The following is a 142,987-nucleotide window of genomic DNA, read 5'->3' as shown; positions in this document are numbered from 1 at the left end:
CACCAAAAAACTGCACAAAACAGAACCAAAAATCTGCACCAAAAGTGCAGCTAACTTGTACCAAACTTGTACCAAAACTGCAACAAATGACAATTACTAAAATTGAGACAACATCCAATGCATCAAAGGATTTAAACTTTAAATCCTTATGCATGACATCTACTAAAATTGAACTTGATCACCAATCACAATACTTTACAACACAATTGAAAGGTTAAGTTTGCCATAATACAAACCTATAAGTTATAACCTAGTTGAAAAGTTTAAAATATAAGTTATATAACATTTATTATATGGTGCGGTTTCGGTTTCGGTGTGGTTTTGAAAACCCAAAATCGAAACCAAACCGTTTTGTGTGCCGCGGTTCGGTTTTGAAACCAAAACCGTTTCAAAACCGCAAAACCAAACCGTTTGGTGTGGTTTGATTCGATTCGTGTTTCGGTTTCGGTTTTCGGTTCCAAGTGCCCACCCCTAGTGGGATGTCATAATCCACCCCTCTTAGGGGCCTGACGTCCTCGTCGGCACATTTCCAGCCAGGGATTGGCTATAATACAAAATTGTCACATCCCCGGTCCGGGGTCCACCACATCTCGGGCCCGCTCCATCACCGTAGCACGATATTGTCCGCTTTGGGCCCCGACCACGCCATCCCGGTTTTGTTTCTAGGAACTCACACGAGAACTTTCCAGTGGGTCACCCATCATGGGATTGCTCTTGCGCGAACTCGCTTAACTTCGGAGTTCTGATGGAACCCGAAGCCAGTGAGCTCCCAAAAGGTCTCGTGCTAGATAGATATGAGAATATACACATAAGGCTTACAGGATCCACTCCCCTGGGCGATGTGGGATGTCATAAACTAAGCCAAGTGTTCCGATAGATTCGGTATATTGTCATTTTGATTAGACTATGGTCTTTAATTTATCTATCAATATGTCATCATCGATCGAAGGGTTTGGCAATCCAGTGTTTAAAGTTGGGTCAAACAATAGAGGTGAAACATGGGTTCTTTAATTATTCAGTATACTATAGCAGTATAGCTACATGCAAAAACCAAATTACCATGAAGATATTATAACTTAGAAGAAAAATAAAAACCTAATGCCGTAAGGTGAGTATGAATGTATATTCAGTTTGTATTAAATGATTTACAATAGAGTAGTTGCTCTTTATAGGAGCCAAATGAGCGGACAACAACTAATGGAAATAGTAATGAAAGACTAATGGACAATTAGTGGACTAGACACAATCATGAAAGACATGACTAATGGAAGTAATCATGAAAGGCTAGCGGATAAGCAATCAATGTGTTGAGAAGAAGATTCCCTTTTACGCCCCTACAAGACGGTGGTCCCGTCAGAGACATCGATCTTGGATCGTAACAATTGGAAGGGTGGACGAGGAAGAGCTTTTGTGAGGACGTCTGCAAGCTGATCCTGAGTAGAAACATGTGACACTTGAAGAAGCTCGCGATTGACTCGATCACGAACAAACTGAAAATCAAGTTCAATGTGCTTCATGCGAGAGTGAAGAACATGATTGACACTATAAAAAGTTACCCCAATATTGTCGCAGGAAATGGTTGGCTTACTCATTGAGGAGACACCAAGCTCATGGAGAAGGGATTGAAGCCAAGCTAGTTCAGCAGTAGTAGAGGCTATGGCGCGGTATTCTGCTTCCATGGACGATCGAGCGACAGAACGTTGTTTGCGAGAGCTCTTAAAGATTAAGTTGCCACCCAAATAAATGACATAACCTGTGGTAGACTTACGATCATCACGATCACCAGCCCCGTCAGTGTCTGAGAAGGCATATAGACGAGATGAGGCACTGCAGCGGAAGAGAATGCTATGAAAAATAGTGCCGTTCAGATAGCGGATGAGACGTTTCAAGGCTTGCCAATGAGACTCAGTTAGTTGATGCATGAATTGTGAGAGTTTGTTGACGGTAAATGAGATGTCAGGGTGGGTGAAACTGAGGTATTAGAGACCTCCAACAAGTTGTCGAAAAGTAGTAGCATCAGTGAGAGGAGAGCCATCAGAGAGAATCAAAGGAGTAGAGGTAGCCATTAGTGTGGTCACATCCTTAGCACCATCCATTTTAGCTTTAGCGAGAAGATCATGGATGTATTTATGTTGAGAAAGAAACAAACCCGTGGTGGTGGGTATCACTTCAACCCCAAGGAAATAATGAAGGTTCCCCAAATCTTTGACAGAAAAACGATTTGCCAAGGCTTGAATGAACGTAGAGAGGAGCCTGGTATTATTTCCTGTAATAACAAGATCATCAACATAAACTAGAAGGAAGATCACATCATTATCCAGACGAAAAATAAAGAGAGAGGTATCTGAGATGGCATTGACAAATCCTAGATTGAGCAAAAAGGTGCTTAACTTCTTATACCATGATTGGGGAGCTTGTTTGAGGCCATATAAAGCTTTATGGAGTTTGCAGACATGTGTTGGAACAGTAGATTCACCGAACCCGGGGGGTTGTACCATGTAAACATCTTCAGAGAGTGATCCATGCAAAAAAGCATTGTTCAAGTCTAATTGACGAAGAGGCCAACCATGAGTGAGCCAAATGAAGAACAATACGGATGGTGGTGGGTTTGACAACTAGACTGAAGGTGTCTAAGAAATCCACGCCAGGACGTTAGTGAAAGCCTTTAGCAACAAGGCATGCTTTGTACCTATCAATGCTGCCATCAGAATGTCATTTGATGCGGAAGACCCATTTGCACCCGATAAGATTCTGTGAAGGTTGAGGAGGAATAAGCTCCCAAGTGCCATTGCGGATTAACGCATTGAACTCGTCGGACATGGTTGCACGCCAAAGAGGATCTTTGATAGCCTGAGAAACACATGTTGGTTCAATGGGAGAAGGAAGTGGGTATTTGGTGGCAGTGCAAAGTTGTTTAGGTTTAAAGATATTGTTTTTGGCTCGGGTGGTCATGGGGTGATGGTTGAAATTATTTGGTGGTGGTGGTGAGGGTAAGGGAGTGATAGATGTGGGTATGAGATGATGTGGTGATGGTGCAGGGGAGAGACACAACTCCGAGACCTCCGAAGACATATGAGTGGCAGCATGCTGAGAAGAAGAGGTGTGTGATGGAACCGGTGGTACCTCGGCAATGTGAGTAGGAATGAAGATAGCTGCTGGAGTGAGAGCAGACCATGCAGTGGAGTCAGGGGAAGGAATTGGAGGGATGACAGAGTCACAAGAAGAAAAAGGAAAAGTGTTTTCGTCAAATCGAACGTGATGGGAAACAAACATACGACGGGAAGGGAGATCAAGACATAGATAAGCACTTTGAGTAGAGGAGTAACCAAGAAAGAGGCATGGACGAGATCTAGGAAGAAGCTTGTTAGAATTGTAGGGTCTTAACCAAGGGAAACATAAGCAACCAAACACACGAAGTTTCATGTAGTTAGGAAGATCACCAAAGAGAGCTTTGTATGGAGAGATATTATTGAGAACATGAGTGGGCATCCTATTAATAAGATACACAGCAGTTTTGAAAGCATACGACCAATAAGTTAGGGGTAAGGATGCTTGGTGGAGAAGTGTTAACCCTGTTTCGACAACATGGCGGTGGCGGCGTTCAGTAACACCATTGTGTTCGGGAGTATGTGGAGGAGTGGTGAGGTCAATGATGCCATTTGTGGAAAGAAAATGCTTGAGTTTAACATATTCTCCCCATTCGTCAGAGTAAAAGGTGATTATTTTGGTGTGGAAGTAGTTTTCTACAAGAGCTTTAAAGGTTGTGAAGATTGAGAAAGCATCGGATTTGTGTTTCATGGGATAAAACCAAATATATTTCGTGAAATGATCTACAAAGATAACATAGTATGAAAAACCATCAGTAGATAAATAGGGAGCAGGACCCCATACATCACTATAAATTAGTTCAAGGGGACGCTTACTAACAAGCGTAGAATGACCAAACGGGAGCTTAGGGCTTTTATTGCAATGACAAGAAGTGCAAACAGAAAGAGTTGAAGACATAGGAATGGAGGAGGTACGTTGGATTTGAAGAAATGTTCGATGGTTGGGGTGACCAAGACGACGGTGCCACACATTGGATGAGTCCATCATACTGCTCATAACTTGTTTTTGAGGCATCAAGCACGGCCACTCATATGTATCGTCCTTATTTGGGCCTCGAAGAAGTGCCGCTCCCGTGTTAAGATCCTTGACAAAAAAGAAATAAGGAAAAAATTCAGTTGAGGTTGCATTTTGTCTATTAAATTTGGCAATGGAAATAATATTATGAGAAATGGAAGGAACATACAGGACATCATTTAAGTGAAATGGGGTGGTAGAGGAAGAAGAGAGTGATATGGAACCAACATGTGTAATACTCAGACTTGTTCCATTACCAATAATAATCTGATCAGGACCATCATAGGTAGTGGAGTCCGGGATGTTCCTGGAGTTAGACAAGAAAAGAATGGGGTTCAATTTTGAACTAATTTGAAACCTCCCCAGGTTGTTTTAAATGAGATTGTGTTGAGTACATGAGAACTCTGACGATTATATGATTTTTATTTGTTTATGGGGATAAACAAAATTAACATCAATGTGGTATCTTTGTAATCTTTTAGTTAAGAGTATCTAGTTTTGCCAGTGATGTCATAGCAATCTGGTCGAAAATCCTTATGAATGGGGTGTCATGGAGTTTAAGCACTTTACGGTTCTTTGCAATGCTGTTGATGTTAATCCTTTCGTTGATGTTCAAAAGCTAACTTTCTTTGTGCATGAAAATTGACTGATGTGCAGGCTAAAAAATTGCTTAATAAATACCATGAGTGAACCTGCAGAAGATGAGCCATTTGAAATACAGGCTTGACCTGCTAGGCAGGTTGATTTATTTATCTATTTTGGGTTTAAGAGAATATAATTATCTTTAGTTGCCAATATTGGCTGTTATTGAGACATTATTGACTTTCTGCAGAACTCTTTATTGAATTTTGCAAGCTTGGACTAGCTGCTGTAGCTCCCCGCCCATCCAAGTTTGTACCTTCAAATGATCCCCTTGAAAGGAAATTACATTACAAGCTGGATGCCGCAAGAAGAAATCCTTATACATGTTCAGGTTGTTAGTACGCCTAAGATGCAATGTTTTTAACTTACTTTATAGTTTCTTAATTGACGTGCATTAAGATAATAACATGTTTGATAACTTGATAACCAGATCCATAGGTTATTCTTCACTGCAGCAGACATTTTCATTTTTTGAGAAACTGCAAACATTTTTAGAGTTTTACTCACTTTCTTTCTGGGCAGTTTAAACCTATAGTCAATGGATTGTTATCCTGGAAATGCATAAAAGAAGCTTTTACGTCACATTTGTCAGAATATGCAACTGTTTGAGTCAAGCATATCTATGACTAATACATTTTACAATTAAAATGGAGCTGCTCGAACTGAGATTTCTATTTCCTCACAGTTTAATGATTTTGAGGTACTCCACATGAAATTGCTTTCACACGGCAAAAGATGTAATTTGCCGTTCTCTGTAAATCATGTTTGGGTTTTTCTTGTGCGTCTTTTGCTATTCAAAATGATTGAGGTTCAAATATTAATTACATTTTTTAATTAAATATTAAATGTTTTTTCTTTATTATTACAGGCTGTTATAGTGGAGAAAGACACTGTTGTTCTCCAAGAAGCAGAATCGGAGCTTCCCTTGGACACCCTGATTGAGGATGTCACTGTACCCGAGGATGCAGGTCTTTAGATATTGACTGATATCCTGGATCAGAATCTCAATTGTCGTCATGGCAAGGTTGTTCGGGGTATAAGGAAGACGCGGGTTCGTGAGACGGGTGCCTCATTTTCCAGATCGACCATAGGACAGGTTATCGCTCTAACGAAGGAAGTGGAAACCCTAAAAGGTAAGATTGCGGCCCAAGAAGCAGCCCGGGAAGCCCATATTGCAACCCAATTATCGGCCTAGGACGAGAAGGTGAGTATGATTTTACAGGCCTTACAAATGTCCGGCCTTCAAATCTTGATGCCAGCACCTGATCTTGCTCCACCTTCGACCTCCCAGCCACTTTGCCCAGCTGATACCCAGTAATCTGATGTATCAAACCTAGACGACTACTTGTTGTAGTTTTTTCTTTTATGTTCGGACATCTTGTAAGTACATTTTCATATATTTTACAATTAAATAATTTTTCTTGGTTTATTAGTTAGTGTTTATAATTTAATTACAATATTTATAAAAAATTAAATTAAAAATATTTTTTCGAAAAAGAAAAAAAAAAGGTTTGTGGGACGAAGAAGTAACATGCGTCGCGCAAAGATCTTTTGCGCAATGCAGGTACTATTGTCGCCCAAAAGGTCTTTGTGCAACGCAGGAACTATCGTAGCGCAAAGACCTTTTGCGCAACGCAGGTACTATCGTCGCGCAAAAGCATTTTGAGCGACGCAAGTTACTTCTTCGTCGTGCAAACCCCGCTGTCATGATCTTTGCGCGACGGTTTGTGCGCGACAAAGTTGTCGTTGGGCTAATTTTCAGGCAATGTTTTTTGACTTTGCACGATGATAGTACCTGCGTCGCACAAACTGTTTTTTGTACTAGTGAAGCTTGATACACTAAGTGTCATAATACAAGTGGTTGGATACTTGAAAAAAGAATTTCCAACCATTTGTATTGTGACACTTAGTATAGTAAGCCGTGTTCTTAGCACACTAAAAAAATTCCAGTACAGTTACAATAGAAGTCTCAACATGCATCACATGTAGGACACGTACATTTATTCAAGCCACCCGACCTGATATAATTTCTTACAGCATTTAATAAATCGATAGAAAACGGATAAACGTCTATTTAGTCTCCAGGCGGTAGGTCGGCATGGCGAGCAGTGGTTGGGCTTTTGTCGGTACCGAGCCGAACGTCTCAGTCATGTCCAAGTCTTGAGGTAGGAGGCCACTTGGAAGGTCCCAGTTAAAGCAGTGGACAATGTTTGCCAGAGCCAGCCGAACTGTGGTTAACCCTAATTGCATACCAGGGCAACCTCTTCTGCCAGACCCAAAGGGTAGAAGCTGGAAGTCATGCCCCCGAAGATCAACATTGCTATTTATAAACCTTTCAGGATAAAATTCTCCCACATTATCCGACCAAACGTTAGGATCTCTTCCAATAGCCCAAGTGTTTATTAGAATTTTCGATTTCTTAGGTATGTAATATCCGTCGACCGTAACGTCCTGCATGGATTCCCGAGGAACTAAAAATGGTGCAATTGGGTGTAGTCTAAAGCTCTCCTTGATCACCGCATTTAAGTAACTTAACATTCGCAGATCGCTCTCTTCCACCATTCGGTCTGTTCCGATCACACGTTGGAGCTCTTCTTGGAGATGTTTCAACACCCTCGGGTGCCTCAACAGTTCGGCAAGGTTCCAAACAATTGCGGTAGCTGAAGTGTCAAAGGAACCCGTAATCATGTCGAGTAAGATGGCTTTCACATCTGTTCGTTCAATCCTGTAGCCTTGCTCATCGTTGGGATTTAATGGCTGGTGTATTAATGAAAGCACAACGTCAACAAAGTCCTTGTGATGATGATGGCCTTGTACTTGCTCACTCTTAGAAACTTGTTCATGTTCCCATATTATCTTTTCAAAAAGTTGGTCGACTATCTTGCTAATTCTCTTATTGCGTTTGGTCAATCCCTAAGAAGAAGAAAAGGTTAATATATGCATGATAAGTAATCTTAAGACCTATTTGATAATCATATAAATTGGGGTTTTAGGGTTTTTTTTTTTTTTTAAAGATAGAGAAGGGGAAAAAATAATGTGGGGAAAATGGTGGTGGGAGGGATTTATGGGAAGAGTATACATAAAATATATCGAGCAAAAAAGTGGAAAACTAAAAACACAAAATTAAATGATTATCAAATAATGTAATGTTGCATAAACTACGTCAGAGACGACTATGCATAGCATGTTGCGTACCTGAATATCCAGTGGCCTGAGGAAAGGCACATAATCGCCAATATTGAATAAAGCTAGCACGGACATGACATCCCTAATAATTGTCTTGATATCAAACATATCATCACTTTTACTCCCCAATACCATCCTATATGTTATGTCCTCAACAAGCTCACCGACCTTTTCACTAAGATTCACCACCTCACCTGCCTCCGCGGCTTTCTTTAGCGACTGCACCAACAACCCCACCTCCTCCCTTCTTAACGGAGCAAAATCCTCAATTTTTGACGGACAAAGAAGCTGCATCGTGCAAAGCTTCCTAATATGGCGCCAGTATGGACCATATTCAGTAAAGGCAATACCCCTTATACCATACGATATGTACTCAGCGGCTTGGAGTTTGGGGCGGCTACAAAAGACGGTGTCATGGGTTTTAAGGAACAGCTCTGCAGCTTTAGGAGATGAGACCACTATGGTGGGTACCAAGCCGAGGCGAATGGACATTATGGGGCCATATTTTTTGGCCAAGTGTTGGAGGCTGTGGTGTGGGTGGTTGCCTAGCATATGAAAGTTACCAATTATTGGTAGTGCCCAAGGCCCTGGCAGCTGCTTTCGGTGTTTTGGCCTCTGGAAGGCAGTGGTCAGGATGTGGATGAGATACCAAAGGAATGTAAGGAAGAGTAGGAGGATGGATATTGCTGAAGGAAGCATTCTGGCTTTCTGTGTGAGAGAAATGGGGCATTTGCTCATGAACTCAAAGGAGGTGTTTTATAGTAAAAGTGTAAAGTGTGTAAAGTGTAAAGTGTGTAACCTAACCTTTGTCTGGTTTCTCTTTTTTCTCTTCCAGCTATCTTCCCTTGACTTAAGGGAGTTGATGTGATTAGGTGTATTAGATGTAACTAGAAATTAAAATAAGCCCACCGATAAAGTAGGTGTATTAGATGTAACTAGAAAATAAGCTCCCTGTTAGACATAACTGCATGAATAAGACACATTTAACCTGAACAGTAAATAGGAAACGTGTCGGCGATATTTATGATTTGGACGAGCTCCGAGACATGCACTATTTGCACACGGCGATGCGGCTGTACCCACCCGTACCAGTCGACTCGAAGGCATGTCTAAATGACGACGTCTGGCTGGACGGTATGGTCGTGGGGAATGGGTGGTTGGTTACATACCATGCTTAAGCGATGGGGTGGATGGAGAGGATATGGGGGAATAACTGCCGCGAGTATTTGCCGGAGCGGTGGCTGACGGAGGACGGCACGTGTACTATGGTGCATGCAATGGGCCTCGATAAAATTCTTAAGACAAGACATGAGAAATAGTACACTGAGAATTCCTCAAGCCGTTCATCTCTCTCTTCCTCTCTTTATTGTACCCCTCAGAGAAAATAAACCACAACATCGCTGCTCTAAGAACTGAATCCCGTTCACAAGATTCATCATTGCAATTCAGAATTATTAAGAATGAAGAGTAAAGACAAGGTTAAAAATAACCAATTAAGTGTGTGAAATTCATTTTCCTATAAAACCAGCTCATAAAATAATTACAGTGGCGCCACAGTTTTCATAAGCAATAGGGATTTGGAAGTCGAAAGTCAAGAAGTTAAGAAGATAGGCAAATCCAATTCAAATATCCCTTTAAATCGTAAGACACTCACACGTCCGCGCAACACCACCTCATCCTCTACGATGCGGTGCGATGCTTCCCCTTGGCTCTGTGGGGGCCATGTGTTCGTCGCAACAACCTTACCAACTACCGCTCCCAAAGACTCGTCCTCCTCCTCATCATCGTCGTCTACTCGTTCGACACTAGTCGCCTGTGGTACAACCCCGTCAAGGGGAGACAGTTGAGATGCAAAAAGCTGAATCAAGAAAGTTACTGATCGGTAACATCCACGTGCTTCATAACCCAACCCGAGGGGAAGTAAAATTAGGCCAGGTACCTTCTTTTACATTCATGTTCATTTCCTAGTGCATAAAGCAAAATGTCTGTTCCCTGACACTGATGAACAAGGTCTATATATCATTTTGTTTCCAGATACATCTTCTCATATCGAGGGCGAAAATCCTTTCGGAGAGATGAGGTAATGCCCCTGTTGTCCTTTGTGGCGATTTCAACAGCACTCCTCAGGTTTGATATTCTTAAGCCCCAGAGTTCATCCATATAACATTGTCATTATTTACTCTACGTACTTTAACAGTGACAAATTAAGTTGAGTTACTTCCCTGCTTATTGAAAGAGTGAAAAAAGTTCTTGTCAAATCTGACGTGACTTGCTGATGTTGTCCGCTTGGATAATATAATTTTTGGTCACGCGGATACTGATGGACTAGTTGGTGTTGAAAGTTAACTAACTCAATAAATATGTAGGTGATAAGTTTACGAATTCTATCACACGTCTCATGTTCACTCTCAATGAAATTGGACAGAAAAGATAAAAGAGAAAGGAAGCAGCAAGCTTCTATGATGACAATACTTTGATATATTAAAGGAGTTTACAAACTGATTCCTTGTAGATAGAATGGGATTAGACCCCTAAAGCCTTACGGGGAAGACTGACTTGTATGTGCAGAAAAGAAAGAACCACACAAGCGGTTTTTAATAAACAATACAAAACAACGACATAACATGAAAAATAAATGAAGAAGTTCAAAAGTCTTTACGCCCTTTAAAACACGGAGTAGGACTCTCTTCCCTCTTATTTTCATCCATTTCTCTCATTTCCTTTCACATATTGCTTTTTGTCTTATTGTCTTTATAAAAAAATCAATATAAAATGTTGACCTGGTCAAATCGTAACTGTTCAAATAGAAGGAGAAAGAAGGAGAGAAAGATTAGAAGGGGAGAGAATCTTCCTCCTTAAAACACATGCAGTAGCTTTAGACCTTTGCACACACACTGCATTACTCCAGTGGTTGCAACCACATTTTCGGCTAGCTCAAAAGAAGCATTTAATTTTGGTAAGTGTAGGAAGCCTGAGTAAAAAAAAAGCTAGCAGCACACAAAATTGAAATAACGCTTTTATTTGAACTTCCAATAGAACGCGATACATCCAACATGCTTTTTGAAATCTGTCTCGTTTTTTTTACAGCTGAAGATTATGTTATTTGATAGAAGAGAGTTATCTGGGCAGAGAGATTGTCATCCTGCTCAAATCTTAGGTGCCAAACAAGAAGTTAGCAGTCCACTTGTTGGTAGACGGGTGTTGAGTAGATGTAGAAATATGGAGAATAAACTGAAAGATGATTTTGAGGTACAACTTGAATCGTTTCCTTAAAGTGTTATTTGCCCCCACTTAAATAAGTTTGCTAAAAAATTCTTGGCAAATCACTACCAAGATACAACAAAATATAGAATATTTAATTAGCAAAATTGAATTATATTCCCTTAGAAATAACTAGAAAGAAATTGTATGAATGTGATGGAGAGAGAAGAGAGAGCAAGGAAATTGTGTAGACAACAAATTTCTGAATGAATTTCTCTTCTACCAATTTACCAATATATAGGGGAGAGATTGCACCTGTTAGACATATCATTTGGTTTTGGATATGCCTTCTCGGCATGAGATACAACCTTTGGTTTTGGGTATGCCTTCTTGCCATAAGATACAATTGAATTAATATTACAGTAATATGCCCAATACGCATGTCTAATGCAAAGCATCAGTTACCAAAGGTTATGTCTGTTAGTAAACTATGCACTAGTCAAGACATGGATCATGTCTTTTAGCAGAGTTGGAAAAGCCACATTGCTTTAATCTGATGAAGAGTAACTGTTGGGCAAATACCCAACTTCTTCCGCACGAATATATTAATATATTATTAAAATATTCAACAATCCTTCCCTATTATAAAAATATATAATAAAGGACATATAAGAATTCTCTCCTTATAATTAATCACAAGCATACCGATATAATTATGCATACAATAAATGTGTCTTTCGAATTAAACCTTTAATTAGTGTAACTAATTCAAAGTTATAACGAATGCGATAGTGACCTAAGTTTAAACCAACTATTCTTATGTTAAAACCGGAATCACTACATACATGACTATGTCTTATTTCCTTAAAGAAATTTATGAACTAATTAAGCACTATTCTGGCCTTGTGCTTCATCATAGTTTCATGAAAATTTACAAGAGAAAACCCAACTCTTGGTAGAAGCGGCATCACTTCTTATGTTCACATAGGCGAGGTTCCTTCCCATGTCCCTGCTACTATAGACATAACTACAAATAACTTCATTAAGATAAAACTCATCCTCCTAACGTAGCAGTTTTGCATTGATCATCCTGGAATGAGCCATGTATTAATTATTAGTGTTTTTACAACCACTTATCAATAACTTGTTATTACCTATTAAACTCTTAAACTAGTGATGTTCTAGACAAAGTCGGGTTATCATTATTGGTGGCTAATTTTTAGTAAAGGGTTTTAGCCCCATTCCACTAGATGTACTAACTACCAAAGCTCTTGAAAGTTCTTTCGTTAATGGATCTGCCAAGTTATTACTTGATTTAACATAAATAATATTAATAACCCCATGAGTTATTAATTGCTTGACATATTCATGTCTCAAGCTAATAAGTCTAGAATTTCCATTGTATTCCAATGAGCAGTAACTAGATGACTAGTGTATCTAGAAAGTTTTACTTACTGTAAATGCGATATCTGGCCTGGTACAATGCATAACATACATTAAACTTCCGACTACACTAGCATACTTAAGCTGTGCAACAGAATTGCCAGAATTATTAAGTAAAGTCTCACTAGGGTCATAAGGGGTATTTGCTTCTTTTATTTGTAGATGCTTAAACTTAAGAAGCAATTTTTGTATATAATGTGACTAACACAGCGTAACCCCTACTATGATTCTTTACTTTAATTCCCAAGATATATAGTATCTACTTCATTTAAGTCCTTTATCTTGAATTTTGAATTTAGATACTTTTTAGTTTCAGATACACCTTTCATATTTATACGAAAAATTAGCAAGTCATCAACGTATAAACATATGATAAAATGACAAAATCAAACTTTTAATGTCATTGTTTTGGTGCTTGCTTGAATCCATATAATGACTTTGCTAATTTACAAACTTTCTTTTCATTCCCAAAAACAACAAACCCTTATGGTTGTTCCATGTAGACTTCGTCATCCAAATCACCATTTAAAAATGATGTTTTCACATCCATTTGATGCACATGCAAATTAAATAAAGACGCCAATGCAAAGAATATTCTAATTGATGTGACCCTAGCTACTAGTGCATATGTATTGAAATAGTCTATTTCTTTTTTCTGCTTAAAACCCTTGGCAACTAGTTTGGCTTTAAATGTTTGAATAGACCCGTATGTGTCATATTTTCTTCTAAACACACACTTACAACCTATTGCTTTTGATCCTTGAGGCAAGTCTACTAAAACCCATGTCTGATTATATATTAAATTCAAATTCATCATCTATAGTCTCTTTCCAAAATGCTGTATCTCTCGAAGTCATTGCTTCGCTTAGACTTTTAGGATCATCTTCAACATTCAACAATATAGGTATTGTAGAACCTTTTTTTTTTCTAAATGAAATCTGGGCCTAGAGTCTTTTCTTTTCTTAGAGTCTTTTCTTTTCTAACACTTTGGCTTTTCCTTGGTTCATTAACAGTTTCAGACTGTTTTATTTTCTCACCTTAAGAAGAACTAGTAGAGAAGGGTGTTTGATCATTCTTTTTCCCGGACATTGAGTAGTCATTATAGAATACAGTTTCTATAAATTTGACATCTCTAGACTCAACTATTGTGATTGTGTCTAAATTAAGCAACCTATATGCTTTTGAATTTTCTACATATCCTACAAATATGCTTTTAATTAATCTTGGACCCAACTTGGATCTCTTAGGATGAAGTGCCTCATAAAAAGCTACACAACCTCATACTCTCAAATTTGGTTTTCTTCATTTCCAAATTTCATATGGTGACACATGTGTCTTCGTAGATGTAATTTTATTGTGTATATGGCATACAGTAAATAATGCTTCACCTCATAAATATTTAGGAATATTAGCATTAATCATTATAGAATTAATCATCTCAGTGTGTCCTATTTTCTTTCTGCCAAACCATTTTATTGTGATGTATAAGATGCAGTTCTTTGATGCACAACATCATGTTCTTCAGAAAAAATATCGAGTTCATGTGAAAAATATTCACCACCTCTATCACTACGAATGCATTTAATTTTCCTTTCCTTTTCGTTTTCAACTTCAGCCTTATAGCGCTTAAAACACTCAAAAAATCATCTTTATTAGATAATAAATAAACATAAGTGAACCTAGAACAATCATCTATAAATGTGATAAAATATCTTTTTCCACACCATTAAATTCACATATGTCAGAATGTATTATGTCTAATAAATTTGTATTTCTTTCAGCAGTTGGAAAAGGTTTCTTAGTCATTTTTGCTTGAATACATGTTTCACATTTATCATTATAATCATCATTACAAGCAATTAAACCAAGTGTGCGCATGTATTTTAAAGATCTAAACTTTACATGTGCTAAACATATATGTCATAAATGAGAGGAAGATTCAACAATATAAGCAGAAGAATTCACTTCATTATTAATACTTAGTTTGAACATCCCATCATAAGAATACTCCTTTCCAATAAACATCCCATTTTCCCATCACAAGAATACCCATTTCCAATAAACATCCCATTTTTTGACATTATTAACTTGTCGGACTCCAGAACAGTCTTTATACCATCCTTACATAATAAATTTGTAGACACAAGATTCTTTCTAATTTCTAGGACATGTAGTACATTAAGCAACGTCAATTTCTTCCCAGAAGTAAACTGAAGTTCAATGGTTCCATTTCCTAGAACTTTGGCGGAATTATGATTCCCCATTAAAACCTTTTGATTGTCAGTTGATGCTTCAAATGTCTTGAATTGTGTCTTGTCATTGCACCCGTGTATAGGTTTGTATTTGTTTCCTTCGAAAGGCGTTTGACACTTTGGATTGGGGTTTTCTTCTTCGGGTTTTGGATGCTTTTGGTTTTTCAACAGGTTTTGTGGATTGGATTCATTTTATTCTAACTTAAGTTCATCTTTCTGTCCTTATTAATGGTTCAGTTGAAGGTTTTTTCCCATGTTCTCGTGGTGTTCGTCAAGGGGATCCCTTGTCTCTTATTCTCTTTTGTCTAGCTGAGGAGGTTTTTAGCAGGGGTTTACAAAGATGGTGGAAGATGATCTAATTGACACTTTTTCAGTTCCCATGGGTATTGCTCCACCATCTCATGTTTTTTTTTGCAGATGATATTATGGTTTTCATGCGTGGAACTAAGCGATCTATGCGTAACCTAATGCGTTTTGTAGAGGAGTACAACTTAAATTATGGGAAATGCATAAATAAATTAAAATCTTTAGTTTTTCTTGGGAAATATGCAAGCAGTCGGCATGCTATTATTCAGAAGGTTCTTGGTGTAAGTCGAGGAAATCTGCCTTTTACTTATCTAGGTGTCCCTATCTTTCAGAGTCATCCGAAAATGATCTATTTTCAAGCCATTGCTGACAAGATTCGTTGCAAGTTGATGGCTTGGAAGGGTTCTTTGCTTTCACAAGTAGGGAGACTCCAATTTATTAATTCAGTAATTCAAGGAATCTTGGTTTATAGTTTTCAAATTTATGCTTGGCCTACTAATTTGCTACGTGAAGTTCAAGGGTGGATTAGAAATTTCTTTTGGTCTAGTGATCCGTTAAAACGAGGTATGCCTCTAATAGCGTGGAGTTCTTGTTGTAAGTTGAAAGAAAAGGGTGGTTTGGGTATCCGAGATCTTTTTGAATCCAATCGTTCTCTCCTTCTTAAAAGATGTTGGGATGTAATTTCTTCTTCCTCACCGGCTTCGGATTGGTTACGTAACAGATTTCTTAAAGACAACTTTCATTTGCTAAAGTCTTATAAAAAGTCTTCTGTTTGGTTGGGGCTTAAACAATTATGGCCCTCCTTCTATAATTCCCTTCAATGAAGTGTTGGTGATGGTTGTAAGATTGCTTTTTTGTATGATAACTAGCTTGGAACCACTTTGCTCTCTAATATTGGTGAGGTTGACATAATTCCCTTGAATTCAAAGGTAAAAGATTTTATTCAGGATGCAAAATGGTCTCTTCCCATTGTCTTTACTTCTTATTTTCCTCATCTTTTGGAGAAGATTATGAAGACTCCATTGCCAATTGCACACATGGATGATGCGTTATTTTGGACAGGTTCATCTTCGGGTACTGTTTCAGCTAAGGAGGCTTTTCTTTTTTTTCTCATCTCACGCTCCACGTAAAAAATGGGCTAAAATGGTTTGGCATCAATCTATTCAGCCATGCAAAAGCTTAGTAGTTTGAAAAGCTTGTCATGGAAGATTATTGACTGATGATTTATTGCAACGCCGAGGTGTGGCTTTAGCTTCTTATTGCGGTTTTTGTCATAATGCTAGGGAATCTTGTAACCATCTTCTTCTACATTGTCCTCAAACAGTTGTTTTATGGAAATGGATTTTCATTATTTTTGGCAAGCCTTATGATCCTTGGCAATGCATTGAAGATATTTTTTATGGTTCCTTGGTCTCATATTTCCCCACATCTGTTCGGAAACTTTGGTTATTGGTTATTTGCAGTTTCTTTTGGTGACTTCGGCACGAAAGGAACAAGATCAGGTTTGAGAACAAAAGTTTCAGTATTGTCGAGTCCTAACATTGTCTTTTATGGCATTGGAGGGAGTTAGCTTCTACTTGTTTTTCTTCTTTCACTGGTTGTGTATCGATTCCCATATTCTCTATGTTAAGAATTTCATCCCTTTCTTTGGATGCTCTTAGTTTCGTGCCTATGTTTTGGCGTCCACCTCCTGTTGGGTGGATTAAGATTAACACAGACAAGTCTTGTAAAGGGAATGGTCAAGTGGGTAGTGGTGGTGTTTTTCGTGACTCCAGTGGTCTTTTTTTTATGAGCGTTTGCCTCCTCATCTTCTTATCCAAGTGCAGTTGTTGTGGAGATTGTGGCTGTCATCGAGGCAATTCTGATTGCATGGGATAAAGAATGGCATAACATTTGGTTAGAGACAGATTCTATGCATATCATCAGCCTACTATCAGCTCACTCCAAGGATGTTCCATGGTTTCTTAAAGTTTCTTGGGCAAATTTGTTTATGGCATATTGCTCGCTTGCATTTGCGTTTTTCGCATATTTTCAGGGAAGGGAATTGTTTGGCGGATGCTTTTGCTAATTTTGGTGCAATGAATAGTAGCTGTACGTGGTGGGACTTGGTACCCGATTTTGTTGATGCGTCTTATAGAAGAGATTGTGTCGGGCTTCCATTCTTCCGTTTGAGCTCATGAGGAGCAAATTGTTGCTATGGAAGAGGATTTTGGGAAAGAAATATAAACAATTGAATTATGGGAATTCAATTTTAGGTGACTGAAGCTAAGCAACCTTAAACTAGTCCATATCATTTTCATTAATTGTTTTTAGAGGGTTTTGGCCTAGTCCCCCCGTTTGTTCTACTTTTCTTTTTTTTCTTCTTCTTATTATTAATAAAATCTTGTAGAGGGGGGACGGGCGGGGGGTTTCTGGGTGCAACGGTCATTTCTCCTTTGGGAGAGGGTTGGTGCCTCGCACGCGACTGTTGACGAAGAGCTAATCTCGCCTAATCCGTCGCTACAAAAATTAAAAAAAAAAGAATCTGTAGCTACTTCCTACTTTTTGGAACCGGTGACTACTTATGGTAAATTGCTTTTCTTAAATTTTGTAACATCAATTGTAATGTCGCGCGGTGGAGTTGGTTATGACAATGGCTATGCCGATGAATCATATGAAATTCTTGTTTCGTATAGGTACTCCGATGGTCTTGTGCCCACTAGAGTTATATAGACACTGTTCCAGTTGATGTTCTCCAGAGGATTGGTAGCCTCCCTTGCAAGGTAGGACAACTTTTGATTCTGCTACTGGACCCATTTGAGGGAAAACTTTACGAAGGCTCTCAATGATTAGAGTGACATATACATGCATTTGTGGGGTTGATGGAGATTCTGTGTGTGCGTGTGTGTGATTCTTTGCATTTTACTCCTAGTCAGCGTGGCAATGATGGGCTAGCTGTTTCGAATAAATGTATATAATGTTATCTTCAAATCTGATTCTCTCTTCTAGGGTGGGTTCAGAAAACCGAAAATTGAAAAAAACCAAGCTGAACACCGAACCAAAGCCAAAAAAACCGAACTGAACTAAAATAGGTTGGTTTGGTTTCAGTTTTTGTGGTCCAGAAACTAGACCGAATCAAACTGAACCGATTTATTTTTAATTATTTAATATATATCATTTACAAATACTCAAAATCTAGAGGCCAAATGTTTCGAACCCCTTACCTCCTAGTTGAGAGTGTTTGCTTCAGCCAACTTGACATTAAGCTTTGTGTTGCAATCGTATTAGTAAAATATTTATACTGGTTATGGATCTTTAATTCTTTATAAGATTTCTAAACACAAAACCCTAGTCGTCTCATTTACTGCTATTTCATCTCCTTTTTTCTGACTTTCCAGGCTTTCTCTCTCCCACCGTCGAATTCTTGCACCTCCATGATTTCTTCGTTGAACGCTCGAATGTCTACAACTACAAGCGATTTATACAAGGATTTGCAGCAATCCGTTCATCATTTTTAGGTGGGTCACCGCCGCGATGCCTGATTCAAGAAGTTCATGTTCGAAAACGGTGCTCTCGCTATATCAATTTCATCTATTTTGTTCCCAATCTTGTAAATTTGTTAATTTGTGATTGAATGATTGGGTTCAGAATCATTACCCTTTGCAAATTTGTAAATTTATTTTATCTTTTACATTCGCACTCTTGTAAACAACGGAAGCCACTTGGAGGTGGTTCAACAGATGAATTATGCAGATTGATCGAGAAATCTTCCGTTTGGATTTTCATATAATTGTTTAATCAATCTTTCTTTTTGTTTTTGTGTTTTTTGATCATCTAAAAAATGTTGCTGATGTTTGTTTGGACTGTTGGTTTGTGAGTTTTGAAGGAAAATTGGTTGATGTTGTTCTTGGATTTGTCTTTGTGGAGCCCTATATGGTAAATATCTTTGGTTTTTGGATCTTTACTCTTTATTAAGCCCTTGGTTCTCGTCTATTTGGCTATGTTCGGACAAGTGCTTGTGGCTGGATGTGGCAATCGGCGAGACGTCGGTTGGTTGATGGCGAGGGTTTATGCAAGTAGGGATGCTCAGTGACGGGTGCTGCAGTGGAAGCTTAGGTTTTTTGCCTTTACTGTTTGTTGGGTCTTTTGGGCTAGTTTGGCAAGTCCTCTTTTGGGCTAGTTTACCAATATCCAAATTTAAATATTAACAAAAAAAAAAACAATTTTCAAGGGAAAAACCACACCGGACTGAAACCGAACCGAAAAAAAATGAAACCGAAAAAAACTGAATGGAACCGAATAAAAACCAAACCGAACAGTAACTTCGGTTTGGTTTCCGGTTTCAACCAAAAACCGAACCAAATGGAACCGAACCTACCCCTATTCTCTTCTCATACTTCTATACAGAAAGTGGGAAGCGATCACTTGGCCTTGGTTTCGGAGTTCGCCTTCGAACTGGGCACAAATGAAGAAAAGAAAGAAACTGCTGCATCATCAAGCAGAACAGCATTTTCCAAGCTTCAGAGAAGGAAACTTGTTGGTATACCATTACTATGCATCTGGAGACTTAATATTCTTTGCGCCTGCAGAACGGCGTTTGATTGCGTGAATAGCAAGTAAAACGGAACATGAAGCTAGAGTGTTCACCTCTCAATAATTCATCGTTAGATCGAAATTAAACTAATTAATATGATTAATATATAGCTTTAGTAATGTGTATATCTTAGTTCCCCTGATTTCTTATAGGCTTTGAACCGTTCATGGTCAAAGAACGACTTCTTGCAATTCGAGCACGACCCCAATGGAGCCATATTATTGGAGTAATTTTATTTTAAATAGTTTAACACAAAACGGAAGTAACATAAGTAACATACAATATGTTATTCAAATTAATACTTGATTAGTTGTAATTGATAACGCGACATAGAATAAGGATAAAAACATTAAATGCGACAGAGAATAAGGATAAAAATATTAAACGCGACAGAGAATAAGGATAAAAATATTAGCTGACTTGAATTCTTAGCTATGCATGTGCTAGTTTGTTGAATCATCCTCGTGCTCGCATTCTTCTTTTTCATTGATCATATGAAATTTTCAGTATTGAGCCTCTAAAAATATCTACACCGATAAATTTAGCAATGAATAATGGAGTGATTGATCTAAATATGCTAGCAATATTTCCAATGAAAAAAGAATTGGGTTTTCGTTAAAACCGAATCCAACCAAACCAGGCTGATATCCATTAATTACTTTACACTTAAAACAAATTCTTCCTTGTAAGAAAGCACTGACCGTGATCGATCATATAACCCAGGCTCATATCCATTATTTATTACTTTACACTTAAAAAAATTCTTCCTTGTAAGAAAGCACTGACCGTGATCGATCATATAACCCATTTAATTACATAAATCATTTTCCTTTAATTTTTCCTACTCATATATGGTCGTCAAGACGTATTCATTTCTCCTAATTCGTGTTTCTGTGGCTGCATGACACCGTAGAGCTCACATGGTCCCTACACTCCTTCAAATCCACACACGACACGTCATAAGATCATTTATAAAGGAAATGTCAAATTTTAAACATAAATTTAAATTTGACAGTCTATGTGGCACTTTGATATATTTTAATGTTTTGCTCTTCACTCGATATGTCAAATTAAACTATTATTTTATTACGTTATTTTATTTTCTTAATTTCTGTTTTATATTTTAAATATTACATATAAAAAAATCATATTAATTGCATTGAAACCTAACACAAAACTACCTTAATTATGGATCAAACGACAATTTCATACATTATCTTTTAAACATTGCAATGTCATACCTCGTCTTATGAATTCATTGCAATATTAGACATCTATTAAATTTTCTGTTAAGAAGTAAAAGAAATATAGCAAAAAGATAAGATTTAATTACGGCCCTTGATTAGTGCACCGACTGTTTGCTATAAGGCAGGGAACATTGCCACCGCAGCTAACTTTGCCAGGCGGCTGTTGGAAACCAACCCCACCAATGAGAGTCAAGCAAAGAAAGCCCGGCAAGTGCTGCAGGCTGCAGAAAGGAATATGACTGATAAATCTCAACTGAACTATGATTTCAGAAACCCATTTGTGATTTGTGGGGCAACACATGTACCAATTTACCGAGGACAGAAGGACGTCTCTTGCCCATATTATTGTAGCTCACGGTTTGTGGCAACTCAAGAAGGGCAATTCTGTACTGTTTGTGATCTTGCAGTGGTTGGGGCAGATGCTTCTGGGTTGCTATGTTCTCCTTCTCAGGTTCGATAATCAAGCTCACTACTAAGGATTCATCCTTTTGGAAGCGGAAGTGGTCATATCAGTTGACCAAATCTGTCAGTTAATTGGTAAGAAATATTACAAAGAGTTCAACTTTCAAACGGATTGTTTGTGATTTCTTGGATCCATTGATGAAAGTTGATGGTGTTAAAATTGTGTGTAAAAATCATCTCCTTATTTGTGTTGTATCCGTTTCATGTTTCCTTTTCTCCTTTCTTGTCTTGTTTAGGCTGGCTGCTTTGTTTAGTAAGAGGGTCATGGACTAAGTACTGGTTTGGTAGTGTTTTCATAAAAAGTGGGTATAAAAAAAGCTGAGCTCAAAAAAGTGTTTGGTAAATACTTAAAAACAGCTTACTTTCAAAATTTTTGATGAAAAAAAGCTGAAAACGTAAAGCAGTAAAAATGAGCTTATAATCACAGCACAACAGAAACAGTTTTTTTTCAAAGCACAGCAATACCAAACCAGCCCTAATTTATGCATATTATTTTCAGCTAATCACACTTGGTTCTCATATGCTGGTTTGTGATGTTGGTCTGGTCTGGTGCTATATCCTGTTGTGTTGTAATAAGTAGTGTGATGTTTTAGTTCTGTTCTCTTTTGTTTTGCCGTTTCTTAATTTTAAGGTAGATGTAGAGGAGTGCAGTCCTTTTCTGCGCAACCGGGGTTTTTCCTGATACTTTAGTAATTTATGCAGTCCGCCTAATTATGTTGCACAAGGTGTTCCTTGTGGCGTGTGTGTAATTTTGTCTCTTGACATTGCTTTCTTGCAAAACCAATTTATTTCGACATTAATTTTCTCCCGTGGTCATTCCATAATACTAAACGAAACTGCTCATTCTTCAAAGTTCAAAACGTAAACTTAATCGTGTGCATTCTTTTCTGTTTTTTTGCAGACGATGACGAGCTAGAGAAGGGGATGATTGTTAGGAATGTCAGTACTACAAGATAAAGAATGCACAAAGTAAAGTAGAAAATGGATACCAAGAACTTATGTGGTTCGGCAATTTATGCCTACGTCCACTAAACAAGGATCAATCTTCACTATATGAAAAAGATGAGTACAACAAGAGTAGTCTTACCAAGCCAAAGACAAGGCTTGATGGATACAGGAAAGTATGACACACACTTTCTATCACTCTAAACTTCACTCACAATGTGTAGTGGAACACTCTGACTCTCACTCTTGGAGTGGAACTCTAGCTTTGGACTTGATCCTTTGCTACCCACACTTGGTTCTTAATTGGTTACTTCACTACAACATCACACCCATATTTATAGGTGAGGGTTTGTCATTCTACTAGTTTCTAGTGTATTCTTCAAACCTCTAGCATAGATAATTCTAGACTAGCCACAACATTGTAGCTTCTAGATCTTTCCATTTGCAACCAAGGAAGTTAGTACTCTCTAGCTTCTTCCATCAACTTAATAACATGCTAGATTTGTCTAGCATGCTCCAGCCACCTCACTTGCTTATTAGAATAATCTAGAACATTGATCATGTGCTGGACCATATACCAACAATCTCCCCCTCCGGTCCATAAGGAAGGAATTCCAATCATGACTCCAAGTTACCTAGAGTCCATCCCAGCAGCCTTAATGCAGAATTCCAACTTTGATTTTGTGACTACCTTTGTCAATATGTCTGAAGAATTATTATCGGTATGAATCTTCTTCAGCTGTAGCAACTTATTCTCGATAGCATCTCTAATCCAATGATAACGAATATCAATGTGCTTAGTGCGTGAATGATATGTAGTGTTCTTGCTCAAATCCAGAGCACTCTGACTATCACAATAAATGCCATAATCACTTTGCTTCAAACCCAACTCTTGGAGAAACCGCTTTAGCCACAACAACTCCTTGTATGCTTCTGTAGCGGCTATGTATTCAGCCTCGGTTGTGGACAAAGCAACACACTTTTGCAACTTGGATTGCCAAGACACGGCTCCCCCTGCAAAAGTAAACAAGTACCCAGACGTAGATTTCTCACCTCCCATGTCAACATCTGTAAATCCTTCCAAGATTGGTTTGGAATTGCCAAAGCACAAGCACATCTTAGAAGTCCCTTTCAAATATCTGAGAATCCACTTAACAACTTCCCAATGGTTTTTCCTTGGATTAGAGAAAAACCTGCTCACCACACCTACTGCATGAGCAATATCTGGCCATGTGCACACCATTGCATACATGATACTTCCTACTGCTGAAGAGTAGGGAACAACTGCCATTTTCTCCTTTTCTTCATATGTTTTTTGACACGACTCTTTGCTCAACTTGATATGATTGGCTAAAAGTGAGCTTACCGATTTGGCTGCTTTCATGTTGAACCTTTCAAACACTCTTTCAACATACTTTTCTTGTGATAGCCACAACTTATTGGATTATCTGTCACGTATTATCTCCATGCCCAAATTCTGCTTGGCTGGCCTTAAGTTCTTCATGTCAAAAGACTTAGATAACTCTTCTTTGAGCTTTTTAATCATAGAAACATCTTGATTGACAATCAACATGTCATTAACATAAAGTAATAAAATGATGAATTTACCTCCAGAAAATTGTTTGATATAGACACAAAAGTCAGCATGAGTTCTCTTGTACCCATTACTCACCATGAATGAGTTGAACTTCCTATTCCATTGTCTAGGAGCCTGCTTAAGACCATATAAGCTTTTCTTGAGCTTGCACACCAAAGTTTCTTTATCTTTGACTTCAAAGCCTTTGGGTTGCTCCATATATATCTCATATTCTAAGTTGCCGTGGAGAAATGTAGTTTTAACGTCTAACTGCTCGAGCTCAAGATCCATGATTGCTGCCATACCAAGTATAACTTGAATGGAAGTCATCTTCACCACCGGTGAGAAAATCTCATCAAAGTCAACTTCTTTCTTTTGACCAAAACCTTTGACAACCAAACGAGCCTTGTACCTTGTCATGTTGTCGTCCCTTTTCAATTTGAACACCCACTTGTTTTTCAACGCTTTTCTGCCCTTTGGAAGCTCTACCAGCTCATAGGTTTCATTCTTTAATAAAGAATCCATCTCTGACTCCATTGCCTTCATCCGTTTATCACTGTCGTTATGAGCTTTGGCCTCTTCATAAGTTTCAGGCTCTCCATAATTAGTCAACATGATATACTCTGATAAAGAATACTTGGTAGACGGTATTTGACCTCTGCTGGATCTTCTGACCTGATCTTCATTCTCATGTGGGGCTGGAGGCTCCCCCTGATTGGGTTCTCCTTGAATCTGCTCTTCTTGACTAGGCTCCCCCTGATAAGCAATCTCATGGTCTGGCACATCTTGATCAGGCTCCCCCTGATCAACATTATATGGTTCTGTAGGCACTTCATTGGCAGCTGCTTTAGGGATGTCATCGTGACTTTCTTCATCTGAAGCTAATGGATCAACTCCTCTGACTGCACCATCTGGTTGTGCCTCTTTATCCGAATCCTCAATTGTTTGATCTTCATAAAAGACCGCGTCTCTACTTCGGATAAACTTCTTCTGGTATGAGTCCCATAATCTGTAACCAAAATCTTCACCGCCATAACCAAGAAAGATGCACGGTGTATCATTGTAGTCTAACTTCGATCTCTGCTCTTTAGGCACATGCACAAAAGCTTTGCAACCAAACACCTTCAGATGAGAGTAAGACACATCATTACCAGTCCATACTCTCTTTGGAACATCAATACCTAATGGTACTGATGGAGATCGGTTGATCAAATAGTAGGCTGTCCTTACAGCTTCACCACATAAATGTTTAGATAACTTTGCAGTTCTCAGCATACACCTGACTTTCTCCATGATGGTTCGGTTCATTCTTTCAACAACACCGTTATGTTGTGGAATTCCAGGAACTGTCTTCTTATGACGTATGCCATGTTTCGCACAATACTCTCTAAACTGGTGAGATGTGTACTCGCCGCCGTTGTTGCTACGAAGGCACTTGAGAGGTTTCCCAATTTCCCTCTACACCATGGCATGGAACTCCTGGAATGTCTGAAACACCTGGTCTTTGGATTTCAACAAATACACCCAGACCCTTCGTGAAGCATCATCAATATAAGTAACAAAATATTTATTTCTTCCAAGTGACTCAACTTCAATGGGACCACACACATCTGAATAAACAAGATCTAGGAAATTTCCTTTCTTTGTAGATGGAACAGAAAAACTAATTCTTCTTTGTTTTCCGAATAAACAGTGCTCACAAGAGTTTAACGACGTACCTTTGGCAAAGGGAATGTGAGACTTCTTTGCCTAAACTTGTAGGCCTTTTTCGCTCATATGGCCTAGCTTCTTATGCCATAAGTCTAAAGATGAGTCCTCCACAACATTCAACTCACCTTTCAAAACCTTGGCATTTGACCGGTACAACATACAACAAAGTCGTGCTCTTGGTACCACCATTAAGCCTTTAGTAAGCTTCAATTTTCCTTCGCCCATATGGTGATAATAACCTTGTCGATCAAGGGTACCAATGGATATCAGATTGAGACGTATATCAGGAATATGTCTCACATCTTTCAACATCAACTTTTGGAATAGCTTTCATTCCCCATCTTCACTATGCCAAAGTCACATTCTTTGTATGTACTAAAGAACTCCCGTTTGATGCAGCATGGAAGGAAGCTCCATTGTCAAAGATCCATTCAATGTCTCTGTCAGAGTTGCCCATATGCAGACATTCACCAACAGACAATATTTTTGGTACATCACCACATATGACAGCGGTGGTATTGCCAGTATCATCTTTCTCCTGATTGTTTCCTTCCCTTTGCTCTCTCTTCTAAACTCGACAATTTTTCTTCATATGGCCTTCTTTGCCACAATGGTGGCATGTACCCCTGAACCTTGATTTGGATCGGCTAGGACTTCTGCCATGACCTCTAGGCTCTCTACTCTTGCTTCTTCCGTGGTTCTCTGTGACAAATACTTGGATGCTATCTGTGCTTGAAGTCTTTCTCCTTATTTCTTCATTGAGCAAGCTATTTTTTACATTATCAAGAGTAAGAACACCAGTAGGAGCAGAGTTACTTACACTCACCACAAAGGTCTCCCAACTGTCTGGCAAGGATCCAAGTAGCAATAGCGCTTGCAGCTCGTCCTCAATCGTCATTTTCATAGTAGCCAACTGGTTGATGATATTTTGGAAATTGTTCAAGTGTTCTGCTACACTTAAACCATCTTTGTACTTCACATAGATGAGCTCTTTGATCAAGAAGGCTTTCTTGGCTGGGGTCTTCTTCTCGAATAAGGACTCAAGGTTCGTCCAAAACTCGCTAGCATTGGTTTCATTAGACACATGATGAAAAGCACTATCGTCCACCCATTGTCTAATTGTGCCAATAGCCTTGCGATTCATCTTCTTCCACTCGGCATCAGACATGCTCTCGAGCTTAGCGGCATCTCCTTCAATTGGCTCATGCAGATCCTTGCAATAGAGAATGTCCTCCATCCTTGGCTTCCATGTTACCCAATTGGAGTTGGTGAGTTTGATCATAGTGCCACTTCCTTCCATCTCGTAGTACGAGCCAACCGGGCTCTGATACCACTTGTTAGGAATGTCGGTACTACAAGATAGAGAATCCACAAAGTAAAGTAGAAAATGGACACCAAGAATTTATGTGGTTTAGCAATTTATGCCTACGTCCACTGAATAAGGATCAATCTTCACTATATGAAAAAGATGAGTACAACAATAGTAGTCTTACCAAGCCAAAGACAAAGCTTGATGGATACAAGAAAGTATGACACACACTTTCTATCACTCTAAACTTCACTCTCAAAGTGTAGTGGAACACTCTCACTCTCACTCTTGGAGTGGAACTCTAGCTTTGGACTTGATCCTTTGCTACCCACACTTGGTTCTTAATTGGTTACTTCACTACAACATCACACCCATATTTATAGGTGAGGGTTTGACATTCTACTAGTTTCTAGTGTATTCTTCAAACCTCTAGCATAGATAATTCTAGACTAGCCACAACATTGTAGCTTCTAGATCTTTCCATTTGCAACCAAGGAAGTTAGTACTCTCTAGCTTCTTCCATCAACTTAATAACATGCTAGAATTGTCTAGCATGCTCCAGCTACCTCACTTGCTTATTAGAATAATCTAGAACATTGATCATGGGCTGGACCATATACCAACAATGATGTCCTGTTTTTGGCAACATTGGTGATATTTTGTTTTTCCGACCGAGGCAAATGCAATTGTGTTTTTACTCCTAGACAACATTTAAGTCTTAGAACTTTGAGCAAAATTTTGTTTTGATTGAAATGGTTATGTAGTATTAAAGCAGAGTATCGCATTGCGCTCACAGTTTTTGAAGGTATAGTTACTTTTAAATGTCCAGGATTACAATTGCAGTTTGTTCTTATGATGTAAATCGTAATCGTGTTTGAAAGATTATTGTTTTAGCACAAGCCATCTTTTAACTTATTTTATTTGCCACTTCGACGCGGATGGGGAGGCCAGGGCCGTGTGCCTGCCCACCTCTTGTTTCCAAATTCGAATCTCCCATTCCCGTATTTTAGAGTAGTTTAGATATATGTGTAGCATTTAATGCTACGAGGTTTTTCTTATGCAGCATAGCATCCATGTTCGGTCAAGACCATGCCCTTTGCACCGTCGGATAAGTACTCAGGGGCTTGGAATTTGGGGCGGCTAGCGAAAACGGTGTCGTGAGTTTTCAAGAGTAGCTCTGTGGCTCGAGGGACTATGGTGGTTTTGGTGCCTAGGCGAATGGACGTTATAGGTCCATATTTTTTGGCTAGGCGTTGGACGGCTTACCTATTATATGAAGGTTACCAATGATCGGTAGTGCCCTAGGGCCACCTGGCTGTTTTCGGTGTTTTGGACTCCGGAATCCAGAGGTTGGGATGTGAACGAGAGACCAACGGAAGCTAAAAAAGAGGACGACGGCTATTGCTAACAGAATAATTATATGGGACTCAAAGTAGGTGTCGGATGTGTATACATATATATACAGCTAGAACAAATCGGGGATATAACATAAATTTTTTGTCATTTGATAAACTGGTTATATTGAGGACAACATATTTGCCGCAAAACCGAGCGCAATAGTATTTTAGGATTCATACAGTAGAACCCACTTAGTACGATAAGGCTTGGTGGTGGTGGTGGTGGTTGTTGTTAAACTAGTTAAATTACGAAATCATGCCAGTTGTGTTAGATTACATTTTGTTTATGGTCCTTTTGAATGATTGGAACAGTGTCATGAATATGATGATGGATCTTTACAGTAAAGTCATTGATCATCTTATTTAGGTTTGGCGATGTAACTTAACAAATGGGATCAAAAAAGTAAAAATAGGTACTTTATTATTTAGTATATGTATATATAAATTGTAAAATATATAAAATGAATTACATAATTGTATTAAGATACATAAATTGTAAAACAAAATAACATAGATTATTCATCTAAATATTCAACAAGTCGCTTACAATTTATTAAAAAAAATAAAATGCAAAATAAAATTTATCTATTTTGTAAGTGAGAGTTGTGACCAAGGTGGGTTAGGCATCATTTCTTAATTTTCAAACGCCGAAGGTGCACTAAACGGAACTTAGATGGCACTAAGCGGGAATTTTTAGAATAATGGTATATACACACCATATGCAAAACCAAATCTCTATGAATGTTAATTGTGTAGGCGATATGTGGGCACGACAAGCAAGTGTTTGGTTTTTGACAGCGACAGCCCAAAAGTCTCGGTCATGTCCAACTCGTTAGGGAGGAGGCCACTTGGGAGATCAAAATTGAAGCAGTGGACCAAATTTGCCAGAGCTAGACGAACCGTGGTTAACCCTAGTTGCATGGCAGGGCACCCTCTTCTTCCGGACCCAAATGGTAAAAGCTGGAAGTCATGCCCCTTAAGGTCAACGTCACTGTCATTAAACCTTTCAGGGTAAAACTCTTCCACATTATCTGACCATACACTTGGATCTCTCCCAATCGTCCAGATGTTCACAAAGATGGTGGATTTCTTGGGTATATGATATCCATCAACCGTGATGTCCTCCATGGATGCATGTGGAATCAGCAACGGTGCTACCGGATGTAGCCTAAAGCTCTCTTTGATAACCTTGTTCAAGTAGGCCAACTTTGGCAAATCGCTCTCCTCCACCGTTCTATCCATTCCGATCACGGTTTGGAGCTCTTGTTGGAGAAGCTTCATTACCCTAGGATGCCTCAAGAGTTCGGCAAGGTTCCAAACAATCGCGGTCGCTGACGTGTCAAAGGCACCCGAAATCATGTCCAGTAAGATGGCTTTCACATTAGTTCGGTCGACTACGTAGACTTGCTCGTCGTTAGGGTTTAATGGTTGGTTCATCAATGAAAGCAGCATCTCCACAAAGTCCTTATGATTTTGAGGGCGGCCTTGTAGTTGCTTACTTTTAGAAACTTGTTCGTGTTCCCCAATTATCTTTTCCAGAAGTTGGTCGATTGTCTTGCTAAGTGTCTTCATGCGCTTGTTCAATCCCTGAGAAGGAGATCATGCAATGATGAATCGATGATACCGACCTATTGCATGATATATGAATGACATACGTGTATAAAGCATTGCATTTTGTGTTTGTGTAAATGGGAGCGAACCTATTAATGCAATAATTCTGGAGTTTCTTATTTTTATCTTCATATTAAAAAATTTAGCAGTCACATAATATCACAGTTTAGTGGTATAAGTCTTGAAGTTTGAAATTCGCGCTAAAAAATTTTCTTTACTATTAGAGGAACAAATATGGTAACCTAAAGGGACACGTAAACTTATCTCACCATGTTATCATCAGTTCATATTTCATGTCTATTAAAAGAAAATGAACACACACATATATACCTGAATATCAAATGGACTGAGGAAAGGAACATAATCACCAATGTTGACTGCCCCTGTCAACAACATGATCTCCTCAATAATTCCCTTGACATCAAACGTATCATCATTTTTGCTTCCCAACACCATCCGATACGTTATACCCTCAATAAGCTCACCAACCTTCTCACTAAGATCCACCACTTCTCCGGCCTCCGTGGCCTTCTTCAACGACTGCACCAACAACCCGACCTCCTCCCTCCTCAGCGGAGCAAAGCCCTCGATTTTTGACGGACAAAGAAGCTGAAGTGTGCACAGCTTCCTAATATGGCGCCAGTACGGACCGTATTCACTAAAACCCATACCCTTTGTGCCATACGACAAGTAGTCCGATGATTGGACTTTGGGGCGACTAGCGAAGATGGTGTCGTGGGTTTTAAGGAATAGCTCGGCAACTTTGGGGGACGAGACCACTATGGTGGTTTTGCTGCCTAGGCGCATGGACATTATAGGTCCATACTTTTTGGCTAAGTGTTGGAGGCTGCGGTGTGGGAGGTTGCCTAGCATGTGAAGGTTACCAATGATTGGCAGCGCCCAAGGGCCAGGAGGCAGTTTTTTTGGGTGTTTAGATCTTGAGATTATGTGGATGACAGAGCAGAAGAAGGCAAGAAAGACCAGGAGAAGGATGGGACTCATTCTCGCTGTCTATGTGATAACTGAGATTTGGACATTAATTTGCTCAGGCACTCATATATATATGCAGGAGACGTGTTTGATCGATATATATAAAAGATATATCTGTACTCTCGAAAATTAATAATTCTGAGGTTGCCGTCGGATTTCATCTGGAGAGATTCGACGGCTGATTTCATTTACGTATATTTTTTGGTCAACAGCGGCTGAGTTGAACTAAACCCCAGAATAAATGGAGTCAAACAATGCAGGAGGAAAATGGGCGTGTCCCTTTTTAAGTATATTTTTGTTTGACATTCGTAGTGGGAGGGAAAAATTTATCGGTTCTGGGTGGAAGGGCAAATAATTTTGCAAATAGTCAACTGCGATTTATTTTTTCTTATTTATTTAATAAATTCTACTAAAAGTCATTTCTCATGATAGCAATGCTAGAGTCGAGTGGATTTTACAGTTAAATTAAAAAAAAAATGTTCAATAGGCAAAAGAAAAAAAAACTATAATTTATTTTTGAGTATATATATGCAAGACAAATTATTTTCATGAAGATAGAAGTATTAATTAATGTATTCAAAGAGAGAGAACTATGGACGTACGAAATCTTCCCACTATGATATTATAATTTATAACAAAATAAGTCATATACGACGAACCTGATATGTCACCATATATACCTTTTTTATATACAACTAGCAGGATCGGGGACACCCATTTTAACACAAGTTTGGAAACATTTCATAGTAGTTTTCGTTCGTAACTTTTTAGGAAATCGAAATGTCTTTATTTCAATTCTTCATCCATAGATCTTTGTAAAAAATTAGATAAATAAAAAACCAATAAGACATTTATTTGTAGTGATAAAATGGACGAATATAGCTCTACAAAGAAGACTTAAAGACTCTTTAAATAAAAAAAAAAGAACACCTAAGGACTACCATTAAATCTAATAGTTATATGGTTTCAAATTTATGTGACTTTTAGTAGAGATAATCTTTAAGAGAAGATTTAAAAGATAAACGGATGTGTTGTTTAAATAAATCTCTATATACTAAAACCCAACCACGTGGTACTGTGGATGACCAGTGGGCGGACGGTTTTGCCCCTCGGTTTTTCCTCCGTTTGCCTTGCTGTTTCCTCCTCTGTACAGTCAAATGGCTATTTTGCCCATTCGGTCCACGCGTCGATCATCGATCGACCCTCCATTTCAACCGTACCTTCTCGATTTTTCTCTTGGTTTCCGCTACTCTCTCATATCTTTCTTCTGTTGTTCTCGAACCTGCCCTCTCTTCCACCGTTCTCGAACTCGCATTCTCTTGCTGTCACTTTTTGGTGTCTCACGGATTCCGGTTCGTTGCGCACCTGTCAGACCATAGAAACCATTGTCGATCAAGCCTCTATTTCGACTGCATCCTCTTAATTTTTGTCATGCTCTCGCTAATGGGCTCAATTTTTTCTGACTTCGTTTTGCTCCTCGCGTTGGTGTTCAGAAGATCCAGTTATTAACTAAGCTCAATAAAAAAGTGTCCATTTTGTCCATATTATATTAAAATTTCATGGTCCTGGATACCGTGTAACTAATTTCAAAAGACATTTAATTTGGGATAGTTTAGTTGCAATTCTTGGCCTAGTTTAATTGCAGTTCTTGGCCCCTAAATGTTATGCATTTTAGGTTTTGAATTGAAGTCATTCTCCTGCCACATAATAATAAGGCCTAATCGGATAAATGGTCCCTGTGGTCATAAGGTATTCGGATGGTAGCCCCTGTGGTAAAAAAATTCGGATTTAAATCCCTGTGGTCACAGTCTGTTATGATTTAAACCCCTGTGGTCTAAGTCTGTTAGGATTTATGCCTTTCTGTCATTCCTCCATTAGGTTTAGGTTGGCCAAATCGGATAAATGGTCTCCGTGGTCATAAGGAATTCGGAAGATAGCCCCTATAGTAGAAAAAATTCGGATTTAAACTCATGTAGTCTAAGTCTATTAGGATTTATGCCTGAAATTAGAGGTTTTGTCATTCCTTCGTTAAGCTTACAGGTGGAGCAGAGTTTCTCTGAGTATCTATCAATAAAAAATATCTTACAATAAAAAGAGGGGGGGAGAGAAGATTTTAGTTTATGGTAAAAAAATTCATTCATCTCAGTTATTTCACAAGAAGAAAAAGACGAAAACAGAGGATCTGTTGAATTTCAAATAGTTAGTTTCACCAATAGGATACGAAGACTTACTTCACATTCACAATTACACAAAAAAAACTATTTATCTCATAGAGGTTTATGTAAAATTTTGGGAAAACGCCAACGATTACTGTCTTATTTGTCAAAGAAAAATAGAATATGTTATAAAGAATTAATTAATCGGTTGGATATTTGGGAGTAAAAAAACTCGTTAATTTTATAAAGGCATTTTGAATTATTTGATTTATTAGATCTTGAATTTTAATGAATTATGTGATTTATTAGTTCCACCTCGTTTTGTCGCGTCTCCTCAGAGAAACTCTGCTCCACCTGTAAGCTTAGTGGAGAAATGACAGAACCTCTAGTTTCGGGCATAAATCTTAACAAACTTAGACCACAGGGGTTTAAATCTGAATTTTTTTTTACCACAGGGACTATCTTCCGAATACCTTATGACCACGGGGACCATTTATCCGATTTTGCCAACCTAAACCTAATGGAGGAATGACAGAAGGGCATAAATCCTAACAGACTTAGACCACAGGGGTTTAAATCCTAACAGACTGCGACCACATGGGTTTAAATACGAATTTTTTTACCACAGGGGCTATCATCCGAATACCTTATGACCACGGGAACCATTTATCCGATTAAGCCTAATAATAAAAGAGATGCAATAATACCAATAAAGACTCAAACCGTTATTTTGCTTCATTTACACTACCAATTCAATTATTCAAAATTGCTTATGGGTTTCAACCAAATAATAATAATAATAATAATTGCTTATGGATGCATTCTAGATTATAAAAAAAAAAGGGATCTTTTTATTTTTATAAATATAAGTACACTTATAATAAAAAAATTTAGGTACATTTTACATGCATATAAAAAATTGGTAAATTTTATAAATAAAAAAAGGTCCATTTTATACATAAAAAAACAATGGGTACATTTTAGAATTAAAAAAAAAATTATATTAAACAATGGGTGCATTTAACATAAAAAATGGTATATTTACAAAAAAAAAAGTTTATTTTACATATAACAAGTAAAACAGTTTTAAAGAAATATGGGTATATTATAAATAATAATGGGTAAAAATAAAAGGTTGAAAAAATTTATTTAGTACAAATAAAAATTTAAAATATAAAAATACGGTGCAAATTAAAGCTAGAAAGAAAATTGGTACAAATTAAAAAAAAATTGCAAATTAAAAATGGCTACCATCTAAAAGTAGAAATATATGATACAAAGTTTAGCCATAAATATAAATATATCAAATGTAACGGTCCTATCACTAAACAAACATATTTGGAAATAAAATTTAATTATCTTGACATGTATATATTTTGCTATTGAAATAATCACATTTATTAAAACTTAAGGACCTTGATAAAAAAAATTGAAAAGCAATAAGGTTTTAATCAATGGATTGAGAACCTTATTTTTTTTTATTTTTCATGGGAGATAAAAGAAATTTCATGAATGGAATATTTTCTTGTTTGGATTTTATATTAACCCAAGTTAAGAAGTATTCATTACATCAATAGCTTTCGTCTATGGCATATAGGAGTTACAAATCCTGAAAGGTTAAGGAGGAAGATGGATCGATTTTCACTTTGCGAAATTCCTGAGAAAAATGGAAGCTAAGATCAATTTTGACATTGCAAAATTCCTTTAGTTAAACTATTTGATATGTTTTCTTTTTTGAAATTCTTTTAAGCTAATAATTTAGTTAAGGCCTTTAGATAAGCACATTCAATACATACATACATACATACATACATATATACATATATATATATATATTTGTGTGCATAAAAGAAGGGTATGAAAAAGTTGGTGGAAACTGGAAAGGATGTGGAAGAATTAACTACAAATAGTTCATTTGATGAACATTAAAACCTAAAAATTGATAACAATTTTAAGTAATTCTTTTTTTAAATTTAAAACTTTGTCACAATGATCACTTTCCAAACCCTAGTGTTGAACTAAATAAAGACAAAAATGAAATTGTTCAAATTCAGGCACCGGTGGGATTGGGATTGTCTTCAGTCTGCTTTGCCTGCTGAGGCTATGGCTACAAGGGAAGGGGCCCAATTGCTAGTAGATTTGAAGTCGTCAGCCGCCGCAGTGATTGAAAGTGATTCCTTGATGTGCATGTCCGCGTTGAAACTGAAGGAGACAAATCTCCGCGGTTGGCCCGGTACTTGATGCGAGGTTCTTCGTAGAGAAGCATCACGGCCACCGCCACTGCCTATCGTCATCACCACCCACCATCACGATTGCTGCCGCCTCCACCTGCGCTAGTAACATTTTCTAACTTATTATCTTCCACAAATATATTAATGATTCTAGATATACGTTATTTGAATTTCTTTATTCCTAAAGTTAGCCAAACAAAAAATTTACAAATTCTAGAATATAAATTTCATAATTTTAACATTCCTTTGAAATTTGAAATTTCCTCATAATCCAATGCAGTATAGGAGATCTAAATCCTCACGAGTACCAGGATTAACATCTTACTTCTCAGGTTGGGAGTCATATTGTTGACCCTAGAAACTACAAAGCCTACGTGGCGCGTAGGCCGAGTAATCTATAAGCTAACTATGTCCTTCGATGAGTGCGGGGCGTGCCAACTCGTCGGCCGAGCTCGGCCGAGGAGTAAATTTTTTGATGTTGCGTTGGGTGCGCGGCTGACTTCTGCGTCTTGCGATTGCGGCCGAGGAAGGAACACGTCTCGGCCTCTTGGGCTCTCGAACCTGAAGACAAGGTTACTATTTTTACGAAGTTCAATATCAAATCCGGCTTTCAACGTGCCGAATGTAATAACTTGTAACACCTCACTTCGCCGAGAAGGCTGATGAGATGACCTCGACCAATAAGGATTCAGAAATCCTTCTCGACCGAGACTTGGATAGGTAATCAATCGTTCTCGCCGCAGTGCTGTTGATGCCAACGGAAGATACTGCGAGACCGACTGATTCTACGGTGACAGAGCTATCTATGCCGACTTAAGATATCACCGGTTGCTTCCACAGTGCTGTTGAAGCCAACGGAAGATGTGTCAGCGAAAAAGAAAAAGAAAAATCACAAGTTGTGAGAATTTGCGCAGGGTAATTTTTGTATTGATTTGCAGGGGGCTTGGATGATGTACAGCTTCCCCTATTTATAGTACTGGATCTTGAATCCGAGTTAAAATCCTACTCGGACTAGGTCTTCCTCTCCGGATCAACACCACCTCGACCAGTCCTATTTTCACTAGGATTGTGAACCTAGTCCTTAACTGAGCCGGATTCGCTTCTGGGTCACCGATCCTGCTAAACTCTCTATTGTACTAGGACTCGACTTGTGTTATGATCTAACCAACCTAGGCTTGGAAGCCCACGAGCTGAACGATCCATGGCCTTCTTGCCGCATGGCCTCCCGGGCCGAGAATGATCCTAAACTCGGCCCAAACTATTATTTTGGGCCCAAACATTACCCCCTCGCTTCTGAGGTCCTCGGCCGAGTTTCAGCCTTGAAGAAGCGAATCTACCACTCAGAACCCTAGTGCCCGAGTTCCAAGGCGCATTTATTGAACACGATTGCACGATCTTGATCCTGCTAACCAAACTCGCCACGTGGCGTCCTTTTAACACGGCCAATCCCTAATAATGACGTCTAAGGCGTGCGGCTGCCTGAACCGTCATGCCATCATGACCTTATGGCTGAACTTAGCCACTCTACCTCAATCCGCGAGCCACTACCTCAATTCGTGAGTCACTTGTCATCGTGCAGGCGTCGAAACGTCTTCCGCCATTAATCTCGCCGTCACACGCAATCGTGCGCCCCCAAAACCTGAGACCTTCGGTCTTCTCAACTGCATTTCCCAAATGTTCATCATGATTAGCGATTCCTTCGGTCGATTTTGCCCTTTGTTTTGAATTTCAAACGATTGCCCTTCCTGCCAAAATCCTATAAATACTGAAATCCCTCATTCCTACTTTATGTTTTCAAAAAACTCTGAAATTTTTGCCCTTGTTCTCCAGCATCTTTCTCTTTTCCAGGTCTCCATCTTCAAATCCCCCAACCCAGAAAACTTTTTACACCGTGCTTCCTTCATACAATGGCATCCTTCATCTCTAAGCTTTCCAGGGAATGTGACCAGCATTAGAAAATTCTTGATCGAATCTCGATCAAAACCATACGGTTTGAAAGTGACATGAGCATTTCCCACCAAATCTTAGGTCCTCTTTTCAAGGCGGCAGTACCGTCAACCATTACTGGACTTCTTCAGGAGCACTGCCTATCATCTTTGCTCCAAGGGTTTGAATGGTCGAGATGGGATGCAGCAAAACCCCAAGGCTCCTGGCCCTCGACGACCACAACCTGGGTTGTCCGAATGGAAAGGCTCTTCGGCGAGCAATGGAAGGCCCTCGGCATCTACGATGCCATCCTCCTCGCTAGCCTCATCCCTCGGTTGGTCGGCGACTGCGAACTCCATTGTTGTCAAAGTTGGACAACGAGACTCTTCAGTTCCTTCTCCGATGGTTTGATCCTGCGGTGCTGCTTCGGCAACTTGTTGGTTCTGCGTGACTGCCTCAGGTGAGGTTGATATCGACAGTGTGCTTGGGGTTAGGACCTGGACCTGTTCCTGGTAGTGTAGCCGGGAATTCCTGGTGTCGAGATAAGCATCTAGACGTGCAACACGTGCTATTTCATCGGTCGTAAGGCCGAAGAGCGAAACAGCCAAAAATACTTCGAAGTGATATCGTAAATACTGAAGGTCCTCCATTGAGAAAGGAAGGTCGGCTGCATCGATATCAGTGTATGGGTCGACTTCAAATCCAAGGACACGAGCTTCTTTTATGTGCTGGAACCTTGCTTTCAATCCTGGGTCTGAGGTTTTCTAGATGATTCGCTCGGCCTCAGGACAAGTCAGGACTAGATCAATGGTGTCCTGGCATGCCTTCGGCAAACCATACAGATCGTTGGCCGAATGTTTCTTATGAAATTCGCGCATATATTCCAAAGACTCCCCAAGGAACGGGGGATGCAAATTCCGTCGAATTCTGATCAAAGGTTCTTGTATAACTGGAGGGGTTAATTTGCTTTCGGCCTCTTGCCTGAAATGTTCAATGCGTGCCTTCATCTCCCCTGGTCAAAGAAGAAGTTTGATCCGTTTATCGGCCTCTTCAAACGTGGTTTTGACATCTTGGTCGACCAGCCGTTTCCCTTGAGCCAACTCTGTCATAATGGCCGGAGGTGGTCGTTCATCATCAATAGCAATTATGTCCTTCGGCCGCCATTTAGGGACCGAAGTTTCTTGGGCTGCCCGTCGGCGGGCCATGCAATCTATCCTTTGGTGCCGGTATTTCTGGGATTTGGACAGTGCGGTGTAGACGCCTTTCGAAGAATGATATGTATACCATCGTTGATCTCTAGGCTCGGGAGGTTTGAAGGTTTTTTGGCTCCGCGATGATTCTGAACTGCTAGAATTACGTTTATAGTAATCATCGTCATAGAATGAAGCATCAAAATCGAGGCGCCGCCTGACCGAGGGTGTCTCCTCCATCCGTACTTTAGGACTGAGCCTATCAAAAACCCCTTGATGTTGGCCTACGTTAGCTACCTTTTGCCGGGTTGCGGCCATCGGTCGTTCTGCTATAAGCGAAGAGGGCTTCTCCTCTGGCTCACTATCGACCTTTGCTCTACATTTACGGCACAAAACCACCGTCCCACTGTCTTCATCGGTGCTATAATCCATCATAGGTTTGACAATAGCGGGTCCTGTTAAAGCTGTAGGTGGTTCGTTTGAACGAAAATTGGCCATGAACCGTGGCCGAGAATTCTGATTCCGCAAGCGTTGCGTCGCAACAACTTCGGCCTTTCCTTTCCCTTTGTCCTTAGGTAGGCACGCATCGACCATATTTACTGTTGCCGTGGGGAACGGGTCAGTATCAACACTCATCTTCTTCTCTGGAAATTTCAGTTTGCCATTATCAATCCAGCTTTGGACGTTGTCGCGAAACACGACGCAATTGTTTGTCGTATGTTTGCTTGAATTGTGGTATTTACAATACACCTTTCCTTTAAGCTCTTCGGCCTTGGGAATGTTGTGACCAGGCCGAAGCTTGATGATTCTTGCTGATAAAAGTTGGTCAAAAATTGCGTCAGCCTTTGTAATATCAAAAGTATAAACTTTTGACGGTTTCAACGTTCCTTCAGTGGCCGAGCGGCTTTTGACTTCCCTAGAGTCAACTTGAGTCAATGCCTTGCAAACGTATGGCTTATCTATCACTATCTTAGCTGCATCCACACTAACGCATTCATCATCGGTTGATGCATGATTGACAGTAGGATTCTTGTAAATCGTCCCCCGAGTTGGAACTTTCGAAATCTTTTCCTCACGGAGCAAGTAATCATACTGCTCGACATGTTGGGCTAATTCGTACATATCCCGAAAGTTTGCCCCCAAGAATTTCTTTTTGTATTCGATGTCGAGGCCGTTCAAAGCAAGCCTGACAAATTCGACTTCGGGTAAAGGCACTCGGCACCAATTCCTGGCTGATTTGAACTTGGTAAGATAATCCATTGGTGATTCATCAGATGCTTGAGCCATCCTTGCTAATGAGGAAACTGACATCTCCATCCCTGGCCGATAAAACTGCTCGTGGAATTTCTCGACCAACTCCTCCCAGTCTTGGACGGAATTAGGAGGGAGATTGATATACCAGGCGAATGCTGAGCCGGTCAATGAGAAGTTGAACAGCCGTAACTTATGGAAATCACCATTAACATCCCTGCATTGCGCGGTGAAACGAGCCACGTGCTCCAACGAAGATAGGGATGATTCACCGGTAAAAAGGCTAAAATCTGGGATCTTGAAACCCTTCGGGTATCTGAACGTTTCCACGTAAGCTGGGTACGGATGGATAAACTTAGGAAACTTCGGCCCTTTCTTCATGGCCGAGTCGATCATCCGCTGAACTTCGGTCACATCAACAGGTGTTGCTTCGACCCTCTGGTCGGTTCCGTCTGACCTACTATTCGACCCCACTCCTTTTTCCAAGTCAATTGGTTTGAGCCGAGCATGAATAGGCTCGGCCGGCATAATTGGTAACGGATTGTTTCCTGTTGGTAAGTGCTGGAGAAGATCGAAAGGCCTGCTGTCACTGACTTTACTAACCAGCATTTCGAGCAATCTGGTTTGTCGCTCATTGGAACTGAGTATCACGTTATGCAGCTTGTCAATGCCTCGACTAAACATCTGCTCGACTGACCGAGACTGCTCGTCTAGTCGCTTTCGAAGAAACGACCTTGTTGGTGGGTCAGATCCTTCACCACCATCCTCGTCGCACACCTCTATTATCCCTTCATTGAGAACGCAGGTGTTTCTATTAGGGATGTCTAGACTGCGGAATTGACCGCCGAGATTAACTTCTCTCTCTCGACGAGTCGCGCTTGTGGACTCAGGTGTCACAGCGCTAAGAGGATTCTGCGCCTGTGGCACACTTTGTCCTATGTTCTGAATCGGCAAATCTGATGTCGACTTTCCCATAGCTGTTTTCTTTTTTACCGATCGTGTTTCAATTGGCATGAACTTCGTAGTTTAGCACTAGGTCCCACCGGGCGTGCCAAAATGTTGACCCTAAAAACTACAAAGCCTACGTGGCGCGCAGGCCGAGTAATCTATAAGCTAACTACGTCATTCGATGAGTGCGGGGTGTGGCAACTCGTCGGCCGAGCTCGGCCGAGGAGTAAATTTTTTGATGTTGCGTTGGGTGCGCGGCTGACTTCTGCGTCTTGCGATTGCGGCCGAGGAAGGAACACGTCTCGGCCTCTTGGGCTCTCGAACCTGAAGACAAGGTTACTATTTTTACAAAGTTCAATATCAAATCCGGCTTTCAACGTGCCGAATGTAATAACTTGTAACACCTCACTTCGCCGATAAGGCTGATGAGATGACCTCGACCAATAAGGATTCAGAAATCCTTCTCGACCGAGACTTGGATAGGTAATCAATCGTTCTCGCCGCAGTGCTGTTGATGCCAACAGAAGATACTGCGAGACCGACTGATTCTACGGTGACAGAGCTATCTATGCCGACTTAAGATATCACCGGTTGCTTCCACAGTGCTGTTGATGCCAACGGAAGATGTGTCAGCGAAAAAGAAAAAGAAAAATCACAAGTTGTGAGAATTTGCGCAGGGCAATTTTTGTATTGATTTGCAGGGGGCTTGGATGATGTACAGCTTCCCCTATTTATAGTACTGGATCTTGAATCCGAGTTAAAATCCTACTCGGACTAGGTCTTCCTCTCCGGATCAACACCACCTCGACCAGTCCTATTTTCACTAGGATTGTGAACCTAGTCTTTAACTGAGCCGGATTCGCTTCTGGGTCACTGATCCTGCCGAAACTCCCTATTGTACTAGAACTCGACTTGTGTTATGATCTAACCGACCTAGGCTTGGAAGCCCACGAGCTGAACGATCCATGGCCTTCTTGCCGCATGGCCTCCCGGGCCGAGAATGATCCTAAACTCGGCCCAAACTATTATTTTGGGCCCAAACACATATATTCTCAATTCCGTTGTGTTCTCATTCCTTCTATATTTCTCACTTCCGCAGCCGCACTCTCACTGCATGTGCAATTCACATCGTTGCTTGCCTGATGTGGCGACTCTTTTCTACGACTAGATGGTGGATGCTTCTTTTTTGTCATGTCCATGGCCTTCTTCCTTGGTACTACGGCTGTTTCTGACTTTTTGGGGTTATGTGCGAATTAAAAAAATCTTCTTTATTTAAAATAATAATAATAATTTGGACAATATATTCATACAGAATTCAATAATCAATATTCAAATTTCATTGAAATAAGCATCCCATCCTTACTAATTGAATAATTTCCAATTGCCATGAAATTGTGAATTAAGGTTCATCGATTTAAAACAAAAAGAGCATGATAAAAAAAGAGATACAGAAATATGCTTATGGTTGTGAAAAAAAAGTAATATGCTTAGATTTTTATTTATTGCTAGAGAAAAATAGGAAAAAGTAATACACAAGTTTTTGTTATTGTTAGAGAAAATTGAAAAATTAATATTTTAAGGACTAGCTTGGGGTTCTGCGTTTTTTTCAAGGCTCCTTCTATAGTTGCGTGTTTTTTTTTAAAAAAATTTTTTATGAAAAAAAAACAGGTAAGTGTTTGGTAAACTATAGTGCTAAAATGGTTTTAGCAAAAAGAAAATGAGGGTAGGGTTGTTAATATACAATTTTCCTTAAATGATACTATTCACTTGCCTTCAATAAAAAAAGTTTGATAAAAAAATTAATAATAAAACATATGTAGAGCTGTTTCTGCTGTTTTGAACTCAAAAATTTGAAAAAAATAAACACTTTTTTTTTATCTACCAAACACAATTAAGGCCCCAACGTTAAAAAACTGCTTTTGAAAAAATTTAAACAACCCCAAACCAGCCCTAAGTGTAGGCTCCACTTAATCAATTGCAATATAAATAAAATCATATGATAAGGATTTTCTTTTCAGTTAAAACTTTTTTATTAAAAAATTTATACTCATATGTAATATATAAGAGGATGAAAATTTTTGATAGCACACCGCACGCTGCTACTCATCGCAACAACATTTCTTCTTCTGTGGCCGCGCTTACATTACAGTGGATGGATGGTGAAATATCTGAGATGGGAGCGGGGTAAAGGTGGTGAAACATTATGGCTGGGGATGGGGACAAGCTACAAAGGGAAGAGGGGGCTGGTGGGGTTGGTTTTTTATGACAAATATACAGATGCTGGATACAATTGATACCTTTTCTCAATATTTTATCAAATATGAAAACTAATCAACATATCCAATCGTCCTTCTATTTTTTACTTTTAGAGGTTCTCTGCTTCTCCTTTACTTCATATATGATTATTTTAACTACTAATTGATTTGTCACTTTGACCTTATTGTTTATAATTGCAATAGACATAATTTATTTTCAACCATGGTCATTGCCGGATACATCGCAAATGGACGAATGTCTAATTAATTAATCTTTAGCCGGTAAGTTGGTACGGCGAGCAAGTATTGGGCTTATGACGGCGCTATGCCGAACGTCTCAGCCATGTCCACGTCTTCAGGTAGAAGGCCGCTTGGGAGGTCCCAGTTAAAGCAGTGGACCAAGTTCGCCAAAGCCAGCCGAACTGTGGTTAGCCCTAACTGTATACCAGGGTACCCTCTTCGGCGGGACCCGAAAGGTAGAAGCTGGAAGTCATGTCCCAGGACGTCAACATTGCTATTTATAAACCTTTCAGGGTAAAATTGTTGCACATTATCCGACCAAACATTGGGATCTCTCCCAATAGCCCAAGTGTTTGTTAGGATTCTTGATTTCTTAGGTATGTAATATCCATCGATTGTATTGTCCTGCGTGGATTCACGAGGGATTAGCAACGATCCAGCTGGGTGTAGTCTAAAGCTCTCCATGACCACCATATTTAAGTAACGCAACCTTGGTAAATCATTCTCTTCCATCATCTGGTCCATCCCGATCACAGTTCGAAGCTCTTGTTGGAGATACTTCATTACCCTTGGGTGTCTCAAGAGTTCTGCGAGGCCCCAAACGATTGCGTTAGATTAAGTGTCGAAGGCACCCGTAATCATGTCGAAGGCCCCAAACGATTGCTTGTCGTTAGGGTTTAATGGTTGATTCATTAGTGAGAGCAGCACGTCCATGTTCTCCAATTATCTTTTCGAAAAGTTGGTCGGCTGTCGCCCTAGTTCTCTTCGCGCGTTTGGTTAATCTCTGAGATGAGAAAAGTTGGTCCGGTGATATGACTAGCAGTAGTTATTAGACGAGAGACTGAAATGAAAACTAACTTTTGTCCACATTATCACTCAATATTAATGACATCATCACTTAATACTGCAATATCTTCACTTTACTCTTAGTGTCACAACAGATGTTTAATTTTCAAAACATTAGGTAATTATTTGGGATATTTAAAAAGTTAAGGACAATTTAGAATCACCTCTAAGGGTGCATTTGTTTGCACTCGCTAGCATTCACTAGACTGGATTAGATTAAATGGGAATGCAGTTCCATGTTTGTTCCACGCCGGGACAAGCTTTAATGAGACTCGCCCCGACTAACCAAGACAAAGGGCTTTGCTAGAGGGGCTTAGCGTGACCCCCCGAAATCTACCGGATTGCTATGACCAACTCCTTGGTTGCCCCCCTCTACTTGTTCCTCGCAAAATTCAAAACCCAGATCCCATTTACCAACTCCACTCTGCTTCACCCCTCTCATCTACCATTTTCAAAACTAAATCCCTCAAAATTCGAAAACAAAAAAGGCAAAAAATTATGCATGCTTACCATTCTCAAAACCAGATTCAAACCCAAAATTCGATACAAAAAACAAAAACAAAATCGTTGTGCATATGAAACTGTTTGGGCCCAAAATAATAGTTTGGGCCGAGTTTAGGATCATTCTCGGCCCGGGAGGCCGTGCGGCAAGAAGGCCATGGATCGTTCAGCTCGTGGGCTTCCAAGCCTAGGTCGGTTAGATCATAACACAAGTCGAGTCCTAGTACAATATGGAGTTTCGGCAGGATCAGTGACCCAGAAGCGAATCCGGCTCAATTAAGGACTAGGTTCACAATCCTAGTGAAAATAGGATTGGTCGAGGTGGTGTTGATCCGGAGAGGAAGACCTAGTCCGAGTAGGATTTTAACTCGGATTCAAGATCTAGTACTATAAATAGGGGAAGCTGTACATCATCCAAGCCCCCTGCAAATCAATACAAAAATTGCCCTGCGCAAATTCTCACAACTTGTGATTTTTCTTTTTCTTTTTCATTGACACATCTTCCGTTGACATCAACAGCACTGTGGAAGCAACCGGTGATATCTTAAGTCGGCATAGATAGGTCTGTCACCGTAGAATCAGTCGGTCTCGCAGTATCTTCCGTTGGCATCAACAGCACTGCGGCGAGAACGATTGATTACCTATCCAAGTCTCGATCGAGAAGGATTTCTGAATCCTTATTGGTCGAGGTCATCTCATCAGCCTTCTCGGCGAAGTGAGGTGTTACAAGTTATTACATTCGGCACGTTGAAAGCCGGATTTGATATTGAACTTCGTAAAAATAGTAACTTTGTCTTCAGGTTCGAGAGCCCAAGAGGCCGAGACGTGTTCCTTCCTCGGCCGCAATCGCAAGACGCAGAAGTCAGCCGTGCACCCAACGCAACATCAAAAAATTTACTCCTCGGCCGAGCTCGGCCGACGAGTTGCCACGCCCTGCACTCATCGAATGACGTAGTTAGCTTATAGATTACTCGGCCTGCGCGCCACGTAGGCTTTGTAGTTTCTAGGGTCAACATTTTGGCACGCCCGGTGGGACCTAGTGCTAAACTACGAAGTTCATGCCAATTGAAACACGATCGGTAAAAAAGAAAACAGTTATGGGAAAGTCGACATCAGATTTGCCGATTCAGAACATAGGACAAAGTGTGCCACAGGCGCAGAATCCCCTTAGCGCTGTGACACCTGAGTCCACAAGCGCGACTCGCCGAGAAACAGAAGTTAATCTTGGCGGTCAATTCCGCGGTCTAGACATCCCTAATAGAAACACCTGCGTTCTCAATGAAGGGATAGTAGAGGTGTGCGACGAGGATGGTGGTGAAGGATCTGACCCACCAACAAGGTCGTTTCTTCGAAAGTGACTAGACGAGCAGTCTCGGTCAGTCGAGCAGACGTTTAGTCGAGGCATTGACAAGCTGCATGACGTGATACTCAGTTCCAATGAGCGACAAACCAGATTGCTCGAAATGCTGGTTAGTAAAGTCAGTGACAGCAGGCCTTTCGATCTTCTCCAGCAATTACCAACAGGAAACAATCCGTTACCAATTGTGCCGGCCAAGCTTATTCCTGCTCGGCTCAAACCAATTGACTTGGAAAAATGAGGATGGTCGAATAGTAGGTCAGACGGAACCGACCATAGGGTCGAAGCAACACCTGTTGATGTGACCGAAGTTCAGCGGATGATCGACTCGGCCATGAAGAAAGGGCCGAATTTTCCTAAGTTTATCCATCCGTACCCATCTTACGTGGAAACGTTCAGATACCCGAAGGGTTTCAAGATCCCAGATTTTAGCCTTTTTACCGGTGAATCGTCCCTATCTTCGTTGGAGCACGTGGCTCGTTTCACCGCGCAATGCAGGGATGTTAATAGTGATTTCCATAAGTTACGGCTATTCAACTTCTCATTGACCGGCTCAGCATTCGCCTGGTATATCAATCTCCCTCCTAATTCCGTCCAAGACTGGGATGAGTTGGTCGAGAAATTCCACGAGCAGTTTTATCGGCCAGGGATGGAGATGTCAGTTTCCTCATTAGCAAGGATGGCTCAAGCATCTGATGAGTCACCAATGGATTATCTTACCAAGTTCAAATCAGCCAGGAATTGGTGCCGAGTGCCTTTACCCGAAGTCGAATTTGTCAGGCTTGCTTTGAACGGCCTCGACGTCGAATACAAAAAGAAATTCTTTGGGGCAAACTTTCGGGATATGTACGAATTAGCCCAACATGTCGAGCAGTATGATTACTTGCTCCGTGAGGAAAAGATTTCGAAAGTTCCAACTCGGGGGACGATTTACAAGAATCCTACTGTCAATCATGCATCAACCGATGATGAATGCGTTAGTGTGGATGCAGCTGAGATAGTGATAGATAAGCCATACGTTTGCAAGACATTGACTCAAGTTGACTCTAGGGAAGTCAAAAGCCGCTCGGCCACTGAAGGAACGTTGAAACCGTCAAAAGTTTATACTTTTGATATTACAAAGGTTGACGCAATTTTTGACCAACTGTTATCAGCAAGAATCATCAAGCTTCGGCCTGGTCACAACATTCCCAAGGCCGAAGAGCTTAAAGGAAAGGTGTATTGTAAATACCACAATTCAAGCAAACATACGACAAACAATTACGTCGTGTTTCGCGACAACGTCCAAAGCTGGATTGATAATGGCAAACTGAAATTTCCAGAGAAGAAGATGAGTGTTGATACTGACCCGTTCCCCACGGCAACAGTAAATATGGTCGATGCGTGCCTACCTAAGGACAAAGGGAAAGGAAAGGCCGAAGTTGTTGCGACGCAACGCTTGCGGAATCAGAATTCTCGGCCACGGTTTATGGCTGATTTTCGTTCAAACGAACCACCTACAGCTTTAACAGGACCCGCTATTGTCAAACCTATGATGGATTATAGCACCGATGAAGACAGTGGGACGGCGGTTTTGTGCTGTAAATGTAGAGCAAAGGTCGACAGTGAGCCAGAGGAGAAGCCCTCTTCGCTTATAGCAGAACGACCGATGGCCGCAACCCGGCAAAAGGTAGCTAAAGTAGGCCAACATCAAGGGGTTTTTGATAGGCTCGGTCCTAAAGTACGGATAGAGGAGACACCCCCGGTCAGGCGGCGCCTCGATTTTGATGCTTCATTCTATGACGATGATTACTATAAACGTAATTCTACCAGTTCAGAATCATCGCGGAGCCAAAAAACCTTCAAACCTCTCGAGCCTAGAGATCAACGATGGTATACATATCATTCTTCGAAATGTGTCTACACCGCACTGTCCAAATCCCAGAAACGTCAGTACCAAAAGATAGATTGCATGGCCCGCCGACGGGCAGTCCAAGAAACTTCGGTCCCTAAATGGTGGCTGAAGGACATAATTGCTACTGATGATGAACGACCACCTCCGGCCATTATGACAGAGTTGGCTCAAGGGAAACGGCTGGTCGACCAAGATGTCGAAACCACGTTTGAAGAGGCCGATAAACGGATCAAACTTCTTCTTCGACCAGGGGAGATGAAGGCACGCCTTGAACATTTCAGGCAAGAGGCCGAAAGTAAATTATCCCTGCCGGCTATACAAGAACCTTTGATCAGAATTCGACGGAATTTGCATCCCCCGTTCCTTGGGGGGTCTTTGGAATATATGCGCGAATTTCATAAGAAACATTCGGCCAACAATCTGTATGGTTTACCGAAGGCATGCCAGGACACCATTGATCTAGTCCTGACTTGTCCTGATGCCGAGCGAATCATCCAGAAAACCTCAGACCCAGGATTGAAAGCAAGGTTCCAGCACATACGAGAAGCTCGTGTCCTTGGATTTGAAGTCGACCCATACACTGATATCGATGCAGCCGACCTTCCTTTCTCAATGGAGGACCTTCAGTATTTACGATATCACTTCGAAGTATTTTCGGCTGTTTCGCTCTTCGGCCTTACGACCGATGAAATAGCACGTGTTGCACGTCTAGATGCTTATCTCGACACCAGGGATGCCCGGCTACACTACCAGGAACAGGTCCAGGTCCTAACCCCAAGCACACTGTCGATATCAACCTCACCTGAGGCAGTCACGCAGAACCAACAAGTTGCCGAAGCAGCACCGCAGGATCAAACCATCGGAGAAGGAACCGAAGAGTCTCGTTGTCCAACTTTGACAGCAACGGAGTCCGCAGTCGCCGACCAGCCGAGGGATGAGGCTAGCGAGGAGGATGGCATCGTAGATGCCGAGGGCCTTCCATTGCTCACCGAAGAGCTTTTCCATTCGGACAACCCAGGTTGTGGTCGTCGAGGGCCAGGAGCCTTGGGTTTTGCTGCATCCCATCTCGACCATTCAAACCCTTGGAGCAAAGATGATAGGCAGTGCTCCTGAAGAAGTCCAGTAATGGTTGACGGTACTGCCGCCTTGAAAAGAGGACCTAAGATTTGGTGGGAAATGCTCATGTCACTTTCAAACCGTATGGTTTTGATCGAGCTTCGATCAAGAATTTTCTGATGCTGGTCACATTCCCTGGAAAGCTTAAAGATGAAGGATGCCATTGTATGAAGGAAGCACGGTGTAAAAAGTTTTCTGGGTTGGGGGATTTGAAGATTGAGACCTGGAAAAGAGAAAGATGCTGGAGAACAAGGGCAAAAAATTTCAGAGTTTTTGAAAACGTAAAGTAGGAATGAGGGATTTCAGTATTTATAGGATTTTGGCAGGAAGGGCAATCGTTTGAAATTCAAAACAAAAGGCAAAATCGACCGAAGGAATCGCTGATCATGATGAACATTTGGGAAATGCAGTTGAGAAGACCGAAGGTCTCAGGTTTTGGGGGCGCACGATTGCGTGTGACGGCGAGATTAATGGCGGAAGACGTTTCGACGCCTGCACGATGACAAGTGACTCACGGATTGAGGTAGTGGCTCGCGAATTGAGGTAGAGTGGCTAAGTTCAGCCATAAGGTCATGATGGCATGACAGTTCAGGCAGCCGCACGCCTTAGACATCATTATTAGGGATTGGCCGTGTTAAAAGGACGCCACGTGGCAAGTTTGGTTAGCAGGATCAAGATCGTGCAATCGTGTTCAATAAATGCACCTTGGAACTCGGGCACTAGGGTTCTGAGTGGTAGATTTGCTTCTTCAAGGCTGAAACTCGGCCGAAGAATTCAGGCCGAGGACCTCAGAAGCGAGGGGGCAATGTTTGGGCCAAAAATAATAGTTTGAGCCAAGTTTAGGATCATTCTCGGCCCGGGAGGCCGTGCGGCAAGAAGGCCATGGATCGTTCAGCTCGTGGGCTTCCAAGCCTAGGTCGGTTAGATCATAACACAAGTCAAGTCCTAGTACAATAGGGAGTTTTGGCAGGATCAGTGACCCAGAAGCGAATCCGGCTCAGTTAAGGACTAGGTTCACAATCCCAGTGAAAATATGACTGGTCGAGGTGGTGTTGATCCGGAGAGGAAAACCTAGTCCGAGTAGGATTTTAACTCGGATTCAAGATCCAGTACTATAAATAGGGGAAGCTGTACATCATCCAAGCCCCCTGCAAATCAATACAAAAATTACCCTGCGCAAATTCTCACAACTTGTGATTTTTCTTTTTCTTTTTCGCTGACACATCTTCCGTTAGCATCAACAGCACTGTGGAAGCAACCGGTGATATCTTAAGTCGGCATAGATAGGTCTGTCACCGTAGAATCAGTTGGTCTCGCAGTAGGCATCAACAGCACTGCAGCGAGAACGATTGATTACCTATCCAAGTCTCGGTCGAGAAGGATTTCTGAATCCTTATTGGTCGAGGTCATCTCATCAGCCTTCTCGGCGAAGTGAGGTGTTACAAGTTATTACATTCGGCACGTTGAAAGCCGGATTTGATATTGAACTTCGTAAAAATAGTAACCTTGTCTTCAGGTTCGAGAGCCCAAGAGGCCGAGACGTGTTCCTTCCTCGGCCGCAATCGCAAGACGCAGAAGTCGGCCGCGCACCCAACGCAACATCAAAAAATTTACTCCTCGGCCGAGCTCGGCCGACGAGTTGGCACGCCCCGCACTCATCGAATGACGTAGTTAGCTTATAGATTACTCGGCCTGCGCGCCACGTAGGCTTTGTAGTTTCTAGGGTCAACAGAAACGCATAGCAGTCGTCCAATCACACATTCACAAGAGCCGTTCTAATTACACATGCACTCCAAACTCCCTAATCGCAAACCATCGTCGTTGACGCCAGAGAAGCAGAACAATGAGTACCCATATGACTCAAACTCTGATATGGGTTCTAATTTGCCAATTGCGTCTTAGAAAAATTAGAAAGAAAAAAAAAAGGAATGAACGGACAAAATAGGAAGAAAAAGGTGGAGATGAAAAGGGAGAGGGACAAAGAAAAAGAACGACTAGGATGGACAAACTTAGGGAGAAACAGAGGGAGTGGGGAGGAATAAGAGGGAGAGGACGGAGCAAAATTATGATGGGTGAGGGAAATGAATAGAAAAGAAATAGGAAAGGACTAGGAAGGTTTCTAGAATGGAAAAATATAGACAAAAGTAAGAATAAAATAATAATAAAATGAATTAATAATATAAAATAATAATTATAGTGAATTAAATAATATAATATTATAATTTGTTATTGTTTTTTATTCTCAGTCCGACACTACATCAAACGCTTCATTAATTGTATTGAGAAACATAATGAGAGTTCATCCAAGTACCACTTACAATGTATTAAAAACAATAAAATGCAAAATGAAAGTCATATATTTTCCGTCAAAGTGAGAGTCACGACCTAAGTGGGTGCCTAAGCGGGTCTAGGCGGGCTTCTAGACTTGTTTATGCAACTTTTCTTAATTTTTTAAACCCTAGGGATTAATTGGAGCGGTGGTCAGCCACCTAGCGCTTAGGCGGCGCTACACGAAATTTTTTAGAACAATGTAAATATATAGTCCTTTCATCTACGACATTAGAAATATTTGGGATAACAATTAAGTTGATAAAGACTAAAGAGAAATATTTTTACCTGAAGATCAAATGGACTAAGGAAAGGCACATAATCACCAATATGAAATGACCCTATCAAGGACATAATCTCCTCAACAATTCCCTTGACATCAAACAAATCATCATTTTTGTTCCCCAATATCATCATTTATATTATGCTCTCTACTAGCCCACCAACTTTATTACTCATATCCACCACCTCACCTACCTTTACAGCCTTCTTAAGCGATTGAACCAACAACCCCACTTCCTCCCTTCTCAATGGAGAAAAATACTCAATTTTTTACCGACAAAGAAGCTGCTGGGTGCAAAGCTTCCTTACTTGCCGCCAATATGGACCATAGTCAGTTAGGGCCATGCCCTTTTGCCTATAGGATAAGTAATCACAGACTTCGAGCGTGGGGCGGTTAGCGAAAACTCTGTCGTGGGTTTTCAAGAATAGCGATCTGCAGCTTTGGGGGATGAAACCACTATGTTGGGTACGAAGCCTAGGTGTATGGACATTATAGGGCCATATTTTTCGGCCAAGTGTTGGAGGTTGCAGTAGGGAAAGTTGCCTAGCATATGAAGATTACAATGATTGGTAGTGTCGTAGGCCCATAAGGCAGTATTCCTTGGTGTTTCGACCTTCGGAATCCAAAGGTTAGTATGTGGATGAGATACTAGAGGAAGGTAAGGAAGAGTATGAGGATGATTATTGCTGAAGGAGTCATTCTAGCTTTCTATTTGAGGGAAATGAGACATTTTCTCATGGACTCAAATAAGGTGCTTGATGTGTGTGTGTGTATATATATATATACACACACTAACTGGACGACAACTCTTTGCTTAACGTTAATGGTTTTGTTCAGTAATGATGTAGAACAAATAACTAAATGGATTGAAGAGGGGTGTGTTGAGAATGAATACCACATTGATGGAAGGAGAGACCTTGCATGGGCTTATAAGAGGTTGGGCTATTTCCTATATTGCCAATTGGTTTTCTGATGGAACCCCAACTTTCTTCATGGTATCAAAACAGGTTGTCCCATGTCTGAAGTCAAATGGCCACATGAGCTCCACGTCACCCTGTTGTGTTGTCCACGTGTTAGGGTTGAAAATTCGCCACACATGAGAGGGCGTTGAGAATGAGCCCCACATTGATGGGAGGAGGGACCTTGCATGGGCTTATAAGAAGTTTGACTACTCTCCATATTGCCAATTGGTTTTATAGTGGAACCCCAACTTTCTTCATAATGGACCATCAGAAGACAAAAGGAAGCCAAATTGTCACATGAGCTCCACGTCACCCCGTTGTGTTGTCCATGTGTTAGGCTTGAAAATTCTTCACACATGAGGAGGCATGTTGAGAATAATGAGTCTCACATTGATGGGAGGAGGGACCTTGTATGAGTTTATAAGAAGCTGTGCTACTCCCCATATTGCTAATTGGTTGATGGTGGAACCCTAACTTTCTTCAACATGGACTGCTGAAAGACAAAATGACCCAGTTGAAATTTGCAGATTTGGCGTCCAAGCTCTGAATTGGGCATGTGATACATTTTCGGAAGGGGAACGACACCACGGTTGAAACACATTGCTTTGCGATTATATACGATGGATTTTGGCCATTCGATGTCATTTCAGCCTCCAAAACGCAATTTAAAGTTTCGTAATAAAAATCATTCGATTAATGTTGTTTTTAATTATCAACGTCTTTTGAGTTGTTCTGAGTGGTTCCATCTTTTATTTAAGTCATTGGATTACAAATTCTAATTATTCAATCATTAATCATTTTCAACCCTTTGGAATTTCTCTCAAATTTTTGGTGGACTCCAGACCTCATTCTTTAATAGATTACGTTAGTAACCCTTTTGATTGCTTCATGCTGCGTCAACTAAGACAACTGTTCCGACAGATTTGGTATATTGTCCTTTTGATTAGGCGTAGTAGGTACATTTAAATTGTGGACAAAAACTGAAACCTAATTTAGCTATCAAAAAGTCATCATCTATCGAAGGGGAATCCAATGTGCCAAGTTGGGTCAAACAATAGAGGTGAAACATGGGTTCTTTAATTATTCAGTATACCATAGCAGTATAGCTATGTGAAAAAACCAAATCACCATGAGGATATATATAACTTTGAAGAAAAATAAAAACCTAATACCGTATAATGTTCATAGCTGATCAAAGGGTGGATTAAGAGTCGTAGCAATCCTGTATAATGTTCACAAACAACTTTTGCATTCAATCTTCATCCTTCAGGTGCACTACTTCTGATTCATTTTTTCAGGAGTTTCTATTATCTTTCTATCATTTTGTGAAAAGAAAATACAATGACTGCGAATTAGCCATCTGCCATGCCTGTCCATTAAATTTGACCCAAAAAACGACTATAATAAAAAGAGAATTCAATTTCATTCCTCTATGAAGGTTGTTGTGTAGGCTAGCTCAGCAGTTGGCTCGACAAGCAAGTGTTTGGTTTCTGAGAGCGATATCCCCAAATCTCAGTCATGTCCAAGTCTTTAGATACCAAACCACTTGGGAGCTCCCACTTAAAGCAGTGGATCAAGTTTGCCAGACCTAGAGGAACTGTGGCTAACCTAGTTGCATGGCATTGGCATGCGCCTTCTTTTTCCAGACCTAAATCGTAAAAGCTGGAAGTCATGCCCCTTATTAAGGTCAACATTTCTACCAACCAATTCAAATCGCCATAAGCCCTAATTTATTTTATAAGAAATAAATTGAGTTGTTTAATTTGTTAAACTCGATAAATTGGAATCTCTTCTAAACGCCAAATGATACTAGTTATATGCCCATATGTTATACGTTGGTAATTAAATTTGTCTATTGTTATAAACATATTTATGTTTTTTTTTTAACAAACGATAGTATATGCATTAAGGGGTGGGGGAGTAGGCTAAGCCTCACATTGAGCTAGCCATAATAATGTAGTTTAAGTTCGTCTTTAACAATAATCGAACCTAAGATTTTACTTATAAGTGAAGAAGAATACCATTAGACGGTAGTACTAAGTTGTATTAATGTCACTTTTTAAAGAAAAAACGAATTTTTTTTCTTTCTAAAAACGAAATAAAATTGGGCCTGGAACTTAGAAGAAGGGAAAGAGGTTGAAGTTGATAGATATTATATGTGTGAGGTGGTTAAGTTTGTTTGAGTAGAGATTATGACAAGTGTCAAGATCTTGTGAGTCTTATTATAGCTCAGTAGCTAAGCAATGTAATTAGATATATACAACATATAACTGTAAAGGAAAGAACTCTTAATTCATTCAATATAAAAGAAATACTTTGTCTCTCTACAACTATTCTTTCTTTCTGTGCAAGAATATTGTGCTTCTTTCTGTTTACATAGTATCATTCACCTGAAAAGCTTCGTGCTTGACAGTTTCTGATCTTGGTTCTTCTGCTTCTGCTCAACTGCTTCCATTGATGGTTGTTCCTCTTCTTCTTGGAATTCCTCGACTGGGTGTCTTCTCTTCTTTGCACACCAAGTGTTTGTTCTAAGTTCTCAGAGAAATTTTCATCTGGGTTTTTCTCTTGATTTGCTACAATGGTGACTTCTGCTGAGTTGCAAATTCTTCAATCTCCTATAACGTCTCTTATATCAATAGTTTCATCTTCTGTGACTGTTAAGCTTGACTATTCCAATTATCTCACTTGGAATTTTCAGATCGAGTTGCTTCTTGAAGGCTATGGTCTTATAGGTTTTGTGAATGGGTCGCATTCGTGTCCGACTCACTTTGTGGTATCCAATTCTGCGGATTCCTCTATTTCTTCAAGCGATGTGTCTCCAACAATTTGAAGTGATGAATTCAAGGTTTGGAAAATGCATGATTGGGCATTGATGCAATTACTTACCACTACCCTCTCTCCTTTGGCTGTTTCCTGTGCAATTGGTAGTACTAGTGCTTGTGATTTGTGGGTTCGCCTCAAGGAACAGTTTTCGATTGTTACTCAGGCCACGATTTTTCAAATGAAGTCGGAATTGCAAAACATCAAGAAAGGTACCGATTCGATCTCTATGTATTTGCAAAGGATTAAAGAAGCTCATGATCATCTTGCTGCTGCTATGGTTCACTTTAATGATGATGATATTGTCATTTTAACCTTGAATGGTATATCCTCTGAGTATAATACCCTACGGTCAATCATTAGGGGTCGATTTCCATGAAAGATCTTCGATCTCAATTACTTGCTGAGGAAGCAATGGTTGAAAATGTTCCTATTACTCCCTTATTGTTTGCAATGGTTGCCAGAAATAATAATAATGACTCGAAGTCTTATGGTGAATCTTCCAAGACTGACACTTCTCCAAATGGTACTTTATATGGAGGCTCTTCTGGTTTCAAGCCAACCTACAACAAGAACAAAAACAAGGGCAAATTTCAGTACAATTCTCATAATCGGTTTGGGAACTCTAAGCCTAACTATAGGAATTATACTGTGAATCAAGCACCTGTAATTCTTGGTACATCTTTACCAAGGCAACAGAGTCTTTCTGGTACATCTTGTCAGATATGTGGGAAATTTAGACACTTGGCTCCTATCTGCAGGTTTCGAAATTCTGATAGTGCAGTTTTTTAGGGGTGTCAAATTTAGGGAAAAAGAATCATAGTGCTAAATATTGCCATTTTAGGAACTCAAATATGTCATCTTCATCTCCTACAACTATGCATGTCACAAATACTCTGTTCAGTGAACCAAGTGCTCCTTCTCAACAGTTTTGGCTCACTGATTCAGGAGCTTCTTCACACATGACTGCTGATATGAGTAATATGTCACTTACTTCCCCATATCCCACTAATGAAATAATTCAGACTACGAGTGGTGCAGGTTTATCAATATCTCATATTGGTTCCTCTACACTACATACTCCATTAAAATCCTTGCAGCTTAATTCCGTTTTATATGTTCCTAGATTGTCTTATAATCTATTATCTGTGCATCAACTATGTCTGGATAATAATTGCTAGTTGATATATGATGCTTTTTGCTTTTGGATCCAGGACAAGGCCACATGGAGGATCCTCTTTCAAGGACATTGTAGTAATAGATTGTACCACATCCCACTTCCGGCTAGGCGTAAAGCTATACCTACACAGTATCAGGTTGCATATCTTGGACACCAAGTATCTTTTAGCCTTTGGCATAATCGATTAGGTCATCCCTCCAATTCCATGGTCTCTGTCATGTTAAAGAAATGTCATCAGTCTATATTACCTTATTCAGTGTCTGTGATGTGTCATACATGTCTGGAAGGCAAGTTTTGTAAATTGCCATTTGTTTCTTCTGTGTCTAAGTCAATTCATCCATTTCAAGTAGTTCATAGTGGTGTATGGGGGTGATGTATGGGGTCCCTCTCCTTGTACTTTTATAGATGGTTTTAGGTATTATGTGACATTCATTGATGAATGCACAAGACATTGTTGGCTGTTTCATATTATTAATAAAAGTGATGTCTTCTCCACATTTGTTGGCTTTTACAACTATATTTCAAATCATTTTGCCACTTTAATGAAAACCTTACAGAGTGATGGTGGGGGTGAGTATCTTAGTAAACCTTTTCAAAAAAAATTTGTTAGATAAAGGAGTAAAACATCAATTGTCATACCCTTATACTCCTGAGCAAAACGGTTTAGCAGAGAGAAAACATAGGCATATTATTGAAACAACTATCACCTTGTTAGAAACAGTTGTCTTACCTCCAATTTTTTGGTCATTTGCATGCCAAATTGCTGTGTACCTTATTAATAGAATGCCATCATCTACCCTTCACCAAAAATCTCCATTTGAACTATTATTTAAAGCTGTTCCAAATATTAATCATCTCAGGATTTTTGGGTGTTCAGTTTTTCCATTGTTAAAACCCTACAACAGCACCAAGTTACAACCCAAAACTACAAAATGTCTTTTCTTAGGCTATGCTTCAAAATACAAGGGGTTCATTTGTTATGACATTCTTCATGAAAAATATTACATTTCCAGGCATGTAGTGTTTGATGAGTCTGAATTTCCATATTCCATTTTATCTTTAAAACATCATGTCTCCACCAATCCTACTTCTAAACCTGTCTTCATCTCCTCATCTCCTTCTATATCCATTAATAGGAAGAATCATTTGGTTACAATCCCATTACCTAGGACCATTACTCTGTCTAATACTGTGTCATCCAGCGCTGATCATCACAGTGGTTCCCACAGTGCTTCCTTACAATCCATTACTGCATCAACAGATCAACAATCCCCTGTGGCTCCTAAGATACCATCTGGGACATATTCAGAGCCAAATAATGAGTCTACTTTTGAGAATAATTGTGAGACTAGTATTGAGATTCAGCATGAGTTTCAACCTGATAATCTGCAGGTTATTCTTCCCATTCCTCGTATGAATACTCACTCTATGCAAACAAGAGCTAAGAGTGGTATTTCAAAGAAGAAAGTTTATCTTTCAATTGTTCAAGATACTTTACCAGTAGATTTGTCTCAGACTGAATCGGCTACATATAAGTCAGCTCTCAAGTCTTCTTTGTGGTTGTTTGCTATGGAAGAAGAGTTGCATGCTCTTAAAGTTCAAAACACTTGGTCTTTGGTTCCCTTGCCTACAAACAAGAACTTGGTAGGTTGCAAGTGGGTGTTTAAACTCAAGAAACATGCTGATGGGTCTATTTCCAAGTATAAGGCAAGACTTGTTGCCAAAGGGTTCAATCAATAAGAAGGCATTGACTATGGGGAAACCTTTAGCCCTGTTGTCAAACCTACTATAGTGAGGTTGGTCCTAGCTTTGGCAACAAATTTTGGTTGGTCTCTGCATCAACTTGATGTGAAGAATGCCTTTCTTCATGGCATTCTTCAAGAGGAAGTTTATATGTCACAGCCACCTTGCTTTAGTGATCCTAATAACCCCACACATGTTTGTCGATTACATAAGTCCTTGTATGGCTTAAAGCAAACTTAATATAATTAGAATTAAATAAATTAGTTAAATGAAAATATTGTAATTAGTTAAATGAAATATTGTTTTAATTACAAAATTTTAAAAAATATTTAAAGTCTTTGCTCGATGAATATGTTTGTCACGCGAAATTTTGTATAATTATTTTATTTCTAGATACTCGAGGAAAAGGTATCGTCAAAGCAAGCTGCATTCGTCAAGTTAGTTCGGTCAATAATCCTTGCCCAAACGAAAAGCTTATATTTTTTTTGGGCAAATACTTGAGCTACAATTTTCGCTATGAAGTTTGCCCAAAAGAATTGTCGGGCAAAATTATAGGCGACAAAATGGTATTTGGCCCGACAAATTTTTTCCATCAATAAATGATTTTTTTTTTTTTTTTTTTAATAACAACTTGTATGTTTTTTCTTAGTTCTTCCAAGGTTTAAGAAGAGAGTTCAGGCTAAGACAAATCATAAGAATTTAGCTTGGGTATTGTGTTTAATTGAGATTTATCTTAAGTTTGAGAAGAAGATAGGTAGACGATCGAGACAGAAGAAAATATAAGAGTAAAGAATTGTGCTACAAAGAAGAGAATTACTTAAGATAAGCCTGAAGTGTAGTAGGCCGGCCAAAAAAAATACTGAAAGTCATCTACAAAGTATCTCTTTTATTGAACTTGTTATAAGAAATTAACAAAGGGAATTACTTTGAAAAAAAGTCGTTGGGGGTAATGGGCACTGAATGCCCCACTTGTTGGAGTTTTGAGATTTTTAGTGTCCCACATCGGGGAACATTTACTTCCCAATGGTCTTTATATAGGTCTAGTCCTTTTTTCTGTTAATTAGGATTTGGACCATTTGGAAATGAATTGAAGGCTTGGGCTTTATGGTTATGTGGATTAGGCTTGTATAATATAGCCTAATACAATTAATATTAATTAATCAATTGGGGCACTTGGGGCCTAATACGTTCAACATGTATTTGAAAGGGTGTGAAACAACCTATATATTCACAATCTTAGTTTGAAAGGGTGTGAAACAACCTATATATTTACAACCTATATATTCACAATCTTAGTTTGAAAGGGTGTGAAACAACCTATATATTCACAATCTTAGTTTCCAGTATTTTCATCTTTTCTTCCTCCTTCTCTTCCGTACAAAATTTCCAGAGAGTAAACACACAAAATAATTCGCCAAAATTCTATAATCCAGTGCGGGTTATAGAATTAGATAATTGTATCTTGATCGAGCAAACGTCGTAAAACGTCGTAAAAACACAAGCACAAGAGTAGATAATTGTATCCTGATCGAGCAAACGTCGTAGAAACACAAGCACAAGAGTGGGACAGAAATATTGTTCGAAAGATATAGCTTAAGCGCTAGCCTCTATTTGTGATTCAATCAAGTTAGTATCATTTAATTCTTGTATTATTTTTGTTATTTCATTCTGCATAGCAAGTATTTTTCGTTAATAAAGAATTTAGTTTTCAAGTTCTGTTATTTTTATTTATTTCTGAATTGTTCTCCAACAATCTTCGAACAGTATGAAACAATCAGGAACTAAACCTCATTTTGAAAAGCCTGAGGAAGTTAAGGGCAGAGACTTCAAAAGGTGGTAGCAGAAAATGCTGTTTTATTTGACAACTCTGAATTTGGCTAATGTTATGCGCAAGACTGTGCCTAGTGCAAAAGGAGATAATATTCCTGCATAAACTTTGACGGCTATAAATCTCTAGAATTATAATGATTTCCTATGCAGAAATTATATTCTCAATGCATTAGATGATTCGTTCTATGATGTCTATGTGGTGTGCAAAACAGCCAATGAACTTTGGGAATCACTTAAGAAAAAATATAAAAAAGAGGATGCTGGTTCAAAAAAATTTGTCATGGGCAAATTTTTGGACTACAAAATGGTGGATTCCAAGTCCGTTGTCTCTCAAACTGAAGATCTCCAGAAAATCATCCATAACATTCATGTTGAAGGGATGGTGATAAATGAGTCTTTTCAGGTGGCGTCTTTATAGAGAAATTGCCACCTTCTTGGAAGGAGTTCAAGAATTATCTCAAGCACAAACGTAAGGAAATGACCCTCGAGGATCTCATTGTAAGGCTGAGAATTGAGGAAGATAACAAAAAGAATGAGAAAGGCATGGTTTCGAGTATGGAAGCCAAGGCGAATGTTGTTGAAGGAAGTTCATCGAAGCAAAGGCCGAAATTCCAGAAAACTAAGAAGAAGGAAAAGAACTTTGTCCCTGGTGTGAAAGGGAAAGACTTCAAGAAAATCAAGGGAAGTTGCTAGGTTTGTGGAAAGCAAGGGCATAGGGCTCAAAAATGTCGCCATCGAAGGGATCAAGGTCCTCGAAATCAAGGCAACAGCAACCGCACAAACCTGATTGAAAATGATTGGATGTTCTGGATGCAATGATTTCTAAGATCAACCTTGTATCTGACCACGCTGATTAGTAGATATATACCGGTGTGACTAGCCATGTATGTGGTGACAGAAATATGTTCTCTTCGTACTAGAAAGTCGAGGGAAATGAGCATCTGTTTATGGGAAATGTGTATGCATCTGTTGTGGCTGAAATAGGGAAATGTCTTCTGAAATTCACTTCTAGAAAGGAATTAACCTTCCTTGATGTGTTGCATGTCCCCGATATAAGGAAGAATCTTGTTTATGGTCCTATCCTTAGTAATAAGGGATTCAAACTAGTTTTTTAGTCCAATAAGTTTGTATTCACTAAAGGGGGAATGTTTGTAAGAAAGGGTTACCTTGCTGGTGGATTATTCAAACTGAATGTACTTGCTAATGCTATGAATGAAAAATTGGTTCATCTAATTTATGGCACTCTAGGCTAGGACATGTAAATTTTCATTCTTTTTTAGAATGCACAATTTAGGTTTGCTGCCCAAGCTTGATTATTTAGATAATGTTAAATGTGAGACTTGTACAAAATTGAAATTTGCAAGTCAAAACTTTAAATTAGTGCATGAAAAATCCAATGATTTATTAGATTTAATTCATAGTGACTTGTATGATTTTAGATCATATCCAACTCGTGGTGGAAAGAACTATTATGTAACATTTATAGATGATTTCAGTAAGTATTTTTATGTTTGTTGATGCACAAAATCAGCGAGGACTTTGGTACAACAGAAATTGTTAAGTTTGTGACATTCGCTAGATTACTCCAGTCATTAGTGTGGATAAGTATGTAAATGGATAGAGACAGGGAAGCAAATACAAGATTTACGTGGTTCACCCAGATTGGCTACATCCACGGAGTAGATGAGTTCTCATTAATTGTGAAGGGTTTACACAAGTACATAGGTTCAAGCACTTCTTTAATGAGTACAAGTGAATGATTTAGTACAAATGACATTAGGAAATATTGTGAGAGAATGATCTCTATTTATAGAAGAGAGTTTCTAGTTTCATTATGATATTGACACGTGTCGTGTTGTGATTGGCTTCTGATGTTGACACATGTCGCGCTATGATTGGCTTCTGATATCGACATGTGTCGCACTGTGATTAGCCTCCTGGTTCGAGGGAAACTCTTCTGGGTCCTTGACGGTATAACGTTGACCGGTGCTCAGTAGTTTCGGGATTGGTCAAGTATGGTACAAACAGTGCTCCCCTAAGTTCCCGAGTGAGGGAAGCTCCTCGATTGGGGACTTGCAAGATCCAAGCCATTGAGTAATCACGAAACTTCTAAGTACTGAAGTGTGGTATCATTTTCACTTGCCTTATCTGTCTCATATGTAGATGTGGTATCTTCTCTGGAAGTACTTTTCCTCCATCCAGGGGTGATATCTTTAACCGATGAAGATACACAAGGTAATGTATCAATTTCACTTGAAGCTTACTTGTAATTTATGGCTTGGTCAAGTGCGATACAAACCCTATAGTAGGAGTCTCCCAAGTCGCCGAGCTAGGAGATTTGTCAAAGGAGGTAACAGACAAGGTAAGCAATTAGACTTCCAAGCAAGCAACCTGAATTGGAGGTTCGACTTCGGCTTCCAGTTAATTGTTCTCATTCTCCTTATGTCGTAAACAACAACAAGGATAAGGAGAAGCAAATGGAGAAGAGATGATATGAGATACTTTTGCTTTTGAAGAAGTAACTTTCCACAGGCTTATTCTTGAACTGGGCTGGAGGGTTTTCTAGTTTCCTCCAAGGTATAAGGCCAACTCAAGAATTTGATGGTCAAAACAAGTCCATCAAATCTAGAGTACGTTCGACCCTGATGATATAGGATACTTTTGCTGTTGACAAAGTAGTGGATGTATCAGCACGTGTTCTGTTACACTTGTCTCCATATGCTTTCTTGTATCCTTCTCACTTGCCCTATCTGTTCCTCAGGAAAATGTGGTTTCTTCTCTGAAAGCATAAGATGTTGAAGATGAGTACTCGAGAGCAATGCCATGTAAGTAATCAGGCAAGAGGTTCCAGGCAGTCAGTTCTTGACAGGAAGCTTGATTCCAAGTGCTGACTGATTGCTCTCTTTCTCCTTGTCTTGTAGGTAAGAACAAGGCGAAAGAAAAGATAGGGAAAAAACATGATATGGGATACCTTTGCTTTTAACCCTGATGATATGAGATATTCTTGCTCTAGTGTGGCTTGTTTGCAGAGGTATTATCGGGAGGAAAAGAAGCTGAGTATTTCGAGAGACTTTGCTGAGAATGCCCTCTCGGACGTGAAGAAAAGTTGAGCATTTTTTTTTATTTGCAGGTCTGCCTGGCTGTGGAGGATGGAGGTCGACATATATAAGAGTCTGCCTGGCTGTGAGAGTTGTAAGCTTTACGTGTTTTAACTTTGTTAAAGCACTTTGAAAAAGTGGTTTGTGCTATCTGGAAAGCTGATGTTGCGTGTGAAGATTGCAGACAAGTTTTATCCAAAGAAATCTGGCTCTCGAAGTTCAGATAGCGGTGCCTCTTCGATTTTCGAACAAGCAATCCTATTGGGGATCTGGCTCTAGTGATTCAGAGAACGGTGCCTCTTCGATTTTTTAGAAAGCAATCTTGTTGGGAGTCTGACTCTTGAGATTCGGAGAGCATTGTCTCTTTGATTTTTGAGAAAGTAATCCTATTGGGAGTTTGGCTCTCGAGATTCGGAGGGCGGTGCCTCTTCGATTTTTGAGCACGTAATCATGTTGGGAGTCTGGCTCTCGAGATTCGGAGAGCGGTGCCTCTTCGATTTTTAAGAAAGCAATCATGTTGGGAGTCTGACTCTTGAGATTCGGAGAGCAGTGTCTCTTCAATTTTTGAGAAAGTAATCCTGTTGGGAGACTGGCTCTCGAGATTCGGAGAGCTGTGCCTCTTCGATTTTTTAGCAAACAATCTTGTTGGGAGTGTTTTCTTGAATATGAGTAAAGGTTGGGTATTTTTGCCAATTTGCCTTGCCACGGATCACGGAGGTTGACACACATTGAGACTTTCTAGTTATCAAGCAGTGGTGTTGTTCCTTTACCCTTGTGGGTAATAGTAGCGTAGTTGGACCTTCAAAATTTATGTGTCTAAACTTTGTCAGATATCTTTGGCAAAGTTATCTGTGGTACCCGAGGAGCTGATGTTGCGTGTGGAAAGTGGTGCCTTTTCGGAATTCGGAGAGTGGTGTCTCTTGAATTTTTGAACCAACGGCCCTGTTGCCCTTTCTTTTATAAGGGCACCAATTGTGTACAAGAAGTACATTCAAAGAGTTATTGCTTGTAGGAATTTTCCCCTTACTTCAGAGATTTATTGCACCTCATTTCTCCTTCATCATTTCTGAGAATGTCTGGCCCATCCGACCGTCGTTTTGACTTGAACTTTAGTGAAGAGGCAGCCATGCCTTCTCAAGGCAGCCATGCCTTCTCAAGACAACATATGGCGTCCATCCTTCTTATCCCCTACTGGTCCTCTTACCGTTGGGGACTCTGTAATTAAGAATGATATGACCGCTGCGGTGATGGCCAGGAACATTCTCACTCCCAAAGATAACAGACTACTTTCCAAACGGTCTGATGAGTTGGCTGTTAAGGATTCTTTGGCTCTCAGTGTTCAGTGTGCAGGTTCCGGGTATAATATGGCCCAACGCCTATTTGCTCGAACCCGCCAAGTTGAATCATTGATGGCTAAAGTGATAAGTCTCAAACAGGAGATCAGAGGGCTTAAGCATGAGAATAAATAGTTGCACAGGCTCGCACATGACTATGCTACAAACATGAAGAGGAAGCTCGACCAGCTGCAGGAATCTGATGGTCAGATTTTACTTGATCATCAGAGGTTTGTGGGTTTGTTCCAAAGACATTTATTGCCTTTGTCTTCTGGGGCTGTACCGCGTAATGAAGCTCCAAATGATCAACCTTTGGTGCCTCCTCATTCTGGGGTTCTGCCTAGTACTGAGGCTCCGAATAATCACCCTCTGGTGCCTCCTCTTTCTGGGGCTCTGCCGACTGCTGAGACTTCTCCTGAGCAACTTTTGTGAAGGCTCCCTCTTGTTTGTTTATTTTGATTCATGTATATGTACATAATTGTAATTTATTGGAGATATCAATAAACAAGCTTTGCTTCATTTCAACGTATTCTATTAAATACACCAAGGCCTTCTTCACTAAGTTCTCTGAATTTTTCTTTTTGTTGAAGCTTGTATGTTGAAACTTTGTAAGTAAAGCATGTAGGTTGAGGTAGTGCTCCCTTAATTTCCCGAGTGAGGAAAACTTCTTGTTTGGAGACTTGAAAAATCTAAGTCACTGAGTGGTCGTGAGACTTCCGAGTATCAAGATACAGTAGCACATGGTAGAAGTCCCCCAAGTCTCCGGTCGAGGGAGTTAACGAATGAGGCATTTCCTTTCTAAGTGGTAGTCATAAACTCTTTCTTCATACATATTTGTTATGATTGTTGGGCCCAAAGAAGAGTAGGCCTAGGCAATTTTTTTTTTCTTTTCGAATTTTCGAATTTTCGAATTTTCGAAAAAAAAAAATATATATATATATATATTAAAGTTTTGTAGGTGAAGCTTTGGTGTTGAAGCTTTGTAGGTGAAGCTTTGAGGTTGAAACTTTGTTGGGTACCATGAATTGATATTGCTTCACACTATCTTGATCAAGATAGTGTGAAGCTTTTGTAGGTGAAACTTTTGTGTTGAAACTTTGTAGGTGAAGCTTTTGTGGTGGGTGAAGCTTTGTTAGTGAAGCTTTTATGGGTGAAGTTTTTGTGGGGGAAGCTTTTGTGGTGGGGGAAGCTTTTGTGGGTGAAACTTTTGTTGGTGAAGCTTTTATGGGTGAAGCTTTCGTGGTGGGTGAAGCTTTTGTAGGTGAAGCTTTGGAGTTGAAGCTTTGTAGGTGAAACTTTGGAGTTGAAGCTTTTGTTGGGTACCATGAATTGATTTTGCTTCACATTATCTTGATCAAGATAGTGTGAAGCTTTTGAGAATTTGTAGTTGTCCTCCATTGATGAAGCTTTTGTTGGTGAAGCTTTGGAGTTCAAGCTTTTGTTGATGAAGCTTTTATGGGTGAAGCTTTTGTTGGGTACCATGAATTGATTTTGCTTCACTCTATCTTGATCAAGATAGTGTGAAGCTTTTGAGAATTTGTAGTTGTCCTCCATTGATGAAGCGTTTTGAATATCTTTTTTTTTTTTTTTGGGGATACTAGAAATTTGAAAATGTGGGATAGACAACATATACAAATTTTGCTTCCACACTATTAAGCAAGAAATTGTGATGCAAGCCAAACCTTGTAGTAGTCAAAGGTTTGGATGAACCATATAAATTGAATTTGCTTTGAACAGTCTTGAATTTGCTTCGAAGGTTTAAGAAATGCAGTTGCCCTCCATTGATGAAGCTTTTATTGGCATCGTAAATTGGTTTTGCTTCACACTATCTTGATCAAGAGTGTGTGAAGCTTTTGAGAATTATGGTTGAACTCCTTTGATGAAGCTTTTGTTGGCACCATAAATTGGTTTTGCTTCACACTGTCTTGATCAAAAGTGTGTGAAGCTTTTGAGAATTATGGTTGCCCTCCATTGATGAAGCTCTTATTGGCACCATAAATTGGTTTTGCTTCATACTGTCTTGATCAAGAATGTGTGAAGCTTTTGAGAATTGTGGTTGAACTTCTTTGATGAAGCTCTTGTTGGCACCATAAATTGGTTTTGCTTCACACTGTATTGATCAAGAGTGTGTGAAGCTTTTGAGAATTATGGTTGCCTTCCATTGATGAAGCTCTTGTTGGTACCATAAATTGGTTTTGCTTCACACTATCTTGATCAAGAGTGTGTGAAGCTTTTGAGAATTATGGTTGAACTCCTTTGATGAAGCTCTTGTTGGCACCATAAATTGGTTTTGCTTCACACTGTCTTGATCAAGAGTATGTGAAGCTTTTGAGAATTATGGTTGCCCTCCATTGATGAAGCTCTTGTTGGCACAATAAATTGGTTTTGCTTCACACTGTCTTGATCAAGAGTGTGAAGCTTTCTATGAGTTGTATTGTTTGCATTGTTACAGAGGGGAAATGTTTGAAGCAGATGCAAGAGGGCTGAATAGTTTGATCTCCGTATGCCATGCACTGAAGTTGTTGGCTTACAATAAGACTTTGTTGGTGACTATAACTCTTGTTGGGCATAAGTGCTCCCCTAGTTGAGTTGTCAAGCTTGAGGGTTTTTGATTATTTGTGAATGCTAGGAGTTCACATGTACAAGTTGTACCACTCGTCTTCTGGTAGGTGGAATGAATGGTGAGTTGCTTTCATCACTTGGTTGGTAGTACGAATGTGAGTTCTTTCATCACATTTCATCACCTGGTTGGTGGCACGAGGATGAGTTCCTTCTTCATCTGGTTGGTGGCATGAATGGCAAGTTGCCAAATGATATTAGAGTACGGGTTGTACATTTCATCATCTGGTTGGTGGCATGAAGGAAAGTACGGGTTGTACATTTCATCACCTGGTTGGTGGCATGAAGATGAGTTCCTTCTTCACCTGGTTGGTGGCATGAAGGAGAGTACGGGTTGTACATTTCATCACCTGGTTGGTGGCACGAAGATGAGTTCCTTCTTCACCTTGTTGGTGGCATGAATGGCAAGTTGCCAAATGATATTAAAGTACGGGTTGTACATTTCATCACCTGGTTGGTGGCATGAAGGAGAGTACGGGTTGTACATTTCATCACCTGGTTGGTGGCATGAAGATGAGTTCTTTTTTCACCTGATTGGTGGCATGAGTGGCAAGTTGCCAAATGATATTAGAGTACGAGTTGTACATTTCATCATATGGTTGGTGGCATGAAGATGAGTTCCTTCTTCACATTTCATCACCTGGTTGGTGAGAATAAGGGCAAGGTGTCGAGGCACATTGTAGCAAGCGTCGAAGACACAAAGTATGTTAAACCCTTTCGAAGCACATTTGGCTTATGTATGGATGTGTTGGAATGTATGATGTTTATGTATGAATGTGTTGAAATGTATGATGTTTATGTATGAATGTGTTAGAATTTATGATGTTTATGTTAATTGATATGAGTGATGCTTATGAATTTTTGCTATGCAAAAGGGATCCATGTTTTTTATATGTGAACCATGTTGGTTGTAACACTTAGTATCACATACTTTGTGTCAAAGTACGCATGTTGAATCTCTGAGTTGGAGTATAAGGGTAGGTCAGCGTAGACTAAGTGTTCCAGTGCTAGGAACGCAAAAGACTCAGAAGAAGTTATCTGAATTCCCTCTTCTTTAAATATTTGCCGAATGGCTTGTGTGACAAAAGATCTCAAGCGGTTGAGAGTTAAAACATTTATAATGCGTATGCCTTCATATAATAGCATTTCCTTCAGTACCTAGTCCTTCATTTTGAAAGAATGAGGCTTGGCCCCATAGTCATAATAGTCGTTGGTATGTTCACTCCTGATTGTCTTGATACGAACTTTTATCCCTCTTGTTGTAATGGGCTTGCTGAGAGTAAAAATCATTCCTCTTACCAAGAGACAGATACGTTTGGTGACTGAGCGAGTAGCTAAATAAGGCAGGAAATGATGCAATAGGTGTTTGAATTGCCAAGATCTCTTCACTTGGTAGAACTTGACTTCCACTTCCCACTTGTTGATTAGGGTTAACCATATGGAGGTTCCCTTGGTATGTCCTTGCTTCTGCGAATGCGTGGTTGTAAGCATGTGTCATCACCTCAGAGTAAGTCTACCAAGTGTTGGCATTGATCATGTACTTGAAGAAACAATCATGTAGGCCTGCCGTGAAGGCTTTGAGGGCAGTCTTGTCATCTGCCTCAGTGCAACGAGAATACTCATGGCTGAAGCGACCGGCATACTCTTGTAGTGACTCGTCCGACTTCTGGTGAATAGTGTACAAGTCATCTGTAGAATGCAAGCGATCGGTCTGGAAGATATGTTGAGAGACAAACAGTTTTCTCAATTCCTCAAATGAGTTTACTGTCTCAGGTGGAAGACGGCAATACCAGTTTAGAGCGACGCCAGAGAGGGTGGAGGGGAAGAGAAGACATCGTTCTTTGTCGATATGCATCCGATATGCCATGGTGGACTCAAAGAGGTTAAGGTGTTCTATTGGGTCCTCCATTCCAGTATAGAGTTGTAAACTAAGCTTTTGTTTTGTCTTCGTTTGAAGGGGGTGTCGATAATCCTTCTTGTGAGAGGGCCAGGCCTAGGTTGGTTCCAGTCAGGTATCTTGGCCTGACGTTCGGCCTTTAACTTGTTTACTTGCTCAAGAAGCTGTAGGACATGGGGGTTCTGAGTGGAGTCATGTACCACTGGAATTTTCTTTTGTAAGTCTCCATCGCCTCTTAGAAGTAGGAAAGTTTAAGCAAGGGCGTGTGGTTTTTTCTTGGACTCGCCGTACTGACTTCTAGGGCGATTCTGTCGGAATACCTCAGAGTCCCCCGTACCTTCATGTTCCTCTGGGACCTGTCGTTTCTTCCCTAGATTGGCAGTTGGCCTGGGTCGTGGGAGGGGATCGAGTTTTTCAGAAACCCTTGGGTCATTGATCTTCGAGCATATGTGGAGGGGATTCTCTGGACATTGCTTTAGGAAGTCTCGGCAGTTATGATAAATGGCTTTCGATCCTTCCAACCCTTCTGCAAGGAGAGGTCTTCGTCCACTTCTTCTACTTCGGGTCGAAGTATCTGGGTTAAGAGAAGTCTCATATTGATCAATGTTTTGATGATTAGCTCATTCCTCATCAAGGATACCCATGTCGAATGGAGGTGACCCTCCGTGTTGGGGGCACCCAGATGATGGTTGATGTCCACAGGGGTAACGAGCTCGCGTGTTTGAGTATGCCTAGTTTCGTGGAGTGTCTCAAAGAGCTTCTCATACTGCTCCTAGATGACCTCATTCTTCATTGCTATCTTGTTTTTCTGAGCTTTTAGCTCATCGACTTTAGCTTGAAGAGCAACCTTCTTTCCTTTCTTCTTTCGTTGCTTCGCACTAGGTACAAGATGGGTGTCATTTGGTGTGTTGTGGCTTACTTCGCTTCCCATGTTGGAAAGGGGTGCCTGGTCAAAAAAGAGTGTACACATGGTGGAAACCAGCTTGGCAAAGCTGAAGAGATTGGGAATAAGTGTCGTTCCCACAGACGGCGCCAAATGTTGATGCACAAAATCAGCGAGGACTTTGGTACAACATAAATTGTTAAGTTTGTGTCCTTCGCTAGATTGCTCCGGTCATTAGTGTGGATAAGTATGTAAATGGATAGAGACAGGGAAGCAAACACAAGATGTATGTGGTTCACCTAGATTGGCTACGTCCACGAAGTAGAGGAGTTCTCATTAATTGTGAGGGTTTACACAAGTACATAGGTTCAAGCACTTCTTTAGTGAGTACAAGTGAATGATTTAGTACAAATGACATTAGGAAATATTGTGAGAGAATGATCTCTATTTATAGAAGAGAGTTTCTAGTTTCATTCTAACATTGACACGTGTCGTGTTGTGATTGGCTTCTGATGTTGACATGTGTCGTGCTATGATTGGCTTCTGATATCGACACGTGTCGCGCTATGATTGGCCTCCTGGTTGGAGGGAAACTCTTCTGGGTATTTGACGGTATAAGGTTGACTGGTGCTCAGTAGTTTCGGGATTGGTCAAGTATGGTACAAACAATGTTTATTTACTTCATAGCAAAGATGAGACATTGGATATGTTTAAGACATATAAGGTAGAAGTTGAGAATCAACTTAACAAGAAAATTAAAGTATTAAGGTCCGATAGGGAAGGAGAATATGAGTATCATGCCTTTGTTGAATTTTGTGCCACACATGGCATAATTCATAAAACAACAGCCCCCTATACACCGCAACAAAACGGTGTTACCGAATGGAAAAATAGGACTTTTAAAGACATGATCAATTCCATGTTGAATAGCTCGGGCTTCCACACAATTTGTGGGGTGAAGCCTTGCTTACTGCAAACAAAATTTTGAAACGAATTCCACCTAAAATAAGAAATGAGTCACCATATGAATTATGGAAAGGAAGAACCCAAACGTTTAAATTGCTTAAAGTGTGGGTTTGCCTGGTAAAAGTACAAGTCTCATTGCCAAAGAAAACTAAATTAGGGCCTAAAACTATAGATTATGTTTTTATTGGTTTTGCATCTAATAGTTCAGCTTATAGATTCTTAGTTTTTCATTCTGAAGTAAGCGATATACATGTCAATACTATTATAAAATATATAAATGCAATATTTTTTTAGGACATATTTCCATACAAAATGGGCGAGTCTAATCTCTTGAAAAAAGAGATTACATGATGATGTATTTGAAGTTAATGACGAACCTAGAAAACATGATGATGGTTCATCCCCATCTAGAGTTCAAGAAGAAGAACTTGAACCTAGAAGGAGTAAAAGGACAAAAATTTGAAAGGACTTTGGGCCTGATTTTGTGACATTATTAACTGAGACAGAACCTCAATCATTCAAGGAGGCCATGTCCACTCCTGAAGCTCCATTTTGGAAGGATGCAATTAACAATGAAGTAGATTCCATTATGCAAAATCATAGTGGGAATTAGTCAATTTGCCCCCTGGCAATAAGCCAATTGGGTCCAAATAGATCTTTAAGAATAAATTAAAACTGGATGGTACAATTGACAAATATAAGGCTCGCTTGGTAGCTAAAGGACCGTCAAAAACATGGTTTGGATTTCTTTGATACATGCTTACATGTAACGAGAATTACTTCAATAAGACTATTGATTGCTATAGCTGCACTCTATAACATGGAAATACATCAAATGGATGTAAAGACGACATTCTTAAATGGAGACTTAGATGAGGAAATATATACGGAACAACCCTAGGGCTTTGTGGTTAAAGGTCAAGAACACAAAGTTTGTAAACTTGTGAAATTGCTATATGGGCTTAAACAAGCTCCAAAGCAATGGCATGAGAAATTTGACCATATTATGATCACATATGGGTTTACGATAAATGAGTGTGATAAGTGTGTCTACACAAAAACTCAAAATAATGCTTATATTATGTTGTGTTTATATGTAAATGATATGCTTATAATGGGAACTAATAAAGAGATAATAAATTGTACCTATAAGATATTGAAATCAAGTTTCGATATGATAACTGATGTGATTCTTGGTATAAAAATCAAAAGAAACCAAGAAGGTTATACTCTTACACAATCCCTTTATATAGAAGCTACACTTAGAAAGTATGGTCATTTGGAAAGTAAAGATGCAATTACTCTGTTTGATGCCAATAGCAAACTAAAGAAAAGTAGTAGTGATGCTATATCTCAACGTGAATATTCACAAGTTATTGGAAGCCTTATGTACATTATGAACTGTACAAAGCCTGATATAGCATACTCAATGAGTAGACTTAGTAGATATACATGCAATCGTAGGCATGATCATTGGGAAACGTTAATTCGAGTATTGAGATACTTAAAGCATACACTAAATTATTGATTGCATTATACAAAGTATCCTCCTGTGCTTAAAGGATTTACTGATACGAATTGGATATCCGATAATATTGATATGAAATCCATAAGTGATATGTATTTACTTTGGGAAGAGCAGCAATATCTTGAAAATCTTCCAAACAAATGTGCATAGCCCGATCAATGATGGAAACAAAATTTATAGCTCTCGATAAGGCTGGAGAATAAGCTGAGTGACTAAGATATTTTTTTGAAGATGTTCCCATATGGCCTAACCTGTAACGGCAATATGTATACACTATGATAGTTTAGCTGCACATATCGAGCTAAAAATACTGTATACAATGGGACGTCTAGACAAATTAGACGAAGGCATAAAACAATAAACCAATGGCTTTCTAGTGGTGTAATTTCTATTGACTATGTTAAGTCAAAAGATAATATTACGGATCCGCTTACTAAAGGTTTGTCTAGAGAGCAAGTTAAGCATACATCGAGGGGAATGTGTTTAAAACCAATAGAATAAAATGAAATTGCCAAACGGAAACCTAACCTAGTTTATTGGAGATCCCATGGTCTAGGTTCAATAGGCAAACTGGTTTGGCTAGATTTAAAGAAGAAACACTGTCACATCCCGGCCCGAGTCCACCACATCCAGGGCTCGTTCCACCACCGTAGCACGATATTGTCCGCTTTGGACCCCGACCACGCCCTCACGGTTTTGTTTATAGGAACTCACGAGAAACTTCCCAGTGGGTCACCCATCATGGAAGTGACCTAGCCACCTTCTCGCTTAACTTTGGAGTTCCGACGGAACCTGAAGCCAATGAGCTCCCAAAAGGTCGCGTGCTAGTTAGAGATGGGAATATACATATAAGACTTATAGAATTCATTTCCCTGGACGATGTAAGATGTTACAATCCACCCCCCTTAAGGGCCCGACGTCCTCGTCGGCACACTTCTGGCCAGGGATTGGCTCTGATACCATTTGTCACATCCTGGCCCGGGTCCACCATATCCCGGGCCCGTTCCACCACCGTAGCACGATATTGTCCACTTTGGGCCCCGACCACGCCCTCACGGTTTTGTTTATGGGAACTCACGAGCAACTTCCCAATGGGTCACCCATCATGGAAATGCTTTGGTCACCTTCTCGCTTAACTTCGAAGTTCCGACGGAACCCGAAGCCAATGAGCTCCCAAAAGGCCTCGTGCTAGTTAAAGATGGGAATATACATATAAGGCTTATAGAATCCATTCCCCTGGACGATGTAGGATGTTACAAACAAACTTACATACCCATTCCTATAATGGAAGAAGTGTGGTGACTGCTAATAAGTGTAGGATACATTAGTTTAATGATATTGATACTTGTGAATCAAGTGGAATAGTAGCAGCCTATTCCTAATCAATATCACCTATATGAGAGTAAATGTGGGGTCACATTTATGAGAATTACATGGCTACATTCTCTAAAGCTCTCATGAATCCAGGATTTGTTCAGGACAAAAAAGAACACAAACGTATGAATTTGTGATGTGTTGGTGTGGCATATGTTTTGCTTATTGTCTTGGTTTACTGTGGAGATGAACCATTCAAGATTTTATATTCACTGCGTCATCTAGTAAATATGATCAGTATATACTAAGGTAGGTTCAAGTCCAAAGACACATCTCCTGATGTATGTCACATCTATTGTTTACTCTCGTATCTTAGTTTCTTTAGGACCACATAGTCATCTCAAAATGTGGGGTATTGTTGGAGTTTTGAGACTTTTAGTGTCCCACATCGGGGAACATTTAGTTCCCAATGCCTTTATATAGGTCTAGTCCTTTATTCTATTAATTAGGATTTGGACCATTTGGAAATGGATTGAAGGCTTGGACCTTATGATTGTGTGGATTAGGCTTGTATAATATAGCCTAATACAATTAATATTAATTAATCAATTGGGGCACTTGGGGCCTTGGAAGTTAAAATTAATCAAAGTTCATTAATTTTAATTTCAGATTAAGTTTTTAATTAACATATTAATTAAAAACTGTTTTGATTAAGAGACACAGCTCTTAGAAAGAGTTGTGCATTTTCAAATACGTTCAACAAGTATTTGAAAGAGTGTGAAACAACCTATATATTCACAGTCTTAGTTTCTAGTATTTTCATCTTTTCTCCCTCCTCTTCCGTACAAAATTTCTAGAGAGTAAACACACAAAACAATTCGCCAGAATTCTATAATCCAATGCATGTTGTAGAATTAGATAGTTGTATCATGATCGAGCAGACATCGTAGAACCACAAGCACAAGAGTGGGACATAAGACATAGCTTAAGCACTAGCCTCTATATGTGATTCAATCAAGTTAGTATCATTTAATTATTGTATTATTTATATTATTTTATTCTGTATAGCAAGTATTTTTCGTTAATAAAGAAATGGATACTTCATAGTTGGGGCAATGCCCCCACTTTAGCTAATAGTTGGGGTAAAAAATGGATACTTCATTTAATTAGTATATGCAGAGAATCAATTTTGAAGAGGATGCAGGTGAGTTGTAGCAGTGTACGCAATTATAATGTTGATATCTTAATTGGTTGGATTTGATGGTGCCAGTATAAAAACATCTTCAAATTACAATTCGTGGATACTACATTTTGATTCTGAACTGTCAGTAACATATATGTGTAACTAATCTAATTGTGAAAGTCTCTGATAATTGTTTAGTCGGATAATGTCGACGAATTTTCCCTCACTTTTCTTCGTGAATTCCTCATTTTTCTATTATAAATAAAAGCTTAAAGTTATTTAGAATGGAAATAAGTGTTTATATAGGGTTACAAATCTATAATAGAAAGCCGTTTTCTTAGCACACTAAGGTATAGTTACAATAGAAGTCTCACCATGCATGACATTTAAGACACGTACAAATATTCAAGCCACCCGACCTGATATAATTTCTTACGGCATTTAGTATATCGATAGAAAACGGATAAACGTCTATTTAGTCTCCAGGCGGTAGGTCGGCATGGCGAGCAAGTGTTGGGCTTTTGTCGGCACCGAGCCGAACGTCTCAGTCATGTCCAAGTCTTGAGGTAGGAGGCCACTTGGAAGGTCCCAGTTAAAGCAGTGGACAATGTTTGCCAGAGCCAGCCGAACTGTGGTTAACCCTAATTGCATACCAGGGCAACCTCTTCTGCCAGACCCAAATGGTAGAAGCTGGAAGTCATGCCCCCGAAGATCAACATTGCTATTTATAAACCTTTCAGGGTAAAATTTTCCCGCATTATCCGACCAAACGTTAGGATCTCTTCCAATAGCCCAAGTGTTTATTAGAATTTTCGATTTCTTAGGTATGTAATATCCATCGACCGTAACGTCCTGCATGGATTCCCGAGGAACTAAAAATGGTGCAATTGGGTGTAGTCTAAAGCTCTCCTTGATCACGGCATTCAAGTAACTTAACTTTCGCAGATCGCTCTCTTCCACCATTCGGTCTGTTCCAATCACACGTTGGAGCTCTTCTTGGAGATTTTTCATCACCCTCGGGTGCCTCAACAGTTCGGCAAGGTTCCAAACAATTGCGGTAGCTGAAGTGTCAAAGGAACCCGTAATCATGTCGAGTAAGATGGCTTTCACATCTGTTCGTTCAATCTTGTAGCCTTGCTCATCGTTGGGATTTAGTGGCTGGTGTATTAATGAAAGCAGCACGTCAACAAAGTCCTTGTGATGATGATGGCCTTGTACTTGCTCACTCTTAGAAACTTGTTCATGTTCCCATATTATCTTTTCAAAAAGTTGGTCGACTATCTTGCTAATTCTCTTATTGCGTTTGGTCAATCCCTAAGAAGAAAAGGTTAATAAATGCATGATAAGTAATCTTAAGACCTATTTGATAATCATATAATTTTTGGGTTTTTTTAAGATAGAGAAGGGGAAAAAATAATGTGGGGAAAATCGTGGTGGGAGGGATTTATGGGAAGAGTATACATAAAATATATCGAACAAAAAAGTGGAAAACTAAAAACACAAAATTAAATGATTATCAAATAATGTAATGTTGCATAAACTACGTCAGAGACGACTATGCATAGCATGTTGCGTACCTGAATATCCAGTGGCCTGAGGAAAGGCACATAATCGCCAATATTGAATAAAGCTAGCACGGACATGACATCCCTAATAATTGTCTTGATATCAAACATATCATCACTTTTACTCCCCAATACCATCCTATATGTTATGTCCTCAACAAGCTCACCGACCTTCTCACTAAGATTCACCACCTCACCTGCCTCCGAGGCTTTCTTCAGCGACTGCACCAACAATCCCACCTCCTCCCTTCTTAACGGAGCAAAATCCTCAATTTTTGATGGACAAAGAAGCTGCATTGTGCAAAGCTTCCTAACATGGCGCCAGTATGGACCATATTCAGTAAAGGCAATACCCTTTGCACCATACGATATGTACTCAGAGGCCTGGAGTTTGGGGCGGCTAGAAAAAACGGTGTCATGGGTTTTAAGGAACAGCTCTGCAGCTTTAGGAGATGAGACCACTATGGTGGGTACCAAGCCGAGGCGCATGGACATTATGGGGCCATATTGTTTGGCTAAGTGTTGGAGGGTGTGGTGTGGGTGGTTGCCTAGCATATGAAAGTTACCAATTATTGGTAGTGCCCAAGGCCCCGGCAGCTGCTTTCGGTGTTTTGGCCTCTGGAAGGCAGTGGTCAGGATGTGGATGAGATACCAAAGAAAGGTAAGGAAGAGTAGGAAGATGGATATTGCTAAAGGAAGCATTCTGGCTTTCTGTGTGAGAGAAATGGGACATTTGCTCATGAACTCAAAGGAGGTGTTTTTATAGTTGAAGTGTAAAGTGTAAAGTGTAAAGTGTGTATAGTGTAAAGTGTAAAGTATGAAGTGTAAGGTGTAAAGTGTGTACCCGAACCTTTGTCCGGTTTCTCTTTTTCATCTACCAGCTATCTTCCCTTGACTTGGAGTTGACGTGATTAGGTGTACTAGGTGTAACTCCCTTGATTTAAGGTAGTTGATTAGGCCTAGTTGTTTGTCCGTTCTCTACTCTTCTCTCATATATACCTGGCCTCTTGGACATTGATCTACATGAAAATATATCATAATTTAAACAACAAAATCATCATTTAGATATGTATACAGCCGGCCGGACAACTACTCTTTGCTCAGAGAAATCGGGAATTTAGGGTTCGGTTCATAAATATTTTTGGATTGTTTGGTAATCATTTTGTTTTTACTTTTTTTGCTTGAGATATGTAGGAAGTATACCCCTATGGAGAAAATGAGGGATGAAGGATGGTAGTGGAAAAAAGGGAATATATAAAGAAAAATGAATGAAAATAAAATCTTGAAAGTGAACACAACTTAAAATGACTTTTGGTTTTGGGTTTTTAAGTTGGATAATGCTTGTGTTCCTCTCATGGGGAACTTATTTGCCCCTCACTTATGATGAACGTATCTTTAGCAACCAAATATCTTATAGGAACCGTTCATTTTTCTTATATTCATCTAAAGATCATATCTGTAAAGAAAATCATTCAGTTTGGGAGAACACAAGCATTATCTTTTTAGTTCTCATTTTGTGTACATTTCTTACATATATTTCCTTACATCTCCACCCATCATTTCTCCATGTAGTTTCCCCCTACAAAAATGAAAACTAAAAACTAAATCATCATCAAACATGTAATTCGTTTTATAGCTTTTTAATAAGCGATATTAGATCTTAAGCATATTAAATTGTGAGGAGTGTGATTCGAACTCAAGTTCGCAAGGGGAACACATCACTTGCCAATGTAGGTATGCTCACCTCAATTAATGTTTACGAAGTTGGGATAAAAGAATTTTTTTTCAAGTACAAGCAATATCTTACACAAATCTATCCTATTATTAAGAAAACTCTCCTTGTTTATATTAAAGAGAAGGGAGTGGTGAATTTTGAAGAAGCTTATTCAAGAAATGGTTATTGTAGCATTACGTAATGCTCATGAATGGATTCAATGAAGCTAAGCGTGAGGTAGCAAGTTTGCCACTCGTGTCGAATTGGACCATTACATTATGTTCTGCGTACTTCTTCGATGGGGTTCCCTTGAAAACCAATTTTCGGTTGCCTTATTACTACGGCAAGCAGATCGGTGGATTGTTAGATTGTGAGTATGAAATTAACATTGTATCCGGCTGATGTAATTGATATGGAAAAGTCTGATTAATAGGCTTTAAGTAATCCTAATTCTTGTAGGATTGAGAGTACTGATAATGGTTTAAGTTTTGTGGACTTGAACGTGGATTGGGATTGTGTTTATACGCATGTGGAATGGATAGTTGAGTCCTATACTGATTCTAATAGGAGACAGTGAGGATTATGGTGAGTATATAAACACTAGCCTCTGCTTTTGCAATACACGGCTCATATTGGAGAAGGTTAATTGTTTGACAGACTGACATGGCTTCATCAACTTCATCAGGTGCTGCAGGTATGATCCTTGTACTTTGTTCTTATAAACTCTAAGCGTTGTTCTTGTGTTCGTGGCTTAATGGCATATCTATGAATCTTTGGTTCATGGTGATTACATACTTCTAACATGTGGTATCAGAGCCATGGGTGATTATAGCTATTAAGATCGAATGTTTTGATCAAGAACTTAAGTGATTGGGTGTTCACTGAGAACCATCGAAACCCAAACCCAGAAAACATCTCTTTTAACTTTGGTAAATCTAATTGGAAAAACGACATCACCTTTAATTTTAGTATAATACATGACGTCGTTTTTTCGAGTTAGCCGTTAATCTCTATAATTTCGACATCACCTTTAATTAATCTTCGTTATATTTTCTCAAATACTTTGGGTTGTAATTTCTTATTTAATGAAATATAGTACAACGAAACTAATTAAAAATCATATCTGAAATTTGAAATAAAATTATATTTTATTATTTTATAAAATAAAAATACTAATATTTTATTGCATATTGTCATAGCTATTCAGTTTTAGGGGTGGAGATGCAAAAGACAATTACTGTTCATTAAAGACAGTTACTGTTCACTGCAAGCTATTCAATAGCAAGTTACCCTAGGGGAGCTTGATACGATGGAGTTACTCTTAGGTGATGCTGAAAGTTGCTTTATTTTCTTTAGGAAACTTTTATACTTGGAACGGTAGAATTGTGTTGTGTGCTTTCTTTTAGTTGGAAGGTTATATCTAATACCAGTCCAAATTATTTTTAACATTTTAAAAGGATAGGACAATCTATATTGAACTTAGGAAGTGGAATTCAAATATGGAACCTCGAGTGCAAAGTGAATGCTCTTAATTAACCAACTAAATTATAAGCCACTTGCATCAATTCAAATTATTGGGCAATATTTTTGTTTCTGTAACATTTTCTTGTCTTAATAAAGTTCCAAATTGACTAAAAATTAAAATCCAAAGTATACAGTTAAGTACTGTTTATTTATGCCTATACACACCATCTCTGTGTGTGTGGGTGTGTGTGTGTGTGTGTTTATTTATGCCTAGACACACCATCTGTGTGTGTGTGTGAAGGTCGATTTTATAGGCGGTGCGTCGGCATGGCAAGCAAGTGTTTGGCTTTCGACAACGATAAGCCGAACTTTTCAGTCATGTCCAAGTCTTTAGGCAGCATGCCAGTTGGGAGCTCCCAGTTGAAGCAGTGCACCAAGTTTCCCAGAGCTAGACGAACTGTGGTCAACCCTAACTGCATAGCAGGGCACCCTCTTCGACCAGACCCAAATGGTATGAGCTGGAAGTCCTGTCCAAGTCAACGTTACTATTCATAAACCTTTCAGGGTAGAATTCTTCCACATTATCTGACCATACATTTGGATCTCTCCCAATGGTCCAAATATTGATGAAGACTCTTGATTTCTTGGGTATGTGATATCCATCAACTATAACGTCCTCCATGGATTGATGAGGGATAAGTAATGGTCCAACAGGGTGTAGCCTGAAGCTCTCCTTGACCACCATGCTCAAGTAATCCAGCTTTGGCAAATCACTTTCTTCAACCATTCGATCCATCCCGACCACACTTTGGAGCTCTTTTTGGAGACGTTTCATAACTTCCGGGTGCCTCAAGAGTTCGGCCAGGGTCCAGACGATTGCCGTGGCTGAAGTGTCAAAGGAACCAGAAATCATATCGAGTAAAATGGCTTTGGCATTTGTTCGTTCGAACATGTATACTTCCTCATCGTTGGGGTTTAATGGTTGGTGGATTAATGAAAGCAGCACGTCTACAAAGTCCTTATGATGATTGCCTTGTACTTGCTCACTTCTAGAAACTTGTTCATGATCCTGAATTATCTTTTCGAATAGTTGGTCCACAGTCTTGCTAATTCTCTTCATGCGCTTGGTCAATCCCTAAGAGGAAGTAGTTAAGATTCCATGCAATCCAATCAATATATGTACTAGTCTTCTACTTGAGTACTCTATAGCTATCGCTATTTTAATCTAGGCAATGTAATGGTCATCAAGACATGCATGCATATATAAAATCTTTTACATCTTGTAATTTAGGAGTAACTTTTGGGTGAGGATGGTCACATGGCGGCAATCTTACACGGGATCACGTGCCAACCCTTACTACAAAAAGAATAATGGTAAGTAAACAAAGTTTTGAGACTAAATTTGCATACCATATGACGTGTCATCAATATGAAATAAGTACGTTAATCAACATTTAAGTAATAATTCAATTATCAACAACTACGTCATATGACTTATAAAATTTTGTTTAAAATTTGGACTACCTAGCATTATCTAATACAAAGGCTTTTCACATTGGTTATGGTTAGTTTGATTCATACATATATATAATAATCAAGTAAGTTGAGTTTAATTTCAATAACATTATTGTTATATGGTTAATGCTTGAGAGACTAAATTTGTAAGCAAAATTGTGGAAACTAAAATACATAGAAGTTGATCATTGGATTATTACTTAAACATTGATAAACGACGTACTCATCTCTATTTGTAACACATCATTTTATTTACAAATTTTATCTATAAATTTAGTCTCCCTAACATGACTAATTATAAACCTCAGAATCTGTATCTACTCATTACCGGCATTTTATTTTTTGAATTTTTGTAAGGGACTCTTTTAATGGTAAAATCCTTATTAATATTACGTCTTCCAAGAAGGATAAAAGAAAACAACCATATAATTTGTATACAGTTGCCTGCCAAAAATTAAGGTTCCTAAAATAATTAATTGTAATAGAACATCCCGGCCGGCATTGAATACGTCTTGCCCGCTTTTTCGGTCGACAAATTAAACTTGACAATGGAGCCAAATTAAGCATAAGATAAGAAACCGTGTCAGTGTCACCGCCATCAGCGGTGATAATATCAATGTTTGCAGCCTATGGAAATGGACCATACGTGTACGATATGATCTCTTTTTTAGCAGTTTGTGGATGCGACTTGTGAATCATGTCACCAACAAACAGACGATGAAAACCAGCCGGCCAACGTAAACAGCTAATCCACTAAACTATGGATTCACCTTGTTCACTTTACTTTGTTGACACTACTTCTGTTCCTGTTAATGTACCATCCATCTAAATTTTTTCATGAGGACAGTGTTAAGCTCAATTGCTCATACTTGCATTTACTTATTTCAAACGTCTTTTGTTTGTTCTTTAGCATTTCAGGATCAGTAACGTGCAAGCAGTGATTCTAAATGTTTCTATTTTATGATCTTGCTAGCATTTCTCTAGTTTTATTGTTGATTCATGCATGTAACATTTTTGGTAATTAAGGATGAAGGGTAACATACCTGAACATCAAGTGGAACAAGGAAAGGCACATAATCACCCATGTTGAAAGCTCCTGACAAGAACATGACCTCCTCTATAATCCCCTTGAGATCAAACATATCATTATTTTTCCTCCCCAACACCATCCTGTACGTGATTCCCACAACAAGCTCACCGACTTTCTCACTAAGATCTACCACCTCACCCGCCTCTGCGGCTACCTTTAGGGACTGCACCAACAACCCTACCTCCTCCCTTCTCAGCGGAGCGAAAGCCTCGATTCTCAAAGGAGAAAGAAGTTGAAGCGTGCAGAGCTTTCGAACATGGCGCCAATATGGACCATATTCAGAAAAGGCCATGGCCTTCGTGTCGTACGACATGTACTTGGAGGCTTGGACTTGGGGGCGGCTAGCGAAAATGGTGTCATGGGTTTTAAGGAATAACTCAGCGGCTTTGGGGGATGAGACTACTATGGTGGTTTTGCTTCCTAGGCGCATGGACATTATGGGTCCGTACTTTTTGGCTAGGTTCTGGAGGCTGCGGTGTGGGAGGTTGCCTAGCATATGAAGATTGCCAATGATTGGCAGAGCCATAGGGCCAGGAGGCAGTTTTTGGCTTTGCCTTGAGGAGGCGTTGATTAGGATGCGGAGAAGAGACCATAAGAAGGTAAGGAAGACAAGGATTAGGATGGTTATTTCTGAAGGACTCATTTTTTTCTTGATTTCTGGGTGAGATCGAGAAATGGGACGTTTGGACATAGACTCATATAGTTGGATACTTATAGAGAATGATTCATGATCCAACGGCTGATTAAAATATTACCAAATGGAGTCCAATCATGTATGTGAAAATGGGTACTTTACCCTAGTACAAGCAAAACAAAATTTTACCAACAGAAAAAATCAAAGTTACAAAAAATTTTTACGGAATTGTTAATAGCAGTAATAAAATCTCATTTCGCGTTTCTTACAAGTATATTTTTCTTTTTATTTATAGAAAATTTGGCATGCAAAATAAGATTTTTTGAATACCAATAACAATTCTCTTATTTTATATAAGCAATATTTCAACTTTAAACTAATTAAACTGTTAAGAGTGAGAGTGAAACTCACCAGATTCCTTCGTGCCTAAGTAGCTACGTGCAATCTTTATAAAGTTTGTTGAAGTAACTTAATGACGAATGGTAGTACGAAAGTTGACTGAAATTGATGGATATGGATTCAATATTGTGCTACTGTTGAACGTAAATGTAGTGCAGTTGGCGCCCTTGGGTTTGGTTTGTGCGTCTGCACTCTGCAGAGGAGAAATTTAAACGCTCATATCTCACTCAGTTCTTAACTAAATTCCACGATCCATATATGAAAATTCATCTATTCAACGAGAGTAATCCAAATATGGTGGTTAGAGGTCTCACCCTGGCAGGAATTGGCTAGGATGGTGTCGGTCCGTTTCGAAGCTCCAGAACCTCCGTTTTTCTTCGGTTTTTCATGAAACAAAACCCATCACTGGGTTTGTGGGAGTGAGACGATCACAAATATGGTGATTTTGGTGTAAGAAATTCGTCAGAAAATGGTGTGGTGGACTTTTTGTTTGGACAAAGAGAGGGGTAGAGAGAAAATGTGAGAGATGATAGACGGGAAGAGATTGACCGAGAGAGAGTTTTCCATAACCAAATGTGCTTCCAATAAATGTAAAATGACGAAATTTCAAGTTTTGTTATAGCTTTGAGTTACTTTTAGATTGCGATACGCCTTCATAGCGACACGTATTATTTAAATAAGGAAAACTAATGAAAAAGATTTGAAAACTTTGAGTTTTAACGAAAATGACAAAATAAAGGGTAAAGTGAATAGTTTCAAGATTGACTTTTTAGTGTAAAAATATGGTTTTTCGTTAAAATGAACAGTACCGGGAGTTTTTTGTTAAAATTCTCATTTAAATATGCTGAGAAATGTGGAAAAACATGAAATGATGAAATACATTAACGTAAACTCCCGTTGAGCACAATAGAAGCATTTTCGTCCTTTTACACCTTTTGAAAAAAATTTACTCCGTAAATAATAAAATTCAAGGATAGGATTTCACATTAGGCATGAATGTTTTGGTAGGCATGAGAGGATTAAATTCAAACCCACCAAGACAAATGATTGATTTACCACATGGCGATTAATCTTCATAATGTTTAATTATATTAGTTATTTTGTGGACACAATTGTATATGCTATAAAATAAATTTTTGCAATTATGGCGATTAATCTTCATAACGTAAACTCCCGTTTTATGTCCGCATGTGTTTCCAAAGCTTGGCCTATAGAGAGTTTTCCAAAAAGTGGGGTGGTTCTCACGTGGCACACAAAATAAGGCCGCATGTGTTTCCAATAAATGGAAAATGACGAAATACCCTTGGCGTTTCAAGTTTTGTTTTTCGTTAGCGATCCGTATTATTTTTCATTGGATGAATTCAGGCATCCCCGCACGAGGTGGGACTAATCCCTCGACCCAGATTGGATCCTATTCGAGGCAAGCTCTTCTATTATTGGCTTCTTTATTCTTAAAGTTCAAACTTAAGATTTTGTTTAAGAGGAACAAGCTCCTTATCACTTGAACCACCCATCATTGGTAGCGACATGTATTATTTAAATATGTTAAGAAATGCAGAAAAACATGAAATGATCAAATACGTTCATGTAAAATCCCGTTTAGCACATTAAAAGTATTTTCATTTTTTTACACTTTTTGAAAAATATTCTACGCCGTAAATAATAAAACTCAAGGACGGAATTTCGCATTAGGCATGAGTCTTTTGGCAGGTATGAGAGGATTAAATTCAGACCCCCCCCCCCCCCCCAAAGACAAATGATTGATTTACCTCATGGCCCAAGCAAATGAAATAAGATGCAACTAAAGATTAATCTACATAATGTTTAATTACATTAGTTATTTTGTAGAAACAATTGTATATGCTATAAAATAAATGTTTGCAATTATAAAAATATCTGCACCCCTAAAAAAATTGGATAGGATACTCAACATTTTTTTTTTCTTTTGAACAAACGATATTATCTACACTAAGAGGAAGGGATGGGCTTAGCCTCATAATAGCTAGCAATAATATGATTCAAATTAACCTTTAGTGTCACATCCCAACCCGAGCCCCTACTACATCCTGAGCACAACTCCGCCGTAGCACGATATTGTCCGCTTTAGGCCCCATCACGCCCTCACGATTTTGTTTCTGGGAACTCACACGATAACTTCTCAGTGGGTCACCCATCATGAGATTGCTCTCTCACGATCTCGCTTAACTTCGGAGTTCTGATGGAACCCGAAGCCAGTGAGTTCCCAAAAGGCCTCGTGCTAGGTAGAGATGAGAATATACATATAAGGCTTAGAGGATCCACTCCCCTGAGCGATGTGGGATGTAACATTTAGCGAGAATCAAACCTAAGACCTCTCACTTACAAGTAAAGATAAATACCACTAGACTGTAGTACTAAGTGGCATACCCAACATTCTATTGGATACGAGATTTGATAGTTAATTAATCTTCGTTAGTTGAAATTAACAATGATTATGTATAAACTAGAGCGAATTATGAGTTTCATGGAGTAAAGTGACAATTTTTTAATTACAAGAAGCAAAATGAGATTAAAATGAAGTTTAAAAAAACATGGCTAAAAATAAGCCTAAATGTAATATATTTGAAGAACTTTTCAAATGACACCTTGAAATGATTGTATTTAGAAATTATTTGGTTAGTACCTTTGAAGGGCATTTGTAGTGTTTTAGCAGTAACATGTAACGCTGAAATAGTGCATTGGTAGTGTTTTGGCAATACATTTATAATAATAAGTCTAAAGTTCTCTGATGCATAAACTTCATTATGAAACTTTTACTTCAGGCCTCCTTTTGTTTTAGGCGTCTCCACCGGGACCAATAGCTCGATGGACCTTTGATTTTTTCTACCCAATAGCCCGAGCTGCTTGCTCCAACCCATGTGGGCGTGTGGGTCGAGGGGGGGCCCAAGTGAGAAGCTCGGCTCCAATTGGAGGCCCGACTGTAATTGGTAGCTCGAGAGCTTGAGGCCAAATGATGCATAGTTAACGTCAGCCACATTATAAAATTAATAAAATTAAAAATTAATAAAAATTTTATAAAAAATGTAAACAATTAATAAAAAATCTGAAAAAATTAAAAAAAAAAGATTTTATTTTTTTATAAATATCTTATCATTATCTTCCATCTTACACCATAATTTTATATTTTCTCAAATACTTTGGGTTGTAATTTCTTATTTAATGAAATGTAGTACAACGAGACTAATTAAAAATCATATCCGAAATTTGAAATAAAATTATTTTTTATTATTTTATAAAATAAAAAATATTAATTTTTTATTGCATATTGTCATAGCTATTCAGTTTAGGGGTGGAGATGCAAAAGGCAATTACTGTTCATTAAATACAGTTACTGTTCACTGTAAGCTATTCAATAGGAAGTTACCCTAGGGGAGCTTGATACGCTGGAGTTGCTCTTAGGTAATGCTGAAAGTTGCTTTATTTTCTTTAGGAAACTTTTATACTTGGAACGGTAGAACTGTGTTGTGTGCTTTCTTTTAGTAGGAAGGTTATATCCAATACCAGTCCAAATTATTATTAACTTTTTAAAAGGATAGGACAATCTATATTGAACTTAGGAAGGGGAATTCAAACATTTAACCTCGAGTGCAAAGTGAATGCTCTTAATTAACCAACTAAGTTATAAGCCACTTTCATCAATTCAAATTATTGGGTAATATTTTTGTTTCTGTAACATTTTCTTGTCTTAATAAAGTTCCATATTGACTAAAAATTAAAATCCAAAGTATACAGTTAAGTACTGTTTATTTATGCCTGGACACACCATCTGTGTGTGTGTGTGTGTGTGTTTATTTATGCCTAGACACACCATCTGTGTGTTTGTGTGTGAAGGTCGATTTTATAGGCGGTGCGTCGGCATGGCAAGCAAGTGTTTGGCTTTCGACAACGATAAGCCGAACTTTTCAGTCATGTCCAAGTCTTTAGGCAACATGCCAGTTGGGAGCTCCCAGTTGAAGCAGTTCACCAAGTTTCCCAGAGCTAGACGAACTGTGGTCAACCCTAACTGCATAGCAGGGCACCCTCTTCGACCAGACCCAAATGGTATGAGCTGGAAGTCATGTCCTTGCAGGTCAACGTTACTATTCATAAACCTTTCAGGGTAGAATTCTTCCACATTATCTGACCATACATTTGGATCTCTCCCAATGGTCCAAATATTGATGAAGACTCTTGATTTCTTGGGTATGTGATATCCATCAACTATAACGTCCTCCATGGATTGATGAGGGATAAGTAATGGTCCAACAGGGTGTAGCCTGAAGCTCTCCTTGACCACCATGCTCAAGTAATCCAGCTTTGGCAAATCACTTTCTTCAACCATTCGATCCATCCCGACCACACTTTGGAGCTCTTTTTGGAGACGTTTCATAACTTCCGGGTGCCTCAAGAGTTCGGCCAGGGTCCAGACGATTGCCGTGGCTGAAGTGTCAAAGGAACCAGAAATCATATCGAGTAAAATGGCTTTGGCATTTGTTCGTTCGAACATGTATACTTCCTCATCGTTGGGGTTTAATGGTTGGTGGATTAATGAAAGCAGCACGTCTACAAAGTCCTTATGATGATTGCCTTGTACTTGCTCACTTCTAGAAACTTGTTCATGATCCTGAATTATCTTTTCGAATAGTTGGTCCACAGTCTTGCTAATTCTCTTCATGCGCTTGGTCAATCCCTAAGAGGAAGTAGTTAAGATTCCATACAATCCAATCAATATATGTACTAGTCTTCTACTTGAGTACTCTATAGCTATCGCTATTTTAATCTAGGCAATGTAATGGTCATCAAGACATGCATGCATATATAAAATCTTTTACATCTTGTAATTTAGGAGTAACTTTTGGGTGAGGATGGTCACATATGGCGGCAATCTTACACGGGATCACGTGCAAACCCTTACTACAAAAAGAATAATGGTAAGTAAACAAAGTTTTGAGACTAAATTTGCATACCACATGACGTGTCATTAATATGAAATAAGTACGTTAATCAACACTTAAATAATAATTCAATTATCAACAACCATGTCATATGATTTATAAAATTTTACTTAAAATTTGGACTACCTAGCATTATCTAATACAAAGGCCTTTCACATTGGTTATGGTTAGTTTGATTCATACATATGTATAATAATCAAGTAAGTTGAGTTTAATTTTGATAACATTATTGTTATATGGTTAATGCTTGAGAGACTAAATTTGTAAGCAAAATTGTGTAAACTAAAATACATTGAAGTTGATCATTGGATTATTACTTAAACATTGATAAACGACGTACTCATCTCTATTTGTAACACATCATTTTGTTTACAAATTTTATCTACAAATTTAATCTCTCTAACATTACTAATTATAAACCTCAGAATCTGTATCTGCTCATTACCAGCATTTTATTTTTTGAATTTTTGTAAAGGACTCTTTTAATGGTAAAATCCTTATTAATATTACGTCTTCCATGAAGGATAAAAGAAAACAACCATATAATTTGTATACAGTTGACTGCAAAAAATTAAGGTTCCTAAAATAATTAATTGTAATAGAATATCCCGGCCGGCATTGAATATGTCTTGCCCACTATTTTGGTCGATAAATTAAACTTGACAATGGAGCCAAATTAAGCATAAGATAAGAAACCGTGTCAGTGTCACTGCCATCGGCGGTGATAATATCAATGTTTGCAGCCTATGGAAACGGACCATACGTGTACGATATGATCTTTTTTTTAGCAGTGTGTGGATGCGACTTGTGAATCATGTCACCAACAAACAGACGATGAAAACCGGCCGGCTAACGTAAACAGCTAATCCAAAGATTAGTAGCGTTGTGAACTAGTTATTGGCTGATTTACTTTCCCTAAAACTATGAATTCACCTTGTTCACTTTACTTTGTTGACACTGCTTTTGTTCCTGTTAATGTACCATCCATCTAATTTTTTTCACGAGGACAGTGTTAAAATCGATCGCACATATTTGCATTTACTTATTTCAAACGTCTTGTGTTTGTTCTTTAGCATTTCAGGATCAGTAGCGTGCAAGCAGTGATTCTAAATGTTTCTACTTTATGATCTTGCTAGCATTTCTCTAGTTTTATTGTTGATTCATGCATGTAACATTTTTGGTAATTAAGGATGAAGGGTAACATACCTGAACATCAAGTGGAATAAGGAAAGGCACATAATCACCAATGTTGAAAGCTCCTGACAAGAACATGACCTCCTCTATAATCCCCTTGAGATCAAACATATCATTGTTTTTTCTCCCCAACACCATCCTGTACGTGATTCCCACAACAAGCTCACCGACTTTCTCACTAAGATCTACCACCTCACCCGCCTCTGCGGCTACCTTTAGGGATTGCACCAACAACCCTACCTCCTCCCTTCTCAGCGGAGCAAAAGCCTCGATTCTCAAAGGAGAAAGAAGTTGAAGCGTGCAGAGCTTTCGAACATGGCGCCAATATGGACCATATTCAGAAAAGGCCATGGCCTTCGTGTCGTACGACATGTACTTGGAGGCTTGGACTTGGGGGCGGCTAGCGAAAATGGTGTCGTGGGTTTTAAGGAATAACTCAGCGGCTTTGGGGGATGAGACTACTATGGTGGTTTTGCTTCCTAGGCGCATGGACATTATGGGTCCGTACTTTTTGGCTAGGTTCTGGAGGCTGCGGTGTGGGAGGTTGCCTAGCATATGAAGATTGCCAATGATTGGCAGAGCCATAGGGCCAGGAGGCAGTTTTTGGCTTTGCCTTGAGGAGGCGTTGATTAGGATGCGGAGAAGAGACCATAAGAAGGTAAGGAAGACAAGGATTAGGATGGTTATTTCTGAAGGACTCATTTTTTCTTGATTTCTAGGTGAGATCGAGAAATGGGACGTTTGGACATAGACTCATATAGTTGGATACTTATAGAGAATGATTCAAGATCCAACGGCTGATTAAAATATTACCAAATGGAGTCAAATCATGTATGTGAAAATGGGTACTTTACCCTAGTACAAGCAAAACAAAATTTTACCAACAAAAAAAATCAATGTTACATGAATTTTTTACGGAATTGTTATTAGCAGTAATAAAATCTCATTTCGCGTTTCTTACAAGTATATTTTTCTTTTTATTTATAGAAAATTTGGTGTGCAAAATGAGATTTTTTGAGTGCTAATAATAATTCTCTTCTTTTATATAAGCAATATTTCAACTTTAAACTAATTAAACCGCTAATAATGAGAGTGAAACTCACCAGATTCCTTTGCGCCTAAGTAGCTACATGCAATCTTTATAAAGTTTGTTGAAGAAACTTAATGACGAATGGTAGTACGAAAGTTGATTGAAATTGATGGATATGGATTCAATATTGTGCTACTGTTGAACATAAATGTAGTGCAGTTGGCGCCCTTGGGTTTGGTTTGTGCGTTTGCACTCTGCATAAATGGCCAGTTTTCTGGAGAAATTTCAAACGCTCACAACTCACTCACTTCTCAACTAAATACCACGATCCATATATGAAAATTCATCCATTCAACGAGAGTAATCCAAATATGGTGGTTAGAGGTCTCACCCTGGCCGGAATTGGCGGGAAATTGGTTGGGATGGTGTCGGTCTGTTTTGAAGCTCCGAAACCTCCGTTTTTCTTCGGTTTTTCATGAAACAAAAACCATCACTGGGTTCGTGGGAGCGAGACGGTCACAAATATGGTGATTTTGGGGTAAGAAATTCGTCGGAAAATGGTGTGGTGGACTTTTTGTTTGGACAAAGAGAGGGGTAGAGAGAAATTGTGAGAGATGATAGACGAGAAGAGATTGACCGAGAGAGAGTTTTCCATAACCAAATGCAGTGGCGGAGCCAGGATTTTAGGTGAGGAGGGGCCTCACATAAATGTGAAAAAAATTAAATAATACATGCTTGGAGTTGTGAGCTAATTATTTTTTAGGCTCTAAATGTTTTTTCTATGTCGAAGTGAACCTTCCATTCTCAAGTCAATGAAAAATGCTAGGGATACTATGTTTTTAGACCATATTTTAGAAACCACATAATGTGACCCCGTTGATGATTGGATTCCTTCTTTGGTGATTTAAAGTAGTCCAACCATTAAGTACTATACAATCATGTGGTCACAAAATATGGCTCAAGTAGAAGCTATCTATAGCATCACTCCAAGTCAATATAGAATAGATTGGGAATTTCTGAACAAAAAATGAGAATTATGGATTGGGAATTTGGTGAACAAAATATATGAAATTTTAAAAATTTAGTAAAAAGTTAAAGAGAGCAAAGATAAAATATATAAAATTTCAAGAAGCGGAGAAGGAGAAACTCAAAGTTTATTATTCTTCAGTTGGCAATGTAAAAGAATTTTTTTTTTTGATAAAACTAAACTAGACTTTAGATTTTAATTTTAAGAGCTATTGATTTGTTTATAAAATAAGATTGTAAATTTATTTTTAGGACGAGTGTTGTTGGGATTGAAAAGAAAAAGAGACTTCTTATTTTAACTATTAGTGAATAGCAATTAAGAGTTTTGTGTAAACTAAAAGAAGTATAATATTAAGTTTATCCAAATATAATACATAATTATTTAGAAAGGTTAGTTGGGGGATCCTTAATGAGGGTAGGCCTTGGCCTATGGTGGCCTTAGAGTGCCTCCGCCCCTGACCAAATGTGTTTCCAATAAATGTAAAATGATGAAATTTCAAGTTTTGTTATAGCTTTGAGTTACTTTTAGTTTGCGATACGCGTTCATAGCGACACGTATTATTTAAATAAGGAAAACTAATGAAAATGATTTGAAAACTTTGAGTTTTAACGAAAATGACAAAATAAAGGGTAAAGTGAATAGTACCAAGATTGACTTTTTAGTGTAAAAATATGGTTTTTCGTTAAAATGAACAATACCGGGAGTTTTTTTGTTAAAATTCTCATTTAAATATGTTGAGAAATGTGGAAAAACATGAAATGATGAAATACGTTAACGTAAACTCCTGTTTAGCACAATAGAAGCATTTTCGTCCGTTTACACCTTTTGAAAAAAATTTACGCCGTAAATAGTAAAATTCAAGGATAGAATTTCACATTAGGCATGAATGTTTTGGTAGGCATGAGAAGATTAAATTCAAACCCACCAAGACAAATGATTGATTTACCACATGGCGATTAATCTTCATAATGTTTAATTATATTAGTTATTTTGTGGAAACTGTTGTATATGCTATAAAATAAATTTTTGCAATTATGGCGATTAATCTTCATAACGTAAACTCCCGTTTTATGTCCGCATGTGTTTCCAAAGCTTGGCCTATAGAGAGTTTTCCAAAAAGTGGGGTGGGTCTCACGTCGCACGCCAAATAAGGCCGCATGTGTTTCCAATAAATGTAAAATGACGAAATACCCTTGGCGTTTCAAGTTTTGTTTTTCGTTTGCGTGATCTGTTCGTAGCGATCCGTATTATTTTTCATTGGATGAATTCAGGCATCCCCGCACGAGGTGGGACTAATCCCTCGACCCGGATCGGATCCTATTCGGGGCAAGTTCTTCTAATATTGGCTTCTTTATTCGTAAAGTTCAAACTTAAGATTTTGTTTAAGAGAAACAAGCTCCTTATCACTTGAACCACCCATCATTGGTAGCGACCTGTATTATTTAAATATGTTAAGAAATGCAGAAAAACATGAAATGATCAAATACATTCATGTAAAATCCTGTTTAGCACAATAAAAGTATTTTCATTTTTTTACACTTCTTGAAAAATATTCTACGCCGTAAATAATAAAACTCAAGGACGGAATTTCGCATTAGGCATGAGTCTTTTGGCAGGTATGAGAGGTTTAAATTCAGACCCCCCTAAGACAAATGATTGATTTACCTCATGGCCCAAGCAAATGAAAAAAGATGCAACTAAAGATTAATCTACATAATGTTTAATTATAATAGTTATTTTGTAGAAACAATTGTATATGCTATAAAATAAATTTTTGCAATTATAAAAATATCATGCACTTGCAGCCCTAAAAAAATTGGACATGATACTCAACATTTTTTTTTTTTTGAACAAACGATATTATCAACACTAAGAGGGAGGGATGGGCTTAGCCCCATAATAGCTAGCAATAATATGATTCAAATTCACCTTTAGTGTCACTGTGAACACGGAAAATTCCTGAAACGAAAGAGACAAGAACGACGTGCACAAACAAATATTTGTATTTGATGATTTTGGGTTACAATCTCTCTCTAATTTGATCCTCTGATTCGATCTCCGTAAGGTGTTGATTTGTGGGATGTGCGATTGATCCAAGGGCCGTCGAGGCTTGATCTTGGATGAACGAGGATGAACGGATCTTCAACGGCTTTTGAGCTTGATCTTGAAGAATGGTGATTGACGGATCTTCAAGGGCTTTTGGGCTTGATCTTGAAGAACAGTGATGAACGGATTTCCGAGGGCTTTTGGGCTTGAACTCGAAGAATAGTGATGAACGGATCTTCGAGAGCTTTTGGGCTTGAACGGATCTTCGAGAGCTTTTGGGCTTGAACGGATCTTCGAGGGCTTTTGGGCTTGATCTCGAAGAACAGTGATGAACGATGAACGCTTTCTTCAAGGGCCGTCGGGGCTTGGGCTTGATGAACAGCGGATGAGCGGATTTGTTGATGTTGTCGATCCAAAGGGGCCGTTGGGGCTTGATCTTGGAAGAACGGATGATGAACGATGGTGCTTTCTTCAAGGGCCGTCGGGGCTTGATCTTGAAAGAGCGATGGACGAAGAACGAAGAACGAAGAGAGCTTTCTTGATTCTTCGGGAACCTGGATGCTTGAGAGCTTCGGAGCTTCAGAGCTTCAGAGCTTCAAGGTGTAATATGAATGGGTTTCTCCTTAAATGAATGAAATGGGCTTGTATTTATAGAATTTTCCAATGCCTAATTTTGAATATAATATCCCAGATGAAATAAGTCGTTTCTGCCAGGTGTTGACACATGTCCTATTTGATGACTTTTCCAACTCATTTCAATTTTCGTTGAGTCACACGCTACGTGTGAAATTTATGTAACACATAAGCGTTGACACTTTGATTTATCGGTCAACATTTATTTACGAAATTTCGATGTCTACAAATGCCCCCACTTCAAGGCACGTCGTATACATGTGCTTGTCACGTGTAGGAGATGCGTTTTGAAGTCCCTTACTGTAGATGTCGATCCAAGGGCCGTCGAGGCTTAATCTTGAATTGGGCTGGAGATTTCTTCAAGGGCCGTTGAGGCTTGATCTTGAATTAGGCTTGAGATTTCTTCAAGGGCCGTTGAGGCTTGATCTTGAATTAGGCTTGAGATTTCTTCAAGGGCCGTTGAGGCTTGATCTTGAATTGTTGTTTGAAATTTCTTCAAGGGTCGTCGAGGCTTGATCTTGAAGGTTGAAATTGGACCACAATGAGCTTCATGTGGTAGATGATCTTTGGCTTTGGTAGTGGGTGAATCGACACGTATTTTGTTGTGCTTGTTGACTTTCCACAGCTTTGATCTTGAACTGGGTTTGAGGATTTTATGGATTCCTCCAATTGTTGATTTTCCACAGCTTATTCTTGAACTAGGTTTTGATTCAAGGGTGGTAGACACTTGATCTTGAATCGGACTTGTGATTTCCTCAAGTGCCGTCGAGGCTTAATCTTGAATTTGGCCGGAAACTTCTTCAAGGGCCGTTGAGGCTTGATTCTTGAAGGTTGACTCGAACACATGGCAAGCAGGCACGAGGTGAAGGTGACAACCTATTTCTTTGTTCAATCTTTCTAATTCACACCTGAGCAGTTTGGTCAACGGTATGATCTTCAAGATTGATGGGCTTTTCTTCCAGTTGGTGACTTGATCTTTAAGGATTCGATTCAAGGGTGGTGAATCGGCACGTGCAGCCCACAACGCTTAGTAAGTCGACCCAAGAATTTGAGGGTCAAAACGAGTTCTTCATCTCAGACTCTTTCTGCCGAGTTGGCTGTGCATGCTGCATTCTTCTCTGCTTGTTTCTTCAGGCAGATGTGGCAGCTTCTCGAGTTCCTCAGTTCGGACTCCTTCTGCTGAGTTGACTGTGCAGACCACATTCTTCTCTGCTTGTTCCTTCTGCACTTTGTCTCCACATGCTGCAAGGTATCATTTTCACTTGCCTTATCTGTTCTCCAGGCAGATGTGGCAGCTTCTTTGGAAGTACAGCAGCAGTGCGAAACGAGTACTCGAGAGCAGTGCTAGGTAGGCAATCAGGGAAGGGTTCCAAGCAGTCGGTTCCTTACCCGAGTTTGAGTGGAAGTTCCGGCATATTGTTTTCTTTATCCTTGTCTTTGTAGGTAAGAACAAGGACAAAGGAAAGGACAGGGAGAACGCATGATATGAGATACTCTTGCTTTCTACCCTGGTGATATGAGATACTTTTGCCTTGGAGTCATTGGCTTGCAGAGGTACCCCAAGGAATAAGGAACACTGAATGACTCGAGAGGTTTCGTTGGGAAAGCATTTTTGGAGATGAAGAAATGTTATGTATGTCTGCCTTACTATGTAGGGTGAAGGTGGACAGTTTATAGGAAGTTCTTTAATACCTGTAGAGGTACTATTCTTTCACTCGTGTTGGCAACTAACGCGTGATTGAACAGTAAAATTTCACGTGCTTTCTCCTTCACTGAAAATCTTCGACAAATTGCCCGTGATTTGCGCAAAGTTGAGTTTGCGCGTGACGGGTGCCGACACGTCTGGAAAAGCAAGATGCTTGCCTCTTCGATTTTTGAATGGCCTCTTCGAATTCTGAGCTCGCCTCTTCGATCTCTGAAATCCCGTCGAGTGCTGATTTTTATAGAGGCATGCAGTTCGTTTCAAAACACACTTGAATTTTCGCTTGTGAAAACTCCCCTCTTGTACTTCTAAGATCTTGATTTGTCCGATCTCTTCTTCCTTCAACACTTTGAAAATGTCTGGACCCTCCGACCGTCGTTTTGATTTGAACCTTGGTGAAGAGGTAGTCCCGTCTTCTCCAGATAACATATGGCGCCCAACCTTCATATCCCCTACTGGTCCTCTTACCGTTGGGGATTCGGTGATGAAGAATGATATGACCGCTGCGGTGGTGGCCCGGAACCTTGTCACTCCCAAAGATAACAGACTACTTTCCAGGCGGTCTGATGAGTTGGCTGTTAAGGAGTCTCTGGCCCTTAGTGTGCAGTGTGCGGGTTCTGTGTCCAACATGGCCCAACGCCTATTTGCTCGAACCCGTCAAGTTGAATCGTTGGCGGCTGAAGTGATGAGTCTCAAACAGGAGATTAGGGGGCTCAAGCATGAGAATAAACAGCTGCACAAGCTTGCACACAACTATGCCACCAACATGAAAAGGAAAATTGACCAGATGCAGGAATCTGATGGTCAGATTTTACTTGATCATCGGAGGTTTGTGGGTTTGTTCCAGCAGCATTTGCCTTCGTCTTCTGGGGCTGTACCGACTGCTGAGGCTTCAAACAGCCAACCTCCGACGCCTTCTCTTCCTGGAGCTCTGCCGAGTTGTGAGGCGCCACCTGATCGTCCTTGAATATCCCCTGTTGTAAATTTGATTTGATTTGATTTGATTTTTTTTTTTTTTCCTTTTTTTTTGGTGCTGGATGCACCAAGTTCCATCATTTTTTTTTAATTTATTATTATTATTTATTTTTTAATTTTTTAATTTTTTATTTTTTTTACAATTTTTTTTTTCTTTCTGCACATGGTGCCCATGCACCACCAGAAACTTTTGATCTGCCATGGGCTGTACCCCATCTTTGATCCACCATTCCTCTTTTTTTTCACGTGGTGCCAGATGCACCACCACCTTTTTTTTTTTTTTTTTTTAATTGTATTTCTTTCTGTATAAATTAGGATGGTGGGTAGAGGAATTTGCAGGGAGCGGAGCAAGGAGGACGGAGAAGATGGTGCTTCGAGCTTCACGACCGGCTAGTCGTTTGACGGCGGTTGTTGAAGTCATTGGCAGCTGCGAGGCAAGAGACGGAGGAGGAGGTTCCTGGAGTGACACGTGGCTGTGGAGATGAGGAGCCTGGAGGAACTTGCAGGGAAGGACGAAGTCGAGGGGGCCAGGTGCTGCGGTGGAAGGAGAGAGGGAGAGAGTCCGGTGTTTCTTTGAGAAAAGATCAGGTCGCCTTCATCGGAGTCCTTCGGCGCCAAGTTCAAGTTCTGACGTTGCTAGTGCTGCGACCCCATCGGAAAGTTCCTCCCTCTGGCCAGTTTCGCGGTAACCATTGTAGTCGTCCCGTCAACAGTATCACGCTGTTGGCTGAATTCAATGACATCTGCAGCAACAACATCACCTTGCAGGTTGTGGAGTGTGTTGAATCCGTCGTGGAATGAGAGACCACCTGGCTCAATGTGTGATAACCCAGGAGCAAGGTAGGGACGACCTCGGCGATGGAGGAGATGGTGTCTTGGGGAGGTCATGCAACTGGCGTAGAGGTCCACTTGTTCCGGGTGTGCGCACCATGTGTAGCGGTTGGGGCTTATTGCAAGAAAGGATCTCAGCAGGGATGCTTCCAGAGAGCTGATTCTTCTCGAGATTGAGTTTTGTCAATTCGGTTAATGATCCAATGCTGTGAGGAAGCTGGCCGGTGAGCCTATTGTCAGAGATGTCAACAAACTGCAGGCTTTTAGGCAGAGTGCCAGGAACAGAGCCGGTGATCCCATTTGAATGGTGATCAAGATACTCGAGGTTCTGACATCCTGATATCGATGGAGGGATTTCTCCAACGAGGCGGTTGTTGCTCAAATCAACAAAATTTAAGCTCTTCAAGTTGCCAATCTCCAATGGAACAGTACCTGAAAGCCGGTTATTATTCAACCTTAACCTGTACAGGTTCGTGCAGTTTCCTATATCCGGCGGTATAAAGCCAGATAAATCATTGGAAAGCAGCAGCAGCTTGGTGAGATTTTGCAATCCGAAAACATTTCTTGGTATTGAACCAAATAGGTTGTTGTAAGGAAGATCAAGACCCTGAAGATTCTGACAGTATGAGAGACTCTCAGGAATGTTGCCTGTAAGCTGATAACTGATTGACACTCAAACTGAAGCTCTTGAAGATTTGAAAGCTCACCAAAACTTTTCGGTATCTGGCCTGCCAGAAGATTTTCGGAGAAATCCGTGACTGTGACCTCCCTGCAGCTTCCAAGCTCACTTGGGATTGAACCAACCAAGCTGTTCTGCCACAGCAACAGACTCTTGAAGTTTTCCGAGCTCTCCAATTCGCTTTGGGATTGGACTGGTGATGGAGTACTGGTACAAGTACTGGTTCTGCAGCTCGCTGTAGTTTCCAATTTCTTCAGGGATTGAACCGGATAGCAGAGATGTGTACAAGGCTACGGTTTGGAGTCTTTTGAGCATTCCAATTGATGAGGTCCAGGTCGTGGGTCGGTTCGACGCTGGAACCTGCGCCGGCGGCACCGCCACCGTCACCGTAATCCGACCGTTCTGCCTCGTCGACGCTGGTGATCGACTTCCTCCCGACGCCGGTGACTGGATCTCGCCGTCCTCTTCCATCGATACGACTGCAATCGTGTGCGGATCTGGATCGGTCCGGTCTAGATCCACAATTCGGTAGTAAACTGCGCCGGTGCGTAGACTATCACCGATCTGAGAGCTGGCACTGGTTCAGAGGGATTGAGGAGAGTAAGGGTTTTGTAGTGGGTGCTATCGTGCGCCGGAGGTCGTAGGATTTGAGATATCGGCGATGTATGTGGAAATTTGAACTGAACCGCCTATGGGAGAAATCGGAACAGGTAGTCGTACTCGTGGTCTACTCTACTCGCCATGCCGCCGTCTCCCTTCTCCGATCTCCACAACCCGGAGGCGAATCGACAGAGGAGAGAACGCGATCGGAGAGTTGGATCGGAGGAACCAAAGGAATTGGGGCGGAGAGCCCGGTGGATTTAAAGGAGAGCTTGGGCTAGAAGAATGGGCTGTGACCCATGTTTTGAAGGGACAGGCCTGAGGCAAGCTGCAAGTTGAGTGGATTGGGTTCACGGTTTTGGCTTCATTCTCAACAATCTAGCCCACCATTATATATATATATATATATATATATAATAATACATTAATAACATATGTCTCTTTTTTTTTTTTTTTTTTTTTTTTTTTTTTTTTTTTTTTTTTTGTAAATACATAAACATATGTATTCATCATTTTCTTTAATAAAACATTTATTTATATTTTGATGTGACTGAACTCGAAATTTTGAATATTCAAGCTGCCTACGTACCCCTCCAAAGAAGAGATCAAGTCGTAACGTAGTTCAAATACATACATGTTTTTTGGCATTTTCTTTTTTTTTGTGCCGTTTGCAGTTTTAACTCATGCAGGCAAGGAGTGTTGGTGTCGTTTGCAGTTTCAGCTTGTGCAGACAAGGAGCATTTGGTGCCGTGTTGCAGTTTCAGCTCGTGCAGGCAAGGAGCATTTGGTGCCGTGTTGCAGTTTCAGCTCGTGCAGGCAAGGAGCGTTGGTGTTGCCTTTTATGCTCGTGCAGACCAGGAGCATTGATGCCACGCAGTTTTGGCTCGTGCAGGCGAGGAGCTTTGTGTCTTGCAGTTTAGGCTCGTGCGGACAAGGAGCTTTGGTGTTGCCTTTTATGCTCGTGCAGACCAGGAGCGTTGTGCCATGCAATTTAGGCTCGTGCGAACAAGGAGCATTTGTTCGTCAAGCAATCTGAGAGAGTCATTCCTCGCAATCTTCGTAGCAAGGAGCCTTGACTGAGTAGTTGAAGAAGTCTTCTGGGAAGATGTCACGCATCGTGATGGGGATGGATGATCTTCGTGTCAAAGTTTCATTATCTCCAACACTTTCACATTGTTCTAGAGGTGAACATGAGTTGTTTTGCCCCCTTTCCCATTGGTGAGCTTGTGGAGAAGACATATGCTTCTTGTGCAATTTCTTCGGAGTGACATAAGTCCATCCTTCGACTTCACTCGGCTTGACTGGCATGTTTTTGGAGCATGCCCCCAGCGATTGAGGTGAAGATTTTGAGTTGACAGAGCCGAAAGTGACGTCTTCTTCCAAGATTTCGTCTTCTTTGTCTTCTCGGGCCTTCTCTTCAGTGCGGTCCTCTTGGGTTTGTTGCCGTGAAGATTGGCCGGTGTAGATGATGGTGCGCCTCCTTACCTTCAGTGGTCCTTTTGTGTCGACTTCCAAAGTTGCTTGGCGCTTCATCCTTGAAGGAATCAAGCTTTGAACATCGTCTTTTCCTGCTAGACTGTCGAGCTTCTCTCCTTTTGGGGTTGTCTTCCTGTTTCTAGAAGGCTTCTTAGTTTCTTCAAATATGTCCAAAGCCGACTGTTGAGGAGGAGATCTAGCTGTGCCGCTTTGTTTCTTGGGCTTTGATAACCTTTCAAAGACTGATCTTTGCGGTGTTGGCGTCTCAAGCCTTTTGAAGACAGAAGTTTGGTCTCGACCACTGATGCGATCAAGTGCTGCAATTCTAGGTTTTGAATAATTCAGTCTTTCGAAGACTGAAGTTCGAGGGGCGGGTTTAGGCTCCTCTTTTGGCCTTGTGGCTTGTGGTCTTGGCTTCCTCGTTTTTTTGTAGGTCACCGATGTCCGCCATTTCTTTTCACCAGTAGATGCATCTTGGTTGCTTGCCCCCGGTGATGGTTGTGTAGGAGGTGCCATGTGACTTGAACATTGACGGGAATGATCATGCATGCTTCGGAGATGCACAGGATCGAGTGATTCAAACACGATAGTAGTAGTGTGTGCCGCCACTGTGTCTTCGAGGTCAAGCTCGATTTCCCCTTGCTGTGCTAGCTTCAGGATGAGATCTTTCAGTACGAAGCACTTTTCCGTTGGATGACTGATGAAGCGGTGGAATTTACAGTATCTTGGGTTGTCGGTACGATTCATCTCTTCCGGTCGTCTGCACTCAGGCAAACTGATCACCTTTTTGTCCAACAGGTCATCCAGCATGGCAACTACATCAGAGTTGGGGAATGGATAAATCTTCTCCTCAAGCTCCTTCAAAGTGCGTCTACGCATCTCTTGATCACGAAAAGCTTCGGTTTGAATCGCCTTGCCTCGTGTGGAGATTTTGACGGGAGTTGTGTTGACCGTCATCGCTTCCTTGGTGGGTTTCCATGCGGCCTTTTCCACCTTTGTCCCAAGAACTTTGTCATTCTTGTAGTCGGCGATCGGTTCTTTCTTCCCATGATGGGCGATGCTCAACTCCATGTCATGGGCGCGAGTAGCCAATTCCTCGAAGGTCCGCGGTTTAATGCCTTGAAGGATGTATTGCAAACCCCATTGCATGCCTTGGATGCACATCTCGATTGAAGAAATCTCGGAGAGTCTGTCCTTACAGTCGAGGCTTAGATTACGCCATCGGTTGATGTAGTCCATGACTGGTTCTTCCTTCCATTGCTTTGTGCTCGTCAGCTCTAGCATGCTCACAGTGCGGCGGGTGCTATAGAAGCGGTTGAGGAATTCCCGCTCTAATTGCTCCCAGCTGTTGATGGACTCGGGCTCTAGGTCCGTGTACCACTCAAAGGCATTTCCTTTCAGCGAGCGCACAAACTGCTTGGCGAGGTAGTCTCTCTCCGTCCCCGCGTTGTTGCAAGTTTCAACGAAGTGGGCAACGTGCTGTTTCGGGTTTCCCTTTCCATCAAATTGCATGAACTTTGGTGGTTGATAACCCCTCGGCATCCTTAAGGCGTCGATCTTCTTTGAATACGGCTTTGAGTACAACCCGGAGGTATTTGAGCTCCCTTCGTACTGTGCCTTGATGGTGTTGGTGATCATCTCTTGCAGCTGCTGGATAGAAAGAGATCCCATGAGTGCCGCTGCTTGGTCTGGCTCCGGCTTCGCATCGTTTTTCTCCACCTGAGGCTCATCTTCTAGGTTAGGGTTCTCGTCGTCCTGTGGCTCCAGTCGGCTGACGAGTGCAGCGATTTGTAAGTCTTTTTCTTCCACAGTTCGGGTTAGCCTTGCGATTGCTTCATTCATCTGAGCCAGTTGTTCTTCAACGGAGGTAACGCCGATAGTCATGACTTGTGCGACCAATAGACGTGACTTTCTTTTAGACATCCAGGATGCTGATGAAAAACGTCGTTGGCTGCTTTGGGATATCATCTTATGTGCCTCAGCATCATGCTTCGGTGCCCCCAGCGAGGTCAGGTTGATGACAGACTCACACCTTGGATGCTCCCCTTGCTCTTTTAGCGGCACCAATTTTGAAGTGGCATGTTGAGGAGCGGTCGTGGCGCCAATAGATTGTCCGTTTGCGGCAGAAGTGCTTAGGATCCTTTCCTCAATGGTTGCAAGAACGGCTTGTCCCTTGCTTGATGCCATTGACTTTGAGGTGTGCTTGGATTCCTTGAACGGAGAAAAAGATGAGAGGTAGAGATTGTCCCACTGGGCGTGCCAATTTGTGAACACAGAAAATTCCTGAAACGAAAGAGACAAGAACGACGTGCACAAACAAATATTTGTATTTGATGATTTTGGGTTACAATCTCTCTCTAATTTGATCCTCTGATTCGATCTCCGTAAGGTGTTGATTTGTGGGATGTGCGATTAATCCAAGGGCCGTCGAGGCTTGATCTTGGATGAACGAGGATGAACGGATCTTCAACGGCTTTTGAGCTTGATCTTGAAGAATGGTGATTGACGGATCTTCAAGGGCTTTTGGGCTTGATCTTGAAGAACAGTGATGAACGGATTTCCGAGGGCTTTTGGGCTTGAACTCGAAGAATAGTGATGAACGGATCTTCGAGAGCTTTTGGGCTTGAACGGATCTTCGAGAGCTTTTGGGCTTGAACGGATCTTCGAGGGCTTTTGGGCTTGATCTCGAAGAACAGTGATGAACGATGAACGCTTTCTTCAAGGGCCGTCGGGGCTTGGGCTTGATGAACAGCGGATGAGCGGATTTGTTGATGTTGTCGATCCAAAGGGGCCGTTGGGGCTTGATCTTGGAAGAACGGATGATGAACGATGGTGCTTTCTTCAAGGGCCGTCGGGGCTTGATCTTGAAAGAGCGATGGACGAAGAACGAAGAACGAAGAGAGCTTTCTTGATTCTTCGGGAACCTGGATGCTTGAGAGCTTCGGAGCTTCAGAGCTTCAGAGCTTCAAGGTGTAATATGAATGGGTTTCTCCTTAAATGAATGAAATGGGCTTGTATTTATAGAATTTTCCAATGCCTAATTTTGAATATAATATCCCAGATGAAATAAGTCGTTTCTGCCAGGTGTTGACACATGTCCTATTTGATGACTTTTCCAACTCATTTCAATTTTCGTTGAGTCACACGCTACGTGTGAAATTTATGTAACACATAAGCGTTGACACTTTGATTTATCGGTCAACATTTATTTACGAAATTTCGATGTCTACAGTCACATCCCAGCCCGAGCCCTACTACATCCTGAGCTCGACTCCGCCGTAGCACGATATTGTCCGCTTTGGGCCCCGACCACGTCTTCACGGTTTGTTTCTGGGAACTCACACGATAACTTCTCAGTGGGTCACCCATCATGAAATTGCTCTCTTGCGAACTCGCTTAACTTCAGAGTTCCGATGGAACCCGAAACCAGTGAGTTTCCAAAAGACCTCGTGCTAGGTAGAGATGAGAATATACATATAAGGCTTAGAGGATCCACTCCCCTGGACGATGTGGGATGTAACATTTAGCGAGAATCAAACCTAAGACCTCTCACTTACAAGTAAAGATAAATACCACTAGATTGTAGTACTAAGTGGCATACCCAACATTCTATTGGGTACGAGATTTGATAGTTAATTAATCTTCGTTAGTTGAAATTAACAATGATTATGTATAAACTAGAGCGAATTATGAGTTTCAAGCAGTAAAGTGACAATTTTTTAATTACAAGAAGCAAAATGAGATTAAAATGAAGTTTCAAAAAACATGGCTAAAAATAAGCCTAAATGTAATATATTTGAAGAACTTTTCAAATGACACCTTGAAATGATTGTATTTAGAAATTATTTGGTTAGTACCTTTGAAGGGCATTTGTAGTGTTTTAGCAGTAACATGTAACGCTGAAATAGTTCATTGGTAGTGTTTTGGCAATACATTTATAATAATAAGTCCAAAGTTCTCTGATGCATAAACTTCATTATGAAACTTTTACTTCAGGCCTCCTTTTGTTTTAGGCGTCTGTGCTCATTAAAGCAACTCCACCGAGACCAATAGCTCGATGGACCTTTGATTTTTTCTAACCAATAGCCCGAGCTGCTTGCTCCAACCCATGTGGGCGTGTGGGTCGAGGGGGGGCCCAAGTGAGAGGCTCGGCTCCAATTGGAGGCCTGGCTCTAATTGGTAGCCCGAGAGCTTGAGACTAAATGATGGATAGTTAAAGTCAGCCACATTATAAAATTAATAAAAATTTTATAAAAAATGTAAACAATTAATAAAAAATCTGAAAAAAAAAAAAAAGATTTTATTTTTCTATAAATATCTTATCATTATCTTCCATCTTACACCATAATTTTATATTTTCTCAAATACTTTAGGTTGTAATTTCTTATTTAATGAAATGTAGTACAACGAGACTGATTAAAAATCATATCCGAAATTTGAAATAAAATTATTTTTTTATTATTTTATAAAATAAAAAATACTAATATTTTATTGCATATTGTCATAGCTATTCAGTTTAGGGGTGGAGATGCAAAAGACAATTACTGTTCATTAAAGACAGTTAGTGTTCACTGCAAGCTATTCAAGAGGAAGTTACCCTAGGAGAGCTTGATACGCTGGAGTTGCTCTTAGGTGATGCTGAAAGTTGCTTTATTTTCTTTAGGAAACTTTTATACTTGGAACGGTAGAATTGTGTCGTGTGCTTTCTTTTAGTAGGAAGGTTATATCCAATACCAGTCCAAATTATTATTAACATTTTAAAAGGATAGGACAATCTATATTGAACTTAGGAAGGGGAATTCAAACATGGAACCTCGAGTGCAAAGTGAATGCTCTTAATTAACCAACTAAGTTATAAGCCATTTGCATCAATTCAAATTATTGGGTATATTTTTGTTTCTGTAACATTTTCTTGTCTTAATAAAGTTCCATATTGACTAAATTTTACCAACAGAAAAAATCAAAGTTACATGAATTTTTTACAGAATTGTTATTAGCAGTAAGAAAATCTCATTTCGCGTTTCTTACAAGTATATTTTTCTTTCTATTTATAGAAAATTTAGTGTGCAAAATGAGATTTTTTTGAGTGCTAATAACAATTCTCTTCTTTTATATAAGCAATATTTCAACTTTAAACTAATTAAACCGCTAATAATGAGAGTGAAACTCACCAGATTCCTTCGCGCCTAAGTAGCTACGTGCAATCTTTATAAAGTTTGTTGAAGAAACTTAATGACGAATGGTAGTACGAAAGTTGATTGAAATTGATGGATATGGATTCAATATTGTGCTACTGTTGAACGTAAATGTAGTGCAGTTGGCGCCCTTGGGTTTGGTTTGTGCGTTTGCACTCTGCATAAATGGCCAGTTTTCTGGAGAAATTTCAAACGCTCAGATCTCACTCACTTCTCAACTAAATTCCACGATCCATATATGAAAATTCATCTATTCAACGAGAGTAATCCAAATATGGTGGTTAGAGGTCTCACCCTAGCCGGAATTGGCGGGAAATTGGTTGGGATGGTGTCGGTCCGTTTTGAAGCTCCAGAACCTCCGTTTTCTTCGGTTTTTCATGAAACAAAAACCATCACTGGGTTCGTGGGAGCGAGACGGTCACAAATATGGTGATTTTGGTGTAAGAAATTAATCGGAAAATGGTGTGGTGGACTTTTTGTTTGGACAAAGAGAGGGGTAGAGAGAATGTGAGAGATGATAGACGGGAAGAGATTGACCGAGAGAGAGTTTTCCATAACCAAATGTGTTTCCAATAAATGTAAAATGATGAAATTTCAAGTTTTGTTATAGTTTTGAATTACTTTTAGTTTGCGATACGTGTTCATAGTGACACGTATTATTTAAATAAGTAAAACTAATGAAAATGGTTTGAAAACTTTAGTTTAAACGAAAATGACAAAATAAAGGGTAAAGTGAATAGTACTAGGATTGACTTTTTAGTGTAAAAATATGGTTTTTCGTTAAAATGAACAATACCAGTTGTTTTTTGTTAAAATTCTCATTTAAATATGCTGAGAAATGTGGAAAAACATGAAAGGATGAAATACGTTAACGTAAACTCCCGTTTAGCACAATAAAAGCATTTTCGTCCTTGTACATCTTTTGAAAATACATTTACGCCGTAAATAGTAAAATTCAAGGATAGAATTTCACATTAGGCATGAATGTTTTGGTAGGCGTGAGAGGATTAAATTCAAACCCACCAAGACAAATGATTGATTTACCACATGGCCCAAGAAAATAAAAAAAGATGCAACTAAAGATTAATCTTCATAATGTTTAATTATATTAGTTATTTTGTGGAAACAATTGTATATGCTATAAAATAATTTTTTGCAATTATGAAATTTATACGATAAAAAGATCATGCACTTGCACCAATTAAAAAATTAGACGTGATAACCACGAGTTAGTAGCACAATGATAAATGACGGATTACGAGAATTCTTTAAAACTAAAACCTGGAGGTCTTGGTGCTGCTAGTGTGGAAGTCATGTGGCCAGAAAGGCTGAGATGCCTATGTGATACCCAACATTCTACGGGGTACGAGATTTGATGGTTAATTAATCTTCGTTAGTTGAAATTAACAATGATTAATGTATAAACTGGGGCTATCCGATTGAATCTGTTTCCTTCCGGTAACTTCTTCACCCAGAAAAAATGACTGGAATCCAAAGGCGCGAGCTTCCGCGCGGCTGATGACAGATTGAATCCAATTGCACCAGATCTGAGCCCCCCATTCCTCTCTCTCTCATACCATATCTCTGTGTAGAGAGAGAAAGAGAGCGACAATCGTTGACCAATGGCTCGGATCTTCGAGCACTTCGTGGTGTGCGGGATCGGACCCGAGATTCGGACCCTCGACGGCGCCAAAGGATTCCACGGCTTCGACACTTATTACCTGCCGTCGCTTCTGGACCAGTACCCTCCGCCCAACCACTCTCTCTACCCTCCTCCTCCGCCTCAGCTCCCCACCGTAAGTGCCACTACCCCGCCGCCGCCGCCACAACAGCCAATCTTTGCAGCTTCTGTTTCTGCGCTTGTACATTTTGTGAATGATCTGATGATTGCTTTCTGATGCAGTGTGTGTTGCCAGCTGGTGTTTTGTTCTATTCGTCGGGCTTTGATTCCAATGACGCCTACACGTTTCCACGGAGCTACCCCATTGTTCTCACTGGTATGCACTCTGCTGTATGCATTTTCGAGAATCCGTTTCGTTGTTATTGGACTTGTTGAAGAAATAATCGAGCTTGCATAATTAAGTTAGTGTTGTTGCTTTGAAACTCGAACAACGATGCTTAGGTAATGCACAGATTTATACATTTAGGGTTGTGTGAAATTGTGGGAACACGATGCTTCAGAGGACATCAGAGCCAAGCGAGCGGTTTTCCTCATTTCTATGTTTGAACATTAAACAAAGCTTTAGAATTTGGATAGAGCTATTTGTTTCCCGTTTAACATTAGTACATAAGTTAGTGTTGTTACGTAGAAACTAGAAAAAATGACACGTAGAGGTTTTACGCACATTTATACATGCGAAATTCGTGGTGATAGGAAAATCGAGAGAATTTTGAGGCCAGTATAAGGGTAGCTTGGTTGATTGGTATGTTTATACTTTAAACAAAGCTTTGGAATTTAGATAGATTATTTATTTTCTGTTTAACATTAGTACAGAAGTTAGTTTTGTTGCTTAGAAACTGGGAAAATGTAATGAAGAGGTTTTGCACACATTTATACATTTAGGATTACGCGAATTTGTGGTGATAGGAAGCCCGAGGGGGTATTGGAGCCATTATATGGGTAGATTTCCTGATTAGTATGTTTATAATTTAAACAAAGATTTAGAATTTAGATAGAGCTATTTAAACAAAGATATGGAATACAAGCGGGATGGATGAAGTGGAAGAGTGCATCCGGCGTGTTGTGTGACCGTCGTATGCCACTGAAGCTCAAGGGAAAATTTTATAGGACGGCAATAAGGTCGACGATGCTGTATGGCACAGAATGTTGGGCGATGAAGCATCTAACACGTACACAAAATGGGTGTAGCGGAGATGAAGATGCTTCGTTGGAGGTGTGGGCTCACGAGAAAGGATAAGATTAGGAATGAGTGGGTTGGACATGTGCAAAGAAGGCCTACTGACGCTCCAGTTCGAAGATGTGACTACGGGACAGAGGTTCAGGGCCGAAGGGGTAGAGGAAGACCTAGGAAAACTTTGGAAGAGACCCTAAGAAAAGACTTAGAGTACTTGGATCTAATGGAGGACATGACACAAAACCGAGCGCAATGGCGTTCTAGGATTCACATAGCCGACCCCACTTAGAGGGAAAAGGCTTTGTTGTTGTTGTTGTTGTATAGAGCTATTTATTTTCTGTTCAACTTTTAGTATGTTTATTTAATCATCGTTTTTATGTTTAGTTCCTTCTATTGTTGCAGTTACTTTCTTACAAGTATGCATGTAGGCATGCCTTATTGTTTCTTTCTAAGGGTGGAATCCTTATTTGCTGCAGAGGGTGATGGGACAAAAATTTATGTCAGTTGCATTGCTTTCCGGGATCCAGTCAGTGAGGATGTTGCTGAAGCTTACTGTATACCTGCAAATTCATTTGCTGATAAATGTATCTGTCTTGTTTCACGGTCACCCAGCTTTCGTTTACTTAAGAATGCACTGGAGGAATTATTTACACTTTGTTTTTCCCCTAATGGAAGTAGGTGAGAATCCCCTGTTGGTAAATTTGATGGTCTTGGATATGGAGATCCGTAGTGGTAAGAATCCTAATGTTTGGTCAAATTTGCAGCAAACCCTTATGGGAAGTTATTGCATCTTTGGTGTCCACTGTACCTTTGCCTACTCCAGGAAAGGACCGAGTTCTGTTTGCTATTGACAATTGTCTACTTTCTGTGGAGGCTCCACCAAAGGATGGGCTCCCTCATGTTGATGTACACCCTCCATTCTTTTCTGCTTTGTTATGAGTATGCTTCTGCCTTTTGTTGAAGATTTGACCTGGCTGTTCAATAACCCTATGCAATTTCTTTCATGCAGATATCGTTTCAGCCATTGGTACAGTGCCTAGATGTTGACAACTTGATTAAATTTTTCACCGCTGTGTTGCTTGAAAGGAGAATACTGATCCGATCAAACAAGTAAGCATTTTACTTAAGACAATTTAATACTGTGTATTTGTGCATCCTTTTGATTACTTGACCTGTTTTTGGCAGATATTCACTTTTGACCCTTGTATCAGAAGCCATTTGCCATTTACTTTATCCATTGCGGTGGCAGGTAAACATTGATCTTCGGTGAACTGCTTTTTATGGATCAAGAAAATGATGCTCCTCTTCCCTTTTATATATGCTTCATTTAGTTTGTCATTATGGTGGCAAAATTTCTTATGCTCCAACGTTTCCACCAAACTTATTTTTTGTTCAATGGAAACTAATGCTGTAGTAGTATCGTTTATGCTTCTTGTATTTGACTTTGTCTCTTTTGTGCATGTTTATTGTGCGAAGCAAGTCTACATTCCGTTACTCTTTTTCAGTGGAGTAGACTATATTGATGCGCCTACGCCATATATGATGGGTCTCCATTCAGGCGTTGATACATCTACTTTGGCCATGGATGGTGTAAGTCATTCTGCTTAAATTGTACTTTTGTCAATTTATAGTTATTATAATTTACATGTGCTGGTGAAACAATATATATCCTGGTCTTTTATATGCATTTTATGTTTATTAGATTCCTAGTCAGCATAGCCAATTACAATATTTTCATAAATATGTCTTACAGCTCTCCATTTTTACCCTTTTCTTTTGGGTTAGTTAGTTTTTTTTTTTTTTCTGTGACTTCTTCTATCACGTCTTCCAACAGAATGCAAAATTGTGATGAAATTTTTTTATGTAAGAAGATTAAACTGATGTAATATTTGTTTTTTGCCTTCCTCATGTGGTTCTAGGTAGTTGTTGTTGACCTTGAGTGTAATCGTATCACAACAACGGAAGATATACCTCCAATCCCAGAGCAAGAATTGGGCAATCTGCGTGGAGAGATATCAAAGCTATTGTATCCCAATGTTGTGGGGATAGATCAGATCAAGGATGGTTTATATAGTTCATCTGAGCAATATTCTAAAGCTGGCAATAAACCTTGGGGAGAGGATCACGACCTTCAACTTAGGTGATACTTGGGTGCCAAATGAAATGATTATGAAGTATTAATGGATATCATTTTTTTTTTTCATTCATGTAAAATTTGAGATGTTGATGTCTTATTCTAGGGGTTCCATGCTAAGCGAGCAATTATGCCTTGATTGATCTTAACATTTGTGACCAACATAGCAGATTACGATCAAACAAACACCTTGCTGTCATTGTTGTTCACTTGATTCTTCTTTAAGTTTAACTTTAAGTTGGTGAGGTCTTGAAGCAATGTAATTACCTTAGAACTGTTAACCAGTCTGTGATTATACTCAGTGTCTTCCATCTGATCTATGGCTACTTAGTTCTTCTAAAGCCTGACTGTTTGGAGATTGTTAAGTTTTCACACATATTCCTTGTGTTTGATTGTTTTGTGCAGGTTAGTGTTCTTAAAGTTCTTTGCATCACTTTTAAGTGGCTACCGCAACTTCATAGTACGAACTTTTATCTAATTTGATCATGAATTGGTTTTAATTATTTATATTTGTGGATTCATTTGAATTTTATTCGGTATAATTGTCTTTTTTCCCAAGGAAATTTCTGCTACTCATGTCTTCAACACTCAAGCATTCTTGACAATGCGCTCTCGGTCAACTGGCCAACCACCAGAACCCATGGTATTTATTTTCATTGAACCCATCTTTGTCTTCGAGATATCAACTTACATTGGCTATATTGGCACCATAATCAGGATGACTACTGTAGTTATGGTCGTGATTGTAATTGTCGTGATTATTATTCTTAGTGCTACTCTACATGTTTGCAGAATTTTTAGGAGAGCAGGCAAGTATGTTTGTGTGTACTGTTGGTTTATTGAATGTGTTTATTTTAACTAAATTTTTTCTTTCAGTATCATTTTAACTTCTTGTCCTGGGTTCCTAGTGTTATGCTTATTTCTGCATTGGTATTTACAGTTAACGCAGTTTCTGGATTCGCATGGTTTCATGGATTATCTAGAGAGATGTTTGGGTTCTGAAGAAAACACTAATAATCTACTTGACAAGTTACAAGATGCACTTAGAAGGGGCCAAAATCCTATTTCAATTCTTCCCTCAAATTCAGTAGAGCCTGAGATTATAACAATTGCAGATACGGATGTGAGAAATTCAGGTGAATTTGATGTGCTGTTATCTAAGATTGAAAATTATGTCAACAGAAGATGTTAAAGATTTTAAGTTTGACATGGTTTTGGTTTTTTCCTCATTTTCTCTGGATTTCAGGAGCAGGTACCAAATACACATATGATAGGTTTCCCTCGGACCTTAGGACTGAAGAGCAAGAAGAAAAGAGGAAGCAGATCCTGGCTGCAGCAAGTGGATTATCCTCTAGGTATATACATGGCATGTTATTGCACATGAAAATGGAATGTTGTTCATGTCTGTTACTTTCAGTCATTCTGGAAATAAACTTGCTTCATTTAGAGACACTAAAAAATGGTTATTAATCTTGCTACTAGTTAGTAATTTGGTTCATGTAAGCAATTTTGTGGATGATAAAAGGTGGTGGCAGTATATATAAGTAGATTGAGATTTTTTAATATACTTTTTTTTTTTTTTTGAGGAGAATTTGAGACAATGACTGTTCTTGAGATTAGCAACTTTAGTACCGCTGGAGTAGTGGGCTTTTGAGACTCTAGTTAATTTTTATCTTGGCTGACCATGAAACCAAACAATTCTTGGTTATTTGAAGTTGGATATGGCCTTTTCAGTAAAATTGAACACTTATACACATCTTAACGGAGCTTCTAATCTTGTGTCATTTTTATGTTTCTCCCTCAGCTCACAGTCTGTTCCAGGGGGTAAAGACTCTAAATCAGAAACCCTAACTCCACTGGAGAGGGCTGTAAGTTCTATACTCCGACATGATGTGTAGTAGTGGTATCTCTACTTTAGAGCTTTCTTAACTGTAAATTATTGGTCATTCAGGCGGAAAGGGAGTGCATGGTTTTGGACATAAAAGTTAAGCTGCAGGTACATGTTTTACTTTTATGTTATTAAGTACTGGTGGACAAAATTTTTTTTACCTGATTAATATTTTATTAAGTTCTACAGATGTACTTATTGACATTTTTTTCACTTCTAATGTTAAATGATGTGATTGTGTTTAATGACCAGGGTCTGTGGCTTCGTCTTCTGAAATTGGGACCTACTGATGATCCTCTTTCTTCATTTGAATATGGCACAATCCTCGGTATGCTTTTCTGTGTTCAACTCTAACATGTATTATGACGAGGCTGAGTTCTGATGTCTCTTTCTTGGAATTCCAATCTGTTTTGTGGTTCAGTGGACCTTGAATTAACAGGCATTAGTATGCTGGCTTTGCAGCTTTAATTGAATCTGATGCTGAGGGAATTGGTGGCAGTGGGTTTGTTGAATGTATAAGGGAACACATAAATCAGGGATGGCACTGTCAGTTGACTGAAGGACAATTTCTTGCTGTTAAGGAACTGGTATACAAATAAATCTCATTATTTTCAGAAGATGGATCTAAGTTAGTTATAATAGTGAATCATGACGATCTTGTAACATCAAAATCTCCTTTGTTGAACTTTTCTTTTTCCCTGGCTTCATTGATATGTTTTTGTAATCCAGCAAAAACCGAATCATTTTCTCAGTTATGAACTGGTATAAGGATATCCTACTTTCCCTCCAAAATGCACATACACATGAACACTCATTTATATTCATATTTTTGTAGAAGCTTACTTGAAGACAGATTATTGACTATTTATGTCAATTTTGCATGTTGTCCACTGTTGTCATTAGGCTAATAACCTTTATACAGAAGAAGAATTTTGTGATAATATGTTTTTTAAATTTATCTTCTTCAACAATAACTTGTATTTGAATTCAGCTCAAAACAGCTATTAGTCGTGCAACTTCCCGAAATGATATGTTGACAATCAGGGATGCCCTTGAAGTATCCGCTGACATGTATAAGAAGGATGCACATAATGTTTCAGACTACATTGAGCGTCATCTTATATCTTTGTCCATCTGGGAGGAATTACGGTATGTGGTTACAAGTCATTTGCCCCTCAATTTCGAGCATAAATTATTCTGATGTTCATTTTTCCCTTGCAATAAGTTGTTATTGGTTCTTCTCATTGGTCTATCACACTTATATGCTTTCCCATATTCTGTGAAATTTTTAACTGAGTTTATGTTCAGTAATGGAAGTAACCGTAAATCTAGACCACCGCAAAGTGTTATAAAGCCTTACGTTTCCGGTCTTCCTTGAAGCTCAGAGCTGTAAAACTGTAATTTAAACTTACATCATGACAATGTGGATATTCAAGAGTAATAAATAAACCAGATGACAAGAACGCCATTAGTGATAGTAACTTACTTGCAGTACTTGACAAGCTTTGCTTACTCTTATTTATAGGCTGCCTTAAGTAACTCTATAAGATTTTTGAGATTTGTATTGTAGTTCATATTCTTTTCCGCTACATAGTGGCTTTCTTATCTTGTTTAGGTTCTTTATAGCACTCAAGTTTCTATTTCTTTATGTTAAAACTGACTTATTTCTACATCTGTCCTACCTAGTAGTTTTACAAGTGAATTGTTGATTCACTGTGTAATTTTTTTATTTTGCAGCTTTTGGGAAGGATACTTTGACTATCTAATGGAACGGTCTTCAAACAAGTAAGAATTTCAGGCATTTATCTTCTTTTTTACTTGGTGGATAAATCAACTTAATCCCGAATTTTGAATTTACTGTCTGATGAATTTATATATACAAGCCTTGTACCTCGGACTTAAATGGTAAGCTTAGACAGAAGCTAGTAAACAAACTTCAAAGTAGCATATAGTTTTTGATCTTCTACTTAGTACACTAGAAATAATAAACTTATATTGCACCATGTCAAATGTAATCTTTTGCAAAGTAATGTTTGTTTTTTGTTGTTACATCAGGTCGGCTAACTATGCCTCTTTGGTGGCTGCGCACTTAATTTATGTGGAATCGCACATGGTGCTGTTTCTTCTTTATCTTATAAATTTTCTGGCACTTGTCAACCTTTTAATTTCTTTTCATTAGTTTGTTTACGAGTTCGTTTTATGTCAACATGAAGGCTGGGTTGGGAATTCCTGATACTGATGCTTGGTACATGATTGAAACGATAGCAGAGAAGAACAATATTGGATACACACAATTTGTAAGTAATTTTTTTCTCTATTTCAGCTTATGCAGTTCTAATTAATATTGCAGTGGTATCCTTGTCTATTTTTCTGTATGAGATTATAATTTCCTTTAGATTAGGTGCTCACTGTTGGCTAGATGATATTAGGTTATCTGTGTTGGTTCTGTCTTCAGTGACGCAGGCTATTGGTTTCGCTCTCAAATTCTGAAAACTGATAACCTATGCTCACAAAATTGTTTCAAAAAGAACTTGAAACATACCTTATTACTTTTTTGGGGTGGCTAGGAATGCCCTTGATCTTGTAGTGCTGTTTTGGGTTCGAACTTGTTTCATCTACTTTTACGCATTATTCTAGTGACTAATGGCCATTCAGATGCACTGTTGAGATCCATGAGGAGCCGCGGTCAAATTTATTGGCACCCTCCCTTTTTCCACTTGGATGCATGCAACTGAAGTTTTCTTTGGTTTTTCGATCCATTGGTGATGGTGTTCCTTGGTTATGTATTTTTCAGATAAAGCTGAGAGGGTTCTTGTCGCATATCGAGCACCTACTCATTGGTTATTGGGGTATCACTAATTTCAAGGGTCAATCCATGTTGTCTCATGGATTAGCATCTCCACGTTCAAAAGATGCTACAGTTGAGAATCAGCAGCCTGCTGAAGCTTCTGGTGTTGGAAGGAGCTGGGTTCAGAGCATGTTCAGCAGGGATACTGCATCCAGAACCACCTCTTTAAGTCGTGTTCGTAAATGGACTTCTGATGGTGGCTCTTCAGGTATGTCTGTTGCTAAGATTATGTGCTTGCATGTGATGTTTGATTATCTGCATGTACTCACCGTAGTTTCTTGTCATTAAGCTGCAAATGAAAATGGGACTCCTCGTAAGCAAGATTTGTCAGCCACTGGCCAGAAGAAAACTCAAACCAATGTTCGCTTACTTAGAGGTCATAGTGGTTCCGTCACTGCTTTACATTGTGTAACGAAGAGAGAGGTTTGGGATCTTGTGGGTGACCGGGAAGATGCCGGTTTCTTTATCAGTGGAAGCACAGACTCCACTGTAAGCCTTACATATCTACCATACAATTCATTGCACAGAACGTATCCTGTAAAGGGGTAATAATAATTCTTTTCAGCAATCTTTCAGGTTAAGATCTGGGATCCTAGTTTTCGTGGTAATGAACTTCGAGCAACCTTGAAAGGACATACAAGGTTTTGTTTGTATTCTACTGTTTTTTTGTTCTTGCTATCATCATTATGTTCTTTTTTGGTTGCATTTACTAGTTTACTATTCTATTATTGAACTTTTAAAATAAACTTTAGTGTTACTAAATTTTTTTAAAATTTGGTTGGCTTTTCTTGCATGCTCACACATGATGCAACTTAGCATGACCAATTCAACTTAGCTTAGTGTCCTTCCTCTCATGTCTTTCTGGGCCTTGTTACAGAGCTGTCCGTGCAATAAGTTCTGATCGAGGAAAAGTAGTATCAGGTTCGGATGATCAAACTGTTTTAGTATGGGATAAGCAAACTACTCAGCTTCTAGAAGAGTTGAAAGGCCATGATGCACCAGTGAGCTTACTCACTTTGTATATTGACTACTTTCCGGAGCATGAAAAATCAACTCAGTTGTTACATTTGATGCGATGGTCATGAAAAGTGACCAATATTTCGAAATTAATATCTCGTCCTTAATGTACACTGTGTATTGAACTCTATTCCACTGTCCATCCTTGTAGGTTAGCTGTGCACGCATGCTGTCTGGTGAACGTGTACTTACTGCTGCTCATGATGGAACTGTAAAGATGTGGGATGTCAGAACTGACACTTGCGTGGCAACCGTTGGTCGCTGCTCTAGTGCTGTTCTATGTATGGAATATGATGATTCCACAGGAATTTTAGCAGCTGGTGGTAGAGATGTGTAAGTATAATGAAACTGATGATTAAGCATGCTCATAAAATTATGAATTAAAATGTTTTTCAACAAATTCCTAGAAATTAATTCTCTGAGTACCTGCATTATCAGCGTCGCAAACATCTGGGACATTCGTGCTGGCAAGCCAATGCACAAGCTTGTAGGGCATACCAAATGGATTCGGTAAGCTAAAGGAGCATAGCTTTTCCAGATTTTATGTTTTTCTTGATGATTCTTAAGTAGACACATAATTTATATGTCAATCTTGCAGGTCGATTAGAATGGTGGGGGACACAGTTGTTACTGGTAGTGATGACTGGACTGCAAGGATGTGGTCTGTTTCCCGAGGAACTTGTGATGCTGTTCTAGCATGCCATGCTGGCCCCATATTAAGCGTTGAGTATTCCACACTTGACAAAGGAATAATTACAGGTTGGCACTATATATCCTATTCTGTTTGCATTGTTATTTCCTTAGATTGCTTCAAAGATTTTTGGTTGCAAATCTTTTACACGTGCCATTAGGAACTCATGGAATTATACCATGTGATTTCTGTTTCAGGTTCAACTGATGGGCTACTCCGCTTTTGGGAAAATGTCGAGGGTAAGAGCACAATTTTCTTCCTTCTTTCATTGTCGACTATATTATTGCTGTGTTTTCTTTTTCTTTTTCTTTTGGGTAAGAAATGGAGACGCTATTGACGCTATTGAAAAGTCAAGGGAATACAAAATGGTGTGGGTTGGTTTCTACAAGATCGTGTAATTATCACATAATTATGTCAGAGTTCATGGAAGTGATTGAGTTTCCCTTTGAATTACTGTCAGATAGAGATGCATATTCCAATGAAGTAAAGCCTTTTTCAATGTTACTGTTGTTGCATGCAGGAGGTATAAGATGCGTAAAAAATGTTACTGTCCACACCGCTGCTGTATTGTCCATCAATGCTGCAGAACACTGGTTAGGAATTGGAGCAGCTGATAATTCCATGTCTCTCTTTCATCGGCCTCAAGAGAGACTCGGTAGCTCCTCTAGCGCGGGATCAAAAATGGCCGGGTGGCAACTATATAGAACACCACAAAGAACAGTTGCTGTGGTATGAAGTCCTGACTTTTCCTGCACCGGTCATTTTATTCCTACAAGCGAACATTCTGTTGTTCTAATGTTTTACCATTATCTATGCACCATATGGTCATAAATGTTTACGCAGAGATCTCGATGATTTATTGTTAATGGCTACTTGATTCCCCAGTTTTACTCCCCTTGTGCTATCCAGGTAAGATGTATTGCAACGGACCTCGAGAGGAAAAGGATATGCAGTGGCGGTCGTAATGGACTTCTTAGGCTTTGGGAAGCCACCATAAACATCTAAGTTCTTTGTGCATTTGTGTATTTCCGCTGAATATTGAATGGCATAGGTTTTGTTTTCTCTTGCAGTTACTATACGTTGTACCTACCTACGTATATTCTGAGATGTAACGTGTTCAAGCTATAAATACAAACGAAGAGAAGTTGGGGGTGTTTTGTTGTTGCCCCGTTTTTGTATTATTATACGAAATAGTATTTCTTGCTCGATGGTGTGCGTTTTCAAGTTTGCTTAGTTTGGTATTTTTACGTCGCATTTTCGGCACCAAATTACGATGTCTTGCTGATTTTACCGGAGATTGGATTGTGGTATTGTATGTGTGAAATTTATCCCTTAATGTGTCTCTTTTCTACGATAAGCACAAAATTTTCATTCACATCGAACGTATATACACGGATGATCCATCCCTCCACCACGAACGGAAAACCGAAGCATCTTCATCGGTGGATCGAAAATCACGGCGAGCATGTCATGACTGAAGTTGCTACACTTCGTGTTTTGTTCAATAACCCGTCATTCTTTGGGTAGCTGGTGGATTCACAGCAGCTTGCCGCTTTTGCTGCATCCTCTGAATTTGCTCCATGTTTCCTACCCATCCTACAACATACAAAGTTGAAATTTTTCAGATATGAAACCCCTGATTTCAATGCGTTTGCTTTTAGAGCCTGATTTCGATCTCGTAGATTAGAGAAGTTCAAAACTGCTTTGTCAATAAAAATATATATATATTGAAGTCTCGTACCCAAAGAAGGGTCCAGGCCTCTGAGCTGGAGCTCCCTATGTTCTTGGCAAAGAGCACACCACTCGCATAAGAAGTGACTGACGCAATCCGGAGCAGGGCTTTCGGGCAGATCGAACTTGTTCCTTAGCTTTTTCCGGTATGTGCACGATAGCAAGCATGGCACAAAGATGCACAACATGACCAACATGCAAATCAGTGTATTGGTTGCACAAGCTGTATGAATGACCAACATAAACACCACACCAGCCATTAATCGGATGAGTATTTTGGACGTTAGAATTGCTAATTACGAAAGTTGAACATTGATTCAGTCGACTTACAGCTTGGACCATTATCGACAATCTCTGCAATCTGACCGAACGTCCAGCATGGGCACAATAACGTCATGAGAGCTGAAATAATCAAAACAAGAAATAGTTCATGAATGTCTACTGCAAATTACTGTAAAAGAAAGTTGGGAGCAGTTTTATATCTAGAAAACACATAATGTAGCTAGCACTAGTTAGAAGTAATAGTGCCAAAATTTCAAAGAGACAGCCTATGGCCAACTCGTAATCATACTGTTACTGTCTCTCAACTAATTTCATCTTAAACCTGCTCAGTATGAAAGGTATGTGGAGTTTTTGTTGAGAATTAAGCTGCATCCTAGCTTTAGAATTAACCTGCAGAAGATAATCCTGCAGATGAAATCAAAAGGGAGGCTGAGAAGTGTGAAGAAATGAAGGCTTTACCAAAATTAGAAGGAGCCATTAATTTCAACGGCTAGTTTCTTTTACTAGTTTTAGAAAGATTACAGCTGGTGTTCCTATCTTTTTAATTGTACTGAGCTTTCCCATCTTCTTCCAAGTGGATGGATGATATCCTCCGATAACCATTAATGGCCGGAAAAGGGTTCTAGGTCCCTATATGTAGGATCAGTTTTTAGACCAGCTGTGATAAATATAGTCTTTGTATGTTTGCCTTTTTGTGATATATGAAAAATACACAGACTCTTGCTCTTCCTTTTTCTCTCTTGAAAAAACACAAATCTCTTAAAACCCTTATTCAAAGTTTCAATCTTTATCAACCAAAAACAATATGCCTGGTACCATTTCAAACAGTTTTATCACAAGAAGTCTGTGTAATTAGAAGTTGAACAGTTCAATATAAGTAGTATGAACTAGAGAATAAGGATGAATTAACTTGGGACTTGGAAGCACCATTTGGGGGACCGTCCATGCACTCAAAGAGCCCCGTTTTCCAAGTTCCGTCAATGCCTGCCGGAGTTAGCGGCACTGGTACGTACTCAATGTTTTGGATGGGCATTCCTGTTTCAGCAAAATGATTGTTATAATGCAACACCGGCTGCAGTTGATTTCTTGCCGCGGAAGCATGATTATGATACTGCAGCTGTAGCTGCTGATGAGGAACAATTTGGTAGGCAGCCGGAGGAGGAAAAAGCACTTGGTGTGTACTATAATTTATTGCATCAGCAGAATCAGCTCGATGGTGATGATGATGAAAATGATTAAATGCATCAGCCGAAGCAGCTCAATGATGATGAGGAGGAGGATAATATGTACGTGAAGGCGGGCGTGGAGCTGAGGGTACAAACGCGTTGTAATTATGGTGAGGCCAATTTAATCTGCTGGTACAAGATGAGATTAGCACTATGGAGGTTTGAGGGTGGCAACTGTACATGTAATGGCCGGGCATGTTGATGATGATAGTGATCGTGATCTGCCTGATGGTAAGGGCGTGATATTCCGGCATTTTTGTGGGAAGAGGAAGAGGGGTTTGCCTGATGATTACCTGCTTCATGATCAGGACTAGGTCCTTTGTTAATAATGTTGATGTGGGAATTAATATTAGGGTTATTTTGAGGTGGGAGTTGTTAAGGTTGGTGGTGGGGGAGTTTTTGGACATGTACATGTAGTGATGCTAATTTTGACGCTTGAGAGTGGAATACCAGCGGCGCCGCCTGATTTGGTTGATGTTCCATGATCGTTGTGTGCTTGAGGACGTCCTATATATGAGATCAACCCTAGGACGTCCCCTTGTCCAGGGAAGAGGGGTTTGACCATCAAAGGTACCCAATGGACAACTTCTTCAACAAGTCCTTGTATACAGACGAGAAAACTAAGGACAGCCTCTCACTTACTATTCTATCCATACGCCCACACATTATCAACACGGTTGACAGCAAGGAAGCATTGATCACTCCAGCTTACTAGTCTCTAATTATACAAAATTGTATGGGATAATGAATAATTATAAAATCCAACATAACCTTTTGTTCTAATTTGAATGGAGGGAAAATTAAACTCACATACAAGGGATATGGTCATATTAATTGCTCTGACTAATTAGTTTAATCCACATCTGCACCTTTTATATAATGTTGTCGTATGTAATCATTTACTAGTAGTTATTTAGTTAACCTAATGACTTTACCAACTTGTATAAAGATGAATGTCTACTAACCATTAGACCTAGCTTGCGGCTGCACACGTTATATCTAAATCTTTAATAGTATACAGAACTCCAGAAATCATCAAAACTAAAAGTGTTCTTTTGAATTTTCAATACATGAAAATGGCAACTCGTTCAAAATTACAAAAGGAAGCGATACATATTCAGAGTATCCACAAATATCAACATACGAAAATAAACATAACACAGAGAGAGAAAAATAGCCTTGAGGCATGCATAAGTAAATGCAAGTAATCTGCAAACGGTTGATCTTGTTCATCACAAACATTAGGATTTTTTTAATCAATACTGATTCATATTTTGGTTCATTGGAGGCATCATCATATTAACATTCGGCTGCTGCAAGCTGGGATTCCTTTGCACATTTCCTATCCATCCGATTGAAGGGTCAATCCCTCTGACTTGAAGTTCCCGGTACTCTTGGCAAAGAGCGCAGGGTTCGCATAATAAATGGATGACCCAATCGGGTGCGGGGGACTCGATTAGGTTGTATTTGCTGCGCAGCTTTGTGCGATACGTGCATGACATTATGAATGGTATCCCAATGAACGCTGCAATCAATCCGTAGAACAATCCGCTGGTCGCACATGCTACACAGTAGTATGGATATATACGTCAATATCGCATGCACAATACGGATTAATTCTCACTTCAAATATTGTAACATGATATGTAGTTTGAATATAAGATACATGTTTTGGAATTTGGCTTACAGGATCTGCCGTTATCTACAACCTCTGCTATCTGGCCAAACGTCAAGCATGGAACGAAAGCCGTTGTGAGAGCTGAAATGTCATAGTAATGTTCATAATAAATCTCAACTCATAGTTCAAAATATGAAAACTAGCTATACATTGGATGCGGAAGGAGAAATAAATAAGGGTGTGGTTATTTTTGAAAGGGCTAGAAGTGCTTTATGACAATTAAAAACACTTTTGAAGCATTTGATAAAATGAAGTTAAAAGTGGTTTTGCGTTATAGCACTTTCTGGGGAAGCACTAAGAAAGCACTTGAAAAAACTTTAATTTTAATAACCTGTGTTTCTAAGAAAAAGCAATTTTAGCAAAAACGCTTATGAACAAAATTATTTCCTACAAAAACAGTTTCAAACAAGCCCTAGATATGTATGTATGTGCGTACCATTCATTGGATCATCCATGCAATCAAATAACTCAGAACTCCATTGCTCAGTTCCAGCATTCTGCAGGTTGACGTGATTAAGAGGTCCCTGCTGGTAAGGACTCTGCTGCATTGGAACCCCTTGAGCAGCATAACCATTATTAGGCTGCTGTTGTTGGTATTGTTGATTCTGTGTGGAAAATTGCACTGCCGGCTTCTGATATTGCTGATTATAATTCGCTGGAAATTGGGGAGGAAACTGAGCTGGAGGTTGTTGGTTCCCCATGCCCATTGGTTGTGGTCCTTGTGGCGGGTAGACCGCCCCGGGTTGGTTAGGTACATTTGCATACATGGGATTACGGTTTGGATTGGTTTGCATATTACTCTGGGGCTGGGGTGGAAACTGTGCAGGCCTAGGCTGCTGATAGTTTGCTTCTTGTTGTTGATTTTGGAATTGTGGGTTTTGCGGTGGGAATTGTTGTGGGCCTTGAGGTGGGAACTGTGCTGGCTGAGGCGTTGGAGTCTGGTAGGGCTTTTGTTGTGGAGGACCTTGTGGTGGTGGGAACCCTACTGGCTGAGGCTGAGATGGCGGTAGTTGCTGAAAGACTCCTTGTGCTTGTGCTTGTGCTTGTGCTTGGGGGTCATAATTATTTTGAGGTGCATTATTGGGTGGCTGTGGTGGTGGCTGTTGGTATTGATCTTGTTGGTTTTGGTCGTGGCTGGTGGTTTCAGACACTTGTTGGTGTTGAAATTGTTGATCAGCTTGTAACTCATGCTCCACCTCCACTTGAGGTTGGTAGAGATCATGATCGCCGTCGTTCGCAGACGGCCCTCCTTCTGGATTTCCCATTAGCCTAGCTAGCTAGCTACTACTCTAATTTTCTTTTTGATGGGATCTCAGAGAAATAGAGATGTATAGATACAGGGAGCTGCGGACGAAAACAATAGTTGCATGCTATACATTTATATATATGCCATTCCCACCAATTACTAATGAAGGGAACATGTTGTGCAATTGAGGAAGCAATCTTACTAATTAACAAAACCCTACTTGTGGGATTTCTGTCAGGATATTACTGAAGTCAAACACAAAGCTATTGAAAGTCAATTATCTTGCGAAAAAAAAAAAGCAAAGAAATACCTAACAAAATGTTAACATCAATAATATTGCGCCCAACTTAATAACATATACAGATTAGTAAGTACCGAAACTTTAAACAAAATAATTTCGTGTTATTATCAATGGAATATATTTACTTTGCCAAATATCTGGCAAGGGACTTTACTTTCTTCAACAAAAAAATTCTTTACGTGTGAGAGGGGATAGATTATATGGATTTGTTCAACTTCAATTAGGGATGAGCAATGGTTATGGCGGACGGGTAACCGCGGTTATTTATCCATAACCGTTTATTCTCATACCCGTATAATCGTTTATCCGTTGGGTAATTGCCTAAACTGTTATACCAATATCCATAACCGTTTATAAATAGTTAACCATACACATAACTGTGTACCCATTTAACTGTAACCGTTTAATACCCGTTTACCCATTTATCATTTTTTAACCCATTTATCCTTTCTTTTTTACCATTTACTCATTTTTCTTCCGTCTATGTGTTTTTTTAACAACTTGAAAATTGAAAAAGAAAAATTTGTCATAATTTTCTTTTTCTAACAATTAAACACCGTTATATGTACATTCATCTTACATTTCCGCATTTTAATTTTTTCAGTCCTTATACCATTCCAATAATTGAAATAATAGTTTACGGACTATATTTTTAACTGTTAACAATGAAGGTAATATAAAATTTGCTAAGTATTCTTGGGTAACGAAAACTGTTAAAAGACAGTATTATTGAGTTATTTAACTCAGAATGTAAAGTATTAACATATATATATAATGGACCATGAAATTTTAAGTGGTTAAGGAAAACAATATTATATTAGCTACAGAAATCATACACTATAGTCAATAGCATTGATCAAAAGTTTTGTCCGATAAGGAACATGGTTTGTGTTAATTTTACATATATAAAATAAATGGGTAAACGGTTACCTGTTTATAACCGCGGTTAATATCCATAATTGTCCATTTAAATTCCGCGGGTAAACGGTTATACCCATAACCGTTTATTTATCTGAACGGTTACCCATAACCGTAACCGTAAAATTTAAATGAGCGGATAACCGTGATTACCCATAACTGATAGATATTTACCCATCCCTAACTTCAATACTTATCGTGAGAAAGTCTAGGCGATCACCGTCTAGTGTCGATAATATGGAACTGCAGAAGAGTCTACTTTGACCAGAATGTCATTTATTATTTGCAATGCAGAAAAACGCTGGCAGCTAGCGGAATGTGTCTGCAAATTGTAATAGATATATTTTGATTATTGCTAGTGGAGGAGCTGCCTTGTTTAGCTTTAGAATTGACAGCTTGACCCAGCAAACTATAATCTCTGGTTAAGTTCATAATTAGGTTGACCTTATTAGTGGTTTATATAATTGTTGAGCACATGGCCTCTTCAATAGCACGAAACATCCTAATTAAAGTCGATGGGAAAATCATATTGCTTCAACAGAGCCTTATCAACTATCCAATTAAGTTGAATGTTTCAACTAATACATATAATATATAAATATATATATACGGGACAAATCAGTGACATCACTTTATTTTAACCAATATGTTACTTATATATATATATACGCGTCTTTTGTTAGGAGGGATCTTGCTTCACTGTTTGTAGAGCACGATACTCGACTACATATCGATATATAAGATATTGACAACAAACTAAGACATATTGACAACACGTATAATAAACTTCAACTACCTCTAATGGTGGATCCAAGATTTAAACTTTGGGGAGTCCTACTAGTAAATGTTCAAGTTTTTTAGATAGAAAAGTGCATGAAGCGCTAGATTGTTTTTTTTACTCATTGAGGCAAATTTTCAAATGCCTAGTTGACTTGTTGTCGTCAGCCAAACCATGTTATGAACATGTCAACATATATCGACATATACATGCCGAAGGAATTTGATGAATGATATGAGAGAATTTGTCGAGTGCAGTCGACGCAACCTGTCGAAATATGTCTGACAAATGTTACATCAAACACTTAGTGGGCATAAAAGAGATGTGTAGGTACCAAACATTCGGAGGGTCCTCGAAAGACCTTCACATGTATATTTTTAGACTACCGCCACCATATATGTGTCCATATCAATACGTTTTATCAACACAATATGATATCAACAATATGAATGACATATCGAGTATCGGATCCATGATATCAACAATATGGACGGCATATATACATACACACACACACATATATCAGTCCCCTATCATTGAAGGATCCTTCAAATCAAAGATTCTTTGTGGGGCTCACTCCACATTGTAGATCCAACTGTTCATCTTGTAGATCATTTCTCAAAGATCATCTCATCATAATATGCTTGTTTTGTTGGTAATAATGAAGAAATTTCAGTTTCTTCATGGTAATCATTTTGCTTTGATTAAGCTACTTCACATTTTCAAGTTCAAGTATTGCTTGGCTTTTTAGTCAAAATAGTTCCTGAAATTTGTATAACACATCACTTTGGTCCCTGAGATTGAAAATCAATAGAAATGGTCCTTGAGATTGTCCACCATCCATTATTTTGGTCCTTCCATTAAAAACTCCGTTAAGTATCCCGGAGCTCTTGGCTGGAAGTTTGGGTAATTTTCAAAGCTTCGTAACTTAATCGTTTCTTAACCAAATTCGACCCATAATATATCAAAATAAAGATAGGAAAGTGTAGAATAAGATTATACCTATTTGGAAGCTCAATGTTTGATGGAGATGGCTGGAAAATAGCCTGATAGGTGACTGGTCAGCAGAAAAACTGGAAAACTCGCCTGAAACTAGGTAAACTTTAAATGTTCATAACTTCTTCAATACTCAACGAAATCGAGTGATTTGAAAACAAAAATCATACTTCTCAATGAGACGAATATAATGGTACCTTTCTTGACTGCTAATTTTCCGTGGTTTGGCCGGAAAACGGTTTGAAAGTGGCTAACTCGAGACCAAGTAACGTGTTATGCAAATCTCAGGAACCAAAGTAACGTGTTATGAAAATCACTCGATTTCGTTGAGTATTGAAGAAGTTATGAACGTTTAAAATTTACCCAGTTTCCAGCAAGTTTTCCTGCGGACCAGTTACCTTTCAGGCTATTTTCCTGCCATCTCCGGCAAACATTGGGCTTTCAAATAGTTATAATCTTGTTCTACATTTTCCTATCTTCATTTGATATATTATGGGTCGAATTTGGTTAAGAAACGATTGAGTTACGAAGCTTTGAAAATTGCCCAAACTTTCGGCCAAGAGCTACGGGACACTTAAAGGAGTTTTTAACGGAATGACTAAAATAATGGATGGAGGACAATCTCATGGACCATTTTTATTAATTTTCAATCTCAGGAACCAAAGTGATGTGTTAATGGATGGTCGGCAATCTCAGAGGAACCATTTCTATTGATTTTCAATCTCATGGACCATTTCTATTGATTTTCAATCTCAGGAACCAAAGTAACGTGTTATGCAAATCTCAAGACCATTTTGGCTAAAAAGCCAGTATTGCTTATATAAAACTTAAGAACACAGATTTTCCACTTGTTTGCATACCCATTCAACTGTGGGATGCTTGTATTTATAACTTCATCACGATTACATCTGAGGGTTTGAAAACCCTATTTACAAGGAGGTTTGAAATTCAAAAGATACCAAAACAGAAAACAACAGATTACAAATATTCAAAAAATACATCCTATTAACAAGGAAACCTAATCAGGTAGAAGTGTAAACAAAAAGGAACTCCTGGAAGGGCGCTGGAGTTCCTCAAAGCACGGTGGGTTTATCCTCAGGTTGACTTCGTCTAACAGCTTATATATCCTCTTATGTTTTCATAGGATTGTCGTTTTGGATATTTGCGTTCATTTATCTTACTTTACGCTTCAGTAAAACACTTTTTAAGTTTCATCTTCTAAAAACAGGAAAAGAGAGAATTTTGTTTAACTGGTCAATTTCCTTCTTAGGTTTTTTGTATAGAGAGATATCTTCCAATATATATATGGTTAAGATAATATGAGTATCCATGACGTCAAAAACCGTGGACTATACCCTGCCCTAGGTATAGAATCCACTGTCTTAATTATACTTGGTAGCTTTGATTAAACCATTGTGTGACGAATATTACACAGGTTATATCGCCAATGCTCAGAAAATAAACCAAGGTGGAAATTCTGTGCCTCCGTACGTCACGCCGGGCATAATATGTATGACCTGCAAGTGGAATTCCATTGGTGAAGTTGTTCGCTTCATATAATAATTTACTTGAATTTGATATCTGTTTGAGACCGATCGAAGCCTTGGAAATAGAATTTCGACAATCACTCTTAATGCACATAACAAGAGAAGTATAACTTGATCAACAGGTACAATTTAAGGGGTGTTTGTGTGTAACTCAACTGATTAGGAGCGTTTGCGGTACTTATGGTTTGTTGGCACTTGATGATCTAAAAGTTCAGAGAAATAAAAGACGAGACCAAATAACATGAAACTAGCTAGGACTTTTCTTAATTCTTTATCTTCATATACATTTTTGTTTTCAAAGCGAAAACAATTTTCAAACAAATGATGACCGAACACCGCCATGCCATCAATCCACCACAGTCAGACTCTGATACTCTTCGACGGAGATGGCTAGTTCCATGATAATTTCGGGGTGAACTCACCCCTCATAATCCAAGAACAACTTCATAAAAAATTTATAAAATAATAAAAAGGGATGTGCTATCCACACGCCTTATTTTACTTTTCACACTCCCTTTGTTAATTTCTGTTCGTTGATCTTCTTCCATTCATCCGATCCGACGGCCGAAAATTAGAAGGGTGTGTGAGAAGTAAAAAATGGTGTGTGGATATCACACCCCTTCAAAATATTTAATTCTATTTCTTGGCACTACATCCCCTTTGTGTCCTAGACCTGGTGTAGAATTCAAGTGCCTCAGATTCCAAAACACAATCTGTGGCACTGCATCCCCGTACCCTTTCTCCTTAAACTTTCTTTGTATGTGTTGCGAGTTATACATTAGTTAAAATGTAAATAGTAGTTTATTGTCCCACATTGGTGAAATACATATGTAATACCAATTGTAACTCCTATATATACTCCACTTTGGAGATTAATGAATATATAAGAAATTCCCAAATATTATCATATATTTTTGGTATTTACCATGTTTAGTTTAATATTGGTATTTACCATGTTTAATTCAATATGGCATCAGAGCAGTTCGCTCTTGGTGACCTGTGTGCTTTAAATTTTGTGCCCACATTTTTCGTGATTTCCTCCGTGTGGGAAAAAAAAAAAAGTGTCGTGCTACAGCGCCGTGAACAGTGGTCTTCTACAGTGCGCGAACAGTGATTGCTACAGTGTTGTGAATAGTATTGCTGCAGTGCCGTGAACAGTGATTGCTACAGTACTCTGGTAAATTGTTTTCATTCCGCTGCGTATCTTTTGTGCCTTTATTGTTCGTGATTTTGTTCAATGGCTCAATATAATCATAATGTTGTTATGCATCTTGGTGGAACAAATAAATGGATAATTGATACTGGGGCCACTGATCATGTGACGAGTGACCCTAGAGTGTTTGATGAGTTATGTGATTATGTTCGTGATCCGTATATTACTAGTGCAAATGGAGCACTTTCCCCTGTGAAGGGTGAAGGCACTATCTCTTTGACTTCAACCTTATCACTGGTCCGTGCTTTACTTGTTCCTGATGTTAAGTGCAATCTTTTGTCGGTAGGAAAACTTCTTGATACTTTATATTGTTCTGCTCACTTCTATCCTACGTATTGTTATTTTCAAGATATTCGAACTCAGAAGATAATTGGTTATGGTAAAAGGATAGGGGGTTTGTACATCTTGACTATGGAGGATACTGTTGTTTCTGGTTCAAATAATCATCAAGTTTTAAGTGCTAAAGTGGATAACAGACATCAAATTTGGTTGTGGCATCGACGATTGGAACATCCATCATTCAGTTATATGAAGCATCTATTTCCTTCTTTGTTTCGCACTTATAGTGATTCAGAGTTCAAGTGTGAAACATGTGTCATGGCTAAAAGTTATCGTGCTTCCTTTCCTGTAAGTGATTCTAAAGCTACTTTACCATTTGATTTGATACATTCTGATGTGTGGGGTCCTGCAAAAGTTACTTCTAATGGATTCCGTTGGTTTGTTACTTTTATTGATGATTGTACTCGGGTAACTTGGGTGTTCTTGATGAAAAATAAGAGTGATGTTCCGTTACTTCTTCAAGAATTTTGTACAATGGTATCTACTCAGTTTCAGACCAAAGTTAAGGTCTTCAGGTCTGATAACGGAGGAGAATATGTGAATCACACTTTGGCATGTTTTTTCCGTGATCATGGTATTATTCACCAGACGATTACTCCGTGTTGAAGGAAAGATCCCTTTGATCAGACGAGTCGCTGAACACGAAGATCCCTTTGGTCATAATCAGTTTCCCAGCTATTACTCGAAGCCTGATTGAACTCCATGTCGCTGAACACGAAGATCCCTTTGATCATATGCTCTGGCTTCAGTCTCCCATTTACGGACACTTGAAGAATCAAATCAAACACCTTCTGGAAATCCGTAATCATGCCCCATTCAATGGATTTAACTTCGCTGCTGAAGAATTAAGCAGCAGCCAAGTCCAGTTCCCATTCAATTACAAGAAGCGAAGAATGTGTTTTCGGTATGCAGCAACTGTAAGAACTTACGCAAAGCCAATTGTTGAAACTTTTGCTCATCCAGGTGAGTGTCAAATGTCCTGCTTTCGTCTACATAACAATATTTATCGATGATTTGTTATATCGCAAGCCCCTCTGATTTCATCTTCTATGGCTCGTCTATCTGGTTGCGAAGATAATCAATCTTTGCCGGAGCACATCTCATGTTTTGTGTACTGATTTTCAGATGAAGCTAGGGTAGCAAAGCAACCCCAGGTCCATGCTGCTTCAGTCATTATTTGCTCAGTTTCTCACTTTTTCTTGTTGCAGTAAATAATGGTGATTCCCTTCAGTTTCAATTTGTTCTATTGTCCTTTCAAGTGGTGCTTCCCTTCAGTGAATAATGGTGCTTCTCTTCAGTCTCATCCTGACGAAGTAAGAAGTTTAAATCTTCAAACCCAAATTGTTTTGGATTATGATGTTTGGTTGCACATAAACATATTGTGTGCAAAATGTTTGTTAAGTTCAAATTTTTCACATTTGCTTGATGCACAAGTAAATGGTGCTTCATTTCTGAAGTCCTGAAGGGACTGCAATTGAGAAAAATAGAAGCCACTTAACTTGAGTATAACTGTATTGTTTCTGCTCCTACAGTACAAGGAATACAGATTTGGGACTGATTTGATTTTCTTTTTCTTTTTCTTTTTTGAGCTTATTGAGAATAATTGGATGTTTATTTAACAGGACCTGATTGTTGAATTCTAATCTAGTCTTGGGCCGAGTCCAGCCCATGTTGAAAAGGCAATACAAGATTCATACAAATGCTAGATAATTCTAGCAAGAAGCATGTCGGTGAATACACAGGAAATGCTAGAGAATTCTAGCACCAAAGTCGGTGCATCATGCATGCATATTAATATGCTAGACAATTCTAGCATTTGAGCTTATTAAGTCGGCAAGGATGTTTGATGAATTGTTATAGAAAACTCTAGAATAATTAAAACTTGTGGCTAGAAGGAACTTAGTCCAATTGCACCGACTTGGTGAGTCGGTTATTGCTTGCCTATAAATTTAGGTGTGTGTGTGTGTGTTGCTATGCAACAAGAAGAAGTGAGAGCAAGTAAGAGAGCAAGAAGTGTGAGAGTGTTTGAGTGTTTCCTCTTGTACTAAGTTTGTGAGTGAATAAAAATCTTGTGTAATACATTGAGTGTTCTTTCTTTCTCTTGCCTATCAATTCCGCTGCTCTACATTCTTCTTTGTGAGATAAATGTCTCCAAAGTAGTGAAGTCTTTTTAAGCCCCAACAAAGTGGTACCAGAGCTATGGCTAGCAACGTTATGGCAGCCTTCTAAGTTCCAGTGCTCGACAACAACAACTTCGATAATTGGAGTATCAAAATGAAGGCCCTTTTGGGAGCACACGATGTATGGGAAGTCGTGGAGAAATGCTACGCTGAGCCAGAAGATGAAGCTACTCTGTCCCAACCCTAGAATGAGAGTTTGAAAGATTCAAGAAAGAGAGACAAGAAGGCTCTCTACCTCATCTACCAAGCATTATATGACAATGGCTTTGAGAAGGTCTCGAGTGCAACCTCTGCCAAGCAAGCATGTGAGAAGCTTTAAACCTCTTACAAAGGAGCCAACAACAACAACAACAACAAAGCCTTTTCCCACTAAGTGGGGTCGGCTATATGAATCCTAGAACGCCATTGCGCTCGGTTTTGTGTCATGTCCTCCGTTAGATCCAAGTACTCTAAGTCTTTTCTTAGGGTCTCTTCCAAAGTTTTCCTAGGTCTTCCTCTACCCCTTCGGCCCCGAACCTCTGTTCCGTAGTCACATCTTCGAACCGGAGCGTCAGTAGGCCTTCTTTGCACATGTCCAAACCACCGTAACCGATTTTCTCTCATCTTTCCTTCAACTTCGGCTACTCCTACTTTACCTCGGATATCCTCATTCACAATCTTATCCTTTCTCGTGTGCCCACACATCCCACGAAGCATCCTTATCTCCGCTACACCCATTTTGTGTACGTGTTGATGCTTCACCGCCCAACATTCTGTGCCATACAACATCGCTGGCCTTATTGCCGTCCTATAAAATTTTCCCTTGAGCTTCAGTGACCTACGACGGTCACACAACACGCCGGATGCACTCTTACACTTCATCCATCTAGCTTGTATTCTATGGTTGAGATCTCCATCTAATTCTTCGTTCTCTTGCAAGATAGATCCTAGGTAGCGAAAACGGTCGCTTTTTGTGATCTTCGCTAGATTGCTCCGGTCATTAGCGTGGATAAGTATATAAATGGATAGAGATAGGAAAGCAAACATCAGATGTACGTGGTTCACCCATATTGGCTACGTCCACGAAATAGAGGAGTTCTCATTAATTGTGAAGGGTTTACACAAGTACATAGGTTCAAGCTCTCTTTTAGTGAGTACAAGTGAATGATTTAATACAAATGACACAAGTACATAATTCTAACCTCTTACAAAGGAGCCGAACAAGTGAAAAAGGTTCGTCTGCAAGTACTAAGAGGTGAGTTTGAATCTCTACAAATGAAAGGGTCTGAATCAATCTCTGATTATTTTTCAAGAGTCTTAGCCATTTCCAATCAATTAAAAAGAAATGGAGAAAAGTTAGAAGATGTTAGAATTATGGAGAAGATACTACGCTCGTTGGACCCCAAGTTCAAGCACATTGTCGTGACAATTGAAGAAACTAAAAACTTAGAAGAAATTAGTATAGAGCAATTAATGGGTTCGCTACAAACATATGAAGAGAAACATAAGAAAAGGCAAGGAAATGATGAGCAGCTCCTCAAGACGCATGTCCAGCCAAAAAAGAAAAAAGAAAGCTTGAACAACAAGAGAAGCCAGTACGAAAGAAGTCGCAGTCGAGGTCGCGGACATGGACATGGATGTGGACGTGGCTGGAACTTCAACAACCATAACAACTGCGAAAGAGGAGAAAGCTCAACAAAAGGTCGTGGAAGAGGGCTCTCAAACTTGAGGTATGAAAAATCTCAAGTTCAATGCTACAACTGTCAAAAGTTTGGGCATTATGCTTGGGAATGTAGAGCTCCAAGCAACAGGCCTGATGAGAAGGTTAATTATGTGAAAAAAGAGAACGAAGATAATGGGATTGTGCTACTAGCATGCAAGAACAATGATGGAGACCAAGACTATACATGGTATCTTGACACTGGCGCCAACAACCACATGTGCGGAAGAAGAAGCATGTTTGTAGAGCTCAATGAATCGATAAGTGGAAACGTTTCTTTTGGAGACGAATACGAAATACCCGTCAAAGGAAAAGGTAACATCCTAATTCCCCTAAAAAATGGCAGTCACCAATTAATTTCAAATGTCTACTACGTGCCCAATATGAAAAGCAACATTTTGAGCTTGGGTCAACTCTTAGAAAAAAGGTTATGATATTCACATGAAAAATTATAGCCTTTTTCTTAGAAATGACAAAGGAAGATTAATTGCCAAGGTGAAAATGTCAAAGAATAGGATGTTTCCTATGAATATTCAAAATGATGTTGCAAAGTGCCTCAAAACATGTTACAAAGACACATCATGGCTTTGGCATCTTCGTTTTGGGCATCTTAACTTTGGGGGAATAAAGTTATTATCCAAGAAGGAGATGGTGAGAGGCTTACCGTGCATCAGTCGCCCTGATCAAGTTTGCGAAGGATGTTTACTTGGGAAACAATTCAGGAAAAACTTTCCAAATGAGTCAACCATAAGAGCCCAGAAGCCACTCGAGCTCATTCATACCGATGTGTGCGGTCCAATAAAACCAAGCTCTTTGGGTAAAAATAATTATTTCCTTCTCTTCATTGATGATTTTTCAAGGAAAACCTGGGTGTATTTCTTAAAGCAGAAATCAAAGGTATTTGGAGCATTCAAGAAGTTCAAAGCTGCTGTAGAGAAAGAAAGTGGTTGCAAGATCAAAGCCATGAGATCTGATCGAGGAGGAGAATTCACTTCAAATGAATTTCAAGAATTCTGTGGAGCCAATGGAATTCGTCAACCTTTGACAGTTCCAAGATCCCCTCAACAAAATGGTGGGGTGGAAATAAAAAATCGAACCATTCTCGACATGGCTCGAAGCATGCTCAAAAGCAAGAGATTGCCTAAGGAGTTATGGGCAGAAGCTGTAGCATGTGCTGTCTACCTATCAAATCGGTCTTCAACAAGAAGTGTGTGAGGAAAGACTCCGCAAGAAGCATGGAGTGGAAGAAAACCAGGTATCTCTCATCTAAGAGTTTTTGGAAGCATAGCCCATGTACATGTACCAGACGAGAGGAGGACGAAACTCGACGACAAAAGTGAGAAGTTCATCTTCATCGGCTATGACTCAAATTCAAAAGGTTATAAACTGTATAATCCAAACAATGGGAAGACGGTGATCAGTCGAGACGTGATGTTCGATGAAGAAGGAGAATGGGATTTTGGCTCTCATGTAGGTGATCTTCACTTTTTTCCTCAGTTTGAAGAAGAGAATGAACAAGGGATGATGGAGCAAGCAAGAGAGGTTCAACAAGAATCCACTACTCCACCTGCTTCACCAACATTAACCAATCATGGTAATTTACCAGCATCAGCATCGTCAAGTGGGAGTCTAAATGAAAGAGAAGTACCACGCACAAGAATCTACGAGATCTCTATGAGGTAGCTGAAAGACTCGATAATCCTACACTTTTATGTCTCTTTGCTGATTGTGAACCAGTTGACTTCCAAGAAGCAGTGCAAGATAGTAAGTGGAGGAAAGCAATGGATGAAGAAATTGAAGCAATCCATAAGAACGATACATGGGAACTCGCTATTCTTCCGAAATGACACAAAGCCATCGGAGTCAAGTGGGTGTATAAGATAAAGAAGAATGCCACCGGAAAGGTTGAAAGATACAAGGCGAGACTAGTGGCGAAGGGCTATAGTCAAAGAGCCGAAATCGACTATGATGAGGTATTTGCACCCGTTGCTCGGTTGGAAACTATACGATTACTAATTTCTTTGGCAGCTCAAAATAAATGGAAGATTCAACAAATGGATGTGAAGTCCGCTTTCCTAAATGGAGTCCTTGAAGAAGAAGTCTACATTTAGCAACCGTCAGGCTATGAAATCAAAGGGCATGAAGACAAAGTTCTGAAGCTGAAGAAAGCCCTCTATGGGTTAAAACAAGCGCCAAGAGCATGGAATAGTCACATCGACAAGTACTTCCAAGAAAACAACTTCATCAAGTGCCCTCATGAACATGCTTTCTACATCAAAGTCAAGGATGAAGATATTCTTATTATGTGCTTATATGTGGATGATCTAATCTTCACCGGAAGTAATCCAAGCATGTATGAAGAGTTCAAGAGAGTGATGACCAAAGAATTTGAGATGACCGACATCGGGCTAATGGCATACTACCTAGGCATGGAAGTACAGCAGAACGAAGAAAGCATTTTCATCTCCCATGAAAGCTACACAAAGGAGATACTGAAAAAGTTTAAAATGGACGACTGCAAGCCCATAAGCACACCAGTGGAGTGCTGAGTCAAACTAACCAAGCATGACAAAGGAGAAAACGTAGATCCAACATTTTTCAAAAGTTTAGTTGGAAGCTTGCGCTACTTGACTTGCACAAGACCAGACATTCTCTATGCCGTCAAATTAGTCAGTCGCTATATGGAGAATCCCACAACTACACATTTGAAGACAGCCAAAAGAATTCTTCGATACCTTAAAGTACTGTTAACTTTGGCTTGTTCTATTCAAGTTCTAGTAACTACAAATTTGTTGGATATAGCGACAGTGATTGGGCAAGAAATTCTAACGACAGAAAAAGCACTACTGGATTTGTGTTCTTCATGGAAGACACTGCATTCACATGGATGTCGAAGAAGCAACCGATTGTCACTCTCTCTACCTACGAAGCTGAATACGTAGCTGCTACCTCATGTGTATGTCATGCAATCTGGCTGAGAAACTTGCTGAAAGAATTAAGCATGCCACAAGAAGAGCCAACAGAGATCTATGTCGACAACAAGTCTGCAATAGCTCTAGCAAAGAATCCAGTATTCCATGACAGGAGCAAACACATAGATACCCGCTATCATTACATAAGAGAGTGTATTGCAAGAAAGGATGTGCAAGTGGAATACGTGAAGTCTCAAGACCAAGTCGCCGACATATTCACCAAGCCACTCAAACAAGAAGACTTTGTCAGATTAAGAAACTCAATCGGCGTCACAAGACAAGATTAAGGGGGGATGTTGAATTCTAATCTAGTCTTGGGCCGAGTCCAGCCCATGTTGAAAAGGCAATACAAGATTCATACAAATGCTAGATAATTCTAGCAAGAAGCATGTCGGTGAATACACAGGAAATGCTAGAGAATTCTAGCACCAAAGTCGGTGCATCATGCATGCATATTAATATGCTAGACAATTCTAGCATTTGAGCTTATTAAGTCTGCAAGGATGTTTGATGAATTGTTATAGAAAACTCTAGAATAATTAAAACTTGTGGCTAGGAGGAACTTAGTCCAATTGCACTGACTTGGTGAGTCGGTTATTGCTTGCCTATAAATTTAGGTGTGTGTGTGTGTGTTGCTATGCAGCAAGAAGAAGTGAGAGCAAGTAAGAGAGCAAGAAGTGTGAGAGTGTTTGCGTGTTTCCTCTTGTACTAAGTTTGTGAGTGAATAAAAATCTTGTGTAATACATTGAGTGTTCTTTCTTTCTTTTGTCTATCAATTCCGATGCACTACATTCTTCTTTGTGAGATAAACGTCTCCAAAGTAGTGAAGTCTTTTTAAGCCCCAACACTAATTTGGAGATGGTTTGTTGAAAGGTTAAGGGCATGGGGATTTTACCAAATCTGAATATGGTATGTGATTTTTTTTCAGATTGATTTGTTCATTTGCCCATTTCGTACGTTTGGCCTTTTATTTATTGACTCAATTCTCAGGTTGCACATTCAGCAGAAGTAGCAAGCCAAGGAAGAACACTGGATAGACCACCACGTTATTCAAACTGGCCCGTTCCCTAATCGAGGAGAGGAGCGAGAAAGTCATTTACTGGACATAATAAATATCTCACTCAAATTTCATGTTAACCAAAAATAAAGTAATAAAATAATTGAATAAAAGTGGGATTTCATATAGGAGACTGATGGAAGAAAATGCTGATTAATTTAGTTTAAAATGGAAAACTGGTTGGGACGGATATAGAAGGGACGGAGGGGTATCTGTAGCTGCACTGTCCCAAACCACATTAGGGACTGAAGTGAGTTGCTAAAACATACAATAAGAACGGATTGCTGTCAGTGTGTAGTGTGGGTATTCCTTGTAGTGCTACAACTTTTCAGTTTCAATTCCATTTGAATTTAGTTTTCTTTCAACTGGTTATGGATAATACTTAGGTACTTATTGAGAGATTTTTCAATATGCTTGGAGCACGAAATAATATGTCACATGTTATTATATAATTGGAGGAACACTTGAAAACAAAAAGTTATCTCCGATAGTATTAATGACTTGTGGTGTACTGCCCATGTTCCAAAGCACACTGAAAAATTTCTCATACTCACTTGTAGATATGGTCCAATTAATGATATTTTAATACAATTTTATTGTTTTAAAATAGTCCTTATATTATTTTTTATCTTTTAACTTTTAAAAAAAACACGTATCATCTTTTAATTTGGTCAAAAAAAAAATGGGTATATATAATTTTCCTTAGTACCTATATAATATTATCCAATAGTGATTATTTTGGGAAAGGGAAAAAAATCCGTGCCCCACAAGTAAACAATCGCGTATAAAAAGGTAATATATCCAGCAGAAGACTGCAAACGAAACCCTAATTTCATTTGGGCCTTTCACATCTCTTCACAACAAGCTCACTCCAATGGCTCCTCCTTCTCCTCCACGTGCTATTCCTATTGTTGGTCCTCCACAGATCAACACCTTCGCCCCAGTAGCACAACCCAATCCCGCTCCCAGCGGGTCCCGACCGCCCATGGGCTTCACCGAGAACGGTTCGGGCACCTTCCTCTCCTCCGGCAACGCCTGCCTCGATCTCTTCTTCCAAATCGTACCATCCACCCCCGCCTCCTATATCAACCAACAACTTCCTCTGGCCTGGGCCCACGACGCCCTAACCACCCTCAAGCTCATATGCAACCTCCGTGGAGTCCGCGGCACCGGAAAGTCCGATAAGGAAGGGTTCTACACGGCGGCATTTTGGCTCCACAAGAACCACCCCAAAACCCTAGCCTGCAACCTCGCTTCCTTTGCCGAATTCGGGTATTTTAAAGACATGCCGGAGATTCTATACCGCCTTCTAGAAGGCCATGACGTCAGGAAGAAGCAAAGGGAGGAGTGGTCCATTGCAAAAGGAAGATTTCTCGGCCGTAGGAGACCGACAATCCGGCGACTGTTATGGAGAAGAACCCGACGTACTAGTACTAAAATCTCTGGAGCAATCAACGGCAGGAGACAGAGTGAGCCTAAAGCGGTTAAGATGATGAAGGCATTGGAGAGGGTAAAATTGGAAAAAGAAAAGGTGAGTGCTGCGAGGAAAGAGAAGAAGATCGCCATGGCGAAGAAGGCTGTTGCGAGGTACCAGCGTGACCCGGATTACCGGTTCTTGCACCATCAGGTTTCGGATCTCTTTGCGGAGTGCTTGAGGTCGGATCTCGAAAATTTCAAGTCCAATGAGTACAAGAAGATCACCCTGGCGGCGAAGTGGTGCCCTTCCCTCGACTCCTCCTTCGATCGCTCCACTCTTCTCTGTGAAGCGATTGCAAGGAAGGTGTTTCCGCGAGAATCCTACCTGGAATATGAAGGTGTAGAGGAGGCGCATTACGCGTACAGAGTGAGAGACCGGCTGAGGAAGGAGGTGCTGGTGCCGTTGAGGAAGGTGTTGCAGTTGCCCGAGGTGTATATGGGTGCTAATCAATGGGGAGCTATTCCGTACAATCGTGTGGCCTCCGTGGCCATGAAACTTTACAAAGAAAAGTTCATGAAGCACGATGAAGAGAGGTTTAAGAAGTATTTGGAGGACGTGAAGGCTGGAAAGTCTAAGATTGCGGCGGGTGCTCTGCTTCCTCATGAGATCATAGCCTCGCTGAAAGATGGTGATGGCGGGGAAGTGGGTGAGCTGCATTGGAAAAGAATGGTGGAGGACATGTTGAAACAAGGCAAGATGAAAAATTGTTTGGCTGTGTGTGATGTCTCGGGAAGCATGTGCGGGACTCCGATGGAGGTGTGTGTTGCTTTAGGACTGTTGTTGTCCGAACTGAGTGGAGAGCCGTGGAAGGGAAAGGTCATCACTTTCAGTCATGACCCTCAGCTACATTTGATACAAGGCGATGATCTAAGTTCGAAGTGCGAGTTTATAAGGAGGATGGAATGGGGTGCGAACACTGATTTCCAGAAAGTGTTTGATTTACTTTTGGAAGTGGCCGTGAATGGGAATTTGAAACCAGAGCATATGATCAAGAGAATCTTTGTGTTTAGCGACATGGAGTTCGATGAGGCTTCGGCTTCGAGTTGCAGGTATCCTGGGGGATGGGGTTGGGATACTGGTAGTGGTAGGGAGGAGAGCGGGAAGTGGGAGACTGATTATGAGGTAATACAAAGGAAGTTTGAGGAGAAAGGGTACGGGGATGTGGTGCCCCAGATTGTGTTTTGGAATCTGAGACACTCGCGTTCTACGCCAGTGTCTGGATCACAAAAAGGAGTGGCTCTCTTGAGTGGTTTCTCCAAGAATTTGATGAAATTGTTCTTGGATGAAGACGGTGAAATTGACATCAGCCCGGAACGTATTATGGAAGAGGCCATCTCCGGGGAATTGTACCAGAAGCTGGTTGTCATAGATTGAATTTGATGATCATCATCATCATGTCCGAAATCCTTCCTTCAATTGTTTTGATCATTATTTCCTCTTTCCTGTAAAAAAAAATTGTGAATGAATAAGAAATAAATTGCCATATTTTTGTTTGGCCTGGAAATTAAATGTCTTGTTTTCATTACGTAGAATAAAATGAGTCTTGTTCATGTCTGTGTTTACAAAATTTGGTTTCCCTGTCATCTGCGTGCTGTGTTAGCCACGTTTATATTTTAAGTGGTTCGTGTTTGGGGCAGGTTCCATTTTTCATGAATGTCAAATACTCAGGAGAAAACAATTATAAAAAGGTTATGAGACCTTCAATGGAGAGCACATATTAGCAAAAAAAAGAAAATGGGAGGCGGATTAAAGTGAAATCTTTGTTCATGTTGTGTAAATGATAGATTTAATACAACTGAGAAATTAAAAATTGACTTAGATCTATCAGAGTCCATGTTTACTACTTTCACTGAGATTTGAGGACTAAAGAGTGCTTTTAAATTGGTATATTCATCGTCCTAGTTACCACTTAGTGAGGAGTTGGATTTGTTATCTGCCTTAGTATGTCCCAAAACGAAGAGAAAAGTACTGTTATTCAATCAGAAATTTACAATCGTTTTCCCTCAATCTTTTCTTTAATTATTTGTGTTTTGAATGGTCCGAAGAGTCGTCTGATATTATTCACAATGTGCTTTTAGAAGATAAAAGTACTCGGGGCCATGTATTATAAGCTCCTTCCTCCCCTTGTTTCTCAATTAATTTAGGAATAAAAGCCTCCCCCGTATGCCCAAGATTTTTTCAACAAAAGAAAAAGATTAATGTTTGTCGGTGAACAATGAAGGGATTCATGGCTTTTTTTTATGTTGGAAGGGGAAATCGGAGTGCTCTTGAAATTTGAATGTGATGACATTATCTTGGTGTGTATAATTGTCGTATATTAACTGTAATGATCTTTTTTCTGATAAGAGATGAACTGATGAACATCACCCTTGGAATGCCTGTTCCAGTTTTGAACTTCCACACTAACAAGAGAAAATTATGCCATTTTGCACTGTTGTTTCTGTAAAGGGTAAATTGATCCAAAGAGTGCTATAGATATGCAGCAGCCCTACCCAAGAATATATGGGGTAAGAATAATCTAAAGTAATGCTCAGATGCCATTACAAATTAACACATAAGATAAGACCATAATATATTGAATACACCTGGATTTGAGAGTTTATAAAAGTTCATCAAAATTAATATACAATACACCCACAACTACAAAATTAATTTAATGTGTCGGAGAGTGGTGGAGGTCTTACACAATTATTGTCGGATAAAATATTTCCGACAACATTTAAATAGTGCCGGATAACAAGGCACTGTCATCGCTTATATTAGACAAAAACAAGAACGGTCGGCTATAACCGACATTAGCTCATTATTATCCGACAAAAATAGTGAAGCCGGAAAGTTCCCGCCCTTAACTCCACCACATATGTTTCCCGTCGGTACCGCCCTAACATGAAATGCATCAATTAATACATGTACGTTAATCTTCTTAGCTAAAAGGAAGAGGAATACAAATTTTTACACAAGTCCAGTATATAATCTTAAGGTCCGTGACATACGTGGAGAGAACAACTCGAAGGCAAGGAGACTGACTGGCATGCAAAATATTCGGCAATTGGCTTAACTCACATTGAATCATTTCTCAAAAACCAGTAAGAAGTTAGATGTTTGTGTTGCAACTCAAGTTAGTTCACTGTTTCCATACCAAATTTAGATATGTCTGATGCATAAATCTAAAGTCTTGGCAAATACAAAGCATAAAATAAAATAAAAAACATTAAAAGGGAGGCAAAAGTCTTACGTACGAAGAGCTTCGCCACAGATTAAACATAAAATCTAGTCATTTAGCTAGTCTATTCAGTCTTGCCTGTAGTTACTGTGCACCCCTTTCTCGTTCTGGTTTCATTCCCTTAATATTCACTAGGCTTGGCTTCCATGAAGCTAAAGATTTCTCAACATCCCGTGACAATTCAACAACATCCGTATTCTCCGTATCCATATCATACCAAAAACATTGTTTCCCTTCACTGTTATAAAATCTGAAGGCAGCCTTAAACCAAATGCAAGAAAGAATAATTTTATCCTCCAAATGCGAATCGTCCTTTAAAAATTTCAGGGGAATGATGATCTTGTTTTCACTCCAAATTTGCTGCTTGTAGTCTTCTAACACCAAGACACTAAGGACGTTGTCCTTTACCTCGGCAACTGCTAGATGATCATGTCAAGAGAATAAATTTCTAGGTAGGAATCAAGTTCATCCAGTATAATTTCGGCGGCAACGTGAATCGCTTCGTCAGACTGATGTACAAACCTCAATTCCAGCATCAGCCCCTCATCACCCTGTTCCGGTAAATTTTGTTTAGGGTTTTTCAGAGGTCTCCATTGTTCATCCTTCCCAACAGTTAGAACTTCAAAACCAACACCAGTGCCAAAGTAATTCTGTTTTTCGATAATGTAAGTACATACAACTTTACACTCACCAGATGATGAATTCAAGTCAAATGACAAATCGTAGGTATCCTTATGTGCATCAGGCAAGCAAAGTACTTGGCGGGTTGCTGGATTTCTGATACGCGCAACTTGAGGATGACCAAATCTGGTCTCCAGACAAAAGCCATAACAAATGGCTTCAAAAGTGAAATTTTCATCGGATAGAGCTGCTGCTAGACAGGTAGTTTCCTCCTGATTTGGTATTGAGGTGGTTTTATAAAAAATGGGTATAAAAAAAAAAGCTGAGCTCAAAAAGGTATTTGGTAAACACTTAAAAACAACTTATTTTCACAATTTTGGGTGAAAAAACACTGAAAACGTGAAACAGCAAAAATGAGCTTATTCTCACAGCATAGTAGAAGTAATTTTTTTTCAAAGCACAGCAATACCAAACCCG

At 39.5% G+C, this 142,987-nt stretch overlaps 10 protein-coding genes and 2 pseudogenes across 11 annotated transcripts; 3 read left to right on the top strand and 9 right to left on the bottom strand.

Annotated features, from left to right (window-relative positions):
• Window positions 1-6,719: 6,719 nt before the first annotated feature.
• On the bottom strand, window positions 6,720-9,373 carry LOC103455490 (cytochrome P450 CYP736A12-like). Its single transcript, XM_008395078.4, has 2 exons — window positions 7,960-9,373; window positions 6,720-7,677 (listed from the first exon to the last, which is right to left on the bottom strand). The coding sequence occupies exons 1-2, from the start codon at window positions 8,686-8,688 to the stop codon at window positions 6,835-6,837; spliced, it is 1,572 nt and encodes a 523-aa protein (XP_008393300.3). The 5' UTR covers window positions 8,689-9,373; the 3' UTR covers window positions 6,720-6,834.
• Window positions 9,374-28,864: 19,491 nt separating this feature from the next.
• On the bottom strand, window positions 28,865-31,045 carry LOC103424586 (cytochrome P450 CYP736A12-like). The gene is made up of 2 exons (XM_008362678.4): window positions 30,313-31,045; window positions 28,865-29,958 (listed from the first exon to the last, which is right to left on the bottom strand). Exons 1-2 carry the CDS (start codon window positions 30,982-30,984, stop codon window positions 29,116-29,118), a joined length of 1,515 nt encoding a protein of 504 aa, XP_008360900.1. The 5' UTR covers window positions 30,985-31,045; the 3' UTR covers window positions 28,865-29,115.
• Window positions 31,046-43,193: 12,148 nt separating this feature from the next.
• On the bottom strand, window positions 43,194-52,193 carry LOC103455489 (cytochrome P450 CYP736A12-like; annotated as a pseudogene).
• Window positions 52,194-55,034: 2,841 nt separating this feature from the next.
• Window positions 55,035-60,722, top strand: LOC139191277 (uncharacterized). The gene is made up of 6 exons (XM_070811856.1): window positions 55,035-55,270; window positions 55,385-55,627; window positions 55,741-56,037; window positions 57,470-58,156; window positions 60,180-60,292; window positions 60,433-60,722. Exons 1-6 carry the CDS (start codon window positions 55,035-55,037, stop codon window positions 60,720-60,722), a joined length of 1,866 nt encoding a protein of 621 aa, XP_070667957.1.
• Window positions 60,723-75,126: 14,404 nt separating this feature from the next.
• On the bottom strand, window positions 75,127-77,166 carry LOC103448252 (cytochrome P450 CYP736A12-like). Its single transcript, XM_008387503.4, has 2 exons — window positions 76,429-77,166; window positions 75,127-76,165 (listed from the first exon to the last, which is right to left on the bottom strand). The coding sequence occupies exons 1-2, from the start codon at window positions 77,155-77,157 to the stop codon at window positions 75,323-75,325; spliced, it is 1,572 nt and encodes a 523-aa protein (XP_008385725.3). The 5' UTR covers window positions 77,158-77,166; the 3' UTR covers window positions 75,127-75,322.
• A 2,509-nt stretch (window positions 77,167-79,675) lies between these two features.
• On the bottom strand, window positions 79,676-82,883 carry LOC103448256 (cytochrome P450 CYP736A12-like; annotated as a pseudogene).
• Window positions 82,884-86,890: 4,007 nt separating this feature from the next.
• On the bottom strand, window positions 86,891-90,249 carry LOC108173556 (cytochrome P450 CYP736A12-like). The gene is made up of 2 exons (XM_029092765.2): window positions 89,412-90,249; window positions 86,891-87,940 (listed from the first exon to the last, which is right to left on the bottom strand). The coding sequence occupies exons 1-2, from the start codon at window positions 90,099-90,101 to the stop codon at window positions 87,110-87,112; spliced, it is 1,521 nt and encodes a 506-aa protein (XP_028948598.1). The 5' UTR covers window positions 90,102-90,249; the 3' UTR covers window positions 86,891-87,109.
• Window positions 90,250-97,626: 7,377 nt separating this feature from the next.
• LOC139191276 (leucine-rich repeat receptor-like serine/threonine-protein kinase RGI4) lies at window positions 97,627-98,793 on the bottom strand. The gene is made up of 2 exons (XM_070811855.1): window positions 98,432-98,793; window positions 97,627-98,305 (listed from the first exon to the last, which is right to left on the bottom strand). Exons 1-2 carry the CDS (start codon window positions 98,791-98,793, stop codon window positions 97,627-97,629), a joined length of 1,041 nt encoding a protein of 346 aa, XP_070667956.1.
• Window positions 98,794-106,894: 8,101 nt separating this feature from the next.
• On the top strand, window positions 106,895-118,234 carry LOC103455486 (DENN domain and WD repeat-containing protein SCD1). The gene is made up of 30 exons (XM_070812557.1): window positions 106,895-107,389; window positions 107,497-107,590; window positions 108,925-109,126; window positions 109,213-109,354; window positions 109,458-109,558; window positions 109,634-109,697; window positions 109,925-110,038; window positions 110,368-110,588; window positions 110,988-111,042; window positions 111,142-111,225; window positions 111,523-111,718; window positions 111,829-111,937; window positions 112,387-112,450; window positions 112,534-112,578; window positions 112,723-112,798; window positions 112,933-113,057; window positions 113,462-113,619; window positions 114,208-114,255; window positions 114,526-114,583; window positions 114,684-114,767; window positions 115,265-115,526; window positions 115,608-115,807; window positions 115,895-115,959; window positions 116,196-116,319; window positions 116,487-116,668; window positions 116,774-116,845; window positions 116,934-117,094; window positions 117,224-117,265; window positions 117,547-117,755; window positions 117,936-118,234. Exons 1-30 carry the CDS (start codon window positions 107,216-107,218, stop codon window positions 118,029-118,031), a joined length of 3,627 nt encoding a protein of 1,208 aa, XP_070668658.1. The 5' UTR covers window positions 106,895-107,215; the 3' UTR covers window positions 118,032-118,234.
• A 188-nt stretch (window positions 118,235-118,422) lies between these two features.
• On the bottom strand, window positions 118,423-120,075 carry LOC103455487 (protein PLANT CADMIUM RESISTANCE 7-like). Of its 2 annotated transcripts, none has more exons than XM_070812560.1 (4): window positions 119,950-120,075; window positions 119,088-119,159; window positions 118,768-118,980; window positions 118,423-118,622 (listed from the first exon to the last, which is right to left on the bottom strand). In XM_070812560.1, the coding sequence occupies exons 2-4, from the start codon at window positions 119,152-119,154 to the stop codon at window positions 118,528-118,530; spliced, it is 375 nt and encodes a 124-aa protein (XP_070668661.1). In that variant the 5' UTR covers window positions 119,155-119,159; window positions 119,950-120,075; the 3' UTR covers window positions 118,423-118,527. The 2 variants fall into 2 exon arrangements, with proteins under 2 accessions (XP_070668661.1, XP_070668659.1); XM_070812558.1 differs by lacking the exon at window positions 119,950-120,075 and adding an exon at window positions 119,362-119,442.
• Window positions 120,076-121,297: 1,222 nt separating this feature from the next.
• On the bottom strand, window positions 121,298-123,303 carry LOC103455488 (protein PLANT CADMIUM RESISTANCE 6-like). The gene is made up of 3 exons (XM_008395077.4): window positions 122,380-123,303; window positions 121,953-122,024; window positions 121,298-121,829 (listed from the first exon to the last, which is right to left on the bottom strand). The coding sequence occupies exons 1-3, from the start codon at window positions 123,206-123,208 to the stop codon at window positions 121,522-121,524; spliced, it is 1,209 nt and encodes a 402-aa protein (XP_008393299.2). The 5' UTR covers window positions 123,209-123,303; the 3' UTR covers window positions 121,298-121,521.
• Window positions 123,304-137,866: 14,563 nt separating this feature from the next.
• LOC103455590 (uncharacterized) lies at window positions 137,867-140,151 on the top strand. Its single transcript, XM_008395173.4, has one exon. It carries the CDS (start codon window positions 138,064-138,066, stop codon window positions 140,038-140,040), a length of 1,977 nt encoding a protein of 658 aa, XP_008393395.2. The 5' UTR covers window positions 137,867-138,063; the 3' UTR covers window positions 140,041-140,151.
• The last annotated feature ends 2,836 nt before the right edge of the window (window positions 140,152-142,987 follow it).

Source organism: Malus domestica, chromosome 14, assembly GCF_042453785.1.
Source record: "Malus domestica chromosome 14, GDT2T_hap1".
Taxonomy (NCBI): domain Eukaryota; kingdom Viridiplantae; phylum Streptophyta; class Magnoliopsida; order Rosales; family Rosaceae; genus Malus; species Malus domestica.
This window is presented reverse-complemented; position numbering and strand designations above follow the sequence as displayed.

Excerpts from the sequence above, each read along its gene's own strand:
- LOC103455490 (XM_008395078.4), bottom strand. The coding sequence starts at position 8,688 with ATGAGCAAATGCCCCATTTCTCTCACACAGAAAGCCAGAATGCTTCCT. Across the intron at positions 7,678-7,959 it reads TCAGGCCACTGGATATTCAG|GGATTGACCAAACGCAATAA; the intron begins GTACGCAACATG and ends TCTTCTTCTTAG.
- LOC103424586 (XM_008362678.4), bottom strand. The coding sequence starts at position 30,984 with ATGAGTCCCATCCTTCTCCTGGTCTTTCTTGCCTTCTTCTGCTCTGTC. Across the intron at positions 29,959-30,312 it reads TCAGTCCATTTGATATTCAG|GGATTGAACAAGCGCATGAA; the intron begins GTATATATGTGT and ends TCTCCTTCTCAG.
- LOC139191277 (XM_070811856.1), top strand. The coding sequence starts at position 55,035 with ATGGTGACTTCTGCTGAGTTGCAAATTCTTCAATCTCCTATAACGTCT. Across the intron at positions 56,038-57,469 it reads CACTTGGCTCCTATCTGCAG|GCATGTAGTGTTTGATGAGT; the intron begins GTTTCGAAATTC and ends TTACATTTCCAG. Across the intron at positions 60,293-60,432 it reads ATATAAAAAAGAGGATGCTG|GTGGCGTCTTTATAGAGAAA; the intron begins GTTCAAAAAAAT and ends GAGTCTTTTCAG.
- LOC103448252 (XM_008387503.4), bottom strand. The coding sequence starts at position 77,157 with ATGAGCAAATGTCCCATTTCTCTCACACAGAAAGCCAGAATGCTTCCT. Across the intron at positions 76,166-76,428 it reads TCAGGCCACTGGATATTCAG|GGATTGACCAAACGCAATAA; the intron begins GTACGCAACATG and ends TTTTCTTCTTAG.
- LOC108173556 (XM_029092765.2), bottom strand. The coding sequence starts at position 90,101 with ATGAGTCCTTCAGAAATAACCATCCTAATCCTTGTCTTCCTTACCTTC. Across the intron at positions 87,941-89,411 it reads TTATTCCACTTGATGTTCAG|GGATTGACCAAGCGCATGAA; the intron begins GTATGTTACCCT and ends ACTTCCTCTTAG.
- LOC139191276 (XM_070811855.1), bottom strand. The coding sequence starts at position 98,793 with ATGGAAGAGGACGGCGAGATCCAGTCACCGGCGTCGGGAGGAAGTCGA. Across the intron at positions 98,306-98,431 it reads CTTGGTTGGTTCAATCCCAA|TTATCAGCTTACAGGCAACA; the intron begins GTGAGCTTGGAA and ends AGTGTCAATCAG.
- LOC103455486 (XM_070812557.1), top strand. The coding sequence starts at position 107,216 with ATGGCTCGGATCTTCGAGCACTTCGTGGTGTGCGGGATCGGACCCGAG. Across the intron at positions 113,620-114,207 it reads TCCATCTGGGAGGAATTACG|CTTTTGGGAAGGATACTTTG; the intron begins GTATGTGGTTAC and ends TTTATTTTGCAG. Across the intron at positions 115,808-115,894 it reads GTGGAAGCACAGACTCCACT|GTTAAGATCTGGGATCCTAG; the intron begins GTAAGCCTTACA and ends GCAATCTTTCAG.
- LOC103455487 (XM_070812560.1), bottom strand. The coding sequence starts at position 119,154 with ATGACGTTATTGTGCCCATGCTGGACGTTCGGTCAGATTGCAGAGATT. Across the intron at positions 118,981-119,087 it reads TGTCGATAATGGTCCAAGCT|CTTGTGCAACCAATACACTG; the intron begins GTAAGTCGACTG and ends TCATTCATACAG. Across the intron at positions 118,623-118,767 it reads AGGCCTGGACCCTTCTTTGG|GATGGGTAGGAAACATGGAG; the intron begins GTACGAGACTTC and ends TGTATGTTGTAG.
- LOC103455488 (XM_008395077.4), bottom strand. The coding sequence starts at position 123,208 with ATGGGAAATCCAGAAGGAGGGCCGTCTGCGAACGACGGCGATCATGAT. Across the intron at positions 122,025-122,379 it reads CATGGATGATCCAATGAATG|CTCTCACAACGGCTTTCGTT; the intron begins GTACGCACATAC and ends ATGACATTTCAG. Across the intron at positions 121,830-121,952 it reads TGTAGATAACGGCAGATCCT|CATGTGCGACCAGCGGATTG; the intron begins GTAAGCCAAATT and ends ACTACTGTGTAG.
- LOC103455590 (XM_008395173.4), top strand. The coding sequence starts at position 138,064 with ATGGCTCCTCCTTCTCCTCCACGTGCTATTCCTATTGTTGGTCCTCCA.